Source organism: Macrosteles quadrilineatus, unplaced genomic scaffold (genome assembly GCF_028750875.1).
Source record: "Macrosteles quadrilineatus isolate MER2022 unplaced genomic scaffold, UCM_ALF_1.0 Scaffold_2__2_contigs__length_208266976, whole genome shotgun sequence".
Classification (NCBI taxonomy): Eukaryota; Metazoa; Arthropoda; class Insecta; order Hemiptera; family Cicadellidae; genus Macrosteles; species Macrosteles quadrilineatus.
This window is the reverse complement of record NW_026542595.1, coordinates 114,628,158-114,772,336: the sequence shown is the minus strand read 5'-3', so window position 1 is coordinate 114,772,336 and position 144,179 is coordinate 114,628,158. Positions and strand designations below refer to the sequence as shown.

The window sequence follows — 144,179 nt, the reverse complement described above, 5'->3', positions numbered from 1 at the left end:
AAAGTAAATCTTTATTATTTACTTGTAGAAATTTTTACTTTAGTTTGTAGAGAGTCTATTTTAGTTTTCCATACGATATCTAAAAGCTATTTGGCTGTGTTATGAACCATAGTTTTGTCGTAATGTACAGTTATTTAGTTAACTAACGAAACATAACTTTATGTTCAAACTTTATGTTTATGTTAACTTTATGTTATATTTGCGTTTTTCCTCCAGAATGGCTTCAATCTACTTTCGCTAATAAATAGGAACAACTGTTTAATTCATTGAGATGCATTAGATATAACTTAACCTATACTAAAAAAATTCAATTCATAGAAAGATTTTAACATTTTAAATAGTAAAATTATTATTTTATTCATGTGAAATGTACAATTAAGCACATCGATAAATTAAATGAATAAAAAAAGTTAAAGAAAAGATATCTTTTGATTATTATTATTGGATTATTAAATTATATTATTTTATTTTTAATTAATTTACAAAGAGGTAAATGTGTAAATGAATACAAAACACTTTTTTAGGAACTTAGTAGTTTGAAATAAAGTCCCGGGAAACCGTGCCATGGCTCGGTATAGTTTATTTCGATTGTAAAAGCAATATAAATAAAACTCACGTTTTATGTAGGCTACAACAAATTTTGGATTTTATTATAAAGGTGTCAGTGGAATTTCAATTTGTTATTATGGAAATGTTCCTGAATACAGCTGTCAGAATTATGTAAACTATAAATAAGAGTGCCTAAAATTATTGATTGAAATAATGAAAACTAATAAATACTTAACAATAAGGTCAAATATGAGTTTATTTAACTAACGTTTATTTCGTCCTAATAAAGAACCCGTAATATACATTTTACTTTGTTTCCTAACACTATGTCTTTGAAACTTTAAATATTGCTCATATACATGACGTTTGGTGTTTGTTCCTAACACGACAGAGAAAATCAGACAAACAACTCAGAAACAGAACAGTCAGATGTCAAAACTTGCCACAGTAATTACAAGTTTGAAGTCATATTAGGCTCCCTACTACATGAACATATTACTGACTTATTGTATATAAACATACCATGTAGCCATTATTGACAAAGCGTGGTCTATGAGCTGTTTCACCCTAATGGAAGGTTCCTTTTTTTTGTATTTCTACGTAACATAATGCTTTTGCATCTTTGATTTGGTTCCAGTCAAAAACTTTTTCACCGCATGAAAGGTTTTCTAGGAAATTACAATAGAGATTAAGTTTTCCTTGTTAAAATATTCAAAGTAGGAATCAATTTCGTAAACATAATAAATTCTAAAACATATAACTTATATTTATTTGTTTGAGAATCTCTTAAATCTAACTTACCGGCACTTTTGGTAGGTTTGTGTGTTAATGTACAACGAAGTATCTCTCAGAGCAAAGAAAAATAAAGAAAATATACATATAGTGATTTAAAATTTGCAAGTTTCAAATTATCAGGGGGTTAAAATGTATAAAGATAAAAAATAAGGTTGAAAAATATTTGCAAATTGGAAAACACCCCTTTATAGCCAATTAATGAGACTTCTTGACCATGGACTTACATAAGAATAGGTTATATTGTACCATCATATAACATAATGTATATGATTTTAAAACTATTTTTGACTTGGAAAAATTACGAATAAAGACAATTAAAACAGAAGTTGTACAAGAACGAACATTTAAGTACAGTAAATAAAAGACAATAGCTAAAAAAGAGCGAAATAAAAAGAAAAGCCGAAGTATCACAAAGGATGAACAATTCGTGGTAAAACAAAACGAACTATTGTTTGAAGGAACAAACTTCAGAAATCGGTCGTCTCCTACTTTAGGAGCTTTGTGTATGAATTTTATAGTGTAAATGAAAAATAATCATGGTTAAACTTTTTAACGTTAGGTTGGTCGCAGATAGTATTTTTCCCCAAAGAATGTATACAAGAGTACTCAATTTGAAAATGTTAAACAATTTTGTTTACTATTACCCTGTTTTTTTTCATATTTATGTACATAAAAAGGTTCATATGTATGTACATATTTATGTTAATGTTTTTGTTGGATGAAACGGTACGATACAATTAACGTCTCTCATATAACAAATCGACATTAAACTTATATCCAGAAAAACTTAAGAAATGTGTGTTACTATTTTCGATTTAATACGATTTTACGATTTAATAAAACTTTTATATAAGCCTGTTATTAAAACATTTACACTGCAACAAAATTGTTCAGTTTTTTTACACCCTGTATTTACTGTTCAATTATTCAAACAGTGAATAAATTATTATTTTAGCAACTTAAGTACAAAACTAGATATGGATAACACATGATGTTCATACAATTTTCATATACTGTATTATTATTTTAAATTCTTTGATTTTGATTCTGTATATGAGAAAAATATCAACTGCAACAATAGCACCTACCAGAAATGTAAACGGAGAATCATAACAGCTGATCATTTTAGCACCTTATAAACGTAAAAATGAAACGCCATTTTATCTATTAACTATAAGGAATAAAAGAAACACTGATTATATTTTTTTAAAGCTTTAAATCTATTTACACATAACAAATATCTGTGTTCTTCATACAGATATATGTCTTAGAAAAATCTTGAAACAGTTTTAGACATTTCCACTTCTACATCTAATATTAAAATACACATGAACAAAGTCACTCGAGTAGTTTATCATGTTAGGCACTGAGAAGTGTTCATAATTAAAAAGTTTAATGGATTGTTTCAGTCTCTAATGGGTAAATATTTCATAATTAAGGATCATTTAAAGTTGCTCTGAAACTTCGACATTAGTTTACAATGAAGAATAACTATCTACTTTAAAAACTCCTTGATAACGCCTTATTATCCGTTCTCATACTTTAAGATAGCTTTTTAATTCGCATTTTATGTGAAGATGCTGTAAAAAATTATATTATAAAATACGGGTTCCAATGCTTGTCGATTAACACATTGAGTGTAACTATTACATAACCGTGAATATATTAAAATAAACAATAATAGCGATCGATTTCGAGCATCACGTAAGACCAAGTCGGAGAACATTGCGGGTCTGGTCGAAATCGACCTTTTAATTAATCTTGTTAATGTTTATAGTGTAAATGTAGTTATTTAAGAATTGTTGGAAGACGTATTATATCACATACGTATAATTAAACCAACGCATAAGAACAACACGTCAACGAAGTGGTTTCCTAAAACCCTTTTTGCTAAGCATAAAATTGAAAACAAAAACGCCCACACTGTTTTCCAAAATCAACAAAATCGGTGCATAAAGTTAGCAATGTTGACTTCAAAAACATTATTGCCATTGTTGATTTAAGGTGTGTGTGTGAATCGTTGAAATTAGAGATGGTTTAGTCACTTTTCGTTCAGAAACATGCTCAAAATTATATAAAACAGTTAGTTCATTAATATATACCAAAAACAACCAGACCTATATGAAACTTATCGAAATCTCAATTAAATTTAAACCAGTTTTTGATAAAACATAGTGAATTTTTTTCCAAGGAGATTGTTAAATTTATTAAGTGTTAATGTTTACAGAATTTTATTTGGTTTTACATATTACAATAATAGTCCAAGGTTATTTTTATTTCGAACCAAACAGTTTTTGTTTCATTTCAGTTAATATTCAAACCATCACATTTGACAAGTTGACGACGATAACCACCTGGTTATGCATTTAAAATATGTAATTTACATATGTGTTCCAGAAACAAATTTTTTTCACTTAAACACGTGATAATTACAAAGAAATCGGAATACAAAAAAAGCTCGGCCGATTTTGATTAATTTAGTATTGCTCGGTTATTATAATTCTAAACAGAATATAACACTAATTTCTTAAAACATTACAGTTTAAGAGTTATTGCAACTTTTGTGATTTTACCCATAAAATATCCCACTTTCTCCCAACGCTTGCTCATGATAAGGGTTGTTGGCAAGCTGACGGGAGAAAATATGTGTCAGATTGCTGTTACTGTTTGTTTACCTTCGAAGCATTATTTTAATTTACTTTGTATTTATGTCAATTTAATGTCAATTGAATCGGCATAAACAATAAGTAAATTTAAATAAATGTAGATAATAGTGTCAATTTAATGCCACTTATCATGGGGAGAGAGCTGGTATATGTTAGAGCGAGAGATTTCGGTTTCTAAGGTCTCGGGTTCAAATCCCGCCAAATCGCTAATGGATTTAATGCTGCAACGCCTAGGTCCCCGAAGTAATGTAAGAAACAATCCCAAGCTCGTGCAAACTGAAACAATTGTTTAGCAATAGGACAACAAATCAATTACAGTATCATAAATGATGACATTTAGCTTCTTCTCTAATTGGTAAATTACTGTTGGTAAACATGAAATATAAACGAAACAAGACAATCATTATAATAGACAAGATGTCAGCTTGATACAGTTTTGTTAATGGGTTTAGTAGAAAAAAGGACATTCAAACGTAAAGAATATATTTATGTCGTAACGTTGGAAAATAATTGTTCGAATTTATCCTAGATTGTTATAAGTGTAACTAAAGAAATTTATTACTCTTTGTTTCTACATGTATTCAATGGAAACGGTTTTCCCTAGATGGACATTATTAATATATACATTTTTCGGTATATTACCGTTGTCTCGTAGTGTCAATGGAGAATACACTATTTCCTATTGGCCCGCGTTTAGATACATAGTTATGGCATCGATAAATTACCAAATTTGGTTGAAATTTTACTTAACAATAGGTGTATTAAACCAATTGAAAGAACAGGAAATTGCAAAGTCAATAATACCATGTTTCCTTTTGTTTTCGGTAACTGGGTGCATTATTTCAACCTTGACGACAATTGGTAAAACTATTTCCAACAGTTTCAATGATTTAGTGAAAGACTTATTGCTCGTTAATGAAATATTCAAAGATAAAAATGTGAAAGTAAAAACAAAAACTAAATCATCCCAAATTCAAACTTTGAATTTGATTGCCATACCAGTTGTCTTATTTTTTGTTCTGCAAAACCAAAGGTTTAAATATTTTTTGTATTATTTATCTATAAACATTCTGATGACATACTACCATTTATTTATCACACTTTACTTATCAACTGTTTGTGTTGTTAGAGAATTGTTTCACAGTTTAAACAAGAATGTGATGTATTGCTGTAGAATCAATGAAAGAATCCAAAGAAGTACAGTGGCACTATTTTTCGTCGAAGACCGAGGTATTTTAGAAGCGATTGTTAGTTAGTAAGAAGCCCTATAATGTTAAAAATTATATGAAGGGGAAAATCTTTACAGGAAACCTTGAACTTTATCTCATAAATTGGTCTATAAATACATATTAAATTTAAACATCTTCCTCGATGATATTATATGAACCTGTAGAAAATTGTTCGTCTCAAAGGCTTTATAGATCTCAATTTGATCCTTATGGGAATATTATAACCAGGATTCATAAACGAATATTTCTGCACATTTTTAAAATCTATTAGAATACTCTGCAACAACTGAACATAGATACTGGGCACAACTCTCCTCAAACATTGAACTGTAACTAGTAAAAAGGCTATTGGTTGATAATTTATTATTTAAACTTTGCCTTAAACTGTGCTCTCTGATGTGTCGACGTTATATATATAAACCCAACAAATTCCAAATAGTTTTACATACATAATTGATTTGATTTATTATCTAATACCAAAATTTCTTAACTCTGAAATCTTTTTTCTATTTCCAGATAAAGTTGGCATCACTATAGAAGAAGTCAGGCAAATACACACTATTTTAACAAGAACTATTGCCAAAATCAACTCGTTTTTCGGCTTCCAACTCTTATGGGTGTTAATTTTCCTCTTCACCAACACCATACTGAATCCATACACGTTCTTTCTGGCTATTAGAGGAAGCATATTAGTGCAAGGGCATTTACAAATTATTATTAAAATATTGTCATTTGCCTACTGTGGATTTTTACTGGTTCTTCTGGCATGGACAGCTTCAGACACTTCGTTTGAAGTGAGTTTCGATAAATTTGTTGTTGAGATAATGTTGTAGTGATTATGACCGAAAAGTATAATGTTATGTAACATATTTACCATTTTAAAGTATATTCTAACGATTCTATTATACAGGGTGAATAAAAAGTCAAGACCCCCCCCCCCCTCTAATATTTTCCAAGTAAATATACAGAGATATCCTTTTGGTGGTCGGCAATCTTAGCAGAAAGTTTCATTTTATCATTTTCAAAATTTTTGAGTGTCCCCCCAAAAGGGGGATTTGGGGGGCAACTCAAATATTTTAAATGTAAGCCCCCTTCAAGTGACACCTCATTTTGAAGTGTTTACAAAAACTTAAAGAATGGTGAAAACTAGAGGTCACTGTTTCTTCTCTAACAAAAATGATAGCCCGTCAAATGTTGTGGAAAATCAATGGTAAAATTGTTAATATTGGCTGCCATTTTGGATAGAGAAGAGATAGCGAGCTCTGGTTTTCACCATTCTTTGAGTTTTTGTAAACACTTCAAAATGAGGTATCACTTGAAGGGGGTTTATATTTAAAATTTTTGAGTATCCCCCAAAAGGGGGGATTCGGGGGACAAATAAAATTTTTTCAATAGAAACCCCTATCAAGTGACACCTCATTTTGAAGTGTTTAAACAAACTCAAAGAATGGTGAAAACCAGAGCTCGCTATCTCTTCTCTATCCAAAATGGCAGCCAATATTAACAATTTTACCATTGATTTTCCACAACATTTGACGGGCTACCATTTTGGATAGAGAAGAGATAATGACCTCTAGTTTTCTTTAAGTTTTTGTAAACACTTCAAAATGAGGTGTCACTTGAAGGGGGTTTACATTTAAAATATTTGAGTTGCCCCCAAATCCCCCCTTTTGGGGGGACACTCAAAAATTTCAAAATTATAAAATGAAACTTCCTGCTAAGATTGCTCGACTACCAAAAGGATATCTCTGTATATTTACTTGGAAAAATATTAGAGGGGGGGTCTTGACTTTTTATTCACCCTGTATATGTCATCGTAACATACTTGAATTGTTACCACCAAAACGCACACACAAAATGGGATAAAAAGCTTGTTTAACAGTTATTTTTTTCGCTAAGCCAGAGTACAACAATAATATGTGAATACAATTCTATTTTATGGTAGTGTCTCTATATCAAATATATATATTAGCTCAATTTCTACTTAGGTACTTTCGTATTATACCGACCACAACTAGTCACACCTAAATTAGTAAAATAGAATCCTTAGGTTAGGTTAGGTAAGGAAGATTTTGTTATCTAATCTAATTGAAATATAATTTGGAAGTAGAGTATCGGTGTGGTCTCTAAAATACGAAAGTACCTCTACCTAAACAAAACCCTAAACAAAATGAAACCTAATCTTCCACTTTGAAAAAAGTTGATGCAAAACTGTTTACACATTTCCTAATAAGATGTAGTTTTGTATAGAAAATGTATAGTACATATATGAATTAAGAAAGGGATTAATAACTACTTTTACAGGCCAAGAGGACAGCCTACCATGTAAGCTGCTTATTAAGCCATGGTTTGGATCCGGCAATCAAAAAAGAAGTAAATATTTAATAAATACTTTATTTTACATACATTATTCAATAATGAATTATTATACGAATGCTAGATATTCAAAATCTATTAACATTATATTACTGTATTACAGACTGATTTTGAAGGGCTTAAAGAATAACTTGGAACAACAATAAAAGCTTTTTTTGTAGATCCTCCTAAAACTCAATAGCATTTTATGGCTCTAACTGGACATGGCTTTCCTTTATCAATTATTATGGTTTCGTCTGAATTCTATAAAGATTATTAAGTCAGCCGCAAAAAACTTATTATTAGTTTCATGTATTCTAAAATCTTTTAACATATTTATGAAATTTAACGCATTCACTGCCTAGTTTCAGTTGACTACAAATTCACAGCAGTGTGATGGCCGGTAGTGAACCTTTTAAGAGTCAGTTTGAGACTAGCGGCCATCTTGGATGATTTCAAACAGCTGCTGAAGAGTTCATTGTCAAAAAATATTTTCTCAAACACCAGAGTGATTGTAATTCAAATGTCTAGTATACTGTGGGATTAGAAAATGCGGTACTTTCCTGTTAAAGGGAACATTCATTATTATCGATGATATTTTTCTCGATATATCGATATTAACAAATTGAAACATATCAGCTGACAACTACGATAAATAAATATTGTTCAGAATCGACAAAAAAATATAAAAAAATATTGAAATAAAACTGTTCTAAACTAACCTAACAAAACTAACCAAACTTGCTGTAACATTTAAAAACTCCATTTAATATTCTCCACTCACCTTTTCTATTATCAAACGGAATTTTTAAATGATACAGCACGTTTGGTTGGTTATGTTAGGTTAGCTAAGAGCTTAGAACAGATTCATTTCTTTCCATATAATAGACTATGCCATTATTTTAGCCTAAATATCAGCTGTCAATTTGTAATGTATCGTAAAGGAAAAAATCGATATATCGAAAAAAATCTTCGATAATAATGAATGTTCCCTTTAACAGGAAAGTACCGAAAATGCATTTGTACATCTTTAATTGTTTTAAGAGTTAGAACGTCTAGGCTTCAAGGACTCTTTAGGCTTATTTATACTTCGCATTTCCTCTAAAAACATCGTTTGGGAGCTTCAGGATGCAGAATGGACACAACAACATTCTCTTGTATATAACACAATGTAACTCCTAAACAAGGAGTTTGGAGAAGAAATGACGAGGGTGTAAACGTAAATAAATTGCATTTACATGCTAAAACAATCATCAAATACAAGATGTTTAAATAGAGTTTATGTAATTAACAACCATTAAAGAAAATAAATTAATTCATGTTTGTTTATGTAAAAAAACTAGGTTCTCCATTTAGTTGTTTACTAAATCCAATCGTATCTAAGGTACAAATGGTTTTACAAACAGTTGTTCCTAGATCAACTTGATTTTACGCCCACCTTGCATTCATATTCATGACGCAAACACTAAGTACTACTAAGTCTTGGTAAAAAGATTAAGTTACGTAAGAATAGTCACCTTACATTTTTAATTCGAATGTAATACACAATTATGTCTTTTAATTACGTATATTCAAATACACTATAATGTTACAGGTAAAATACACCATAGATCAAATAAAGGAGAGTAGAACTGCATTCACCGTGTGTCACATGTTTGATTTGGACTTGCCTCTAGTTTTATCCGTGAGTAATAAATTATATTTTTTTCTATATTTTAACGTATATAGGTTCAATCTAGTAAAAAAAAACGATGGTCTATATTGACGATTTTCTACACTAGCTGTAGTTCCACAGAGACTAAGCAATGAGGTGTGTTATGTTTTTGACATGCTGCTATCTACGTCAAATACGCTAACTAAATCTGGAAACATTATGTTGTACATCATGTACAATAAAGGGTTTCTCTCTATAGTTAACACATGTTTACTGTTTCAGTTCATAGGAATGTTATCATCAATCATGACTATCATTCTTCAACTGGAGCTCGGCAGCTCCAAGAACTAAGAACAAGAATCTTCTCATCATTCATGATGTGGACAAGTCTCTTTAAAAGGACAATACAACTACGTATTAAAAATTTATTGTATATTTGCTATACCAAGTTAATAAATAAATAGAAATAAAATTTGTAGAACAGGTTGTCAGGCAAAAGAACATTTTACTGTATTTGGTTAAAAAACAAGTAATCTTAGCTTCAATATTTCTCAGGGGGTGCCCAAAAAAAAAATTGGACGTGAAATAAGCGTTTTTATTAATAAAATAAACATTTTAACTTGGTAAGACTATCTTTATTGCCTTTTACATACTTTAGTTTCAGCGTACAGCGTACCTTGGATAAATTGTACGGTACTTTTATAGTTTTTATTATCCCAGATTCAATAACTCGAATTATATTACTTACCATATTTTTTTGCCTCTCGTTCTTGAGCTGAAGGTTTGTGTTCAGTCTTATTTGTGCCAGTCTGTATGGCATCTTCGGATGGGGTTTCTATCATTATATCTGATTTAACACTAACACTACAGATTGTCTATTGTCTATTTACACAGAATACTTACACTGTCGCGGTCGGGTGAAACGGGTAAGTCGCAGACGTACTCGTGGTCGAGCTACGGCATGAGGTCTTTCCCAACTCAGTTTCATAGTACTGAAGGTATTGGAATTTGGGGCGTTGGTTGAGGGATGGGCCTTTCCAGGTGTATGGCCAGCGGTTACTTCGATCTATATAGGCTACTCTCATTTCTAAGTTTAAACTTTCACATTTTTTTCACACGCATCTTTGATGAAGAATTCGCGCAAGAGGGATTTCAAAAAACGAGTGAAGCTAATGAGAAACTGGTCTTTGACACTTTGTAAACGATATTTTGCAGCTGTAATTTACAACGATCAACACTGTGAATAATTTATTGTAAAAATTGTTTGTTAGATAATTATTAGTAACTTGTAGTTTGTTTTTGTGTTAATTTTTGGTACAAATTTACTTAAGGATAAATCCATTAATTATAGATTGAGTACCAAAATTGTCTTTGACATATTTACCTTAAAAAAGGTGAGTAGGGTAATAGGGTTTTCATCACATCAGCTGTTTTCTTCATATGGTAATAATTTCTATAAAATTACGGAAATGACGTAGAGGGGGGTTGTATGAGGGTGGTTCCGGTCTTACGTCACAAAGTGACGTATGTGGGCAGTGACGTAGGTTGTTGAGGTCATTTGTATGTGCTTAAAAGAATAGGAAGCTAGTTTACAGTTACAGTGTAGGATTGCTTCCTTCTTTTGTTTATTCTTTATTTATAGAAAACACAAGGAATGAGGGTAAGTTATATTGGTTTACTATTACAATACAGAATACTGCGAATTATCTTTGACCGTACCTGTCTGTTGCAATTGAGGGAGGTAATGGTTTTACGTATAATTGTTGTGACGTATCATGTTTTCCTTTTATGGAATACGTCATCAGAGGGTGAGGTATGTGGTATGACGTAGGATTGGAATTATAAGCCAAAACTGCAGACTGTTTCGACTTTATATTTGTATTTGAGGAAACTATCAAGTCCTATTACCCTCATAAACCGCTTACTTAAAAATGTTTGTCATGACGAGAAACTTTACGCAGAAAACTGCCAAATATAGCATAAATTGCATTTATCTGTATTTTTTTCCTTTCAACTAGCAGTTTGGACGTTTCAGTTGAATCGTTTAAACTCATCGGAAATTAATTATGAATATTATTTGCTTCTAAATATATTATTTGTTTTTAGTTAGTCCTTTACCTTTTTGCGATTGCTCGATTTTGAGCTACATGTACACTAGTTCTTGCTAAACTAAACAGTTTATATTTAGTTTTTTATTCATTTGTATGACTGTCGGAAGATGAAAAAAACCCTTTTTCTAATTTATAATATTTGTATATATATTTTTATTTATTGTTTTTACACGTTGATTTATTACTTTATTCTTTTTGCAAACGGTAAGAGGGAGAAAAGAAAATAATGCTGTTCTTTAGATACACAGATTGACATAATTAGACATCTATTGTTCATAAAAAAAACAATATTAATTTTACCCTTAGTGAAAACACACCTTTTCACATTAATTTAAGAGGGTATTAATCTCCTAGACAGCCTTCAATTGCAGTGTATAAGTGGCGATGTCGTGTTAGAAGATATACATGTTTGAAAATATACACAATAAATGTATTCAGTGGTTTGTGTGCAGTTGCCAAACATCATTACTATGTTGTGTGCGCTCAGGTTATAACTGTATGTAATAATTTGACGCATCTTCAACATTTTAAATGTGATTTAATACAACCCTTTAACTATAAGCCCGTAGGAAAGGGTTTGTCAACAACTGTTATTTAACGGGAAGGGTTCTCCTAGAGATGTTTCATTCAAGTATGCGGTTGATATGGGTGCGAATTACAGTTTTCTCAAAAGTTTGTTATCCATATTAGCTTTATATATACAGTAGATAAGCTCTTAACAGCTGACACGGTACTTTGGTATTATCTGGAGGCCACTTATTTAATAGGGATTTTTTTACAGATACAGGAAATAACTACATAATTGGAAAGAATATTGACTATTTTAGTTTTTTTCTTTGCTTAATTTCTTCCTTCCTTTCGATCAGTTTGTTATGAGTGATTGTGACTTTGGCAGGCGGGGAAGCTTTCGTGACTTGTAGCCTGTTCAAGTTTTGAGCAGGAATAGTGGAAGCTTTGGACTCTGGAATCCTCCCCTGCCTGTCCTCTTGAATCTCTATCCAAAGTTACCAGATGAGGTTGATGTGTTTCCTGAACCAATCTTCCTGCCTTTTCTGCCTCATTGCATTTATGGTATCCAATAGCAAGCAGATGGAAAACACTATCGAAGAACTAGAAGGTCGTCTTGAATAAGATAGGAGTGATAAGATGCAGGAAGATTGGTTCAGGAAACGCATCAACCTCATCTGGTAACTTTGGATAGAGATTCAAGAGGACAGGCAGGGGAGGATTCCAGAGTCCAAAGCTTCCACTATTCCTGCTCAAAACTTGAACAGGCTACAAGTCACGAAAGCTTCCCCGCCTGCCAAAGTCACAATCACTCATAACAAACTGATCGAAAGGAAGGAAGAAATTAAGCAAAGAAAAAAACTAAAATAGTCAATATTCTTTCCAATTATGTAGTTATTTCCTGTATCTGTAAAAAAATCCCTATTAAATAAGTGGCCTCCAGATAATACCAAAGTACCGTGTCAGCTGTTAAGAGCTTATCTACTGTATATATAAAGCTAATATGGATAACAAACTTTTGAGAAAACTGTAATTCGCACCCATATCAACCGCATACTTGAATGAAAGATCTCGAGGAGAACCTTCCCGTTAAATAACAGTTGTTGACAAAACCTTTCCTACGGGCTTATAGTTAAAGGGTTGTATTGAATCACATTTAAAATGTTGTAGATGCGTCAAATTATTAAATACAGTTATAACCTGAGCGCACAAAACATAGTAATGATGTTTGGCAACTGCACACAAACCACTGAATACATTTATTGTGTATATCTTCAAACATGTATATCTCCTAACACAACATCGCCACTTATACACTGCAATTGACGGCTGTCTAGGAGATTAATACCCTCTCAAAATAATGCGAAAAGGTGTGTTTTGACTAAGTGTATAATTAATATTGTTTTTTTTTATGAACAATATATGTCTAATTATGTCAATCTGTATATCTAAAGAACAGCATTATTTTCATTTCTCCCCTCTTATCGTTTGCAAAAAGAATATATTAATAAACCAACGTGTATAAATAATAAATAAAAAAATATATAAGAACATTATAAATTAGAAAAAGGTTTTTTTTCATCTTCCGACTGTCATACAAATGAATAAAAAACTAAATATAAAACGTTTAGTTTAGCAAGATCTAGTGAACATGTTGCTCGAAATCGAGCAATCGCAAAAACGTAAAGGACTAATTAAAACAAATAACATATTTATAAGCAAATAATATTCATAATTAATTTCCCATGAGTTTAAAAGATTCAATTCAAACGTCTAAACTGCTAGTTGAAAGGGGAAAAAATACAGCTAAATGCAATTTATGCTACACTCGGCAGTTTTCTGTGCAAAGTTTCAAAGTCTGCAGTTTTGGCTTATAATTCCAATCCTACGTCATACCACATACCTCACCCTCTGATGATGTATTCCATAAAAGGAAAACATTATACGTCACACCAATTATACGTAAAACCATTACAACCCTCAATTGCAACAGACAGGTACAGTCAAAGATAATTCGTAGTATTCTGTATTGTAATAGTAAACCTATATAACTTACTCTCATTCCTTGTGTTTTCTATAAATAAAGAATAAACAAAAGAATGAAGCTATCCTACACTATAAGTGTAAACTAGCTTCCTATTCTTTTAAACACATACAAATGACCTCAACAACCTACTCCACAGCCCACGTACGTCAATTTGTAACGTAAGACCGGAACCACTCTCATACAACCCCCTCTACGTCATTTCCGTATTTTTAAAGAAATTATTACTATAGGAAGACAACAGCTGATGTGATGAAAACCCTAATATTACCCTACTAGGGCGAATTCGTTTTGCACAGAAACTAATCAAGAATGATAGTTAACAATACTTAAATTTAGGTTAAATATTAAGTTTATAGGTATCAATCATAACAATTGTAGTTAAAATTTAAACTATATTCGTTTTTTGTTTAGTTAAATCTTCTTCAGTTTCAGTGTTCCATTTTTAACATACAAAAGAAGAATGAACTACATAACAAACATTTATTAGAAAACAAAACGTAAAGGAACAAAAAGATTGTTCTGATTTAAAAAAATAAACATACTTTTTATTGTTATACGTAGATAATTCCAGTTTTTAGGTTCGTAGTATACACAAATAAATAATATTTAATGGAAAAAAATTAAAAAAATATATATTCTAATTTGCATGCAGAAATCTTAAATCAAAACAAAAAACAATTTGAGTCTTTTAATCATGTTCATTTATAATCACCTAATAACGGTTTATGTTTTACATGAAATTATGAAGCAAATTATGTAGCATCATGATATATCAGGATACTTATCAAACTCAGTTTGTGGTACCTAGTTTGTGAGTGTTGGAATACAATTTATTTAAAATAATATTATACGTTAAGTTAATTAAATGGTTGTTTCGAAAAGCAGATTTTCTAAATTTGTTATTTAATTAAATATTTGTTTATGTATTACTAATCAATTCTTGTCAACACAGTATAGAGAGATGCAACACTATTTGATGGTTTTTCCTTCAATACTAGCAAACAAATTTAAGATAAGCGCCTTGATACACATGTATATACAATATTATAACGAGCCTTAGATGGAGTTTGTGATTATATAATACATTTTAGTCAACCAATTAAATATATCTTTTGAACCTAGACAAAAATATTCTTTGTGCAAATACTAAAATGAATACTACTTTTCAAGATACTTATATAGAACTTCTTTCAAGTTGCAAGTTGGTTCGTTTATACACAAATGAGCCAGTAATGTATTCATGTAGTTAGAAGCCTAATATAACTTCTGACTTGTAATTACTGCGAGTATCAACTTGTTAGGTTTCTGTCCTGTTTGTTTCATATCTAATTTCGTAACAGTCACTACGGATGTTGAAATATACCTCAACATATGGAACAGATGTAGCTTTGTACTTGGTATTCAAACCTCTTATAATGTGGTATTGAACTTCTATGTTCTATTTTAGTTCTCAGACTGTATGAGTTGGTTATATGATGTTTAAAATTATTTAAACATAAAGTTTCCAAGATTGCAGCACTTTTGTAAAGATTTAAATGCGCTATGAGAGCACACTCTTGTTCGGTTGTTAAATTCAATCATTAATTAAACTCTAAAATTTCCAAATTCTTAATTTTAAAGAATTTGCTGTAAACAACTAAAATCTAAGGCTTCTCGAAGAAAAAAGACTCTAACCCAACACGTTTCTCCATGTAACATACAACAATAGTGTTTTTTATTTACTAAATATTATTTATCACACTGATTAAGGTGAGATTTGGATCACCACGTACCAAACACTGTTACTGACAATCTTCGTTTATGAGAGGTTTTGAGAACCCAAGTCTTCAGTCAGCTCCAAAGTGTCTTTAAAAAGTCCTCAAGGTCGACAAATAAATCAATTGCATCCTCTAGCAGTGTTTTTGTTAGCAATTCTTTACTACAAATACTACATGAAATGTTAACCGTACAATCAGATATACATTTAGTAACAAAATAAATTTATAATTAGTTCAGCCAATTCCAAGGCGTTAGGTGATAAATTTCCTTATCATTAATTAGTTTGATCAAAGCTTGTTAACAATTCAGTCTACAAAGCACATCGCAAGTGCTGTAATGAAGCAGGATATTATCTGAAAGTGAAACAAAGTTTAACAAGGCGAAAGCCACTACAGTTTACCAGTTTGTTACATTTCGATACAGGTGAATCTATCTTTTGTAAAATCGCTGTCTACAAACAATATTAAAGCAAAAGTGTCTTAGAAGGTATCTTACGTTTGTGACTAGCGTGTAAACACAATTAAACTTCGTGCATGAGTGAACACGTAAGAAATACTTTTCTGTCTGAACATGAGGAAAACTTGTAAATAATATTCAACTTGATTAAAACATATACTAACACGTAAATATAACTTAAATTTCATCTAACACAAGTTGATACTTACTGCCACCTATTTCGCGTATATCCTAACCTTTGTTCAGTAGTCATAAACATAAATAATTATGCATACAGAAAATAATGCACGTACAACAGTTGAGAAAAAGTATATAGATAATTTTTTAATTTACCATTTTTATGTAATTGACGTAAACTATTATATTAATACTAATGGCATATAAATTCATCTGTAATTGGGAAGGCAAACACTTGTTGAAGAACATCAGAAGACAACAAAAGACACGATGGTACAATTGTAATAGACAAGATGTCAACTTGATATCCTTCTGTAATGACTGTGATAGTTAAAATTAATGACATATGTAAGATAGTATTTCCTATATCATGTTGGGAAATAATTGTAACGGTTTTTCACCAATTGCTATAACTATGGAAAAAATTACGTAATTTATTGTTTGTTTTGTGGTTCTAAAATGGAAACTATATTTCCAAGATGGATATTAGTAATGTATACTTATGTTGGTTTACTACCATTATCTCGTAGCAATGGAGTGTACATGATATCGTATTGGTCCGCTTTTCGATACTTATCGATAGTATCGATAAATGTACCGATTTGGTTGAGTTATTTCTTACAAGATGATTTAATAGCTCAACTCAAAGCACAAGAAGTTGCAAAGTTAATAATTCCAGCCCTTTTAATTCTAAGTGTAAAAGGGTGTATTATTTTAATTATTACAACAATTTTCAAAACTATTTCCAACAGTTTCCATGATTTAGTGAAAGACATATTACTCGTTAAAGAACTCTACAATGAGAAAAATGTGAAAGTAGAAACAAAAACCAAATCGTTTCAAATTCAAACTTTACTATTAATTATCATCCCAGTTTTCTTGTTCTTTGTTCTTCAAAACCGTAGTTATGAACACTTTTTGTATTATTTATCGGTTAACAATCTAATGATGTACTACCATTTATTTATCACACTTTACGTAAGAATTGTTGGAGTGGTTAAAGAACTAGTCCACATTTTGAACAAGAATATTCTATATTGTACAATCAACAAACGTATTCAAAGAAGTACAGTGCCTTTATTTTACGTCGAAACATCGGGTATGTCAGTGGTTTACCTTAAATTGTCAAATATTATTAGAGTGAAATTATTCTTAGTATATAGAACATAGAATAAAACCATTGAATTGTGAAGTCGATTTATTAGAAAGAAGTATACAAATGAAATTTGCAACATTTTGATAGTCAAAGGTATAGCAATATTGCAAGTCATATCAACACGATTGTTGACTTGATCAGTTCGAGATTGGCAAAAAAGGTTTTTCTATATCTTCACATCAAAAAAATTGTAATAACGTAAGATAATCTTTTGTGTATGCTATTTTAGAAGAATATTGCTGGCATTTTCTACCGGTTAGTACAAAATAATCTCACAACCTTTCGGGATCTAGAATTTTATCTTTATTTTTAAGTTTCTAGTTGAGAGCTCTATTTAAATTCACATAAATATTGAGAAACAGAAAATAATAGTTGACTAATTTATGAAAAAAAATATTTAGTTATTAAAAGTTTATAGATGTAGACAATGTGCACAAAGTACTGCAGTTGTGAAGCTAAATTTCTAATGAAGAACAACATTTTGTTTGAAGTGTATAAGAGTTTGAGATTAGTTAAGGTTAGTATTGTTTGCTACGAGTAGGTCTAACGCTAGTGAGATTCCACTCTGGGATTTATGAAACAGCTTGACCTTATACATAATTATAACTTCGGCGTTCTTCACATTACAAATATTGAAATAAAATTAAATGCTATTAATATTACAGTTTTTTACCAACCAATCATTATTTTTTCCTTATAACCTAAAATTACTTTGAAATATGGCATCCGTCTTTTATGATCCTGGGCTCATTTTCAAAGGTACTAAGCAAAGTTTGTTGAGTTTAAATGTTTTTTTTTATGGAACGTATCTTATTTTGTGTCTGGGTTGTAGAAATTTAAATTATTGTATTTATTTCCACTTATCAAAACATCTTAAAGACCAACATCTTGTTTTATTTCCAGATAAAGTTGATATCACCATAGAAGACATCAGGCAAATACACAAAATGTTGACAACAACCATTGCAAAAGTCAACTCGTTTTTCGACTTCCAACTTTTATGGCTGTTCATTTTCTTTTTCATCAATACAATAGTTAATCCGTATAACTTCTTTCTAACAATAAAAGGAAGAGTTTCAGTGCAAGGGTTTCATTTACAAATTGTTGTTGATATATTGTCATTTGCTTATTGTGGATTTTTACTGGTTCTTCTGGCATGGACAGCTTCAGATACTTCGTTTGAAGTGAGTAATGGTAAAAAAAATGAACTACTTTCATTCTCTTTATTATGTTAAGCAGCCTATGAACCATTTCTCAGTATGAACTATCTACTTTTTAAGTGAATTCATGCTAAGTATATATTCTAATAAAATTACCTTTACATTATTTTCTTATTTCCCCATTTATTTTAAACACACGCACACAAAACATAATGTGCTTATATACTATAGACACAAACGTCTGATTCAAGTATAAAACTCTATTGTTAATACAGAAGTTTACTATTGTAGACATTATTATTATGTGTTTCATGCATTGTTGGTAACTTGGTACATAACGTGTGTTTAGTTTTACAATGAATTCCCTTCAGTTTGCATTGGTAAATAGTTGTAGTACACATAATAAAACTTCATCTACAACAGCAGACTCTGGTATAGGATAAGCCTAACTCGAAAATCTATTATATACTACATGGTAGTGTCTAAATTTATAAGATAAAAACTAACCTCAATTGTAAATGCTGTAAAATACTGAAACAACCAAGAATAATAATCCATTCATAAAAAAAAAATTCTGTGTTCTAGTAAAATATTTGAAAATTTAAAATTTACATTCACATCATAACTTTTATTGTAGCGGTTATATAAATACATAAATATTGTTAATAATTTACTACTTTTACAGGCCCAAAGAACAGCCTATCACGTCAGCTGCTTGCTTAGCCATGATTTGGACCCAACAATCAAAAAAGAAGTACGTATTTCAAATGATTACGTCATAGATATACATTTGATACAAGAATAAATGATTCATTTTTGTATTCCCAGAATCTGTTAACACCCAACAAAATCAGACTGGTTTTTTAGTTGGATAGTTATCAGAGTTTAAAAAAAATGAGATTGACAGTAGGGAAAACTCACCAGCTTTTTTGTCAATTTAACTGGACTCAGCTTTCTTTGGTCTTTAGGCTTTTAGTCAATCATACTGTTTACATGAAAAGCTTTCTGCTGGTCACGAGTAAAAGTCCAAGAGTCTTCAGAGGTATCGCTGCCACCACTACTCTAAAAACGGAGAGTAAGCCCTTTTGAGAACGGGAACATAATTAATTTCGATGCTGGAAGAACTTACGTTTGTGGTTTATTGAACTATCAAATACAATGTGTATGTAAATTTAGAGTTCAAGCAATGATCTGGACAGTATGATTGGTGAAGCGCGATTAACATAGATGTCCGTGTGAACCTCCATATTCCAATTCGGGATTAAGTGACTTTAACGCGTCTCTTTGTTTTTACACTTAAATTGGAAACATGTGATTCACCATTAGATAAGCCTAAAAGGCTGAAAAAATAACGAAGACAACTATTACAACATAACTTAAATTCAAGAAGCATGAACAACTAAAGACTACACTTAATTAAGGGACGGTGACACCCTACACTGTCATCTAACACATCTTATATCTTACATTGTTCTTGGTAATAAGATCTTACAGCAATAAACTTCACAGATCATCTAACTCCATTCTAAACTCACCTTCTAATTTTATTCGTCTTAAAATACTTATGCAAAATAATCACTGTCTTTTTGAAGAGGTTACATTTTAAAGTGAAACTGTAATTTTCAAAGTCAATAAACAACAAACCACTCTATGTCATTAAATTACGTCTATTCTGACACACTATTATATTACAGGTAAAATACACTTTAGATCAAATAAAGGAGAGTAGAACTGCATTCACCGTGTGTCACATGTTTGATTTGGACTTGCCTCTCGTGTTATCTGCGAGTAATTAACTAGATAATTTATTGATGTATTGTTTAACTAATCTACCTTGGTTATAACCATTATGGTAACACCACTATGGTATTAAAAGACAATTTTTTATCTGTTTTTTTTTTTTTAGTTTCTACATTCTTGACATGCTGCTAACTACTCTTTAAAATGTAAATTTTTACGTAATCTCCTGTAAATTAACTCCTAAAAGGTTACCATTTAGTTTTGCTTTATAATAAGATTACGAATACAGGGTATTAAATAGTACTGAAACACACATTAAATTTTGTTAAAACCCTAGTTCAAAATTAAAGTAAAATAACCATTATACACCATACTAAAGTGTGAATACCTGTTTAACTCTGTATAATTAACACAATTTTGTCGTTTCAGTTCATAGGAATGTTATCATCAATCATGACTATCATTCTTCAACTGGAGCTCGGAAACTCCAAGAACTAAGAACAACAATCTTGAATCTGTAGAACAAGTGGTTGGTAGAAGAAGGATTTCCTTGCTCAATATTGCAGGTTTAACCAAAGGATTAAGATTGAATGTATAAAAATGTCGTTCATATCAGAAAATCAACATTAGTTTTTCATACTTTACCAGTTAAATCTAAACTATGGCTTTACAAGCATCAGGAACTCCTTAGACTTACCATTGTTATAAGATTGTATTAACCTCTCGTAGACTTATCATTGTTATAAGCGTTTTTTCTCAGTTATACCCTTATAACTACCAATGTCATAAGCTTTTATTTACCTCAATTATACCCTAATACTTATCTGATTATTAATGTCATGAGCTTTTATTTACCTCAGTTATACTCTTATACTTACCAATATCATAAGCTTTTACTTACCTTTATACCCTTATGATTATTAATGTCATGAGCTTTTATTTACCTCAGTTATACCCTTATACTTATCATTGTTATATGCTTTAACTTACCTTAATTATACCCTTATACTTATCATTGTTATATGCTTTTACTTACCTTAATTATACCCTTATACTTACCTCAGTTATACCCTTATACTTACAAATGTTTTAGGCTTTTACTTACCTCAGTTATGCCCTTATGCTTACAAATGATTTAGGCTTTTACTTTCCTCAGTTATACCCTTATACTTACCAATGTTTTAGGCTTTTACTAACCTCAGTTATGCCCTTATACTTACCAATGTTTGAGGCTTTTACTTACCTCAGTTATTCCCTTATACTTACCAATGTTTTAGGCTTTTACTTACCTCAGTTATACCCTTATACTTACCAATGTTTTAGGCTTTTACTTACCTCAGTTATACCCTTATACTTACCAATGTTTGAGGCTTTTACTTACCTCAGTTATTCCCTTATACTTACCAATGTTTTAGGCTTTTACTTACCTCAGTTATACCCTTATACTTACCAATGTTTTAGGCTTTTACTTACCTCAGTTATACCCTTATACTTACCAATGTTTTAGGCTTTTACTTACCTCAGTTATTCCCTTATACTTACCAATGTTTTAGGCTTTTACTTACCTCAGTTATACCCTTATACATACAAATGTTATAGGCTTTTACTTACCTCAGTTATACCCTTATACTTACAAATGTTATGAGCTTTTACTTACCTTAGTTATACCCTTATACTTACAAATGTTTTAGGCTTTTACTTACCTCAGTTATACCCTTATACTTACCAATGTTTTAGGCTTTTACTTACCTCAGTTATACCCTTATACTTACCAGTGTTATAAGCTTTTACTTACCTCAACTATACCCTTATACTTACCAGTGTTATAAGCTTTTACTTACCTCAACTATACCCTTATACTTACCAGTGTTATAAGCTTTTACTTACCTCAACTAGGCCTACATCCGTATCCTTACCAGTACTATAACATTTTACTTACCCCAGTTATACCCTTATACTTATCAATGTTATATGCGATTATTCCTCAACTATACCCTTATACTTACCAGTGTTATAAGCTTTTACTTGCCTCAACTATACCCTTATACTTACCATTGGTATATGCTTTTACTTATCTTAACTATGCCCTTAAACATACTAATGTTATAAACTTTTACTTACTTCAGTTATACCCTTATTTTTACCAATGTTATAAACGTTTGCTTACCTCATTTATACACATGGGGTTACCCATAATAACTACCTCAGATACACCCTCACTACACTACCTACACCTCACTTACCTCAGATTACATCCTTATACTTACCATACAAATTTACTATTGTAATTAAAGGTTATACCCTAGTTATGGTTATGCCTTTATTTCATTCCAGAATCTACTTCACCCTTTTATTTTAATTTGGATCGTTATAACCATGTACAGTACTTACCTTCGATTTACTCTAAAACTTTCAAATATTTGGACGGTTTACAGGTTCACACGATAGGTCTACAATAAAACCTAATATGCTGTAATTCATTTACTGTACCAACTAACATCTTTCCCTATTTTTTCGATACATTCAGAACTAGGCCCATACAAATGTAAGGTTAAATCACTCTACCAAAGGTTTCGAGAATTATTTTAAGAAAGAGATCAACCACAAAGATTAACTTTAAAACCAGTTTAAGCTTAGAGAATTTTACAGTATTAGGTGTCAAAACACGAAAGAGTTTTTCAAAATTTTTAAAGAGGTTTTTAAGGTATGCGGCTTTTCTTCTTGCATTTTCCCGTCCAAATAGGTTATAATCCTGTGTGTGGAACGTATTTAGCAAAGCAAAGGGGAAGCTGGGACTGTAAAATGGCGAAATTTACTGATCAAAAGTAGTGACAGTGACTAGGATCCGAACCTACGACATCGCTGCCTTGAGCACGAAGTCGGTGACGCTACCAATTGAGCCACTGACTCACAAAGATGTTGTTCGTTTCAGGGTGATAAATATTTTTAGCTAGTTACTGGCACAGTGGACATATTAAATTATTAACAGGCTATCAGAGCGTTTTGTAGTTTTTTTTTTGTGATTACAAACATTTTTTGTGATTACAAACATTTGTAATGTCAACAAAGACACCCTTAAATATTTTTGTACTCCAAGTAAACAAAAACTCATTTTTTTATTTGTAAGCATAGACATCCTATACTTTAAGAGCTACAATTCAAAACTTTAGCTTATGGTCAACACATAAAGCTTGCAGAGTTCTCTCACAAAGGTTTATCATTGGCCGAATTGTTCTTTAGGATGTAAATAAATGGGTCAATCTCATAAAAGCTCCAAGAACTGTGTATAAGACAGTGCATGAGATTGAATTTCCAAACAATATCCAACAAATCGACTTAGCCAACTGCAGCAGGATCTCCGGCTCAATATAATCTGACAATTGACATATCGTTCTGACAGATTTATCAGACAAACAGTTACTATGACTACAGGAGGACGAGGTTAAACTAATTCAGTATTTCCTGTTCCTACAGAAGATGTGTATCTATTCAACATTTATCGATAACGAATGTGGAGTTTGGAAGAATTTTTTATTGTATTTATTGTACTGTAAATGAGGAAAATATGTTCGACAAAACTTTCGAGTTCGAGTTCACGAGACGTGGCGCTAGACGCCACAGCCATATACACTTGGAGTTTTGGATGGAATTACTGTACCCTGAACCCAAAAGATTCCGAAATGATATGTGAATGTGTGTGGTTTGGTTTATTACATAGCTACAAATTATACCTGTGGTCCGATTTTAATAAAATTTGGTATTCGGGAACTAATTTGGGGTACATCCAAGGAGCTAATTTGAGAAAGTATGTGTCAGTTTTCTGATACCATTTATTATTGTGTTTTCAACCTGCTGTTAGATCCTTCTAGTAGTAGCAATTTTCATAACGATAAAATACAAAAAAAAAAAAAAATAGAAGACTTAAATTACAAAAACACATTTTATGTTTCATGAAGATACTATGTACAGCAATTATTCCAAGTTTATAAACTTTTGTTGAAAATCTTTCAATCCATTTCAAATCCACATACACTGGTTTCTATCAATCTTTTAATATCTTTTACATCTAACATACCCTAGTTACCTTTCACTCGCTGCCATATTTTTACTAAGTAACATATCAAATTTGTATTCCTGTACTTAAATTTCAATAGTGGTCCTAACCTTCTAAATCACATACCTTAGTCGTATTAATTAACATACAATAGTTATCGAAACTCCCTAAGTCACATACATCCGTTGTATTACTTACCTCTATACCTCAGTTGTATTAGTTACCTTTTAATAGTTATCTTGACTCCCTAAGTCACTTACATCCGTTGTATTACTTACCTCTATACCTCAGTTGTATTAGTTACCTTTTAATAGTTATCTTAACTCCCTAGGTCACTTACCACAGTCGTATTTCTTAACTTACCTTTCAATAGTTAACTTAGTTCCCTAAGTCACATACTCCACTTGTGTTACTTACCTTTCAATAGTTATCTTAACTTCCTAAGTCACATATTTCAGTTGTATTACTTACCTCTCAATTAACTTAAGTCACATATATAGTTGTATAACTTACATTTTAATAGTTATCTTAACTTCCTAAGAACCAAACCTCAGTTGTAATTACATACCTTTCAAAAGTTATCCTGACTTCCAAAGTCGCCTTATCTAAGTTGTATTTCTTCTGCTTTACTCCACAAAGAATAAAAAAATTTAAAAAACAAATTTAATAAAATTTAATAAAAAATTTAATTTAATAATAATATATTACAATAAATAATATTTTATAATAAAATAATAATTCATTTAAATTACAATTTAAAGTTAACAAAAATACCTTGATGAAATAAGTTTATATAGATAATTGATCAACTGTTCTGCTACTTTAACAAACTGAAAGCACGTAAAAGTAATACATTGTCACAGTTTCAGCATGTAAGTCCCACACACGAGGGTAGAGTTTACAATATTGTGTGATATATTCCAGCCTGACATCGTAGAGTGTTTATTGATCCTAAAAGGTATTTCTGTGTCCAACATATTGGTAATCTAAGTTATTTCTTGACAGAGATCGTTGTAAAACTTTTAACCCCCTTGAATATCTTCTAAATACTGCATCAGAGCTTATGCCTAGGTACTGTTATTAGTTTTTAGTTAAATTATATTTGTAGGGTTAAATTATTTTGAACCTATTATAAACTTCATAATTCTATCATAATTTATTTGGGGTCTTCATCCTGGAGTTTAAAGCTAGGAGCATCTTCACTTTTGCCACTTCTTAGATACAGAAAATCATACATATCATGAGCTAACTCATAGTAACCGCAGAGTACAACTGTATTAAAAGCACATCTAGATACAAAATAACTCCTGAACTAGTAAACATTGTAAAGGATAAAATATAATTTCAACGATGTTTGTAGTAACTCTGAAACGACCAATCAAAGCGTTTAGCTCTGATTTACCTTTGACATGTTAAAGAAACTTTGAGTTAAAACTGTGGCAATACTTTTTAAAACCAAAATATACTTAATGCAGATTGTACAACCAATTAAATTTTCAATAGGAGACAGTATACTACGAGCACTGGAAGAAAGATTAGTTTGAATTTGTTCCGAGTTTTAACCACCTGCCGTTACTCAGCTTAAATATTACTTACCTTTTAGTAGTTGTCCTAACTTCCTAAGTCACATACTTCACTTGCATTACTTACCTTTCAATAGTCATCTTAACTCCTTATGTCACATACTTCAGTTGTATTACTTACCTCTCAATTAACTTAAGTTAAAAATGTCTTGCTTATCTTAATAACAAACTATTTTTCACAAAATTATATTTGACACGAGATAATGATTTAATGTCTTTTGGGTATTAATTCACAAAGTATTACTCAGATGCCAAAGGGTAGCATATTTTCACAATGAATGAATTATTTTACCAGAGTACAGTATCTCTAATAGTTTGCTAAGCCTGGATAATACAGGTAGTTAGTAGCTAAAGAATACATTTACTGCAATTCATTAGGTGAAGAAAACCTTCGTTACAGAATAGTATTATAAAGATAATTCTTTTGCTGGTCTTAAAGAGTTTACCATTGTTGAAAATCTTGTTGATATTTAACAGCTGTCCAAACTACGTAATAAAATTGTCTGGTGATGATGAGGTTTACAAATATAAACCTCTTTATTCCTGGGAAAATGATTTAAACATTGCCCCTTGTAACTCGTGGACACATTTGTGATTCAAATGTAGAAATGACGAGACTTCTCCATTCAGCGGGTGATTTATTAAACGTGCCATCCTTCAATCTAACTAAAACAATCCTTTCTATTACCAGCTACTTAAAGACTGTATTTGTTATCATAAACAATATATAATTGACATTTTAAAATGTATAACATGAGATAACTATCAAACAGTTACATATGATCAGTCTTACTTCTTGTATTTTGTTTTATGAAATACACTTGATTATAAAGAAGCTTCCAAACGTTTAGTTGGTATTTGCTAAAAAATACTTTTCCTAATTGAAACATGTTTGTTGTCTTGTGTTAATTTGATTACTGAGGTACCTTCTAGAGGCAATGTAAAATTAAAATACCCCCGCCGCAGCAAACCTGCAAACTAAGCGAATTTCCATCAACCTGATTGGATTTACACTAAAATGCCTCCATAAAAATAGCACATTTATTTCCTATATAAATAGAATTAGTTTAACGAGTACTTAGGTTTGCTGCAACAGGGAGGGTAAAAAAGATTTTTTTTTTAAATGATACTAGTTTAGTAAGAAATAAAAGTATTTTCCAAAATCGATCAAAATATGTTCATAAACAAGCAAACTACATCAGTTGACTTATTCTCCATAAGAATAACATGGGAATTTTAAAATTACAATTTTTTAGAATTTTCTCGGTAACAATAAGGCGCATAAAACGCTTCAATATACTAAATTATTTGTTTTTTTAAGCTCTACAAAATGGTTTAAAAAGAAATTGTGAAATTTTGTGTTTTTAGGGTCAAAAATGGGAAAAACCTATTTTACCCCATAAAACCCCCCATAAACCCCCGTTCCCATAGTCCGATCATGCTGGTTCGCGAACTCATTCAAGTTTATCTCGCCTTACACCTTCAAACCAATTTTATCAAAATCGGACAAAAATTACTCAAGTTATCGTGCGGATGGACACACATATATATATATATATATATATATATATATATATATATATATAGATATATAAAAATTTGAACGAATGGTGTTTTTGGCCTCTGGGGACATCAAAATGAAAAAGTAAATCGGTCCCGGGCTTAGGTCTTACCATGAGACCTACGGTAATAGCTACTTCCCTAGGGAAATTCGCTAATAAGGCTGGATTTTGGAAAAAAAACTCGTACGTAAAGACGATGATTATAAATGATCAATTATCAATTATTTAAGATGGGGTTGTCACTATGTGCGTATTTTAACCCAAATATGAGTGAAGGCTGAAAATGGGGTTATTTTGTTAAGATCGCGGATAGTTATGTATTACTTTTTTTCAATATTTATATTCAACAATAATATATCACAATGTATTATATTATACTATAATATATTATAATATATCATATTTATATTCAAACCTTAACCACCGCTAGACACAAAGTAAAAGTATGCAAGGCATATTGAAATATCTGCTCTTATTTGAGACATATTAAAAATTATACGGTATATAGTATGCTAACGATAAAATAGTGTTGAGAAAGAAATACAGTTTCAGTTTAAAAAGTAACTTAACATAGGTTACAACTATCTAATGATAACTGACTTTTTCATCGTAACCTACTTAAGCATCAAAAGCTTTTCACTGAAGCTACATTAGAAGCTGCACACTTTACAGCCTAGGAAGTTAAGTTGACGGTTCTCAAATTTGTTTACGAAACTACTGTTTGGGAACCATAAAGGTTACAGCCACCTTTACTGCAGGGAGATGTTTAATGAATGTCAAACAGCTGTTTTATGATTGCTATACAGCTGTTATAAGATTTCTTAACAGCTGTTTTATTGCCTCATACCGTTGTATTCTTGGACATAAATAAGTTGCGTTCAAATACATTTCACTATCTCCACTTACTTTTACAAATACATATACACATTTTAGTACCCACTGGCGTCAACCATCATAACACTTTATCTTTCCAAAAGGATACCATTTACACTATAGGTATAGAAACTATTGACACAATTTCACAGAAATTGGCTTGTTAAATTCAACTAGAACAGATGAGTTCTGTTTCCATTGTTGTGTATAGGTTAACTGAAGCTACAGTTTTGAAACAGTTCTCGTTAAAACTTTGAACTCCTGAGTTGTCTGAGTTATAAGGGAAGCTTTTATTAGACAACTTCTTGTCATGTGGATTCAATACTTGGAAAGTGAATGGCTATTGATGATCAAAGAGTCTATGAGAAGATTTTGGTATTTGTACACAAAGAAATAAAATTATCAAGTTCTAAGGATTGAGGTTTTAATCAAATCCTTTTGATCCTGAATGTGTAGAAAAGAGGTTTAGTTTGAAATCGTCTATTATTGTTCTACTAGCCATGTTAGTGTGATGATCGATCTATTGTTTAAAAATTCGTCAAATTATAGTGAAGTTAATGTTATTTTTTAATTATATATCCACTTCGGCATCTTATTCAAATTTAAATCAGCTGATTGGTCAGGGTCTACTATTTACATATAATAGCTGAGATATATAAATTATTCTTCATAAAACATTTTTAAGTAATTCTTTTACATCTCGGTTTGTCTCTTAATAAGCCTTTTCAGATCGGGCATTAAAAAGAAGATTATGTTACAAACTAAATATTTGGAAGCATCTACTGTTCCAGATCAGATGTCAACTTAAAAGATGAATTAGTATTACCTTTGGCTTATTTCGGTCCTTTCCAAGCATTTGTACACTAGAAGCACACAAAGTTTGTTTAATGTAGACAATATAAAAGCTACAGACGTGTATTGGATATTTCAAGTCTTCACAAACAATGCTCAAAGGGTGTTTAATCTGTTCGTTGTTTTATTAGCTCTTCGAAGGTTCAATATTTATTTTGATCTCTGTCGATACCTAGATTTTTCTTTGTAACAACAACGCCAACGTTTCAATAAAGTTTTAGTTTTTTTATGAGAATTTTATAACCTAACTGAACACTTTGTGACATATTTTTTATTATATTTTGTAGGTAACCGATACAACGTGTTAAATATATTTCCTTTACCTATTTAATTTATGTAAGAATTCTACAAAAAAACACGGATTTTATGTGCAACTTTAAGCGTTTTAAATATATACAGAAAGTACGAATAAACCAGAAAATTTTTCCATACTAATTCAACTTAAGACTTGTAGTCTTAAGTTGCAATAGATTGCTATCATAAATGTGAACAAATCAATTAAATTCAACTTAAAAATATTTTAATTGCAATATGCATTTTTTGGTTCATTCAAATATTTCCCAGTTATTTCCAAACCATCTCAATGATTGATTGATATCATTCTTGAAGAAAATATTTTCCCCTCATTATCGGGTCTTCAATCTTACCGAAATTGATGTTTTCTGTCTGATGACTGGTAAAAAAAATGTGTTTCCTTAGCACTTGTAAATATTTGTTTCAGTTGTATGATGATGAATTAATAGCTCTACATAACAAATTAAATGCACAGTTAACAACATAAAGCATAAACGATACCTCTTTAAACATTGATATTTTCAATCTGTTATGTTTCACATTACACCCACATAAATAACACCCACATAATAATACACCCACATAAATGTGATACATTTCACAGTCTCAGCAAGTAAAGCTACATACACGAGGGTAGAGTTTGCAATATTGTGTGATATATTCCAGCCTGACATCGTAGAGTGGTCATCGATTCTTGGAGGAATCTCTTCGTCAAAAATGCATAAACACTTAATAATACATTTATATTTTACTATATACGTTTGCATTTATTAACATGTATTTAGCACTTGTCTACTTTCAATATTAGGTTACACCCTAAGTTAGTATAATAACCTTTGTTGTATAACTCACCTTTTAACAGGTACAAAAGGCTAAGGAATTTAGGTGGCGAAGATTGAATGAGTAATTGTATACTTTATAAATTACTTTGATATTATTATAATGTGTGCTTTAGCTCATAGAAGTTAAAAAGGTAAAATTTCGCAACTAAATGCGAATAAAACGGCATAACTTACACTTGATATACACATTGTGAGGATTCGAATAGTTGTAAGCTAATAAGAATTGGATTTTAGTACGGTAATGGATTTATTCAAAAAAGATCATACAACGGAAACCACGAAATGAAAGGAAATTGAGTTTTGGATTGGAGCACATTTACAAATACCACAAAACTAACAGACAGATGAATTTACGTGTTGAGCTCAAGCATAGCTATTTCGGATGCGTAAAAATGATTTATTTACCTAATAAATCTAATTTGACTTGTATAGATAGTAAAATTATTTGTTTAGAGAAAATAATATTTTACATATCCCTAACCTAGATTACCGAGTGGTTGTATGGTGCCACTTACAACTTGCTTGAACTTGCAGTGTAATTAATTTTTATCAAAGTATAATTTCTTTCTACCAATCTATAAATGTTTCTATAAATGTTAACTGATAATATTGTATTAGACTTCCTTTACACTCTTAAGCATTGTTTTTTGGAGTATAAATTGGCTGCACTTTCTGGAAAGTGTATTGCCGTTAGTTTTCTAATCTTTGTGAGTTTGAGTTTCATATATTATTGCTACATAAAATCTTAAAATTATAGTCAAATATCGAAGGTTAAAATATAATATAATATAGAATATAATATGACGATATAACAGTATTATTAGAGTAGCTAAGTCATAAAACAATTATAAAAAATATTGCTCAAACCATAGTTTACAAATAAACCCAAAGAAATCTGTTTACTTAGTTGGTTAGTATAGATTCAACCAGTTTTAGAGGATTTAATTTATTCTAAACTGTTAGAAAACTGGTTATTTACGAAAACATAGCTTAAAAGAAAATTGTAACTTTTACAATGATTCTTCTTCCTTTTCCATGGTCGCAACAATGTAAGTTAATTTTACAAAAAAGTTTGTTTTTGATCATTATTGAAACCAAACGTCCATTAAATAAATACAGGGTGGTAAAAAAGTCCCTGGACAGTTCAATATTTAAAAAAAATAATGTAGATAGAGCTACAATACTTAGTACAAAGTTACAGGGCACAAAACTCTATTTTAACACATATTCAGTGATCCAATAACTCTTCAGGGGGACGGCCTACAAGGAGTCGGAAGAAAATCTTAAATGGAAGCATAGGTCAATATGCACATCAAATTAAAGGTCTTTTTTAGTAGAATACAATGCCGCAAACCGCACTTCAAAAGGTTGATCCTGCGCAAAATAGCAGATGTTCAAAGATTTCTTGAATCCGCCATTTTGAATCTTTGAACGACTGCCATTTTTTACTCAGGCATTCTTTTGAGCTTGAAATTACGGCATCGTAATCTACAAGTGAAGACCTTTAATTTGATGTGCATATCGACCTATTCTTACGTTAACAATTTTCTTCCGATTCATAGGGCTGTGCCCCCTGAGGAGAAAGCGTATAATAGCAATGTTAATTAAATGAATCTTTGAACAACTGTCATTTTGCGCAGGATCAACCTTATGAAGTGCGGTTTGCGGCATTGTATTCTACTAAAAAAGACCTTTAATTTATTGACATATTGACATATGACATTTAACATATTGACCTATGCTTCTATTTAAGATTTTCTTCCGACTCCTTGAGGGCCGTCCCCCTGAAGAGTTATTGGATCACTGAATATGTGTTAAAATAGAGTTTTATGCCCTGTAACTTTGTACTAAGTATTGTAGCTCTATCTACATCATTTTTTAAAATATTGAACTGTCCAGGGACTTTTTTACCACACTGTATAATTTAATATACATTCAAACAAAAATCTTAAAAAATACTGTATTACTCCTAGTTATGAATCCTTTGTCAATTCATTTAAATTAAAAATACTTTTAACAAGTTTTCAAAGTAGTTATGCTGGGCTGTGTAAAATTGAAATGTGAAATCACAACAGATGTACAACAAAGCTTCATAAATCAATGAATCATTAAAAGTGTTCAATCGATGTTTGCACTTGTACACGACAAAACTGTATTGTTCAACTTGGCAAACTTTTCAAACAGTTGCAACTTTGTGTTCTGGGAACCAATAATGTGGACGAGTTTGTAATTTTACTACTTTGAAGTATATTTATTTGGGATCAAACAGATGATTAAAGGGAACAAAAATATCCATTGATCAAATAAGGTTCCGTTTGTAACAGAACATTGTAGTTGTTTTCGAGTTATAACTCCAATGGCTATCCGATCTGTAACTTTACTCTGACGAATATCTTAACACTAACAGGTTTTTATATTGGAAAAAATTATTTACTATTAATAGTCAATCATATAGAATGGCTTTGGTTTTGTATTTAATGAGATTTGTCATACTTATACATCTGGACGTTTGTGGGGGTCCACGCATTTACTACTGGCTTAACTTATGTGATTTTCAAATATATACACTTAGCTCTCCTACTAAAAAAAATGGTTCATGAGAAATGTCAGAATCACTATATACAGAAAATAAGCATTACGAAAGTTTAATGTTTAAAAGTAGTAGCAAGTCTTTGAACAATTATGAACAATCATTAGCGACACAAAGTCTCGTCAAGTGTTGCTAAAACAGCTTAAGTTAATGTTCATACTTATCTGTCACTACAACGAGCAAAACACAGATACATTTATATCATTAAGTGACAGGCAAGCTCTAATCTGCAGAACAAGTTGATACGTATCGCGTTGTTATTTATTTAGGGTATTAAAAGAGGCTAAAGAAACCAGTAGAAACATTTATTTATTTATTTTTTTGTTTGTAATATATTTATAACTATTTTGAATATCTTTTGGTGGTGCAGAATATTATATTATTCATTTACAGAACATTTAATTACAAACAGACCTTTCAAATATATATATATATATATATATATATATATATATCTAAAACAACCATACGAGGGTTTAAACTTTTTACTTCACATTTTAACAAACATGTGTTACACTTTTTTTATATGGTTTGATTTAGTATTAGAGAATTATAACTGGTAAAACAAATAAACTATAGTTTATATCTAACCCCGCATTATACATCTATACTGATAAAATAAAAGGATTTAAAACTTAGCCCTTTTTAAGTTTAATGCCACACTTGCAGTTCTTAAAAACAATTAGAATTTCCTTCCGAAGCATACAAATTATCCTTATGATTATTCACCAAAGAAATAAACAGATTTGAAGCCTTAAGTAATGATAGGCTAATTATGCAGTTTAATTTGTTTGAGAGGAATGCAACCAATCAGGTTGTGTTTGTGTCAAAGGAACGTTTGAACGTGTTTAAGCAGAGCTTTTAATCATCAATTGTAACGTCCTTTATCAGGAGGTTCATCTAGTTAGCATGACAGAGCATCGACTCATTAAAATAACTTATACCAGTGCAATAAAAAATATTTTTACCTTAACTTAAATAAAGGATTAAGCTGCACTTTTGAATCTGCAAAATTTACTTGGCAGGAGGTATTTTGGGGGCAGCTTTAAATATGTAAATGTAGTACTCCATCAAATGACACGTCATTTTGAAAGATTACAAAGGAAAAATATAAACAAAAACGTGAGGACTTAACTCAACCCAGTGTGACTACGAAGTGGCGATTATTGAAAAATAACATTTTCGAAGGTGATCTCTAGCGGATGAAAATCTTAAATGATCACCATCACCACATAAGTTAAAACTTGGTCAAGATAATAGAACCCCAGTTTTCACTTAAGTCCTTTTTCAATAAATGTTTTTTAAATAAAGAGGCCTAATCCAAAGGGGTTTTTTCATTAATTTTTTTTGCTCCACAAATATCCGAGACAAACTTGTTACAATTACCACAAAGTAGATTTTTACACGATAAAATAAGGTGTTCATGGTTTGGTTTTCTTGCTAAAATCTCTGAAAAGTAAGAGGGGATATCTGAAAGTCTAATTACATCTGAATTTGGACGAATCGAAAACCTTTATGTAACTTGAACGGACACCTAATATTTCTTCAATACGTGAGCTCATATTTATTTAAGTTTTTAGTTTACTAACCAATAAGTTTAGTACCTATACTATATGTTTTATTAGGTGTAGCTTACAGTAAATCTCCTTATGAAGGAGCAGATTATAGGAAGGTGGTGAGGTACAAAGGTATAAATGCAGAATAGCTTACTATCATATTCAGCACACTGCTGCAGGCGCATCTTTGAAGACTCATGTACATCGAGTCATTCACAATGAATTGAAGTTTCAGATAGAATTAACATACAGTTCTCCAAGCCTAAAACAGTGAATTTTCAAACATAGCTCTTGTACATGACTGAGGTAGGAATTAAAATTGTTGTTTTAAAAATGATGTAATACATTTTTATAACATCTCAAAATACAGCTTGCTGCCTGTGCAATATGTAAGTATAGTGAACACTTAAATATTTATTATAAAACATTTGTAAACGATAAAACTACCATATCCGTCGACTTTGAAAATATTGTTTAAATGGTTTGAAATGAAACAAAGCTTTGAATTTTGAATTTGAGACAACGGACTTTCGTCTTCAATATTACTAGATGCAAAATATTTTAAGCAATGGGGATATTGAGTGCATTGAATAAGTGTTAGTTTTATTTGTTTCCGAACGATAAATCGAAATTAATTCTCAAACTAGTTTCGTGGTTCTACATAAAATGTATATTCCCACCACATACAAACACTCATAAATAACAAAATAACTAATCATCATACACGTTATGCAAACTTATAATTAACAATTATGACTGTTCGATACATCTATATTTTTTTAAACTTTCATCATTGTTACTGTGAAAAACTATGATTTTTTTTTTCTATGTCATAGACCTGCATTGAGTGAAATAGCAATTGTATCGTAATTATAGACATTATAATTTATTGTGAACACATCTAATTAATTACTATTAATAAAAACTTACCTTGTCAGACAAGCCTTAACATGTACTGTAGTGTCGAAATTTACTTCCTACACGTTTCGGTGGTTCCTCAATTCCACAAACGTCAGGCTTACAAAAGAATCCACTCCTAGATGTGTTGTCAGAATTGTTACAAACATTAAACACAAACACAAATTACGAAACGATTACATTTGTCACGGGTATGACTGGAAGTAAACTGCATTAGTCATCAAATATTTAATTACACTAAATAATTTTCATACGTAGTTACATAAGTTTATATGTACAAAGAATAATGTAGTTTAGTTGTTAGGTCGTGAATATAATAATATTAAAAACTATCATAATTTATTTATGATCAATTAATAAATAATATTCAAGTCATTACCTCCAGGGCTAACACAAGACATGGAAGCCCAGCACGTTTTCGCTACATTACACTAAGTCCCACAATCCATCTTGACCAGGAAAATACGTCATCAATTTTGTTTATCCCTGTGATCTTTTAGTATTTTGGGAAAAAGTAGTTTTCTTTTTCACATTGAAATGTGTAAACTTTTAAATATACTTGATTAACTATGTAACGACACTGTAGGACTGATAAAACCTAAGCATTAAAATAAGTATTATGTTCCAAACCTTAAAACAATTAACAAGAAGCAATAAAAAAATGCATACTTAAACGGCTGAACCTTGCATGACAAATAAAATTTAACTATCCAACATTTCCAAATAAGTTGTTGCCTAATATTTTCTACATAAAATAATAATGAATTTTAGTACCTGTTGAAATATAGTTAAAATTAATTCCTTTACACAAAATTAGCACCAAGATATGTGTAAGAACAACGTTTAGAATCATTTAACGATTATCACCAATGTATTTCAGTTCTGAGCGTACAAAAGAAAAACTCGTTTGAACACTGTAGGAATCTAATGACTCCTTAATTGCTTTTATAATTGCACCAAACCATCTCAGTGGAGGATTTCCAGAATGAAAGTTTAGATAGTACATTACCTTTATTGCTTTTCGATGTGAATATTGGAAAATAACACATGAAACACAAGTGGAACCAGCTTCCCAGCATTTTAACAGGTTTTCTCTGCATTAGTTTATCAATGTAACGTTTTTAAATGATATTTTTTTTTTATTTAAAAAAGTTTTATTTCAACGATGTTTTATGTGATTTTATTCAGGGAACTGATAACATCCAAACTTAAGGTTAACAAAATTCCTAACCTGTAATCTTTGTCAAAAACTAAGTAAAAGAGTCCCATCTTTTATACTTATTAGGATTCTTTTTTAGCAGTATGGATGTCTTAATAGCTGTACTTTTGTTTAGCTTAAAACTACGTTTTTCGTCAAAAATTTATTTTTATCAGCTAATGCTGGAATTTTTAAATCTCATCTAACATACTAGGTATATGTGAGTCGGTGGCTCAGTTGGTAGTGTCACGGACTTCGGGCCCAAGGTAGCGATGTCGTGGGTTCGGATCCTGGTCACTGCCACTAGAATTTATCAGTTCAATTCACCTTTCTACTGTAAATCTTAAGTCCGGTAAGGGGTACGATTAACAGCCTTCACACAAAAATCATAGTCTGGTAAGGGGACCGATTAACAGCCTTTACACAAAAATCATAGTCTGGTAAGGGGTACGATTAACAGCCTTTACACAAAAATCATAGTCCGGTAAGGGGACCGATTAACAGCCTTCACACAAAAATCATAGTCCGGTAAGGAGTACGATTAACAGCCTTCACACAAAAATCATAGTCTGGTAAGGGGTACGATTAACAGCCTTCACACAAAAATCATAGTCTGGTAAGGGGTACGATTAACAGCCTTTACACAAAAATCATAGTCCGGTAAGGGGACCGATTAACAGCCTTCACACAAAAATCATAGTCCGGTAAGGGGTACGATTAACAGCCTTTACACAAAAATCAAAGTCCGGTAAGGGGACCGATTAACAGCCTTCACACAAAAATCATAGTCCGGTAAGGAGTACGATTAACAGCCTTCACACAAAAATCATAGTCTGGTAAGGGGTACGATTAACAGCCTTCACACAAAAATCATAGTCCGGTAAGGGGTACGATTAACAGCCTTTACACAAAAATCATAGTCTGGTAAGGGGTACGATTAACAGCCTTTACACAAAAATCATAGTCCGGTAAGGGGTACGATTAACAGCCTTTACACAAAAATCATAGTCTGGTAAGGGGTACGATTAACAGCCTTTACACAAAAATCATAGTCCGGTAAGGGGTACGATTAACAGCCTTTACACAAAAATCATAGTCCGGTAAGGGGACCGATTAACAGCCTTCACACAAAAATCATAGTCCGGTAAGGAGTACGATTAACAGCCTTCACACAAAAATCATAGTCTGGTAAGGGGTATGATTAACAACCTTTACACAAAACTCATAGTCCGGTAAGGGGTACGATTAACAGCCTTTACACAAAAATCATAGTCTGGTAAGGGGTACGATTAACAGCCTTTACACAAAAATCATAGTCCGGTAAGGAGTACGATTAACAGCCTTTACACAAAAATCATAGTCCGGTAAGGGGACCGATTAACAGCCTTCACACAAAAATCATAGTCCGGTAAGGAGTACGATTAACAGCCTTCACACAAAAATCATAGTCTGGTAAGGGGTACGATTAACAGCCTTTACACAAAAATCATTGTCCGGTAAGGAGTACGATTAACAGCCTTTACACAAAAATCATAGTCCGGTAAGGGGACCGATTAACAGCCTTCACACAAAAATCATAGTCTGGTAAGGGGTACGATTAACAGCCTTCACACAAAAATCATAGTCTGGTAAGGGGTACGATTAACAGCCTTCACACAAAAATCATAGTCTGGTAAGGGGTACGATTAACAGCCTTTACACAAAAATCATAGTCTGGTAAGGGGACCGATTAACAGCCTTCACACAAAAATCATAGTCCGGTAAGGGGTACGATTAACAGCCTTTACACAAAAATCATAGTCCGGTAAGGAGTACGATTAACAGCCTTCACACAAAAATCATAGTCTGGTAAGGAGTACGATTAACAGCCTTTACACAAAAATCATAGTCTGGTAAGGGGTACGATTAACAGTCTTTACACAAAAATCATAGTCTGGTAAGGGGACCGATTAACAGCCTTCACACAAAAATCATAGTCCGGTAAGGGGTACGATTAACAGCCTTTACACAAAAATCATAGTCTGGTAAGGGGTACGATTAACAGCCTTCACACAAAAATCATAGTCCGGTAAGGGGTACGATTAACAGCCTTTACACAAAAATCATAGTCTGGTAAGGGGTACGATTAACAGCCTTTACACAAAAATCATAGTCCGGTAAGGGGTACGATTAACAGCCTTTACACAAAAATCATAGTCTGGTAAGGAGTACGATTAACAGCCTCCACACAAAAATCTTAGTCTGGTAAGGAGTACGATTAACAGCCTTCACACAAAAATCATAGTCCGGTAAGGAGTACGATTAACAGCCTTTACACAAAAATCATAGTCCGGTAAGGAGTACGATTAACAGCCTTCACACAAAAATCATAGTCTGGTAAGGGGTACGATTAACAGCCTTCACACAAAAATCATAGTCCGGTAAGGGGTACGATTAACAGCCTTTACACAAAAATCATAGTCCGGTAAGGGGAACGATTAACAGCCTTCACACAAAAATCATAGTCCGGTAAGGAGTACGATTAACAGCCTTCACACAAAAATCATAGTCCGGTAAGGGGTACGATTAACAGCCTTTACACAAAAATCATAGTCTGGTAAGGAGTACGATTAACAGCCTTCACACAAATATCTTAGTCTGGTAAGGAGTACGATTAACAGCCTTCACACAAAAATCATAGTCTGGTAAGGAGTACGATTAACAGCCTTTTCACAAAAATCATAGTCCGGTAAGGAGTACGATTAACAGCCTTCACACAAAAATCATAGTCCGGTAAGTGGTACGATTAACAGCCTTCACACAAAAATCATAGTCCGGTAAGGGGTACGATTAACAGCCTTCACACAAAAATCATAGTCCGGTAAGGGGTACGATTAACAGCCTTCACACAAAAATCATAGTCCGGAAATGGGGAACGATTAACAGCCTTCACACAAAAATCTTAGTCCGGTAAGGGGTACGATTAACAGCCTTCACACAAAAATCATAGTCCGGTAAGAGGGAACGATTAACAGCCTTCACACAAAAATCTTAGTCCGGTAAGGGGTACGATTAACAGCCTTCACACAAAAATCATAGTCCGGTAAGGGGTACGATTAACAGCCTTTACACAAAAATCATAGTCTGGTAAGGAGTACGATTAACAGCCTTCACACAAAAATCATAGTCCGGTAAGGGGTACGATTAACAGCCTTTACACAAAAATCATAGTCTGGTAAGGAGTACGATTAACAGCCTTCACACAAAAATCTTAGTCTGGTAAGGAGTACGATTAACAGCCTTCACACAAAAATCATAGTCTAGTAAGGAGTACGATTAACAGCCTTTTCACAAAAATCATAGTCCGGTAAGGAGTACGATTAACAGCCTTCACACAAAAATCATAGTCCGGTAAGTGGTACGATTAACAGCCTTCACACAAAAATCATAGTCCGGTAAGGGGTACGATTAACAGCCTTCACACAAAAATCATAGTCCGGTAAGGGGTACGATTAACAGCCTTCACACAAAAATCATAGTCCGGAAATGGGGAACGATTAACAGCCTTCACACAAAAATCTTAGTCCGGTAAGGGGTACGATTAACAGCCTTCACACAAAAATCATAGTCCGGTAAGGGGTACGATTAACAGCCTTCACACAAAAATCTTAGTCCGGTAAGGGGTACGATTAACAGCCTTCACACAAAAATCATAGTCCGGTAAGGGGTACGATTAACAGCCTTTACACAAAAATCATAGTCTGGTAAGGAGTACGATTAACAGCCTTCACACAAAAATCTTAGTCTGGTAAGGAGTACGATTAACAGCCTTCACACAAAAATCATAGTCTGGTAAGGAGTACGATTAACAGCCTTTTCACAAAAATCATAGTCCGGTAAGGGGACCGATTAACAGCCTTCACACAAAAATCATAGTCCGGTAAGGGGTACGATTAACAGCCTTCACACAAAAATCATAGTCCGATAAGGGGTACGATTAACAGCCTTCACACAAAAATCATAGTCCGGTAAGGGGTACGATTAACAGCCTTCACACAAAAATCATAGTCCGGTAAGGGGTACGATTAACAGCCTTCACACAAAAATCTTAGTCCGGTAAGGGGTACGATTAACAGCCTTCACACAAAAATCATAGTCCGGTAAGGGGTACGATTAACAGCCTTCACACAAAAATCTTAGTCCGGTAAGGGGTACGATTAACAGCCTTCACACAAAAATCATAGTCCGGTAAGGGGTACGATTAACAGCCTTCACACAAAAATCTTAGTCCGGTAAGGGGTACGATTAACAGCCTTCACACAAAAATCTTGTTCTGGTAAGGGGTAAAAATTTATTTCAATTCAAATTTATTTATTCGGATTATTTCAAAATGGACATTCTAATCTAAAACTTAATGGAAAATGTATAGTATAATTTGTTTTGATTACAATTCATGTAAACAAGGATTTATTAGTGTTAAAATTGTAACAACACTAACATTACAGTGCCTAAACTTTGACAACGTTATTAAAGTAGATGACATACAACGTTTTCCCTGTATCTTGATTATACACTTCAACAACACTGTTGTTTCAATGCGTAATTTACCACAATAGGTCTTCCATTATATAAATTGCTAGAAGAATGCATAAATGAAAAACCTTTCTTATTTAATCAATGCATAACTTTTTAATTAACAGCTATTTTACAATAGTAACAAAATACTAATATGATTATTTTAAATAATCACATGAGTGTGTTGTTGCTAATGTAATATAGCTGCTAAATTGAAATATATGCATTGTATTAAAGGAATTTTTAAATTTATGCATTGTTCTTGCAATTTACATAATGAAACAACTCTTGTGGAAATTTAAGCTATAAACAACAGAGCTGTAGAAGTTAGTAATATATTCAAGGTACGTAAAAAAGTTGTATGTCATATACTTTAATAACATTGTCAAAGTTAAGACTCTGTAAAAGTAGTGTTGTTGCAATTTTTATTCTGTAACCAACCGACCCTTGTTTAAGGGGACTAAAGACAATTTTTTAACTCGGATTTGGCTACTTTTAGTTAAAATTAAGTTTGGGCGCTATCAGTTCCATAAATAAAATCACTTTAAAACATCGTTTCGATAAAAAGAACATTTGTAGGTATTTAAAATCATTACACCGATGTTCAGTGCAGAGAAAACTTGTGTAAATTGTTAGGTAACTGAGTCCAGTTGTTTTATGTGTTATTTTCCAATAATCACATCGAAAAGCAATAAAGGTAATGTACTATCCAAACTTTCATTCGGAAATGCTCCACTGAGATGGTTTGGTGCAATTATAAAAGCAATTAAGGAGTCATTAGATTCCCACAGTGTTCAAACGAGTTTTTCTTTTGTACGCCGAGAACTGAAATACATTGCGAGTAATCGTTAAATGATTTTGAACGTTGTTACACAAAATACCGAGTTGCCACTTTTGCGATAAGAATAAAATTTTACAATATTTTAAGAGGCATTACATTTTAGATGTATTATTGTTATTGTTAAATGTATTAACGTTTAGGCTATGACTCATTTTGGATTTGTTTGAAAGTTAAATCATATTCATATTTCACACAGCTGTTAATCTTGTTGTTAATCTTTTAAGATACTGAATTCAATACTTGCGTTCAATGCAAATACCCTTAATTAGTGTAATATGCCTTATGGTACATGATTTCTTCATATTACTGCAGGTACTATTTTAGTTTCATAAAAAAATAGTTTGTAGTAATACAATTTATTCATTGTTAACTAGGTATTTAAAGCATTCATGTAACGATAGTTGTATAAAAGTTATAGTACAATTTTAGTAGGCCTACCAACAGAAAATTAGATTGTTGTGACCAACAAGTCTAATTGTTATTTCAAGGCAATACATCATTAAAGGTTATTACGTCTCAACACAATATAATAAATCCACTAATCGTTTGACAAAAAAAAAAAAATAGGAAAATACAACACCAAAGTTTAAACGTATTAATGTGAAATACAAAACGACGTTTTCCAAAGATAAACACATAAAAGATTACAGGGATGAACAAAATTGATGACGTATTTTCCTGGTCAAGATGGATTGTGGGACTTAGTGTAATGTAGCGAAAAACGAGCTAGGCTTCCATGTCTTGTGTTAGCCCTAGAGGTAATGACTTGAATATTTATACATTGATTATAAAAAATTATGATAATTTATAATATTAAAATATACGCGACATATAATATTAGACCGATACAACATTATTTACAATGCATACATTTAAATAACATGCATAAATGAGCCATGACTATTTTTTATATATAAATCTGGGTAAATATTTAGATACAATAAATTATACATATATATTTTTACCAATACAAATTGCTCTAGTTTTTTCTGTAGGTCGATAACATACAATTAAGCTTTCATAGATATAAATTTAATATTATAAGATATAAAATTGGTTGTAAATAACAATAAAACATCAAAATAAATTATCATGTTCTCAATTTACGATTGAATTACCAAACTGATTTGTTAATTGTTTATGTGGTTTTATTGTTATGCGATTAATGTTAGAAAACAAATAAAACTGGTACTTTTTTTCAATAAAATGTTTTTGCAATTAAACTGGACCCGGAAACAGTGCTGTATACGGAGTTTTGCTGCATAACTTGAAAAATGCACACCAAATATTCAAACCAACTGCTGTTCTGATGATAATAAGATTTCATCTGACTATCTAATCCCCATCCGTAGAACGGGTACACAGCTAGTATACTAAAACACAGTTGTACGGTAAACATCCTAATTTTTACAATTACTGAACAATGATCATTTGATACATTAATCAGTTCAATAATATTTATATAATACGACCATAAAGATAGGCGAATTTCTCTCGTGTTTATAATGACAATAAAACAATATATCTTATTGATAATTCAGGAACACGACATGAACAGCTATTTCTGGGAAAGGTGAACAAAATACCTGTTGTAAAATGTAGTCGAAGGCTACTACAAAGTATTTGACCTATTGTTTGATCTAAGCTAGGTTTCAGTTGACCCAGTCGACCTAGCTTCAACGTATGGTAAATCTTTGTGGGTTTACCATACAGCCAGGATAAGCGTTGTGTATAATATTTGCTTATGCCATTTTTATTTTTCAGAAACAGAAGAAATTGTAGCTGTCATGTAATTATTACTTTACTATTTATTTTATTTAAAACGACAAAAGATATCAAAATTGCTAATTAAAAGTAATCAAGGAAGAATAATTAATTTACTTTCAAATAATACCAAGTTGGTATTGGCAGGAGAATTTCATTTTTTAGGTTGTCAGCCCTGTTCCTGTAAATGCAAGCAGCCTAAAATCATACAGTGCAATCCCTCTTTCACTTTTTACTATAACCATGTTGATGTCAGTAAGCATCACTTCACAGTGCAAAGTTAGTTTAAAGTGCAGTGCAAGATATATATAATATAATATCAAGAGCAGATATACATATAATATAATATCAAGATATATTTAACTAAATTGCTAATTGCCAGTATGCAATATACAAGAAGATGAAAACCACAAACAGGGGCCCCTAGTCAATCAAATTTTTACTAACATGAAGAGAAGTAGGCCTAGTGAAGTCAAATCTAACAAGGTAACAAACATCAATATTAATACAGCCCACTTATATACTTTTTTTTAATATGATTATTACATCGAAAACATAACAGTAGCAGTTCCTGTACAAAGAGGATACCTAGAAAACGTGGGAAGCAACCTACAAAACGAGGTTTTCATGCCTATTGGAACCGTTCTCCAACAACGCATGGAAATTGAGAGAGTACGCATCGCCGCAATGGATGAGACGCCTGAGCTTGCATCGGAGGGTCAGGTAGCATGCCTCGTGTGTCCACAAATCGACCAACGAGAGTATGCATCCATTGAGGCCACAACGTCCTGTGTAGTGACTGTGTCACACATTTCGTGCGCCAAGAGGTGTATTCCGTCACCGCAGCTGATGGCAACATCATGGAGACCCAAACACGCCCGCTGACCTGCCCAAGCTGCCGTATCATAGTGGGGCAAATCATTAGGATTTATAATATTCAATAGTTTTTGATGGAGTTCTTGTTTCATTCAATTGTAGATTCCTTATATAAATTGCTTACAAGATATTTTCAATTTTAATAAGTCTGTAACTAACTTTAAAGTGACTCTTTGATTGAGGTCTAGATTTATATGTTTTCGTTCTTTATTCTTTCATTACAAGTTGCAGTTTTGCTCATCTAGTACAATACTATATACAAATAATACAATGTCTTCAGGTTTAGCTTGCTTATACAACTTATGCACTTGAGATGAACTATTACATATTTAAAAGAACCAGTGTAAGTACTATTTCAGTCATATATACAAGAGCTATATTTGAAGATTTGCTATTGTAGGTGTAACTACAGCATATTCTTCCACAGATCTCAGTAATCCTATCCATGACTTCCCGTCCGTCTATACATTTCCTGTCCCACGGTGGTGTAACGTTCAGCTGCCGATGCATCAATCGTGGAGAGAGACAGAAGACAATCTGCAAGCTATGTACCTTTTGACATCTGCACATCAAGTCCACGTGGACTGTCTTAACCAATCAGAGAAGATTAACCAACGATCACACCCTCTGATTGGCTGTCTCTATAGGCGGACAGGGGGACGTCTATTCCATCAAAAACCCAGGAAAGGCGGTCTCCAGGAAGTCTTCGGTCGGGTCACCGCGTTCGGGAGTCGAAGTTTTCGGTCGCGAGTGATTCGCGAGGTGAAGTGATATTTTAACCATGGCCTGTTGCCTTTAAAGGCAGATTAAAAATTATTTTGTGAAGTGTCCAGTGCATCAACCCAAAAGTATGTCAATTTTATAATTATTTAATCTAAAAATGTAAGTCCTGCTCGCTTACTCAGGGATAATTAATTTAAGGCTTTAGAAGTTAGATTTTCAAACTTTGTTTTAATTCTATTCAATTTACTTCCTTATTTTTGAAGGTTATTTAATATTTTATTTTTTTGTTTTACATTTTTAATTCATATTAACTCCAATTACCAATTTATTTGTTAGGATAAAGTATAATTTTACCTTATTCATTTGTCTATTCACTGTGCTGGTTCATTTCCCCTTGTTTAACTGTATTCGATTTATATTTTATCATTGTATTTTGTTTGATTGACTTTAGCTTCTCCTCTTTTTAATAAATTGTAAATTCTTTTAGTAACTCTAGTTTTATTCACAGTCCCGGCCCTCACGCAATAGCCAAGCGAGTACATTAACTAATCTTCTATTTACTTTTCTTACAAAATAACAACAAAATGAGTTACATAGGCTTCCGTACATTAATTTTATCTGAATGTAAAATTCATTGTGAATGACTCAACGTATCCGAGTTTTCAAAGGTACGCCTGCAGCAGTGTGCTGAATATGATAGTAAGCTATTCTGCATTTATACCTTTGTACCTCACCACCTTCCTAGCATCTATTCCTTCATAAGGAAATTTACTGTAAGTTACACCTAATAAAGAATATAGTATAACTACTAAACTTATTATTTAACTAAAAACTTAGGGAAAACTAAGTTTTCATGGTAAAGGAAGATTTAGGGTCCACCCAAGTTACTTTAAGCTTTTTGGTTAAACCAAAATCATATTTAAAGTCAAACTCGAATTTGCGTTTATATTAAAATTCAGATTATCACTCTTTATTAGCAAATTAGCTACGCTATGATCTGAAACCGAAACCAATCAATTTTTCGTTTTGATTTCCTCAAAGAACTTTATGAAATTTGGTACAAACAGAAAAGTCCCCTAGAGTCCCACCTCATTTGAAAAGGCTTTAAAAATACATTTTTTAAAAACTTGAAATCTCTATCTCGGCCAAATGCAAGTGGTTGCGAATTTACTGTATAGGGAATTCATTTTACATCTACATCAGCTAGAGAATGTATTTTAGATGCAATGACCACCACTTCGTACTGGGTTCAGATAGAGACTTCCGAGTTTCCCTGATATTCTTCTTTTGTGAAAACTTTCAAAATGGCGTGTCACTTGATGGAGGTATACATTTAAATCTTTAAAGCTGTCCTCAAAAAACATCATCTACCAGGTAAATTTAAATACTAATTCAAAATAACATTTTTCTATAAAAAGTGGTGCAGAGTTTAGTTTTTATTGTTTAAGCAATTGAAAAGTAAAGAGGGGATCCTTACTTTTGCTAAACTCTGTATATAATTTAGGAAAGAATGTATTTTTATTGCTTTACTTATAGTTTTTTTATTTGTTATACAATTCTCCTCTGTGATGCTAACTACACTAGTCTCCTGATAAAGGACGTTACAATTGATGATTAAAAGCTCTGCTTAAACACGTTCAAACGTTCCTTTGACACAAACACAACCTGATTGGTTGCATTCCTCTCAAACAAATTAAACTGCATAATTAGCCTATAATTACTTAAGGCTTCAAATGTGTTTATTTCTTTGGTGAATCATTTTGCAGACTTCGGAAGGAAATTCTAATTGTTTTTAAGAGCTACAAGTATGACAATATTTAAAAAACTAAGAATTCAGTTTAAAATTCCATCATTAAAATATATATAAAATAGGCAAATAAAGATAAGAAGGGTTCATTTTTAAAACTAAAAATTATGAACCATAACTAAAGTAGGTTAAGTTTAATCATCTTCCATATTATTGCTATTATTATTATTATTATTATTATTATTGTTGTTGTAATTAATTATAATTTAAATCTTTTTGAAGTCCAAGTATACAGCTTTTTTTTTGTGATTAAGTGAGTTGACTAAAGCGTGGTTAGCTATAAACTATAGAACTAGTTTGTTATTTAAAACGTTTAATAAATAAACACACATTTATTTAGTAGTGTTTGTTTTGGGATAATGAATACCTATTTACAAATCTTCCTTAAATAAAGATATGCTAAATATTATTTTTAATCCATGTGGTTTTTACAACGCCGGTAAACAAACGAGACCCAAAACAGCTGTAATCTGTCTTTGTCTGAAACAGGAAATAAAGTCGGTCCTTCACTTGGTGTCATTATCTCCAAGTCCTTATAACAAACTGGTCCTTCGTGTGGCTAAACTGTGCTATTTATCATTTCTAACTTTTCCTCTTTCTTTGTGTAGAGCTCGTGTAATGGTATTAGTGTAATGATATTAAATGGATCAGCTGATTTTAATTGTAAACTATTTTTCTGTACAATGTTTTGTAGAGAATGTGAATTATAGCTGTATGTATAAAGTTATTTAGTGGTTTACTATTGAATTGTATAATGATTTATTTAGAAACTTAAAGCTGGTCTTCTAATAGTAAAAACAGCTAGTCCTACATAATAGGTCATTGAAAGACACTGTATTTTATGGAGCGAATTAAATTAGTACTGTACACGTAGTTGCTTAAAATGAAAAGACTTTAAATGTTATTCTAAAATCAGCCACATAATTAGAATACAATAATTTTAAAATAAAGTTATATTCAGGTAATATTTTTACATTGCTAATTAAATCAAGGAGGATAAGACAAAGGATTATAAAATACTTGGGTAGGTATTGATAATACATAAAGTTGTTCATTTTTGATTTTCGTTTTTTTTAGTAAAACCTTTTGTATTAAGCAGATAAAAAGCTATAAATTTAAAGCGTTGCTTCAAGCCCTTACAAAGTTTACATTGTATGGTTGTTTTAAATATTTTTGGAGAGTCTGTTTGTAATTATACATTCTGTAAATGAATTAGATTTATATTCTAAACCATTGGAATTGATCTAAAGGCTATTAATGTATACAACAAGTTATTGTTTTCAGAAATGTTCCTTCTGGTTCACATGGTATATTTTAGTATCTCGAGTAAATGATAATTATATGTAACAACTTGTTCTGCAGATTAGAGCTTGCCTGTCACTTAAGGATATAAATGTATCTGTGTTTTGCTCGTTACTCGTCGTGACAGATAAGTATAAACATTACCTTAAGCTGTTTTAGCAACACTTGATGAGACGTTGTGCCGCTAATGATTGTTCATAGTTGTTCAAAGACTTGCTACTACTTTTGAACATACAATGTTGGTTGACGAAATTATGTTTATTTAGTGATTCGATTTTGTCACTTCTTATAAACCATTTTTTTAGCTGAAAAGGTTAGTATATACTTTGCAAAATCACAGAAAACAGTTACATTTACTTACTACAACATTAAGTATGAAATATACACAATCATTATCTTAATCATAATCATAAACAATACACTACAAAATTATGTATGGTTTGATACTCAGTGTCAAAAAGGATATAATATTATATTTAGGCAGTTTTATGTATTAAAAGAAATAAAATCAAGGTGAAAATGCAATTTATTGTTAGATTTTAAAACTAAAGAATAACATTGCCTAGACATAAATCGCCTCTTTCATGAACTTAAACTTAGGTACTTTGGTATTGTACCCTGACCACACCAATAAATAGGCTTCCAAATAAGATTTCAATTCGTTTGAATAAACAAATCTGCCTAACCTAACCTAACCACCCTTAGGTTAGGTTAGGTTATTATTATTAGGTGTGGTTGGTATACAAAACCAAAGTCCCTACACTTATATTAGGCTACTTGAACACAGCCTTTTCTTAATATAAAACTATATTACCCATTCAATGCTAAACAAATGAAATTACATAAACAAACATATTTTCAGTTATTAATATTTCCACGGTTTTACATGAACTTCAACATAACTTCGTATTTAATCATGTTTGTAGGAATTTAAAATATTGCAAAAAAATAAAATTTGAAAAAAGTTCTAAAATTACACAATATAAACCCCATTAAAAAAAAAAAACAACAACAAAAATGTCATACAACATTCTGTACATCGATACAGACTCCCAATTAATATATGCTTGCAATATAATTAATTATGATCGTGGAAAACCGCAAGTAAATTATTAACGTTTCTAAACAACTATTAAACCATTCCAGGGTAAATAAAGATATCGGAAAGCCATTAGAGTTGAAACTCGCAAGCAACTACAATATTCTGATTCAAACTGAACCATTATTTGAACAATGGATATTTCTGTTCCCTCTAATCATTTCTGTTTGATCCCAAATAAATATACTTCACAAAGTAGTAAAGTTTACAAACTCGTCCACATTATTGGTTTTCAGAACACAAAGTTGGAACTGTTTGAAAAGTTTGCCAAGTTGGACAATACAGTTTTGTCGTGTACAAGTGCAAACATCGATTGAACACTTTTAATGATTCAATGACTAATTAAGCTTTGTTGTACTATCGCTGTGATTTCACATTTCAATTTTACACAACCCAGTATAACTGCTTTTAAAACTTAATTAATGTTTTAACAAGTATTGTTAATGTACATGTATTTTTAAGGGATTCATAAATTGAAAATAATACATTATTTTCAGATTAGCACTCGAATGTTAATTAAATTTCATTTAAGAATATTTGGTTGAAATCGTGATGCAATCAAACATTTTATTTATATGTCAATTTTGCGTTTTCATATTACATGTTCATAGGTAAAGAAATTTTCTAATAGTTTGAGTGAAAATAAATTTTCATAAACTGGCTGACTCTATACGTAATCTATATGTAAACTATGACTTGAACAATAGTTTTATAGTTGTTTTATGATTTAAAATGCTTTAAGAAAACTGTTGAAGAAAGTCATCTGTGAAAGACCGACATGACTTAATCGATGATTATTAAATTTTTACTTTCGATACTTGACTTATATATATTGAAAAGTCAATATTTCTAATTTGCTCAAAGATCTTTTGTTTCAAGAATATAGAAAACTCAAACTCACAATATTAGAAAATTACGGCGATAAACTTTCTGGTAATCTAGGGCATGGATTTGTAAAATATTATTTTCTCTAATATCTATAAAAGTCAAATTAGATTTATTAGGTAAACAAATATGTTTTACGCATCCGAAATAGCTATGCTTTAGCTCAACACGTTAATTCATCCCTCTGTTAGTTTGTGGTAATTGTAAATGTGCTCCAATCCAAAACTCAATTTCCTTTGATTCCATTGTTTGCCAATTTGTTTTTGAATAAATCCATTACAGTACTAAAATCCTATTGTTATTCGTTTACAACTATTCGAATCCTAACAATGTAGATATCAAGTGTAAGTTATGCATTTTTATTCACATTTAGTTGCAAAATGGAACCTTTTTAACTTTGATGAGCTAAAGCACACATTATAATAGTACAAACGTCATTTATAGAGTTTACAATCAATCAAACACTCTTTGCCACCTACTTTCCTTAGCCTTTTGTACCTGTTAAAAGATGAGGTATACACCTGATTTTATTATACTAACTTAGGGTGTAAGTCGAAGTACTATTATTTTAATTCAAAGTAGACGCGTGCTAAAGAAATGTTATAAATGCAAAATTGTATACAACATATAATTGTATTATTGAGTGTGTAATGTTTCAATTTAACCATTTAGGCTATGTTATGCCTAGGCTAGGTTAGGTTTTCGTTAGATCAATTGTAATAAAAGTAGGCCTATCTCGCATTTTTCATAGTTTAAATATTTCTTAATGTTTATTAAATTACTAATGTAATAATGTTTCTAATAGTTTGTTTTGTAAATAGGTGTAACCAATAATATTTCTACCCAATTACCGTACCTAGGTTAGCTTACCCACTTACCGTATTTAGGTTAGGTTATCCATTGAAAATATTTCAGCAACACAATTACAGTTATAAATATACATTACTATTTTATTTCACACACAAAGGGATAGACATGTAAATATAACAACTAACTAAATAATTAAAACATATTTATTTACAGTATTACATTTGTTTGAATGTTTGTTTATTAGTCTACAATAGCTTCTCTGACAGCTCGAGCTCCAGCCGACAGCAGCTGTTGGATCAACGACGATCAAGCGGGCAGCGATGACGTCAGGCTGCCGGAAAAGGAAGATAACTTTTGGTGGAAACATCTGGGTTTAAAGTTCTAGAACATTCCATGGTCTCCATAGCAACCAAATCGGGTATAAATACAGCAATCCACGGGCCAGTCTTCACTTCACGAGTTGACAGTCAGCGCTGCGGGTTTAAACCATTTGCCAGGCGCAAATAAAACAATAATTAATAGTAATCAAATTTGTATTTGTGAAAGAAAATAAAAACAAGGAATAAGGTCAGTCCCAATTGTGTACTCATTTGAAATATTAATAAGGTAATTTGAATTAGACAAGTAAGTAGGATAGAAATTAGAATAGGCCTACACACAAAGCATTTGTCAGGCCCCGGCAGACCGCTGGTGCTGCGGCTTTAACACTCAACACTCACGCACATTCGGTAGTTGTCTGGCACCTTTTTAAAGAGTGCTGCGACCGAAATAACACTTACAAGTAGTGGCACTAAACAATTTAACTCCATACAAAGCATTTGTCAGGCCCCGGCTGACCGCTGGTGCTGCGGCTTAACACTAAACAAGCACGCATATTTGGTAGTTGTCTGGCACCTTATTTTAAGAGTGCTGCGACCAAATAACACTTACACATAGTGGCTTTGTATAACTTAACATTATATCTAACATTTCACACATTCTGCAGTTAGGATAAAATCAGTCACGTGGCAAAGAACCCATCCCTGAGAAACTTTGATAAAAATACAAAATAAAATAAATACAATTAAATAAAATTCAGATTTAAGTCATTGAGACGTTACAAGTGCTTTAACATTTTCGAGATTCCTCCAAGAATCGATAAACACTTGACGATGTCAGGCTGGAATAGATCACACAATATTGCAAGCTCTTCCCTCGTGTATAGGACTTACTTGCTGAGACTCAGAAATGTGTTACATTTATGTGCTTCTGTGGGTGTAATGTGAAATATTACCGATTGAAAATATCAATTTTTAAGGAGACACTTTTTATGCATTATGTTGTTTAACTGTGCATTTGATTTGTTATGTAGAGCTATTGCCGATTCATCATCATTATACGACTAAAACTAATATTTGCAATTGCAAAGAAAACATTTTTACCTACGACCGTTTTTTAAAGTAGCCATTTCAGTCCAGTTCTTAGAATTGAAAAGTTTCAATTTACAGCTGTTTACTTTCATATCCGCATAGTTTCATTTCATATCCGCATAGTTTTCTCATATCCACACAGGTAACGGACCAATGAGGTTCAAGTATTGAGAGAAAAGAATTAAAATTGTAATGCTTCGAACGTCAACTAATCAGCTGATCAGCTGATCAGTTGACCAATTTAATTGTTGATCCGACTTGTTCATGTTGATACTCGCGTATTCTTAATTAAGTTGGTGGAAGTCCAAAAATAAATGAAATATTTGCCGAATTGTACCTGATACAATATTATTTATGGTAAGAATGCTGCTAGCAATGTAATATTTAACGAAGTTTAACAAACACGTAATTACAGGAAATCAGCTGATTATACAACAAGTCGTTGCATCACTTTCAGTGGCAATGACAATACACGAAAACATAACCTCTCTAAAAAGTTATCAGTAGAGTAATTAAATCCAGATTGATAGTAATTAAAAAACGGTCGTAGGTAAAGTAGTGTACGCAACTCGCGTTAATAGTCTTTACGACACTCGTAGAAGTTTTTAAGGCACTCGCCAAGGCTCGTGCCTTAAATTTTCTACTCGTGTCGTAAAGACTCACTTAACGCAATCGTTGCGTAAACTACTATTTTCGACCGATCAGTAGAAAGAAAACATAAATTTTGGAAAGATTGACGACCCGATTATGAGGGGAAATCATTTTCTTCAAGAATGCTATCAATCATTGAAATCGTTAATAATCGTCATCTGTTGCGATTTCACATCATACATTATACACATTATACAGTACTTGTAAGGAATGATAAAAAAATATTAACTTATTGGAATCTGAATCCAGAATCCAGAATCGATTTAAAAGAACAGAAATCAGTATCGAACATTTCCGAAATCAACCAGTCACTAATTATTATTTCCATTACTGTAGTTGAAAAAAGAGAAGGAAACTCCTCACTTCACGTACTTTATGGTTCTTTCTAAACAAGCTGAACAATTGGACTATTAGATAGTTGACATTAAGCCTAGGTAGCAATTTGACCGAAGGTATTTATTTCATTGACAAATATTCCAACGAGAACTATATGCACCTTTGCCCACGATGTCTATTTATTAAACGGATTATATCCACTGTAACATCGCATTGCTTTCATCATTCATCAACCTCTACGCTATGAAGCTACTGCTTTGATACAGTTATCGGATCTGTTTCAAAGTTCGTCTGATCCAAAGGTATAGCAAAGCCAGAATGTATCCTTTGAATACTATTTCGATAATTCGAGCTAAAGATTTTAACTTTATTCCACTTCAATTTCTTTTATGGACATTAGTTCGCGATTGAACACTAATTTGATGTGGATTCATAACTGAACATACGAAGAGTCTCAAACTTATAGTTTTCAAGTATTAGGAGTAATTTAATTATCACAAAAGGAAAATATTATTTAATACAAAATGTTTTAAAAGTAATAAGTCTTGTCAACCTGCCAACTAAAATAATCTTACCGATAATGCTTACTTCACTGTTTGTGAAGTCATCGAGGGATTATTTTAGTCCCCTGAAGTAAATCTCTTCGAGAAACTAAGAAGCCTCAGCAAGGAAATAATTTTGAACAATACATATTAATATTGGGATTAACAACATCAAAATATTTCTTTTCTGAAACTTTCCTTCAATCAAAAAGACTTGGCGTTGAAATGGAAAAAATGAATTGTTACCACCAAATGAGAAAACAAAGTATAATTGGCACGATTCGATTGCAATTGTCAAACCTAGAACACATGTTGTCCAACTACGATCCGTTGCAACTCGGGGATAGTTAACAGTTGCAACTGTTGCGAATTAATTAACAGTTGCAACCGTTACAAGACAAACTAACTGAACGTTTGGAGCAAAATGTCACGAACGAGTCAACTATGTTGAAATTGTTTGCTAGGCGGAACAAAACAAATTATTCTTTGTGTATGACCCTGCATGCATTAATGCCGTTGTTTTGGGTAGCGTACCATTGTTAAATAGTGTTTAGGTAAGTTCAACTTTTATTTTTATAAACGATTAAGTTTGGAAACAAATGTTAGAGAACTTTTGATACATGATCGAAACAGAATACGTTGCTAATTAAAATATAAATGGAATACCAAGTTTAACCTCATTGTTCAGTTACTTTACCTTCTGTAAAATGACGACAGTGATTTTAAACCAATCTTTAAGTGGTAATAATTCTTTTTAAGTGGTTAACCTTATAACCTGGTACTTTTATGACTCCAGAACAAGTAAAAACTAACAGAAAAATACATTTATAAATAACACTAGAATGATCAAACGTTCGCAAATATATTCAAGATACTGAGAGAATTCTATATAAATGAAAACCATTTTGATTGTTATTTAAACCACTAAATGATAAACCATAAACCACTATTGATGGTAAAATAAAATAAAATGATAAACGATTAAATGTTTTTTCAATAACCAATTTTAACGAATTTTGAGCCACAAATAGAGCAATATTTTGAAATCGCATTAAAGGTAATCTAAAAGTTAAATTTATAGAGAAAAATACAAGGTATTAATCTTTAAACAAGTAATTTCAGTGAAAAATGCGGACAGGAAACTTTGACAGGAGATATTTGTGGGATATCAACCCACATTTAGGACGTGCACAAAAGAACATATGATGAACCGTTTTAAAATCTCCACATGTCTTAAACGGGATTTCTCCTTTGAAGTAACTTAGGTCCTTTATACATATGTGCCATCGTTGTTGGCTTATTTGCCAGCTTATTGCAAAGTTTATTTGACGAGGAAGTTTTTGATAATATTTGAAACCTTCACAGGAAATCTGCAACCTCGAAACAAGGCTCTTAATATTTATAAAGTTTGTGGTTTTATAAATAATTTTAACTTTAACGAATCTGTGTTTTTATGAATAATTTTTACTTTAACTAATCTCATACAACAACCCAATGTTTTTGTAATATTCTGATTGTAAATGTTGTGAAGATATCAAAAATTATCTTTATTTCAACATTGAATGCTATTCTTACAAATGTAGTAATACAAGTTGTTCCATTTGAATTACAATAATTTATTTTATACCACAATTATATGTTGTTCTCATACTGTTTGAGGTGAAAACATCTAATAGCTATAGTTTAAGTACTATTTCGTTATAGGTTGAAACATAATTCTTTTAAACACATTTTAGCCATCCTATCTTTAACCGGACGCTCTGTATACAAACAGGGTGTTTGTGAGCTCTCTCGCAAAACTTAACAGGATTGTACCTCAGGTCACAAGAATATTATACATAATAAACATGAGTCACCGGAGCCTCATTTCCGGCTGTGTGTATATATTTGTATAAATAAAATTATAACTAGAGTTTGAATTGAGGTACAATCTCAAACTTCGAGACATTATGTATTTTGCTCTGGTACACAAATATAAAAAATTTCATTTACATGACTAAAGCCGTTTCAAAATGGCAATCTAAAATCTTTGACGGTTAACTTACATGAAAATCATTAGAGTTTAAAATAACCACAAAGATTACAATATGTGATCACTCTTCATTAAGTTCAATGATTCTAGGCTCAACAAAAAAACAAACCGAGAAATATTATACATTGTGAGGTCAATATAAATGATGTATTGCTTTTGTTTATTCTGACATACACAGTATCCCACTATCTAGATTATTTACATTGTTTTTATTGGCTTCAAAGATACGTCACAATATTATTGGCTCTGGGTCTTGTTCGACAGCTCTAGTTGCAAGATGATTGTTACCACTGATGCCAACGCCCCGACAAACTGTGGAAGAAATAATTACATTGTTATTTTCTGCTAATTAATCGATAAGATAATTGTTGTAGTAAACTATACATTATTAACAAAAATAGTATGATTTCTTGAGTATTTATGAAATATGCAGCTTATCACGACAGAGCAGCGACTTTTTTAGTTCCCTTTCATCATTACCGTCATGGCATAGTTTTCAGCTAAAATACAGTTCTCAAATAAATTATCAATTAGGAAATTGGATATATCCGAATAAGAAGCCGCTCAATATCCGAAAACAATCAGCTGGTCAGATGAAAATAACTGTTAGAAAGTCGTAAATGTCGAAACGGATAGTCAAACTTTGATTAGTAAGTGTTGAACTGCTGAAGCACTTTTTTCAGGTCACATGTGAGAAAGCAACGCTTAAAAAAAATACCTATTTTACTTTCAACAAAAACCACCTCACTGAGCACATAACTCAAGAGTCAATAGTCACTGTATGTATTATGTTACTATGAAGGTTCCTCTTACGTTGATGTGATATTGTGTAAACCGGAGGAGGCCAGATTTTAACTGCATGATTTTTCCCTTTCGAGCGTTCTCAACTTTAGGTCTACACTCAAAAAATCTTGAACCCCTAATGCTACTTTGTGCTGATTAGGGAAGCATTAAATAAAAAGTAGCGACAGTTGGTGAAGTTTGATGAAGTTTTCAAACAGTCTTGAAATGCTGAGGTGTGTAATTAAGGAAATTAAGAAAAATATTGAAACTTACGTCAATGAAAGTTGAATTCACCTGACTTACAATGTTTTATATAAGTAAAGGGCATCTGACAAATTTAGCCAACTATGTTTAGTTAAGTATCTACAAAATGGCAAACGTATACAGTTCAAAGAAATTTTAAGTTAAATTTTAAAAGTTAACATTTTAAGTTGGCACAAACAAACGAGTAATACTTATTTTACAACGTCCTGTTTTCCGGTCACCCTGAATATAGAGGAGAAGATCAATACAAATATTATTGTAAAGAAACACTACTAATACTCACCGAGGTTACTAAACTTAAATCTAAATTGAATAAGTTGCAAACTGTGAAATGTGTATTGGTCTCCACCATTTGGTTTAGTGTGTATTTCACCTAAAATAAAAGCATATATCAGAAAAAGGTAGTTTGATAGTAGAACAAATTGACGTTTATTTAGATTTTAAGGGGGAAATTAGGTCAGATTTGAATGGTATAAGCAAGAAAACGTACTTTGCCAAATCTCATAAAATTGTATTGTCTATCAGAGCCTGCGATCCGTGCCAGAATGTGCACATAAAATACTCTACATAGTTGTATTGAAAATATTTAATGCTGAGGAGGCAAAGCAATTTATTATAAAAAAATAACCAAAGACAAGTGTTTTTCACAAACTACAACTATAAAATATAAAATACAAAGATATCAAAGTAAAACATAAAAGTTAAATGCAAGAGGATTGTGGTTTTTAAATAATATTTATGAACTTTATTGTTATAATTTACTAATAACAAACTATCATAAAATAATGTTACTTAAGTCAAAATCTGTTGACAACTAAAATACACTATATTACTCAAAGTCGCTGTTGGTATCAAAAGGTAATATATATAACCAAACAAATTATAGGCCAAATATAAAAATATGAAATCATACTTTTCAATTTTTATAAAAGTTAAATATTATTTAGCTTACTTCTTTTTTAGCTGATGGCGAGAGATTCCTGCTTAGTAGGCAACTTGTATGGTAAGCAGTTTTATTTGCCTAAAAAAATAGACACATAATACAGAAACAAGTATAGAAATGTTTGTTATAATCTTATTATATACGTAACGTGACTATTAATTTAACATAAAATAATGATAAGAAAATATACAATTAAAATTAATGACCATAAGATAAATAACCAAGCACTGTTTGTAAAACGAATTTCAACAAAATGTACAAGTTATTTCCAAAACAGGGCAACATTTCAATTTGAGAATAAGATAAGGTGTGTTTGGTTGTACCCCATTCTACTGTAGTGAAATCTTGATATATAGTTAAAGAAAATGTTTATCTTCTTCTACGAAATAAATTCGCTACAAAAATTTGTTTTAAATTAGTGAAACTAAATAATCAGAATGTTGTATCAGTCTGTTGATTAGTGATGTTTTATTCTTAGCTTATGTTGTGAAGAAAGCATTCCATTTGCACTTTAAAATCGTAATATTTGATTTTAATTCGGAATATTTTTTTTCAACTTAAAAAAGCCGTAATTTTAATATAAGAAACTATACAACTAAACACTAAGGGTTTCCTATACTTACTTTTGTAGAAGTATCTGATGCTGTCCATGCCAAAAACAAAACCATGAACCCATTATGTGAGAATGCCAGTACACTAATGATGAACTCCAAGTTCAACCAATTCGTACCTGAATGGATTTTAGATTGTGAAACAAACACGTACGGAGTGATAATTGTATTGAAGAAAAGAAAAGCGAAGATGCACAGAAGTTGGATACCGAAAAATGAATTGATTTTTGTGATTGTTCTTGTAAGCAATGAGAAAACTTCTCTCACATCCTGTATAGTGACTTTTGGTGACTCTGAAAATGCAATGTTATAAGAAATTTTCAAACACACAATGCTAAGTAATTAATTAAAAAATATCTTTAAGTAATAAGGCACTGTTAATCTTTTGACAACGTATTCTTGAAACCTTTTCTTTGTGTTAAACTATAGAACAAAATTGTGATTTTTTTTTCATATTTAGAGTAACGTGTGGCTTTTTCATACAGTGGATAATCTAGTAAAAACTTCTAAGGTACTGGTTGTACGGGCTCTTTTGCAGAAACTTCAAAGAAGTATTAAAAAATAATAGTTCTAGAGGTTTGCAGGGTTGTTCAAGAAGGCAATTACTAGTTTTAGAAAAGGATAAGGGCAAATATAAAAAAGTTTTCAAAATTTAAGAAAGGTTAAATAAAAATACAGTGGACTTGAATACCTTCAGAAAGGTGGTATAAGTATGACACAGTCCTCTTGTTTCTCATACTTCTCAAACAACAATATTTAACCGTACTATTCAGAACATTAAAATATTCACCAGTCACAGAAACAATCACCAAGTACAGATTTATAGTAAAAATATGGTAAATGAGGATAACATTTAACGTAAAAGCAATTAAAATAGTCTGTACACTAATTCCTGCAGAAAGTACTTTTAGAAAGAAGTGTATAAAAATACAAAACCCAATAACCACGAAAGACACAACACCGAGCCTCTTATATTTTTTATCACGCCTTACTTTTAGGAGTTTGAAAACAGTTTCAACAGTAATCAAGTCTTGAAGTAAATTGTGAAAACTGTTCTGCAAAGTTTTAACTATTGTGACTGAAGTAACAATTAAAACTCCACTGACAGCTATTACAATTGATATCGTCACTGTTATCATCAGTAAGATACGTTTTTCTATCATCATTTTTACTAAACGGTCGGTGAAAAATCTATCTATCCAAAACGGCAGAGCAATTGACACCATAATGAAATATCTGAACGATGGCCAATAGGAAACTATGTACTCCCCTTTCTTCGTTCTTCGTAGAGGTAGTATTCCTAAGAAGATATAAAGTACTAAGAACCATTTAGGCAGTACAGATTCCATCAGGATTTAAAAGTACATTGCTTGAGTGCTTTTCTAAATTATTGAAAGAAATTTAGTCAAATCCTAAATTATTGTTAAGATTGAGTATGACAGTTTTCGTTAAATAATTGGAAAAACATGAATTGCTCCATCATTGTCAAAAGAGACACTGTTTATTTTAACTATCCGAGTAATCAGTTTTAGTGACAATCGTCTACAATATGACATCTTGCCCATTATTTCCTTATTGTTATAAAAAGAGATTTTACGAATAAATATTGAATAGACACCTTGTACAGTTTGAGGTAATTCCCTTAATCATTTCGTGTGCTGACCCCGGTAGCTCTTCCAGTAAGACTATCATTTAAGTTCAATCATATGTCCTTCCACCATCTGAAGAAGATACTGGAGAGTTTTGAACAGCATATTAATATTCTCAAACTCTATTTTTTCAGGAGAGACTCAAATATTCTACACGCAGAAATGCCTTTTCAGGAGATTCATGCTAATGAAGAAGGGTCCTTCCATGTCTACAGCTGTTGATGGTATATACCACCCGATTGCTTGAGAGTGATCCATCCAGAACTCTTGTCCGTGATAGAAAGCTCTTTCTGGACCGATGCCGTCGCTCTGCAGGTTGTGTGCGATAATAATTTAATATTTCTATATTTTTTTTATAACAAATATCAAACTATAAATAAATTGGATGGATTTGCATTGGAAGTCTCTTGCTCTGTAAGGTTAAACTGTGTTCCCCACCAAAATATATTTAATAAACTTATTAAAACTTTAGAATATTGTTCAAACTCCAATCACTGTTGTATCTCGAATGAATTTAGACAACAAAGACAAAATATTAAGTTTCTAACCTTCAGAGACTTTGTGTTTAGATGCTAAATTGAATCAGATTCAAAGTTTAATGGAAAATCTTGAGAATCGTTTTAATGAAGACTGCAGACACAATTTATAGCTGTTTATTAAAAATAAGTTTTAAAACATTGCGAATATTGCATAGAAAGTATAAAAATGGGCATTTTCTATATAACTTACCAAGATAATACAACAATTAATTATTCATTATTTAAAATTCCTTTAAGCTTTAACACTAACATTTTTCAATCTCAGTTTAAGATCGCATCTATATTCTTAAAGATTTTAAGAAATGTATTTTGGTCCACTTAAGAATACATACTAAAAATTATGGATAATATTCTCAGGTATTATCTTCTGAGTCTATCTTTCCTCAATTTGTTCAATTCTCCTTTTAAACTATTAATTAATGTTAAGGAAAAGTACGATGTATAAAGTTGCATTTTCATTTAGCCTAACTTTGTTGTTTAAATAAAACGAAAAGATTATAAGATACACATACTTATTTCTACACCCTAAATAAAAACGTCATGAAGAATCAATCTAACTAGAGGTTCAAATAAATATGTCCACTCAGAGGACAGCCATGTACACGGATTTGGTTGTATTTCGTAAAAGGTAAAATGTTGTTTTTGTAAAGGTAAAATGTAAAAAGGCAAAGTGTAAAAGGCACGTGTATTTACAAAAGAAGTCACGTGGACATTGTTGACATGTTTAGCTGTGTGATATTTTATCTGAGTTCCACAACGGGTTGTTGTCCAAGGCAACGCTTCTCAACTTCTTTTGGATGTGCGAGTTTTGTAGACAACGTTAAAGGATTTGTATGAAGTTATCAGTGTAAATTTCAAATTTTGAAAGGGTGATAATTTTCAAAATACAAATAATTCCGTTCACAATTTTTTTTTTATCGAACATCGTCTAAGGTAAGGTTGTGTTAACATAATCTAATAAAAATAATTATAAGTTGTACCGGGGTGCAAACCAATTTGTTTATTTATTGATTGTTCACAATATCTTGCTTGCAACGCCTTGCTTGAAAGCACTGACTGGTTTAATTCAAACGGTTTGTCACTTAACAATAATAAAACTCAAAGTTTGCTTTTCTCTTTGTGTAAAGTTACCCCCACCTTTGAAAACTGTAACATGGGCCATGCAAAACTTTTAGGCATTGTTCTAGACTCCACATTAAACTGGAACCCACATATCCAATCCGTCTGTACTAGGTAAAATAGGGCAATTCGCTTGTTGAGGCATTTACGAAACTTGTTACCTAAACACTTTCTCAGGGGTGCCTACTTTGCCTTTTTTCACAGTATTTTGATGTATGGTATTAGCCTGTGGGGCAACAGTAGTCATGTGTCATGTGTCCTAAAACTGCAAAAAAGGCCATTAGAGTCATGAACAGATCATCTCTCCTTGCACACAGTAAACCTCTATTTGTTGCTGAGAAAATCTTGACTGTAGTAAATGTATATATTTATGTTTGTCTCTGTAGAGTTAAGAATAATTTTAATGATTTTAAACTTAGAAGTGATGGCCACCACCACAACACAAGACACAAGTGGCAGATAGATGAATCCTTTAATAGGCTAAGCTTGACCCATTGTTGGTTAGACAAAATAAGTGTAAAAATGTTTAATAGGCAACCAGAAAATGCTAGACAAATGTGTTTCAGCAGATATAAAAGCACTCTTTACAGGTTTTTAGTGTCTAGGCCATTTTTTAAAATCGAAGATTTTTTGACGTACCTTCTTCCGAACTAAAATCTGTTTTCTGTTAAAATAAGTAGGCCTACTGTAGGCTATTGTTTTCCACATGTTTATTGTTTGTGTCTAGTAACCTTTATGTTTTTATTCCTTTGTGTATATTCGCAGCTTAAATGTTCCTACTAAATCTAGTCAACCAAAAATGTTCATTCACTATGTACCTGTACTGTATGCAATATTTCAATTTTTATGTATCGGTAGCCTAACTCATCAATTTGACGTGGTCCATAACTGTATATCTGTTCAATCGACCAAATAAAGAATCTTGTATCTTGTATCTTGTATCTCAAGTTGATTGATCTCTCTTAAACAATGCTTAACCAGATGTTTTACTTTGTTTAATATAAGGTGTTCAATGCTTTACACATTAGGATTGGATAACAACTGTGAATTGTTATTTCATCATTAGTATCATCGATGAGCAAAAGAGAGTTTTGGTAGAAAATTAAACTTGTATTATTGGTAAACAAACAAACAATTCAGTGACTGTGTGATGATTCTTTGTTCAGTTCAATGATTTTATACGAATGGACCAATCAATCTTGTAAATTAACCTGTTATGTTGTAAAGTAAAGAAAATGATGGATTGTTTCGTTTGTCGATGAGAACAGGAGCTTGTTTATTTAGGGTTATATTGAATTTTACATTGCAACTTGGGCAATTTAGTTTTAAACCTTGTTGGTTTGAGTTTTGTAAATTTATTGAACCCTCCTATTTTATCCCTAACTACTTACATTGACACTAAGTTAAGTGTTACGACACTAGAAGGAGGATAGGAGGATAATTTAGTAAATACATTGAATAAGGTAAATACATTGTTACTGACTGAAATCAGCTGTGTATTAAGCAGGTGAAATTAGTAAAATGATCAACTAGGTCAAGTATCAAGCATCTTAAAAGTCTTTTTTCAGAATCGATCCTGTGACTTTGTAATTATCATTATCTTCATAATTATCTTCATAATCTCTCATGCAGTAAGAGATTTCTTCTTTGTGATTAACACTCAAATTTACAAGAGCCTGTTAAATATCCACACACATTGTATTCCTGCAATTGCATCCGTTCTCGCAGGGAAAAGCATTCATATTTGCACTTTTTGTTGGATTCAATGTAACTTTTGAAATGTTTTGGGTCCAAAGAGATCCAGCTCATAGCTATTTTGGTTCATTTGCTAGCTCCAATTGCAAGATGATTGTCACTACTGATGCCAACATGCCGACAAACTGGAAAGTCACAAATGGAATGATTAATTTGTGCAATGTAATTAACTCAAAGAGCGCATACCTATAATTTAAGACAAAAATTATGAAAATCGGTCGGGCAGAAGAGCCTAACCGACTTGGGAAAGAAATCCCAATAACTGTTAATACATAGATTTAAAACTAACTATAAAGTAAAAATCACGACGGTTCATAGGCGTTTTACTCAGTCAAACAGTTGATTTCACGTATCAAGTTATATGATGACCTTTAAAGATAAATAGGTACAGCATTATTATCACATTACTTTATTTGAGCAGAAACAAAAGACATTGGAACATTCAAAGAGACATTGGAAAATATTAGCGAATAATTTCCATGTTTAAGGGGAGTCGCTACTCAAATTAGTGAAAAATCTTCAAAAATTCAAAAAAAATTTTTTGTTCCTAAATTATTATATATATCTTTTTACATCATAAAAACCACCCAAAATCATTTTTACATACATGTACCTAGAAGAAAAAAATAAAACGAAAGAATAAAAATAAAATAGGCTAATGTAACCAAAGGCTTATAAAAAGGTATACGTGCATATGTTATTCATAACTTAGCCCTAAATAAATTGTAGTTTATAGCTTTTTGCATTCTTATTTGTTTGTTACCATGGCATTGTAAAAAAACATTACCAAAAATGGTTTTTATTAAAAAATTCTAATTATTTTGTATAGTAAAACACATCTGCCGTAAAACTTCTGTTTCCCGAAAGTTGTGTTTTTCCATGTTTAAGCCTAAAAACTTTTATATTCCAAAAAAACTACTTGAGCTACAGTTCTGAAATTTTGTACACACCTTTTGCATATAAAAACTTAAAAGAACACGTATTTTGAATCCATTTGGTAAAATTGTTTTTTATATATAAATTTAAAAAAAATGTAAAAAAAATTAAAAATATTCTTAAAATTTGCTGTTATTAAAAAAAAAGTAAATGTTTCTTTAATACAATAAAAATACGTGATATTAAAGTAAATTTAATGCTGAACAAAAGTATAACATTTCCATTTGTGTAAGGTTTGTGGTTTTCTTTAAATATCAATTTTAAAAATGTTCCGAAAAAACAATAAAACCCACTTTTAGGGCACATAAAAAAAATATTTTTATTAACATTTTTAGTTTTTTTTTGTTTTAGGTCTCTCTTAAGTATAAAAGCCTGATACAAAGTAAAAATTAGTTAAAATAACAATTTTAGTGATTTTAGTAGCAACTCCCCTTAAAGAGATACAAAGGTCGAATACAATAAGAAATCTAAATACTATACAAGCAATACGACTTGACTTTGAATATTTCCATTTCAAAAACCCCAAATTCAAAATACTTACGGAGATTACCAAGGTCAAGTCCAAATTGAAAACATCACAAACAGTTAAGTTCGTATCGCTTTCCACTATTTGACTCAAGGTGTATTTTACCTAAACATAAAATATGAATATATTGAGGTAAAAACTTACATTTAGAAAAAAACACACAAGTTCTACACAAGTTTGCTAGTTGGACATAGATTATTTTTAAATGGAGTAAATAGAAACTCATAATCTGGCAAATAAATCTGAAGTAGGACAAGCTGACCTATCTGAAAATTACATAAGACACTTAGCAGTCCATTATAAAATTAAAGAGCTAATTAAATAAATAAAAAATAGAAGAGTCCTGAAGTTGTGTGATAACTCATTCACAAGACACCTTTGTTTGAAAAAAAAATAAAAACCTTATTCACATATTACATTTACTTACGAATTTCAAAACAATAAGTTCATTTAAATGTTTTACAGTTACTTATCCCATTTTGAGTCTCACTATGCTCACTTCTTTTTTAGCTCGAGTTGTCAGATTCCTGCTTAGTAGGCAACTTAAGTGGATAGCAGTTTTCTTAGCCTATAAAAATACAAATAAGCACTAGTCACATACACAATTATCATAATGTAATATTATTTTAGTATTTAAATTAATTTCACTTTAAATATTTGTACATTTAAATATATTTGGTAGCGTCTTTTATTTTAAGGTTTAACACGTTGCCTACACTCCTTTGTGAGTGGTCTTCTATCACATGGTAGTGAATGTGTTAATTTAAAAATTAATTTTTAATATAACACTAAAAAAAATTAAGATTTTCAACAGAGATTTCTACAACCTACCTTTGTTGATGTATCTGACGCGACCCATGACAAAAAGAAAACCAGGAACCCATTGTGAGAGAATGCTAGTAAATCATCAACGAGCTCCAAGTTAAACCCAAAATAGTTTTTGAATTGCGAAGCAAATAAATATGGAGAGGCTGTTGCATTGACGAAAAGAAAGGCAAAGACACACACGAGCTGAATACTAAAGAATGAATTGATTTTTTTAATGGTTTTTGTTAGCATTGAGTGTATTTCTCTCACTTCTTCTATGGTGACGTTTGGTGAACCTAAAAGCATATTGATGGGTTGGATAAAATGCTGGTAGACAGTAAAAACAACAAGTATAGCAATAAAGGTTTTTTTATGTTAAATCAAGTTTAACACATATTAGAGGATTAAAAAAGATAGGGGAAATTTTTTGCTTACATTTTCAGTGGTGAAATCAAGGAACAAGAAACAAAAAAAAAAAACAAACGTGTTGAAAGACTATCTCGGACATAAGCAGAGCGTAAGTCTGACTGAAATTCATCTGAGGCATAAAAAAACAGCCCTGAATAGTAGAAATAGTACAACCTGCTCGGTCCCCAAATGACGATGACAGTTGGCATGGACAGCAATACGTAACTTTCGGCCTTCAATAAACGTTTTTCAAAATGCTTAAAAAAATCGTTGTGAGGTGAACAAAAATATTTTATTACATGTCTAGCCTCGTGTGTTATTTGTTTTAAGGACCTATTTTTTTACTTAATTAAATCCCCTACGAACTTCACCATAAGCAGTCGTTCAAACTCTGACAGCACAAAGCAGCTGTTAGTGATACTACAACGGGTTGTTTTAATACACAACGGGCAATAAAATAAAATAAAGAAAAATATTAAGCCAAATTAATATAAATTTATTTTAAAAGTATACTTACATACCTTCAGAATAATGGTACAAATAAGAAATAGATACACTTCTGTTACTTGTTACACAACAATATTTAACAGAGTTATTCAAACTATTAAATAATTCACCAGTCACAATAACAATTCTTAAGTACAGAGTTATCAGACAATTATGGTAAATGAGTAGATAATTCATTGTTAAAACAAGAAGAATAGTTTGAACACTAATTTTCAAACACATCAATTTCAATATACAGTGTATAAAAATTGGTATTGCAATAACCACAAAAGAAATAACTCTAATTTCGTCTTTTGGGTTACACCGTATGTTTTTCACTTTAAATAAAGTTTTCACATAAATTAAATCTTTTAGTAAATCGTGAAAACTGTTCTGTAAAGTTTTAAATATTGTTACTGAAGTTAGGATTATAGCACCACTAACATTTATTAAACCTGCTAGCGATACTGTTATCATCACTAATATATGTTGTTCCATTATAGATTCTAAAAAGCGGTCGCTAAAAAAAGTATTAATCCAAATTGGTAACGCTACCAAAACCATAACTACATATCTTATTGCAGGCCAATAGGAAACTATGTATTTTCCGTTGTTTAATTGTTTAACAGGTAATACTCCTAGAAAAACATAAAGGAATATTAATCATTTAGGCAGTATCGAGTCCATTCTGATTTACAAGGACATTTCTTAAAACTAAATCCTATAAGAAAATAATTTAGTTTTCACTCCAGAAAATTGTTTGGATACAGTTGTTATATGATTGTCTAAAATTGACGGCGGAATAAATTGCTTTATTAGTGTCAAAATGTACTTACAAATGTTTGCTTTAACTATCTGAGTCATTTGTCCGTTTAGTGAAAAATGGTAGCAAAAAGACGCCTTGTAAGTTCTATCTATTGACAGTTTGGATTTGTACGATTAATCTAATAACCTAGTTTTATTTTATAGTTTTAAAAACAAGGGAAGTAAAAAATAATCAAAAATAAACTATCGTCATTTTAAGATCAATGTAAAGAATATGATTTTATATGTATACCTAAGTAATAAAAATTAATTGAAGATAATTTTCAGATAAAAAATTACGGCACTATTCTGTTTTCGTGTAACTGATCTGTATAACACCGCACAGATTTTGTACCATACATAAAGCTCCCCGATAGAGTATATATCATTACTTCGTAAAAAGTGACAAGTTATTTGAGGACAACAGTGTTCCAAATTTAGAAACCCTGAAAAAAATATTGTCTTGTGAATTTAGGACTAAACGTGAGTAATTAAAGAAAACACATGTATTAGAAATTTGTGTTGTTTTCTTTAAATATTCAGTGAAATTTAAAACTTTGAACCATCTACTATAAGGTTCATCAATATAAGAACTATTACCCTCATTTAAATGTCTTACACGGTTAAGATCAATGAACACTGAGTTTTTGATAAGTATAATCTTTTTGAAAACTATATAAAAAACAGATCCTATTTATTTAGTGAACATGTTGTGGTTTCATTACCTTGTGTGAGAGCCAGCCAATTAAGGCTCGTTTGTGTCGTCAAAGAAAAATATTTACAACATTACAAGGAAGCTTTACATAATTCATGGATATTTTTACTTTTAAATTAAGACATTAAAGTGTTTATTATTTATTACATATATGGATTGGCATATATATATTTTTTTACTTTCTGGATGTGAAGTTTCATGAATGGTGCAACATTTTTACTGCTTGCTTACGTATCATTTTCACGAAAACAGAAAAATATCGTCATTTTTCATAGGAATAATATTGTCATTTTATTTTGGTTATGTTAATATACTTTTAAAATAATATTTTTTTGGATGATCCCAATATAGAGACATTTATGTGTCTCTATTATTTTTACTTTACTTTGTTTGTAAAATTATTAAATTAATTTGTTCATTAGAACAACCGATTAAATGTTCTTATGAATAACCGAACAGTCGATAAATATAACTTACAAGTCAACTTATTGCTACGATTTCCCACAAAAATGACAAATGACTTAGATGAGCAATGTTAACCTCTCTAAGATCTAGTCTTGAATGTAAACAAAACGTAATATGAAGTTATAAACACAAGATACTGGGCTGTAACGACTTTGACCTCGTCTGAGTACACAGCTCACAGCAGTAAACTCGACTTTGTACAACCTTAAGCGGATCGCAAACAAAAGTAAAATATAGTTTGAATACTGTCACAGAAACTTTATAATTGTCTATATTTATTGTTTTCTTCGAACTCACAGAAATAAAAGATATTTCTTGTGACATTCGTAATGATAAAAAGTATATTTTAAAGGTTTTTTTTTTTTTTTTTTTTTGTAAAGTATCACAAAAATATAGTATTTCATGCCAGTTTTAAGCAAATGTAAGAACAGCTTGAGGTACCATTTTTGAAAATTATAAGGATAATCGTACTCTACATCCACAGACTGATGGGATAACAAAAATAAAAATTATAAATTTACTCATTGTATTGCTTAGCATAAGGTAATAAGATAAATGATTTTTAAACAAGACATTATTTCCAGATTGTGCACTTCTAGATTGTGTTACAACAAATATCTAAGACGAGTTAACAGTTGTACGACACAGTTAGTAGTAACAGCGCAGTTACTGTTGAACATTCTACTAGTTGTTAATAGCTATTAGGTTGGTGTTAACGAAGCCAACACTGAACCCAATTCGGCTTTTACTGTGTGTATAAACTCAAGTTAAGCTGTACACACAAGATAAGGATTTAAGGTAAAATGTTGTAACATTTGTACACAAATAAGGATTTACAAAGTAAAAATAATATTTTTTTCTAATGGAGATTGAAAAGTTTGATGATAAAAACACAACAAGTCTGTAACATGAGACTTTGTTTTAAAAATAATTTTGATTATCCACATTTCCTACGCCATGATGTTAATTTTTTTAAATTTAAAATCAGGTTCATTTTAAAATACATCGAAATAATAAACCATTACAACCAACTGTCCATTCAACGAATCCATAGACTTGTTGTATCATCCAAACGCTCAATAACCTGTCACATTCCCAATACAATAGAGCTATTGCGCCAACCTAGCACTCATCAGATTTGAAAATTTATTAGAAGATGATCCAATGCAGTTTTAAACACCATGTACGCAAAGAAAGCGAAAACTTAAAAAAATGGAAAAGTTGTAAAACTTAAAAAAGGATGTTTTGAGACGGGCAGTAGAATGCGTATTATAGTAGAGGAGAATTTTTCTACAACAAAAAGAATCACCTATGAATTTAAAGAAAATATTTTTTGTCCTAGGACTCTATTGGGATTGTTTTTCACATTACTTCAGGCTAGACCTAGGGGTTGCGAGTAGTGGTGAACCCAGAAAGATAAGTCACTTTAGGCGTTTTTTCCCATAAGAATAACATGGGGATCATTTTTTGGCCACCAAAACCAAAAATCCTGATCTTTGCCTAAATATCCCTATAAAATTGTTAAACCTTATTTCTTACTTATTCCTCATAAATATATTCGATATCAAGCTAAAAAAGCTATTTCTTATATTTATTTACCCTTACAAATGTAAATGTAGAGTAGATATAATATAGCAATATGACCCCACTTTAGGCATGTTTTCCCCATAACAATAACATGGTGAGCTTTTTTTGACCACTTTTTTAAAAATCCAGCTCTTGGCCAATACAAGCCTATATAAATGTTCAATACCATTGTACAACTCCATTACTATTTCAAATCCACATGCATTCACATGTATATTCTCAAAATCATGTGAGGTTTGTATGTGAACTTGGGCGCGCTCCCGGTCGTGCTCCCGACCTATGGTCAGGCTTCTCGCTCCTGACTTATGGTCGGTTTTCTCGTCTCTAGTGGTAGCTCTTGATTAAGCCTTGGGTGGGTGACCTCCTGTTGAAGTAATTTCTAGTTAAATTGTTTAATTTTTTTTAATTTCTAGCTAAAAATTTTGAAAATTTCACAATTTCTGGTTAAAAAATTTTGAAATTTTGAAAAGTCTATAAATAGAAGTGACATTCGGGTGATATTTCATTCTGGACCATGAGGCCCACCTGTCAACACTGCTCCGTGTCGCTCTCCACCAAAAGTAACCTGATTCGCCACTACAAGGTAATTCATCAAATGAAGGTAAAACTGTGCAAAGTTTGCAATTTAATCTGTGATAATAATGTGGCTTTAAAATCACATATATTACAAAATCACAAGACTTGTAATTTCTGTAAAACGAATGTTGTTGGACATTTTAAAAGACATGCCAATTCTTGCATCAAATGTCCATATACAATGATTAAATTTGTCGGTGAATCGATTAGAGCTGACCTTGAAAATACACTGAAGTCTTGTCCTCTTCCGATAAAATGGACTTTAGTTAGGAGAATTAAATTTATGAAATATTCAATGGATCAAAATGGAAAATTAGTTAATGAGAAAGAATGTATTGCGGATTTTAGAAGCCTTACTACCTTAACTATTGAGAAGAGAGATTTAAAACCTCAAATTGAAAATTCACTTTTAAAGATTGATGCTTCTATACACAAATATCAAGCCCAAGGCAGTGGATGGATTTATGACCACACTAAGTATTGGCAGTTGCATATTTACAAGTATAAGCCCCTAACTCCAAAGTCATATATCCCTACACCAAAAAGTATTCAATCAAAACATGCAGTTTTAAATATTAAAAATGCTGATAATAAATGCTTCCTATGGTCAATTTTAGCAGCTTTACATCCAAGGAATTGTATCAATGAAAATGCTGAAAGGGTCTCTAGCTATGCACCCTACATAGGGCAGTTAAATATGACAAATATAAAATATCCCGTAAAAATATCTGATATAGAAAAATTTGAAACACAGAATAATATAAGTGTCAATGTATTTGGAGTTGAAGACCAGAAATTAATACATCCACTAAGAACAACTAAACTGAATAGTAATATTCATGTAGATTTATTATTATTACAAGAAGGTCGTAAATCACATTACTGTTTAATTCGTGATTTTAATAAGTTAATGTTGAGATCTACAAAAGATAACAATAAGAAGTATTTTTGTAAGTTGTGTTTGCAACATTTTTACACTAATGATATATTAGAACGTCACATAACATATTGTAAAAATTTTAATGCTCAACGAGTGGAAATGTCTAAACAAGATACATTAAAATTTAAAAATTATAAATATCAACTTAAAGCTCCATTTGTGATTTATGCAGATTTTGAATGCTTTATAAACTCTAACAACCATACTCCATCTGGATTTGCATTTGTCTTAGTGAGAGATTCTAAGATTATTTCTGAAGAGTTATATAGTGGTGCAAATGTTATGGATGTGTTTTTCAAAAGGTTATTTAAAACTTATGACTTCATTAAACGTCAAATGGCGATATATATTCCCCTAGTAATGACTCCTGAGCAAGAGGTATCTTTCCAAAACTCAACGCATTGTCACATTTGTGAAAAGCCCTTATATTTTGATAGGGTGAGAGATCATTGTCATTCATCTGGTCAATACCGTGGAGCTGCCCACAATGATTGTAATTTAAACTATAAAGTAACAAAGAAAATCCCAGTATTCTTCCATAACTTAAAAAATTATGATGGTCATTTAATAATGCAACACTTGGGAAAATATAATCGTAAATTAAATTGCATAGCCAAGGATATGGAAAAGTACATTTCATTCTCAGTTGATGATTTAGTATTTTTAGATTCCTATAACTTTCTGTCCCTTCCATTATACAAATTAGCTTCCAATTTAAATGCATTTAGATTCATAGACAATCCACTACTACAACGTAAAGGCGTATTTCCCTATGAATACATGACGGGACCAGATAAGTTTGCAGAGTCTCTACCCCCAATTGAATCATTCTATAGCACTCTAACTAAAGAACATATCTCTTCCAACGAATACGAACATGCTAAAAATGTCTGGACCCATTTTAATATAAATAATTTACAAGAATATCATGATTTATATCTTAAAACAGATGTATTGCTACTGGCTGATGTGTTTGAGACATTTAGAGACCTGTGTTTAAAGGATTACAAACTGGACCCCGTACATATGTATTCACTTCCTGGATTAACATGGGAGGCCTGTCTTAGAATGACTGGTATAAAATTACAATTATTTCAAGATATTGACATGCATTTGTTCATAGAAAGTGCAATCAGAGGAGGAGTCAGTATGATTTCCACACGTTATGCTAAAGCCAATAATAGATATATGGGTGAACACTATGACCCCAATCAAGAGAGTGTGTATTTAATATATTTAGACTGTAACTCACTATACTCTACAGCAATGTGCGAGCCACTGCCTGTGGATGGATTTCGTTGGACTAATGAGATAGACTACAAATACAATCAAAATGATGAGTTTGGATACATTTTAGAAGTTGATTTAAAATATGATAAAAGCTTACATGATTTACATAATGACTATCCATTAGCACCAGAGAAAATGAATGGCAAATTAATACCAAATTTAAATGACAAAACTAAATATATTTTACATTACAAAGCATTACAAAAATATGAGGAATTAGGTTTGATTGTTACAAAATACCAAAGAATTTTAAAATTTAGACAGTCTAAATGGCTTGCACCCTATATTAATTTTAATATTGAAAAACGAAAATGGGCTAAAAATGATTTTGAAAAAGACTTTTACAAATTGTTAAATAATAGTCTCTTTGGTCGAACAATTATGAATCAACGAAAGTTTCGTGACATTTATCTCAAGGATGAGTCACTATTAACACAATATGTCACTAATCCAAGGTTTGACTGTAGCAAAAAGTTCGATAACAATTTACATGCTATACATTTAAATAAATTATTTGTAAAGTTTAATAAACCAATATATTTGGGAATGACCATTTTGGATATTAGTAAAGTAATAATGTATGATTTCCACTATAATTATATGTCAAAATTTAAGAATAAAAGATTTCTAATGACTGATACAGATTCATTAATGTATTCTATAGTTACAGAGGACTTTTACAAGGAAATAGAATGTGACTTGCACTATTTTGATACCTCTGGATATAGTAAAGACCATTTCTTATACTCTGATAAAAATAAAAAAGTCACTGGCAAGTTTAAAGACGAATTAGATGGTAATATTATGTATGAATATTGTGGTTTAAGACCAAAGTTATATTCTTATATTCCTCTAAAATGGTTATATGAAGAAGACAAGCAAGCTTTAGAGGTGAAGAAAGCTAAAGGAGCTGATGGTGCTACAGTTAAACATCTCCTTAGACATCAACATTATTTGAACTGTCTTGCAACTGGGCAAGATTACTATGAGAATGTGACAAGAATTAAATCTACTAATCATCACCTTCAAACCTTGACCATGAACAAGAAAGTACTATCCTTTGACGATGACAAGAGGTTTATTCTGGAAGATGACATCAATACTCTTGCGCTTGGTCATTGTAAAATTGATCAAACATAGTTATGTTCAAATGTATGTAGATGCAAAATAAATACAAATGTTAAAAAAACTCCAGTCTTTCATTTATTTACCCTTACCATCCTCTTGATAAAATTGATCAAACATAAATCTATATTTGCCATTATTCTTTAACCTTTCTTTGTCTATTACAAAAAAGCCATATTTAGTTTTATCCCAACATTGATGACAGAGATTTCTAAATTGGTTAAATGAAAAATCATTACCAACATGATTGTTATATACATGTTTTAAATTTAAATCATCTTGTTTAAATAATATTAGGAAATTTACATTATCACGTAAATGTTTATGTACTTTGCTGTAAGATTGACACAAGTAAAAACAGTTAATATTTTTATGTCGACTCATTGAAAAAAATTGTGTAATATTTTGACTATTTATGTCATCAAATACAACAACTGACTGTGATTTTACATCATTTGGTGTGATTTCACAGTCAGTAAACGTGTGTAATTTCACTTCATCACACAAACTAAATATTTCAATTATTTTTTTATATTTTTCTTGTTCTAAAGATTTAGATATTAAATATAAGTTTGTAAATTTTAATCCTTCCTTTTTCACAATTAAATTGTAAATTACAACTGTCTTCCCACTTCCACTTGGACCACAAATAACACATCGAATATTGGTAGGAAATAGACCCAACTTCTTTGGTATATTTTCCTTAGTATGTACTATTTTAAATTTATGTTTTTGTTGAATAAAAGACATTTTTTATATAATAAAAATGGTGAAAAATAATAAGAAAACATGTAAAAAGGGCAAAGGTTTATTCTTAAAGCCTTACAGGGGTCGAGGGTTATTGAATACTCTTATAAATAATCTTCCATTTCCACTTCACATACCATCATATCGGTACTGTGGACCTGGAACGAATATACGTCAAAATTTAGCCAAAAATGTACCTCCAAAAAATAAGCTAGACTCTTATTGTAAAGAGCATGACATATTCTACATGAATAATCCCGATACCGCTGCTCGGAACAAAGCAGACATGAGATTAGCAGACTTAGCTTGGACTAGAGTAACGGCAAATGACGCAAATCTTGCTGAAAGAGCTGCAGCTTATGCCGTGACAAATTTGATGAAGGCAAAAGCAAAAATGGGAATGGGATTAAAATTTAATAAAAAAGATGGACAACTACCAGCTGTTAGAGGCCGCAAAAGACGTGCCTCACTTCCGGGGGGTGTACCTAAAAAACGAGCTAAAAAATCTAACACCAAAAGTAAAAGAGTGCGGAATAGTTAATTTAGACAGTTCATCTGGCACACATTGGACAGCATATCGTAAAAATAAAGATATTGTAATTTATTTTGACCCATTTGGAATCCAACCTCCAAAAGAAGTAATTAAATATTTTGAGGGACATAAAATATTCTATACAACCGATCAAATACAAGATTTAAATAGTTCTATTTGTGGAATTTTATGTTTATCATTCATAAAAAATATTTCTTTATAAAAATGGATTCATTTACTATAACATTTTCGGGTACAGAGCCAGAGCTAAAGTCAGTGTTCTTTCCTCCCATAGAATTAAATGATGATTATGTAATTGGATTAGTAGATTTTCAAAGTTATAATTCTATATTTAATGTAAAAAAACCACTTAATACTTTAACATATTACAAAGTAGAGAAAAAAACATTACCAAAGGGAGAGATCTTAGTTGATGATTTAAACCAGTTATTAGATGGTAAACTTAAAGTTATAATACATAAGAATGGAGAAGCATTAATTAATACTAAAGTCAAACTTTTATTCAAAGGGCTTATTCCAAAATTAAATCAACTTAAAGGCAACAAATTAACCATTGAAGAAGGTGATGATGTTTTCTATTATGACCACAAAGCTCCAGTTACAATAGAAATTTCTGAAGGAACATATGAGGTGGTTGAGCTTGCAAAGGAAATTCAAAAGCAAATTCCAAACTTTTTCCTTACAGCTAATAATAAAACTATGAAAGCGACATTACTTTCTAGCCACGTGTTTGATTTTACAAAACCATGTTTAGGGTCTGTTTTATTGGGATTTAAAGGTGTTTCTACTCCTGGTGTTCAGTTTGAATCTACAAATAAAATAAACATTAATAATGTAAATGTGATTAGAGTAAAATGTAATATTGCAAACGGGTCCTATTTAAACGGAAACAAATCACACACCATACATAGCTTTTATCCAGAAGCTCCTCCTGGCTACAAAATTATTGAAGTTCCAAGAAATATTATATATTTTCCTGTAAATAAGAGAAGTTTAGATGTTGTCAGTATTACATTTGCCGATCAGCATGACAAGGCAATTGACTTTAATGGAGAAGAAACTACAATTACTTGTCATATAAAAAAGATATGAGAATTTATAAGAATTTATCTATAAGTGTACAAAATGCTAGGTTCCTAAAGTCAATAGGACTAAAGTTAAAATTTTCTATTAATAAAAATGGAAGATTTTCTAGACGTTACAGGGAAATCCCAATTCGACGATAGTGTGGTTAAAATTACAAATCACTCCTATGTTCCCCACAACACTTTGGCAATAAATAATTCTGATGAAATTCGAATATGTATTAATAATCAAGATTTACTAACTCTGCCTTGTAGGAGTTATCTGTATATTAAGGGAGAAATTGAAAATCATGATAAAGGTCATTTTATAAATAATGCATTTGCATTCTTATTTGATGAAATTAGATATGAAGTTGCAGGTAAAGAAATAGACATTGTAAGAAACCCAGGAATTTCTAGTCTTATGAAAATATTGAGCTCTTACAATAAAACAACTAAATTGTCAAATGTAGCATTTGATTCTGACACGAATTTAAAAGAGTTCCATAAAGGTGGCAAGTTTAGTACTTGTTTGCCATTAGAGCTGTTAATGGGTGTATTTGAGGATTTTAATAAGGTATTAGTAAATGTCAAACAAGAATTGGTGTTAAAAAGATCCAAAAATGATTTGAATTGTATATTAACAACCACTAGTGCTCCAGCCAGTGGTACTGCTGATATGATTCCTAAAATTACACTTAACTCAATTCAATGGGTTATGCCACATGTGATACCATCAGATGGGGAGAAGTTACAATTACAAAAGATGTTATTGCAAAATAAAAATTTGCAAATTGCATTTAGAAGTTTAGAGCTGCATGAACTTCCATCATATCCGAATACTACAAGACATACATGGTCAGTAAAGACATCTTCAAGTTTGGAGAAGCCTAGGTATATTATATTTGGTTTCCAAACAGCTAGGGATAATAGTGCACGAAAAAGAACTGATGAATTTGATCACTGTAAATTAAAAAATCTCAAAGTATTTCTAAACTCTGAATATTATCCTTATAGTGATTTAAATCTCGACTTTGAACATGGAGATGTCTCTAAAGCTTATGAGATGTTTATGAGGTTTAGAGAGACTTACTATAATACTATCCCAGATCCTATGATTAGTAGGGCCGAGTTTATGAAGAAATATCCACTAATTGTAATAGACTGTTCTAGACAGAACGAAACAGTGAAGGAAGGAATTGTTGATATTAAATTAGAGATTGAAACTGCAGAAAATGTGCCAGCAAATACATCTGCATATTGTTTGATAATACATGATAAAGTGTTTGAGTACAATCCTTTGTCAAATGAGATAAATAAAATGTAAATAAAAGATGAAAAACATTCAACAAGAATTGGTTGACTCTGCAAATCAAATACGAGAGAAATATAGAGCTTTAAAACGTGGCAAGTTTCTAGAGGCTGAAGAGAGGTTTCAAACATTCCAACCTTTAATAGAGCCATTACAAGAATTAAAAAAAATTGCCAAAACAGAGAGGCCTCGAATGGAGATTCTCCCAATGACTCCATCTAGAATACCAATGATACCAAGATTACAACCATTACAACCATTACAGCAATCCACCCCACAGAAATTAGATTTTGGACTTTTAGCATCAGACTATTTAGGAAATTACCTCAGTAAAAGTAGTATGACAGACACTACATATGGTATTAGACGAGAAGCAAATAAATTTTTTATTGGAAATAAGGAAGTTGATATTGCCAATGATGATGTTACAATTGCAAATAAAACCTACAAGGGGACAAAAGGTTTGTGGCAATTGTTAACTTTAAAAGAACCTGAGGATTATACTCAGGTTGATTTGCAAAATTATAAAGAGATTTTGGAAGCTACCAATGGACATTTAAAGAGTTACAAAGATGGTGCACCAATTTCAAGTAATAGACATACTAAATATCTTAATATAATTAAACCTCTTTTTAAATCTGTTGGTGAAGGTTTGAGACAAGTGACTGGTAATAAAATAGACTATATTTATTGGGATGATCCTAATGAGCTTGTAGATAGGTTAAGACTTCTTTGGCTAAGTCGCCAAGCCGGTAACTCAGGAGTGGATAATGAAATAGATTCCATTATTGAGGAATTAAGAGAAAGTGGAATTATTTATTAAATAAAAATATGTTTATAGATAAATTTTATCGTTTATATAATCCATATAATAAGCCTGCAGAACCCAGGGCTAGTAGTGAACCTACTTTAAATTTACAAGATGATAGTTGGAATTGTTTAAACCGTAAAATTGGTAATGTTAAAGATGGAGAGTTTGTAGATGATGTATCAACTTTAGGGCAGACATTAACTAGAAAAGGTGATGTATTTTTACAAGGTAAAACTAAATATGAGTTTTTAGAAACTAAGAATAAAAATTGGAATGCTAAAAAACAGAAAATTACTAATGTGGAAAAGGGTGAAAGTTTAGATGATGTGCCCACTTTACAACAGACTTTAATACGAACAGATGGTAAATTTGTACAAGACAATAATAATTATGAATTTTTAGAATCAGAGAATGGTGTTTGGAATGCTAAGAAACAGAAAATTACTAATGTGGAAAAGGGTGAAAGTTTAAATGATGTGCCCACTTTACAACAGACTTTAATACGAAAAGAAGATGGTAAATTTGTACAAGATGATAATAATTATGAATTTTTAGAATCAGAGAATGGTGTTTGGAATGCTAAGAAACAGAAACTTAGCAATTTGATGGAAGGTACAAGTGACACTGTACTTCACGCAACTTTCTTTCACGCAACTGTTAGTAAAGATGCTGTGAATGTTTCACAAGTTCCAAAAATGGAAGTAGGCTATTGGAATTTTAATAATAAAAGGTTAGTACGTGTTAAACCTGCCATTGATGACACTGACTGTGTTACAAAAGAACAGACTATAACTTTTGATAAAAAAGAAAAATGTTGGGATGCCAAAAAACAATATATTAGAAATCTACCAATGGGGGAATATTTAGATGATATTTGTTTAATGTCACAAGCTATGTATTACGATGGATCAAAATTTGTATATGGAGGAAGAAAATTTAATTTGATGGAATACAATCCTGATTTATTAGTTGCTGACCCCACATCTTTGAGCGGATTTAAGTATATAGATAATAGACCATATATACCAGAAAACTATGTATTTAAAAGAATGGAAGATAATCTATTGATTGGGGCTAATGGTAATATATTTACAGTACAAGGAAAGAGTGATGTTATAAAAAATGAATGAAATTGCATACGAACTTCATAAGCCTGCAAGAAAGAATTTCATTAGAAGGTCTTTTAAAGTATTGGGTATAAACGAAACCATACAAATAGATTTAATTGATATGCAAAACTATGCTAGAGAAAATTCTGGCAATAAATATATTTTAACTTTAATAGATACATTTTCTAAAAAAGCTTATGCTGCTCCACTAAAGAATAAGACAGGGTTAGTGGTTACAGAAGCCATTAAAACCATTCTACCAAAGGGGGTTAAAAACATTCAATCTGACAATGGAAAAGAATTTTTTAATCAATATTTTAGCAAACTAATGAAAACCTTAAATATTAATCACTATCACACTTTTTCTACAACTAAGGCTGCAATTGTGGAGAGGTTTCAGAGAACTTTAAAGAATTGGTTATATAGGGAATTTAGTGCTCAGGGGAGTTATAAATGGTTGGATTTACTTCCAAAGTTAATTCGAAAATATAATAATAAGGTGCATAGATCTATAGGTATGAAACCTAACCAAGTGAACATTAAGAATAGTAAATATGTGCATGAGAGGTTGACTTCTAAAGTAGTACAAGTTAAGAAGCCAAGATATAAGGTAGGTGATAGCGTAAGGATTTCCAAGTATAAACATGTGTTTAGTAAAGGTTATACTCCGAATTGGACAGGGGAGCTATTTACAATAGCAGAAGTAAAGAATACAAAGCCTGTGACTTATATCTTGAAAGATGAAAATGGCAATATAATCAGAGGAGGCTTCTATACAGAGGAGTTGTTAAAGACCAAGTATAAAGACATGTATTTGATAGAGAAGGTAATTAGGAGGAAGGGTGATTTATTGTATGTCAAATGGCTTGGATTCCCAAGTAGCCAGAACTCATGGATTTCCACAAAGGATGTCCAAGGGAGCGCGCACACGGCCGGAAGCACACCCATGCCATGAGCCGGGAGCGCGCCCGAGTTCACGTGCAAACCTCGATCGATTTTGAGAATATACATGTGAATAGATATGGATTTGAAATAGTAATGGAGTTGTACAATGGTATTGAACATTTATATAGGCTTGTATTGGCCAAGAGCTGGATTTTTAAAAAAGTGGTCAAAAAAAGCTCACCATGTTATTGTTATGGGGAAAACATGCCTAAAGTGGGGTCATATTGCTATATTATATCTACTCTACATTTACATTTGTAAGGGTAAATAAATATAAGAAATAGCTTTTTTAGCTTGATATCGAATATATTTATGGGGAATAAGTAAGAAATAAGGTTTAACAATTTTATAGGGATATTTAGGCAAAGATCAGGATTTTTGGTTTTGGTGGCCAAAAAATGATCCCCATGTTATTCTTATGGGAAAAAACGCCTAAAGTGACTTATCTTTCTGGGTTCACCACTACTGTTGCGGCATTATCACTTGGATAAAATCCATTGGTGATTTGGCGGGGATCGAACCCGGGACCTCAGGGACTGAAGTCCCGCGCTCTAACTATGCCTCGCTCCCCTTAAAGAAAATATTAACTATGAAGGATCGGTGACCTTGACCAATAGATTGTTAAGACAAATTGGTTTCAGATACAATAAAACCAACGACGGAGGAAAAGTTGTATTTGATAGAAACGATATCGTAGCAGCTCGTTTATAGCTTATGACAACCTTATAGCTCCGAGGAACTAGTGATGACAGGACTTTATACCTTGTCGAAACGTGGGTGAAGGAAAATCATATACAAATACACACCATATCTTTTGTGTAAACAGTCACTTTGTATGACCTTGTTGATGTTATTATCAATAAATTTGAATATTCCAGAGGTTATAGTCTGCTAAAGGCACCAAACATATAATTGTTGTGAAGTTATATGTTTAGTGGTAACAATTGATGGTGATAAGTAAAAGTCAATTAGATTTAAAATATTCAGTGGGACTGCGTTCAAGTATAAACAAAAATATTAGTTACAATTAATTAAAGTAACATCTTTCTCGACATGTTTTTACCTCAAAAGATTACACTGAATCAGGAGTTTAGTATAAACTCAATACAAACAGAAGCGTTTGTTTGTTAATAAAACGGGTTTAATTAAAATTTTTACCCACATTCGTTATTGTTTGCTGATCGATGATTCCAATGATTCCATAAAATACTGTTTTCGTGATTACATCATCGAGTTCTATAAAAAATCTTTCGTTAACTGATGAATGAATACTGATAGCATTACAATTCAAATAATAACGTTTAATTGAAAACTTTGGTGGTAATAAGGAAAATTGGTTGTTTTATTTAAAAACAAGATGGCCGTGCTCAAATGCGTAAAAGGTCGTTTATTTCTAATTCAAATACAATTAAAATTTTGGTTCTCAGTTATGTCAAATTTTGATGTACACATTTCGTTTGTTCAGTAATTTTTGAACTATTGTGTAGAACTTTTGGTTAGTCGGTATTTTCATACTAAAGGGGAGATGTGTTATGTAGTGTTATTGTTATAATTAGTTTCTTGACAAATTATTATCTTATTTCTCTTTTGCCTAAAACCAACTTTTTAGCTAATTTCCAAAGCGATAGATTGCATTAGTTTGTGGTTATTGTGTAGAAGTTACAATATATAATCTTTCAGAATTATTTCAAGTTGTTTGGCGATATTGTTGTGGGTGCGTTTGTGTAGTTATGTAAATAATTGTCAACTAGTGGCTTAATAGGAACACCTATTTAATGCACACCAAGTAGTATTTACTTTTGGTAACCTCACCTCAAAACTTTAAACATCCAAGGGGCGTAGCCCGAGAGGAACTCAGGGAAGTGAATAGTCCTAAGAAATTCCTAAATATGTGGACCATATTTCTGCTTAATTTTGGCAGTATCGGTTTAGTATTTTAGTCGTGACAGACAGATAGACACCACCTTAATTTTATAATACTATAGATAATATTATCCTTGGGACTACGTTTGTTCGTAAATTTTCGTATAAAGCTAGATTTTTTAGAAATATTGCTATCCTTGTTGCACAACAAAACGAGGCAACGCCGTTTAAAAAATTACATCTTTTAATAACTTACAGTAAAAAAAAAAATACTTAATACAATAGGATTTGTTTAAGAATTCAAATCAATGAATAGCTTAGCAATTTCATTAAAGAACTTAAGCAATATCCGATTGGATAGGTTAAATAAATCTGATTTTTTTGTAAGAAAAGTTTAACTGCTCATCAAACTACTTAATTTCAACTGGATTACAAACTGTCATGATTAAGTCTTAAATACAAGCCAAACAAATTGTTTGAATATTCCATACATTAAATACCCAAAGATACCTTTTAGTACAAAAAGCGTCCAGCGATGATATCGATTTATAAACAAGTTGAGTTACTTCAAAGGCAAAACGACGCTTTACACGTGTGTAGGGATGTAAACACTTCTTTATCTGTTTGTTTGCGAAAATCCTTTACAAAGGATCATTTTCAACAAATCTCGTAAGCTGTTTAAAATATTTCGTACTATTTTGATTTGGTAAAAGGAATCTATTCAAATTTCTTTAGTAACTTAACTTTTAGATTCATTTACAATAACACAAAATATCTCAAACTTAGTCGAAGCAAAGCATGTATTTATGTGTATGTTAAATATGTTCCATTAGGTAAATAAAAAAAAATACAACAGTCGTTTAAGTTTATTTGCCCTATTATAGATTTTGTGGACCAGGAATTAAATTAAAATGGGTTTTGCCAATCTCCATTATAGTAGTTTACTTCGAATTATGTTATGTTGTGATTGTATAAGGCAAACCAATAAGTATGAACTATAAAACGATGATTTTCAAGCTTCGCAACAATCTTTTTTCATTTGTTAATATATTAATGTCCTGAAATAAAGATTGCTCGAAATTAAATCTCAAATTTGAAGTACAAAGTTTTCAATTGTACTTGTTTTTGTCATTATTGCAACTCAAGAGGATTCAGAGACCTAATCAGCCATTCTCTACACATATTGTGACGTCATATACTAATCTAGACACTGTAAAGCCAAGCATACACTGATGTCATGTAGTCCCTTATAATCCGACACTCAAGTGATGGTCAAGTCAACTGGGTCTAGAGCTCATCGTTAAGGTTTCAAATTATTTAGAGCATCTATAAAAAATCCTGGAAAGTAAGTTTCTAATTGGCAATTTGATTCGTTACCTATCTGTTAAATTTACAAAAATATCAAGCGAATTCAATGCTCATAATATTGGGTAGTACGCTTGTAATAGGGTCAAATAAATTCAAATCAAATAATTTATTGAGCCATAATTAACAATGTATACAAGTTGTATTGGCATAGTGAAAATGAAATAAAAGTTGGATACATAGATTAAAGAACTATTGACAGATATACAATCTTATACAATATACAATGGTGCAAATTTATATTTAAATATTCACATCACGATTCATGGAACTGAATTTAGATGAAAATTCTTGGACGTTGAAACGGGTAAACTTCATCAACAAAGATTTTAATTGTCTTTTAGATTTTAATTGGTTTGGATAAAGTTTAAGAAAAAGTGGAAGTGAATTAAAAAGTGTTACGCCATTGTACAGTAAGGATTTTTAAATGAATAAAATATACTGTACTGTATTATATTTGTTTGACTGGCGAAATAACCTTATGTTAAAACCATACAAAATCACAACATACAAAAACAAATGTAGACTTTTCTTATCTTAAAATCTTCAAAAGTCATAAAACTTTTTTATGAAATGAGGGTTTATAAAAATTACACTTGATTTTCAAAGATAAAAAATGGGTTTTAAGTTATTTTAACAGAATCCGCAAGCCTATGCAATGACTTTACAGAATCAACGTTGTACAGATTATTTTATGCATTGAAAATTGTATTTATTTTAATATGTTTTTGATGAAAAAATGCTTAAAATATTACGTCGAAATTGCTTGCGTTTCGTTATAAATAATACAGCTGAAATACGACACAACAGTGAAACTATAATAAAGCACTGAACGCAGTAAATGAATCCAAGAACATGTGGAATCAAACAAAGGATACTCGGTTTTGTTCAGCCCAGTAAACAATTTCAACAATGACAAAGTTGACTTGTAGCTGGTGACATTTTGCTGTAAACATTCAGATAGTTTCCCTCGTTATAGTAGTTGCAACTGTTAATTAAGCACGAGTAACAGTGACTTGTAGTTGAACAATTAATGTTCCTGGTAAATAAAGTTTCGCTCGACTCGTGTCATTGATATTTGGTTTATTCATGTGGTTAAATCCAAACTTTTGAACAAGATTGGAATGAGTTTCTTTTCCCAAGAAAACATTTTATAAAAGACAGTTACATTTTGTTAATCAACAGCGGTTTTTGCATTCGTATTATATAGAAATAATTTCAATTGCCGTCCCTTTACGTGTATCTTTTATGGAGTAAAGGCATAATAGTTGCTTCCTATTAGGTTTTTGTGTACAAAGCATATGTTGTTTTACAGTCTAAAAGTATTTTCTTTGATAAAATCTTTAGTCTTCTTTATATATTCTTCTTTTCCGATGGTTACGATAGGCGTAACTTTTGTCTGCTTTCAATTATGTTGAGCTATTCTCTTCCAGTTTATTCCGTATTTTGTTGCATGTCTTCAGTTCTTCATTTCTACTGGATCTTTGTGTCCTTGGTCGGCGAAAGCATAGGATGTTACTTTCTTCGGAAATGATGAAAAATGACACAGAAAACTTTACACAACAGGACAACGTTGGGAGAAATTAATTTATTCATACAAACGATCATTCAAGTAAAACATAAATATAACAAAACGTAATATAAACTAAAATACACCAGCCACAGCAAACCTGCAGACTAAGCGAATTTCCATTTGCCTGATTGGATTAACACTAAAATGTCTCCTTAAAAATATAACATTTATTCCCTATTTAAATATCATTAGTTTAACGAGTACTTAGGTTTGCTGCAACAGGGAGGGTAAAAAGGTTTTTTTATGTTAATAGTTTAGTATGAAATTAATGCATTTTCCAAATTTGATCAAAATATGATCATAAACAAACAAACTACAACAGTTTACTTATTCTCCAAAAGAATAACATGGGAATTTTAAATTTACAGTTTTTTGGAATTTTCTCCCTAACCATTAGGCGCATAATAACGCTTCAATATCCTAACTTATTTGTTTTTTTTTAAGCTCTACAAAATGGTTTGGAAAGAAAATGCTATGTTTTAATTTTTTAGAGGCAAAAATGGGAAAACCTATTTCTTCCCCCATAAAAGCCCCGTTCCCATGATCCGATCATGCTGGTTCGAGAACTCGATCGAATAAACGTAGGTTTACACGTTTATACCGAATTTAATCAAAATCGGATGATTTTTGCTCGAGTTATCGCGCTAACGGAGACACATATATATATACTGTATATAAATATATATACATATATATATTATATTTGATACTGTTCACGTGTGGGGCTACTGTAATTAATATTAATAAATAATACACCATAGTACCCATTTTTTTAAATATACAGTATTATATTATATACAAAAATATTAAAAAAGGGTACTATAGTGTATTATTTATTAATAATGGATGGTGTTTTTGGTCTCTAGGGACCTCAAAACGAAAAAGTAAATCGGTCCCGGGTCCAGGTCTTACCATGAGTACTACGGTAAAAGCTTATTCACTATTATAATTCGCTAAAAAGGGACAGTTTGAAAAGCATTTAACGGTCAACTTGAAGTATATATTTGGTAAATAGAATAAATTCTTCTATTTATCAAATATTTACTCGGTAGGCGGTAGCTGGAATAAAGGCTTTTGACTATGAAAGACCTTTTTCAGGAGAATGCATTATCTATGCCTTAAGCATCAATCGTAATAGCCTGAGAGTATATTTTTTTAGTGGGTTGAGACGAAATTACAGCTGTTGAAATCAGCTGATGTCGAAATCCCTTTTTAACAGAGAACAGTCTGCTGGCAGCTGTTTCTTGTGGTTTGTTTGTTGTTCTGAGATCATGTTGTATCCGAAGTGAATGTTTTAATTATGAATTGTGACAGTTTTCTGACACACTTGTTTTAGTATGCTAACTAGAATAGTGGGTTTTGTTATAGTACTTACGTGAGTCGTCGATTCGTTTATTTTGTTGGCTGTGGGGTCACCAGTAGTAGTTCGCTCCGCTTTCAGCTATTAAAAATATAGTTCTCTTGCTTTTAAGAATTTTCTGTCTGATTTACTAGTTTTCCGTTAAAGCATTGTTATTGCTTTTGATTATGACTATCTCTAATTTGTTATTACAATTTCTAACCAAGATCTGGTACTTTAGTCTTTTAGTTCTATTTCACGCTGCTCAAGTATTCCTCCGCCGCGAGCAAGCTTAGATTTCTTGCTGGAAAGAAGCTTTCTCTTTTCTACTCCATCTCTGTCAGGGAAGACGTGTTTGTATCTCCAATTTTAACTTTCTATATAAAGTTGGATACTGTTTTAAATTTACTAAATTGGTTTGTTACTATTTCGTTTAACTCTCTACCATCATCGAATAAAGGTATGTACAAAACATATTTCATAATATTTACATTTATTAGGATTTATTCACTCACATGTAGTTTTCATGTAGCCATCTAGGCCTAGGGCTCAAGTCACATGGTTCGCTTTGTACTTTTCTAAGATTCTGCCTATTTTTTGAGCTAAATAACTATAAGAGGCCCATACAAAGTCAATATTTATTGTGCAAAATATTGCGCAATTTTATTGAAGAGCGACCATACACATTGTGCAACCTTTGGTTAAGTCAAGTCGTCAATTTTTAGAAGATGCACTTACAGACTGAAAGGATATTGTGCAATATCACCTATACATGATTTAAAATATTTAAGATTGTGTAATATATTTGAAAACTTTTTGAATTCACTCAATATATTGCACAATCGGATTTGTTCTTCAATATCACTCATACACGTTCATATTGTGCAATATCTGGAATAAGATTTTCCAAACCGCAATATTAGACTGGCTGATTGAAAATCCTTTTTTTTATTTAATGAGTTTTTTGGCACTGTAGTTAGTAAAGTAAGTTTTCCTGTGAACAGTTTCCTGTTTTTGCATAGTGCATGCGTTTTGCATGAACTGCATTGGTTTGCTTTGTAGGTATTATTTTGTGCATGGTCTTGACTTTTTTTCACATGGTTGGTTTTGATTGATTTTTGCTTGGTTTGATTTTTTAACTCTTGATATTTATTTTATTTTATGCTTGTACATTAAGAAATATGTTGAAAACTGTGTTTTTCACACTTTTTATTTGTGTGCGACTTGTGGCTTGTGGTTTTTTTTATTTCCAAGAAGTGCATGGTATCAATTTGTAGGAAATTCTATTCTTTTTAGAATATCACCTTCCACTCTCGTCGATTTCCTCACCATTTAAAAGCTATTTACAAAAAATTTAACCAACCTCCGAAACTATAGTAATTAGAAAATACTGAGTTAGGGATATTTTTGTTAAACTTTGTACAACTAAATCTGGTCTTCTACTAGACCAATTTTGTTAATTAATGGGCCAATGGAAAGCCTTTTTTATGTAGATTTGCAAATAATTATGAAAGTGTGATTTTATTAAATATTTGTTGTAAAAAATGAAAAATTACAAAAATAGATTAAAAACTGCTTTTGTCAAGTTTCTGTTTTTAAGTTTCTATTTGTAGCCAGCTTTTGTCTACCTTTATTTAGTATTTTCAAGAAGTGCATAGTGGTTATTTGTGGTACATCTTATTCTATTTCAGAATATCACATCCACTTTGGTCGATTACCCATCCATTTAAAAGTTATTGGCAATAAGCTAAGTGACCTCCAAATTTATACTGGTGAGAAAATACTGAATTAGATATATTTTTGTTAAACTTTGTACAACTAAATCTAGACTTTTACCGGACTGATGTTGTTACTTAATGGGTCGTTGGAAAGCCTAACTCGCCTTTGGCTCGCTGGGGCCCCAGGCCCCCTAGCTGTTAGTCGTAATTAGTAGATTAGAGTTGTAGCAAAGTTGAAACAAAGCAGGCAGTGAAACAGTCAATTTTACGTTATTTAAAAACAAATTTCACGAATACTTAGAGGAGGTTGGCAAGTTAATTTCAAGCTCCACCTTAAAGAACCCCTTATAAAAAATATTTTCTAAAGCTGATAAAAAAGATTAGTAGATAAGAGTCTAGTTGTAACGAAGCAGGAAGTGAAACTGACGATATTACGTTATATGAAAGCAATTTCATGTTTATATTAGAGGAGGATTATAAGTTAAGTCCAAGCTCCAATTCAAACCCCCTGCTAATAACTAAATAAATAAAAATATATTTTTAAATGCTGTAAGATTATAAGATGGTAAGGTATTTTTACTAGTGAGTTATTGGTCAAACGAAGTGATAAAATAAGGATAATTGGGGTCGTAATAGTGAAAATCAATATTTAAGTAATAACGATTTCTTAGTTAGTCGTCATTTGTAGATTAGAGTCTAGCCCCAGTCCCCCATTCTGGGGTGTTGACTGATTAGATTACTTACTACATACTTGGCAAACTTAAAATCTCCAGTAACAAATATCTAACAGCCACTTTCAAACCTATTCCCTATAAAAATAAAAGGGGGAAATTCAAGACTTAGGGGGGGGGGGGGTGAAAGGCCAATGCCAAGAAGCGTAAATAAGTCAAGAAGGCAGTACAAAAAAAATAACTGTAAGATTGCTATTACCGAAAAGTAGTCTTTAAAAGGCTTCTGTTCCCCATAAAAAAGTCAGAAGCTTAAAAATCTATTTCCCATAAGAATAGTTTGGGGGCGGAATTCTTAAAAAGGGTTATTATAGGAAAGTTTAACTTTTAAAAATTGTCTAGTGTGTTTGAGGGACAGCAAATTTTATATTTGGGGGGGGGGGGTTGTTTTTGTAAAACGTCACTTTTCAAGAAGGATGCAAGACCTAAAGACCTACAATCGTGCCAAATTTCAGATCTCCAGTTTATGTAGAAGTGGGTAACCGTGATTTAGACATTGGGGAAGTCAATATTTTGGAAGGGGGTTATTATTATTTTCTAATATTAATTTCCGAAAAGGGTGCAAGACCAACAATCGGGCCAAATTACAGTATCTCCAACTAATCTAAAAATGGGTAAACGTGATTTAGACCGATGCACCTGTAAGAATAACATTGGGGGGGGGGAATTCGATATTTTGGGGGGGGGGTTATTATTGTAGATGTCAGTTTTAAATAAGAGCTCAAGATCTACAATGGTCCCAAATTTTAATCTCCAGCTAATCTATAAGGGGGTAAACGTGATTTAGACCGATGCACCCGTAGTGACTATAGGAAAGATATAAGGGGAGAAATCGATTTTGGAGGGGGGAGGGAAATTTTTTTATGGTTCATTTTATATTCACCTTGGTGTTAGATCTAATACAGTTAAGTGTGTATAGTTTCAATACCCTTGTGCCCATGTAACATGTAAAGAGTCCTTTTAAAACTTTGTAAATGTCATGGAGCTCGTAAAAATATTTCACATTTTGACATTAAACTTAGGTTTTAGGGGTTAAGGAGTACAGTTACGAAAAAGCATGTACAGTGTAAAGTTTAAGGTAAACTAAGGAAAATACAAAGCATTAATAATAATTACAAAAAAAATCGCAAAGGTATGAAAAAGTAGTGAAAACAAAAAAAAAGACTTAAAAGGAGAGTTCCGTCATTTTGGATTTTTGGGGTGGTTAAAATTTGAAAATGGGAATTTTGCAAATTTCACCGTTAATTTAAGATTCCATACTACGTTACTGCCAAATTTCAAGTCTCTATCACGTTTCTAAACCTCTCAGATGAGCATACCAAAGTCGGCCACTTTCAATCTTATTCTCCATAAGAATAACATGGGGCTCGTAAAAGTGGCAAAAAACCTTCAAATTTTGAGATTAAAATTAAGTTTTGGGGGCCAAGGAGTAAAGTTACGACAAAACATAATGAAAAAAATTTAAAGTAAAGTAAGAAGAATAAAAGGCAATATAAAATTTTTGAAAAAAAATTATTTAAGTATGGAAAAATGGCGAAAACCGGTAAAAATTTTATAAAAATTTACCAAATTTTGATAGTAGGGCGATTTTTGAAGCTGAAGGAGTGCGATTTTCGGAAAACGCCCAAGAGAACCCTCTTGTTAAAAATATTAAGAAAACCTGTAGGGACAAGTTAAGGAGCGATGAGTCAGTTGTTGACATGATCATTCAAGTATGTAATGTGGTAGGTGTAAACTCGTCCACTGCTGAGACAGAGAGGCCAGTTCTCATTTCTTTGGCGGCTCCCTGTAACGGTCAGCAAAACTCTTCCCTTCACATTAAGGTACTGTAATATTTTTAATAAAGTAGAATATCCCAAAGTATATACTTATAAATTAAAGTATGTAAAGTATATATTAAAGTATAGTATATATGAAAGTTAATATACAGGGTGTTTTACGAGAGTATCTCAAATTGATTACGGAAAAACGGCTTTACGTACAAGGATGAAATAAAATTATTTCCCACTAAATCGTTCCCAAGGAATAACGTAAAAATATTTTTAACTTTTTCCCAATACAGGGTGTGTCAAAAACTGAGGGTCACTAGTTCGAATCTCGGAATTTTCAAATGTAAACAAATGTCATGTTATACATCGTTTTAAAGGTATTTGATAGACACACATTTTGGCGAAAACATAAATTAAATATCTTTTTCCGTTTCAAAATGGCGGCAGTTTTTAAAAAAGAAAAATGTATAGATTTTTAATACTTTGTGTTTCCTATACCAATGCATTTATCGCTTCTCCGGTTAGATTTTCTTACCCGTTATGAAATTAGCTTACTTTGATATACTACAACGCCGGTTATTTAAAATGATAAAAAATAAAAAATAAATTATTTTTGAAAATTTGCGAATGCTCATTGTCGAGTAGAATGAAGACAGACAGTACCTTTTTAATACTTATCCTTAATTTCCAATTGGGTTAGAAGTAGTTTAATATTTTTTTATTGTAAAACGTATATTGAAGTCAAAAGTCTTGTTCTGTTGGATGTTTAGCTTTAGTCTTGATACTATAATAAATTAATTATTCATTTGGTAAGTCATTTAATCTGGTTTAAAGTATAAATTTGAACTGCTCCAGTGACCACAAAGAATTACGGTTCAAAAGAAAACACAACCCTAGGACTTAGCAAGGCCAAATAGAAACCCAGTTATTCTTGACATACGAAAATTTAAATAACAATGAAAACCTCAGTTTTAAATAACAGAATAATGTAATTCAGGTACTCTAAAACAAAGTTGAAATTATTCTTAACTACAGATAAAGTTGGAAAAAACAAACAACCTATTTGTTAAAGTAACTAAAATTATCCAAAAATGAAAGGTAAATCAGGTTAAGCTTAAAAAATGTCAAAAAGAAAGGGATCTAGGGCTAAAACAACTTTTTCAAAATATTTTACTAAATCACTAGGCCTATTTCAAGGTTCAAAGTAATAAAGTTTCAAAGTAAAAGTCTAAAGAGAAATTTAGGGATCCTCTAAGGATTGGTTATGGAGTTATCCTTACAGTTGGTGATGATGATTTAGTGAATTAAATTATTAAAATATTGAACATAATATTATTTATATAAAATGTAAAGAAAAAAATTACTTGCGTTAGATTTTGTGTTTTCATCAACGGTGAAAAAAAAAACATGTTTTCCATAAGAAATACATTGAAAACTGTGATTTTCACACTTTTTATTTGTGTGCGACTTTTGGCTGATTTTTTAGTATTTCCAAGAAGTGCATGGTATCAATTTGTAGGAAATTTTATTCTTTTTAGAATATCACCATCCACTTTCGTCGATTTCCTCACCATTTAAAAGTTATTTACAAAAAAGATAAGCAACCTCCGAAATTATAGTAATTAGAAAATACTGAGTTAGGGATATTTTTGTTAAACTTTGAACAACTAAATCTAGACTTCTACTGGACCAATTTTGTTAATTAATAGGTCGTTGGAAGGCCTATTTTATGTAGATTTGCAAATAATTTTGAAAGTGTAATTTTATTAAATATTTGTAGTAAAAAATGAAAAATTACAAAGATAGATTAAAAACTACTTTTTCAAGTTTCTGTTTTTAAGTTTCTATTTGTAGCCAGCTTTTGTCTGCCTTTATTTAGTATTTTCAAGAAGTGCATAGTGGTTATTTGAATTACTCTTTATTCTATTTCAGAATATCACATCCACTTTTGGTCGATTACCCATCCATTTAAAAGTTATTGGCAATAAACTAAGTGACCTCCAAATTTATAGTTGTGAGAAAATACCGAACTAGATATAGTTTTGTTAAACTTTGTACAACTAAATCTAGACTTTTACCGGACCGATGTTGTGTGTTACTTAAGGGGTCATTGGAAAGCCTAATTTGTATAGATTTGCAAATAATTATAAAAGTTTGATTTTATTACACATTTGAGGTAAAAAAAAATAACAATACATTTAAAACACCTTTTTTCCCAAGTTTATATTTCCAAGTTTATATTTGTAGCCAACTTTAGGCTACCTTAATTGAGTATTGAGTATTTTCAAGAAATACATAATATGACAGTAATTTGTAGGAAAATTTATTCTATATCAGAATATCACCTTCCACTTTAGTTGATTTCCTCGCCATTTTAAAGTTATTTGCAAAAATGTTAAGCAACCTCCCTATTTATAGTGGTGAGAAAATACTCAATTAAAGATGTTGTTGTTAAACTTTGTACAATAAATCTACAGTTCTACAGAACCGATTTTAATATTTAATAGGTCATTGGAAAGCCTAATTCGTGTGGATTTCCAAATAATTATGAAATTTTGATTTTTTTAAAGATTTACAAGGTGAAACACGTCAAAGTCGACAGTTACTGTTGAGGTTGCAAGCAAGATCGTTGACTATAAATCGGTGATAAACAGCTCAAATTTTTGAAGAATTTGGGTTGTTCGTGATTTACCAGTGCGCTTTAGGTAAGTCCGATCTTGATGAAAAATAATTCAAATGGAAGCTGGTAGAAGGTTCTTCTATTTCACTGAAGGTTCTTAGGTCAAAAGAACCTGCATTTGGATAATCTTTTGGGGAACGGAAAATAGGATAACGTAATTAGAATTGAGTAAGTATATCTAAAACTAAAACCCATATGCAATATATAATCAAATTTGTGTTTTCTGATTGAGCGAAACAGTATTTTGTTTTTATCTGATCTCAAATGAAACCCTTTATTTCTAGAAGTATTTTAAGATCAAGTCATATAAAATGACTTAAATAAAAATATAGTTACGTATCATTGATTGCAGATAAGTACTAAAACGATTATAATTATGGTTGATTCATGATTCAGCACTTGCTTTAAGTAGTCCGATCTTAATAATCAATAGCTCAAATGAAAGCTGGTATTTAACTAAAGTTTTTTAGACCAAAACATGTTATGTAATTATTTAATCATTTAGTTTGCCCTCTTCATCTGCAACTCCTAAGATGTCATTAGGCAAAGACACGATCGTCAGATTCTATCCTCCAGGGTTTTACTAACTAAATTATTTGTTGTACTGAAAATTTTAAAAACGTTCCATTAGAACGTGTTGGAAAATGCTCATCTTGTCCGACCGAGGAAGATAGCACCGAGTCATATAGATGGGGGCTTCACTGACACCAGTACATCCCATCCTTGTGAGATTTGAGTCAGTCCAAAAAGCCTCCACAGATATCCTAGGGTTTAATCCGATAAAACCCCTAAGCAGATGATAAAACTATATTTTAGGCGAACTTAGAAGAGAGATATGCGTAAACAGAGTTTTAGGACGCCATCTTGGAACATATGCTCTTAAAAGTTGATGTAAGCAGATTTTGAGTATTTCAATGTGTTAGGCACCTGAGAAAACCCATATTCGGATGTTTAAACCAATATTTTAGGCCAAATAACAAAAGAGTAATGGGGCAAACAGGGTCTGGCCGCCATCTTGGATACCGCACTTCCGGTTCAAATTTCACTTTGGCAACACGCAGATTTGTACTCAGCAGGGTCAAATTACCCTAAAAAATCTGTTTACCCAACCGTTACATGAAGTTTTTCTTGCATTGCTCTTTTTTAAAAACGTACCTTCTCCAATTGTTTCGTTGTAAATTAATAACATTAATAATATAAGGATTATTAAGTTACAAATTATTAAATTTTGGTTATTAAATGATAAAGGATAATTACGTTTTTATTACCCAAGCAGCTACAAGGTTGAGTTCGTATCACCTCAACGTATATTTAATCCGTTTTGAAAGTAAAATCTTTATTACAATCTAAGTTATCAGTAAAGGTTCTTAAAGCAAATTTCTTCTTCTTTTCAACTATAAAAAAATTATCGAAATCGGTCTAAAAATTATGGAGTTATTTGCATTTTTCTCAATCAAGGTCAAGTCAGGTGGTCCGCCATTTTGGATGGCAGCCATATTGGTACTCGACCAACGCCGATCGTGGCAACATGCGTTTTCTTACTGTCCAAAGAGTCCTTAATAGGCCCCTGAATATATGGTTTGACCTAGAAATAATTAGAACACAGACGAAACCATTATTGTTCGATAGTGAAAAGTATTGTGAATAACATATCAAAAGTCTCCAAAAATATCTTTGGTGGAACACCACCATTTTTCCAAAATGGCGGCCAAATCCAGTAGTTTTTTGCTTTTTATCGAAATTCTGACTTTCCAGTCAATATTGGTGAAAAGTCGTCAATACATTTAATGTTCCTTCTGAAATTACCTTTAAAATGATACCAAATACATGTACCTACAACAAAAAATTAACCTCGTAGAAATAATAAAATATTTCAAATAAAAATATTTGTTATAAATTAATGTAATAGTCCATAAGCAAACTAAAAATAACGTACACAGGGACCGTATACAAATTTGCAAGTAAACATTTTATGGTTTTATTTTTATTGTTGTGGTGTGCAGAGTCACATACCAAAAGTTGCAAAAAGTCAGTCCACGGGATACCCCTAAATTAAGGGAAAAATGGCTTTCCCCAATATTGGACAAATTTTTCAAAAAAAAAGATATCACATGTTTTTTGCACATTTTTCGAGATATTGACTTGGAACCACGACCGATATTTTTTTGATGGTCCGTACCTAATTTCAATAGGGGACGCTTTTGGGGCCGCCATCTTGGATCAGCCATATTGGATCTGCCATATTGGATATAAATATATTTTAATGTAATTATAGTGTTGTGACATATCATTATGAACTAGATTTCCACGCTGATTTCAATGCTGAAATCCGTTTTTAAATAAGTTTTTTCGTTGCTTAAGATATATTAAAACGAAACTCTCCCCTATACATCACTTATGAACGTATCGTACTTTGAAAATGTGTTTTTATTATTTTTCTCCAGGTATTATTAATACTTGCAGTTCGTTCTACCCTTAAAGTATTCAGTGATAAAAGAGCTTTCATTGTAGTTCGCTTTAACTTTGTTTTATTTATAGTTAAAACATACTAGTAATAGACAAGGTACAAACCCCAACACAAAATTAAATTAAACTTTTTTATCAGTTTTTGTTAAAAGATTTGTATATCGGGTTGTTAATATGATAACAAGTTCGTTCTGGTATCAAAGTATACTCAGTAAAATGTTTGGCTTTAATTTTATTGATTATTAAATGACACATGACAAATTTAAAACGAATCATGTAGGCCTACCTTCAATGAACTATTGAATTATTTTTTGTTATTTTGAAATTTGTCTTTAGTTAAAGACATTTATCCCCAATTCTAAATAACTCCCAATAGGGAATCCATAGCTAAAATAAAAGTCAATATTTGAACGAATAGCTATGACGAGTTTTTTCCCGCTTTCGCTCTGCACAACAGTACAAAATAAAACCATAAAACGTTTTGTTGGAATTTTTTTAAGGCCATATCCTATATTTATTTAAATATAATTTCCAAGTTACACAGTTACAATTATTTATAAGTACAGTTATTTATTAGTTAGTTAGTCATATGTACCATCAGTCAAACACCACTCCCAATCTGTTGGATCTGCTGGTGAACTATTCCACGCCATACTTGAACCTGATGGTACAACCTTAGGCTGTGGTAGTTTTCAATGTGTTTTTAGATTGTCAAAGTACGAAACGTCCATAAGAAATGTATCGGGGAGAGTATTAGTTTTTATATATCTTAAAACCGTAAAACGCTATTTAAAACTGATTTCAGCATTGATATCAGCGTGGAAATCTAGTTCATAATGATGTGTCACAACACTATAATTACATTAAAACATATTTATATCCAATATGGCAGATCCAAGATGGCGGCCCAAAAAGCGTACCCTATTGAAATTAAGTACGGACTATCCAATAAATATCGGTCGTGGTTCCAAGTCAATATCTCGAAAAATGTGCAAAAAAACATGTGGTATCTTTTGTTGAAAAATTTGTCCAATATTGGGAAAAGCCGCCATTTTTTCCTTAATTTAAGGGTTTCCCGTGGACTGATTTTTTGAAACTTTTGGTATGTCACTCAGCACACCACAACAATAAAAATAAACCGTAAAATGTTTACTTGCAAATTTTTATACGATCCCTGTGTACGCTATTTTTAGTTTGCTGATAGACTATTACATTAATTTATAACAAATATTTTTATTTGAAATATTTTATTATTCCTACGGGGTTTATTTTTTGTTTTAGGTACATGTATTTGGTATCATTTTAAAGGTAATTTCAGGAGGAACATTAAATGTATTGACGACTTTTCATCAATATTGACTGGAAAGTCAGAATTTCAATAAAAAGCAAAAAACTACTGGATTTGGCCGCCATTTTGGAAAAATGATGGTGTTCCACCAAAGATATTTTTGGAGACTTTTGATATGTTATTCACAATACTTTTCACTATCAAACAACAATGGTTTCATCTGTGTTCTAATTATTTCTAGGTTTTGCTATTTATTTTCTTATTTTAAGGCGCCTATAACAACAATCAAAAGAGAAAGTGCGTCTGAATAATTTTGCATACTCAACCCAAACCCCGGCCTGGTTTAAAATGTTATGTTTGGCAATAATTGGTTTACCATAATGCATAATCTGAACCCACAAAACACGTGTTTATAATTAATTGAACAGCTTATTGTTATATTGTTATTTAATTGATTTTTATTTTATTACATGTTGTTGTTCACAATTTTTATTTGTTTTTAAAGTGTGTTCCTTATGTTAAATGTGTGATTCTAATGGTATGTGTTTAATCTGTACCATTAATATTAGTGAGTAAAGTCGAATATGAATTTCATAACCACTATTTTACTAGAGACTGTTGTATTTAACCACAACGGGCTCTGTTGCTAGTACTTATATAATTTTTGCATGACAACCACAATTGGGTTTTTGGTCTAGCTAAGTCCTTGTACCATATTAGTTTATTCGTCTGTATAATTTTCCAATCTTTTATTATATTATAAAGTGAACAATTACCACAAATGACCAAGTTACAAATATGGAGGAAACCTGTAGGAACAAGTTAAGGAGCGATGAGTCAGTTGTTGACATAATCATTCAAAAATGTAACGTGGTGGGGGTAAACCCATTCACTGCTGAGACAGAGAGGCTAGTTCTCATTCCTATGGGGGCTCTCTGTTTAAACGGTCAGCAAAACTCTTCCCTTCACATGAAGGTACTGTAATATTTGTATTAAAGTAGAATAATATATAGAAATGACACAAATGTTCTTATTTGGTTTGCAAGATCTCTTTAGAGCAATAGTAAAAGATAAATTTTGTTTGGTATTTCACTGTATAATTTCATAAAAAGTAAATTTAAATGTATTTCTACAGCAAGACTGTGTTTGTTATTAGGGCTGATGTTTCAATGAAGACAGACAATACCTTTTCAATATCATATCCTTAATTTCCAATTGGGTTAGAAGTAGTTTAATATTTTTTTTATTGTAAAAACGTATACTGAAGTAAAAAAGTCTTGTTCTGTAGGATGTTTAGCTTTAGTCTTGATACTATAATAAATTAATTATCCATTTGGTATGTCATTTAATCTGGTTTAAAGTATAAATTTGAACTGCTCCAGTGACCACAAAATTTACGGTTCAAAAGAAAACACAACCCTAGGACTTGGCCAAATAGAAACCCAGTTATTCTTGACATACGAAAATTTAAATAACAATGTAAACCTCAGTTTTTAATAACAGAACAATGCAATTCAGGTACTCGAAAACAAAGTTGAAATTATTCTTAACTACAGATAAAGTTGGGAAAAACAAACAACCTATTTGCAAAAGTAGCTAAAATTATCCAAAAATGAAAGGTAAATCAGGTTAAGCTTAAAATACCCCGCCGCAGCAAACCTGCGGACTAAGCGAATTTCAAAGACTAAGAGAAATTGGAAAATTTTGTGTTTAGAGGGTCAAAAATGAGAAAACAAAATTTTACCCCATACAACCCCCCGAAAAACCCTGTTCCCATAGTCCGATCATGCTGGTTCGCGAACTCTTTCAAGTTTATTCCGCTTTACACCTTTGCCCTCTAGGGACATCAAAATGAAAAAGCATATCGGTCCCGGCTCCAGGTCTTACCGTGCCACCTACGGTAATAGCTTTATATAGACCGTTATCAGTAATTTTTTCCTGTTTTCATGTAAACTCCGGTATATAGTTGTATATTTTTAGTTTTGCTGTTTGACGTCTTTTTAGGTGTAAGTGATAATATTCATCTATCTAAACTTATGTAATCATTATATATTTTTTAATAAATTATTATTTTTCACGACTTTATCATCGTATATGACCTAAACGTTTCATACATAATAGCGTCTACCCGAACATTAGTATTTTAGATGGATGGATAGATAAATAAATATTTCAATAACAATAAGCAAGCAAAGCCAAAGCATCAACAGTCCTAAACAGATCCGAGGTATCGTAACTACATTTTAGTTTTTACGGAATTGAGTAGCATAATCACAGCAGACCTCTTTAGATTGTTGTATAATAGTATGGGTAGATATATAGTACGGTGTGTCAGTTGTGTATAGTGTTACATTGATTGTTATTTATTGGTTATTATTCGTTATTGGTGTTATAAGCTGATTGCTTACTTTTTCTTTTGCATTTTTCCAGTCGTTTAATAGATTTTCATTGGCTAAATCTCAATGAAGTTATTTAATTCTGATATTGTAACATGGCTGATTAAAAATACATGAACCAAAGATATATTCCATGAAACTAGTAGTAAATTGAGTTTTACATCCATAGTAAATTGGGGACGTAACTGTTTTTACAGTAGACTAAGACAGCCACATTATTCATTTTCTGCAACCTTGCCCTGTTGTGGAGCACAGGCAAATCAACTACAGTAGTATATTTATATACAAGCATAATAATAAAAATTGTGTAGAATATTCGATGAAAAAAATTATTACTTATTTTTTTAAATAATTGGTCCATTAGATTGTATCTTATGTGTATGCTAACCTTCTTAATACCGGTAACTTACCGGTTTAAGCATTGAAAGCACTATGAAATGATGTCATAGGTTTGGTTGCAATCACGGTTGACTATGAATGTTTTTTCCATGACTACGGGAAGTATTCACGATTTTTCCGCGATCATGGAAGACGATGATGACGCCTCAGTGCCTCGGGAGATATCTTGCCAAGCATAAGTGCAAGTTTAGGCAGTAATACATGTGATAATGTTTTTTAAAGAGTTTTTTCGGAGGAGTGCCCGACAAACAAACTTGCGGGGGGGGCGCGGGGTCTTATCGCCACCACTGATCACCACTACTTTGCTGCAGAATATGGTTAGCATTGTAACTAGCCAAATATTTAAATGCCCCAGTAATAGCTGTTTTTTATATTAGCAAATCAATAAATGAAGTATTTGCAAGGATTATCTATCTGAGCGTCAATCATGAAGCAATCACTCGGTGAAAACACAGTCAATTGATACCTTGTATGTTCAGATGTAAAGCATGTAATTTCATTTGACAGGTGGCGGGGCTTAAAGAGGAAAATAGAATACTGCGTGAAGAGAAGACGTAACTAGCCAAATATTTAAATGCCCCAGTAATAGCTGTTTTTTTTATATTAGCAAATCAATAAATGAAGTATTTGCAAGGATTATCTATCTGAGCGTCAATCATGAAGCAATCACTCGGTGAAAACACAATCAATTGATACCTTGTATGTTCAGATGTAAAGCATGTAATTTCATTTGACAGGTGGCGGGGCTTAAAGAGGAAAATAGAATACTGCGTGAAGAGAAGACGTAACTAGCCAAATATTTAAATGCCCCAGTAATAGCTGTTTTTTTTATATTAGCAAATCAATAAATGAAGTATTTGCAAGGATTATCTATCTGAGCGTCAATCATGAAGCAATCACTCGGTGAAAACACAGTCAATTGATACCTTGTATGTTCAGATGTAAAGCATGTAATTTCATTTGACAGGTGGCGGGGCTTAAAGAGGAAAATAGAATACTGCGTGAAGAGAAGACGTAACTAGCCAAATATTTAAATGCCCCAGTAATAGCTGTTTTTTTTATATTAGCAAATCAATAAATGAAGTATTTGCAAGGATTATCTATCTGAGCGTCAATCATGAAGCAATCACTCGGTGAAAACACAATCAATTGATACCTTGTATGTTCAGATGTAAAGCATGTAATTTCATTTGACAGGTGGCGGGGCTTACAGAACAAAATAGAATTCTGCGTGAAGAGATGCTCCAGCAAGAAGTCAATACACTTGTCAGAAACGAAGGTAACACTTTTACTGAAATAAAAGAGGTTCTACTCGTGAATTCACAGGTGTACAATTCAGAAGCAATAAAGTTCAAGTTAAATATAGCAAACTGCCCACAGCTTGTAAACAAAACACGACCTCTACATAAACCATACAGAACTAATTGTCTTCAGCTGTTCCATAAGGATGAGAAATCTACTAAGGGACTTAAAAGGGAGTATGTTTTATCTATGATATGATATTACATAGAAATTTTAAGAGGCAATTTAAGCCAGTTAATGTTAAAGCCTCTTATGTCTTTTGACCGTAATGTATAACTAAATTGTTTACAGTGAATAATCTGTACATCACTTCTGTTTCACAGGGTGAAGATAATATGCCTGTGATTTGTTTCATTTGCAATGAAGAAGTGGACATCAAAAGAAAATTTGGATCGGACGATCAGCCGATCTGTTCCAAGTGTAACAGCTACTACAGCAGAAATAAGGTAAGTAACCTAGAAACATATTTGGTGAATTTAGTCATGTAAGGCCGGTGATCATGAGACTTACGTACTACTGCAATTTTTAAACGGTAAAAGATAGAAAGAAAACTTAAATATGTAAAATGTTTGTTAAAGAAGGACCTTTCACGTAGTATGACATTTTTTATACCTTGCTATTTAAGAATTTTGAGTTTTCACCTTTCTTTTATTCTTAAAATTTGAGTTTTTTTTTTTAATTAGAACATAGCATGGAAAATGCCCTTACTACAAGTTCTCTTAAAGAGTAGCTCAAGAATAAGCTTGGAAAGAAATTTTACGCTGCTCCGTTCAGTATGAAGATTGAAATGCTTGTTTCAGGAATAAAGAAGTAGCCCCAGCTCTGGACCAGAACTTGGATTAGGTTGGCCGCTGTATATACCTTATTAACTCTATTATTTTATATTTCTTATAATAATTTTCTAATAAACATTATATATATCAAGAACAGTTAATTTTGTTTTAATTCTTACCAGCACACTTCTCTGTAATTTACTTAGTTCCAAAAGATGAAAGTAAAGTAAAAGTGTAAAAATGGTTATACAATTTTTGTTATGTTCTAATTATTTAACAGTTTTATGGATTAAATATATTTTTTATTATAGATAAAATTATATTTTATAACATGCTGAGTGCCAATTTTAAGATGCAAAGTCAAAAAATATATCATTGGGCAGAAAATACTTTTTATTTAATCAAAAAGAAATGATATATTAGTCCAGTCAATGAATGATCCAAAAGTAGGTGTAGAGTGCGTGAGCAGGTAACTAAGCGATTCCTTCAGAAACTTGTTCAGGGGGCTTAGGGTGTTAACATACCAAAAGTCCTGACTCCTAGGTGGTGAGCCAGGGGGTGGAGGGGGGAAAAAGGGGGGGAAAAAGGTACGCATTTTGGGTTTTTTGATTATATCTCGAAAACTATCAACTTTTTGTATACTATAGTAAATTATAAAATTGAAGAAAATTAAATTTTCTACAAGAAAAGTATATAATGTGTTTATTTTTGTTCAACAGATTACGAGTTATAACTTATTTAATTGATATCTTATTAAAATACTCCTTCCATAAGAAATACATGTAAATTAGTATGCGAAATGGGGCGAATCCTATCCGCCCAAAGGAAATATAACTGATATTCTAGAAATATTGACAAAATTTCCAGTAATTTGACACTTTAATCATGAAATTTTGTCAAAAATTAAAGCGAGGGTGAGCGTTTAAAAATGGGATGATTTAAGGTTTTTTTTAATATTTCCAATAAAAAAACACCAAAACTCGAAATTTTGTTACCTCGCCCTCGCCTTAATTTTGGATCAATTTTAATGATTAAAGTGTCAAATTACTGGAAATTTTGTCAAGATTTCCAGAATATCAGTTATATTTCCTTTGGGCGGATAGGATTCGCCCCATTTCGCATACTAATTTACATGTATTTCTTATGGAAGAAGATTTTAATAAGATATCAATTAAATAAGTTATAACTCGTAATCTGTTGAACAAAAATAAACACATTATATACTTTTCTTGTAGACAATTTAATCTTCTTCAATTTTATAATTTACTATAGTATACAAAAAGTTGATAGTTTTCGAGATATAATCAAAAAACCCAAAATGCGTACCTTTCTCCCCCCCCTTTTTCCCCTCTCCACCCCCGGCTCACCACCTAGGAGTCAGGACTTTTGGTATGTTAACACCCTAAGCCCCCTGAACAAGTTTCTGAAGGAATCGCTTAGTTACCTGCTCACGCACTCTACACCTCATTCCTTGACTGGACTATATAGCCAGTAAAGTGAAATAATTTTCAGTGTAAAAATGAAATAAGTTATCAAACGGTGGTTGATAAAAAAACTTCATTTACCTAATAAAATTACTTAAGTTACATATCATGAAAATTAGGTGAAAAATGTAAACTAATTTTTAAGACATGTAACCAAGTAAATTTTGATTAATTTTTCCAATAAAGTTCAAAATTTAAAAAAATCATCCTTGGTTCAGTCAATAATTGACCTCGATTTTGCCTTGAAACTTGAGATTCCCCTTGAAATCTGCTTTGTTTTTAGCTTGAAACAGGCAATAAAATTCAAAGTAAAAAAAATCATCCTTGGTTCAGTCAATAATTGACCTTGATTTCGCCTTGAAACTTGAGATTTCCCTTGAAATCTGCTTGGTTTTGAGCTTGGAACAGGCAATAAAATTCAAGGCTGTTTCAACCCAAACCTGTGTTGACTTGGATGCTTGAATCAGGCCTGATTTCGCCTTGATGTCTTGAATATTATTCCTTAATTCAAGGTTGGTGTCTTGAAAATTGAGGGTCAATTCAGCCAACAAACAACCAAATTTTGCTATGTGGGTTCGCTGCATTACGCGCCCAGAATGCAGCAGTACCAAGACTATCAGGGAACCAAAAAGATGCGTCCCTATCACGGTACTGGTACTGTTCGCTGACTAAGAGCGCGTGGACATCGCGTTCCAGGGCAAGCTGACATAGAAGTGCGTCAGCCGACCTGGATCGCTCAAGATTGCACTGAAGGATTCTTATCTTCGTGAAAGGACTTTCGCTTGCTGTAGTGCAGATTTGAATACACTACACTGTCTAGACCCAGCTATATGCTTCAAGTGTTTGTCAGCGAGCCCATTTTATTTGCAAAGGAAACAGGACTCGACTTGGCAGTCCTTACGGACGTGACCAACCTCTCCGCACCGAAGGCAGTTCTTGCTTCGGTCGGGTCCCTTGCAGTTTCGGAAGGAATGGCCGAAACAGAGGCATTTAAAACACCTCTTCACTTCCACTCTCCGTCTGAGCCTCCAGTTGACCCAGCCGACTCTCAGATGCTGGAGTCCCAGCACCTTCGTGGCATGTGCGTCTGCCATTTCGGCGACCGCCATCCGCTGCTGACTCCTGTTCGGTTTTGTGAGCCATTTGAGCTCCAGCTAGCTCTTATTGACCCAACGGTTCTTTCAAAAAATGGAAGATGTTAATGGCTATGATGTATCTTGGTATTATGTATGTAAGGGATTTCGCAAAAATAAAAGTAAATAAACTATTTAACACATATGTATGGAAAGTTTATTCAATAAATGGAATAATTGTATTACATGTGACTTATAACCCATGTAGGTATGTGTAGTGCCTAACTACTTACCTGTATATAAATCTTTATTTAACAGATGATTTTTTTTGTTTACTAATTCATTCAATTATTATTGTTCACTTTATCTTTTTACTAAATATACATATTTTTACTCTTATCTAGCATTTGTGAATTTACAACTTCATTTGGTGACCCCGACGTGATTCGAAATGTCAAACGGAGAACAATCAGTAGACAGAATTCAAGTCAAGATCCCTCCTTTCTGGCACTCAGATCCAGAATTGTGGTTTGCTCAAATTGAAACTCAGTTTTCTCTAGCGGGGATCACAGTCGACGAGACTAAGTTCTATTACGTCTGCGGTAACCTAGATGCGAAATACGCAGCGGAAGTGAGGGATATCCTCACCAACCCTCCAGCAGAAGAAAAGTACATCAAGTTAAAAAAGAACTTATAAAACGGTTTACCTTGACCCAGGAACAGAAGACGAAACAACTTTTGGAACGAGAAGAGTTAGGTGATCGGACACCATCACAGTTCCTGAGGCACATGCGTACCCTAGCCGGAACCCTGATACCTGATCCACTACTGAGGTTTCAATGGCTTAGCCGTCTTCCTTCAGCAACACAAGCCATCTTGGTAACACAAAAGGCTGCAGACCTCGATACACTGGCGGAGCTTGCGGATGCTGTCCATGAAGTCAGTCCTCACCATCAAGTATCGGAGGCGTCCTTATCAGCTCCCTCGATGGAAGAAATGATGGAACGCTTTACAATCACGTTGACATCAAATATTAGAGAAATAACAGACAAATTTCAACAAGAAATAGCAGGAATCAAAGAAGACATGAGACGTCCAAATTTCCACAAGACATGGAGGTAGGACGCCATTCATGTTCAAGCATCTCAACACATGCACTCATGTCTTCGTACTTACCGACATTTCTAAGGGTGCACTCGATCCCCCCTACTCAGGTCCTTACCTCGTCATTAGAAGATCTGACAAGACTGCAGTTATTCGGATGCGAGACAATGATGTAACCATTTCGATTGATCGACTTAAGCCAGTCTATTCCTTACAACTCGATCATGATGATACCAGCGTTTCCAGAGACACCATTACTTCCACTCCTCACTTTTCTCATTCTGACATTCAACAACGAGGTACCTTGACATCTAAACCTATTCTGAGATCTACACCATTAACTACGCGCTCTGGGAGGCAAGTTCATTTTCCAGTACGGTTCCAGAGTTGATTTTTTTTCGTGTTTGTTTAGCTACACAGCTCAACCACTGTCAAGGGGGTACTGTAGTGCCTAACTACTTACTTGTATACACCTGCTGCATTACGCAAATTGGGTAATTGGGGCAATTATGTAAATTGGGTGTGTACACTATTTATGAAGATTTGGAGTTCGGCGAACCAGAAGGTAACTTATTAATATACTGTACTGTCAATGACTTCATTGTTTAGCACGATGGGTGGAGCGGCTTTCTACTATTTATGAAGATTTGGAGTTGGGCGAACCAGAAGGTAACTTATTAATATACTGTACTGTCAATGACTTCATTGTTTAGCACGATGGGTGGAGCGGCTCTCTGCTATTTATGAAGAGTTGGAGTTGGGCGAACCAGAAGGTAACTTATTAATATACTGTACTGTCAATGACTTCATTGTTTAGTAAGATGGGTGGAGCGGCTCTCTACTATTTATGAAGATTTGGAGTTCGGCGAACCAGAAGGTAACTTATTAATACACTGCACTGTCAATGACTTCATTGTATAGCACGATGGGTGGAGCGGCTCTCTACTATTTATGAAGATTTGGAGTTCGGCGAACCAGAAGGTAACTTATTAATATACTGTACTGTCAATGACTTCATTGTTTAACACGAAGGGTGGAGAGGCTCTCTACTATTTCTGAAGATTTGGAGTTGGGCGAACCAAAAGGTAACTTATTAATATACTGTACTGTCAATGACTTCATTGTTTAACACGAAGGGTGGAGAGGCTCTCTACTATTTCTGAAGATTTGGAGTTGGGCGAACCAGAAGGTAACTTATTAATATACTGTACTGTCAATGACTTCATTGTTTAACACGAAGGGTGGAGAGGCTCTCTACTATTTCTGAAGATTTGGAGTTCGGCGAACCAAAAGGTAACTTATTAATATACTGTACTGTCAATGACTTCATTGTTTAGCACGATGGGTGGAGCGGCTCTCTACTATTTATGAAGATTTGGAGCTGGGCGAACTAGAAGGTAACTTATTAATATGTACTGTCAATAAAAATTTTTTTTAGGTAAAAACCTATTATCTATTTTATAAAATTGCATTTATTGAGGATACTAAAAGTGGACGAAAGTGATTTAAAGCTTATGTGTAATAATAATAATAATAATGTTACATTACCAAACTATCAATCATAACTACAAAATAATTCTTTACTCTACAAACTATTTTCTTTTTGTTGTTTTTATCAGCATATGAAATAAAATATATGACTTGTTTAAAATGATATACAGACTAGTTAAAATTTATTTTTCAAGCCACAAACTAAAGGTGCATTGTCCCTGAAGCGACTCTTGCGATAGTAGCTGAGCGACAGTAGCTCAGCGATAGTAGCTCAGCGATAGTAGCTAACCATGTCATTGTCCCTGAAGCGATTGTTCTAGAGCGATTCTGTTCATTAGTTTGCTGACTTTCAAGTGAATTGGTGCTACTGTATAAGTGCCATGACACCAGCTAATTTTGAAACGTTTCTATTAGCTCACTTTCTTGTCCGGTACAAACTTTGCAATCAATAACTAACTTCCCGACGAGCTAGAGAATTGAACCTTTAAAAATAGCTCACAAATGGATGACAATGCAATATTATATCATTTAATTTTCATATTTCCCTTGGGCTAAGCCCCATGGGCTTCCAAATTTTTCATGTTTAAATTTTGGAAGAATGTAGCCCTAATATATCAATTGAAGTCAGCTGTAAATACTCAAATTTGACAGTTCGAAGTGCAGAGGTTAAGAGGAACAGGTTCTGCTCCCGAGAGATTCTAAATATAAAATAAGCAGCTCAAAGGTAGATAAAACATATGATTACAGATAAGTGTTTTGTTATGTATTAACAGGCCATGTAAAATAGATTTAACATATTTACACATTAAAGACTAAAAGTATAAAATAATTATAAATAAAAATAATTTTAAAAAATACCACTTTTTTAAACGCACTAAAAAGTAAAAATAATTTATAAATATGTGGAGAGAATAAATACTTGTAAGATTTAAAACGAAAAACGTGGGGGCATGCAATGGATAATAATAGTTCAATAGGTGAAGATAATTGTAAAATTAGTATGCGCCCCTCGTTTTTCTTTAAATATTCAAGTATTTCTTCAATACATATTCTGTACTTTATAGTGCGTTTAAAAACGTTGCATTTTCAAAAAATTTTTTTTTATATTTATAATTTATAATAGTAGTGATTTAATATTATGTACATATCTCATATCTTCTTCAGGGGTAAAAAGCAGTTTTGTATTCTTTGAAGACATTACGACCAAAACCCGTCCACACCTACAAATCGCTCAGCGACTGCGACTCTGACTCCCCTCAGAGCAGACCCGCTACAGTCGCTGTGTTCAGCCGCTAGCCGCTCCAGTCGCAGTCGCGTCAAGGACAATGGTCCCATTTGAAACAACGCTAACCAGTGCTCAGCTACTATCGCTGAGCTACTATCGCTCAGCTACTATCGCAAGAGTCGCTTCAGGGACAATGCACCTTAAATGATTAGATTGATAAAGCTTAAGTTAAAATGATGAATTGGTTACATTTCTATTTAACCTGCTGGACTAAGGTAGCCCAGACCATGAGAAGAGGTTTGAGGCGAGGGGGGAAGTGGTGTCGGTCCTGGATCAAATATACCACCAGAAATGCTTCACTTGTGCTCGTTGCTGGACCAAGGCAGTCCAGACTATGAGAAGAGGTTTGAGGCGAGGGGGGAAGTGGTGTCGGTCCTGGATTGGATATACCACCCGGAATGCTTCACTTGTGCTCGCTGCTGGACCAAGGTAGCCCAGACCATGAGAAGAGGTTTGAGGCGAGGGGGGAAGTGGTGTCGGTCCTGGATCGGATATACCACCCGGAATGCTGCACTTGTGCTCGCTGCTGGACCAAGGTAGCCCAGACCATGAGAAGAGGTTTGAGGCGAGGGGGGAAGTGGTGTCGGTCCTGGATCGGATATACCACCCGGAATGCTGCACTTGTGCTTGCTGCTGGACCAAGGTAGCCCAGACCATGAGAAGAGGTTTGAGGCGAGGGGGGAAGTGGTGTCGGTCCTGGATCGGATATACCACCCGGAATGCTGCACTTGTGCTCGCTGCTGGACCAAGGTAGCCCAGACCATGAGAAGAGGTTTGAGGCGAGGGGGGAAGTGGTGTCGGTCCTGGATCGGATAGATCACTTAGATAAAATCCATTGGACCCTGGACCTCAGGGACTGAAGTCCCATGTGTCAAGGATTTCTATTATATTGTTTGTTCCCATTTGGCCTTAGAAGAATATTTCAGTTCCATATTGTTAAACAGTCAGTCCCAATCCAATTGTTTCATTTCCATAGACTAGACAGACCGTCATATCTTCTATCTCTCTCTCTCCCTCCCCCGTTCTTTCTACCGGTCAACCGGTCACTCTCAACTCAACTACAGTCCACTAAACTTCTAAACTAAGTTCATCAGTAACTTTGTACTGTATTCAATTCTCATTCTAAGGCCATCAGTTGCCATTTATTTTCCCTTTTTAAAATACCAGTTTATTATTATTTTAGTTAAGCAAGCAGCAGTTTTTTGTTTTATTTATTGTTTTGGACATTCACATTATTAAATTCAGTGTTGCAAAGAACTAGGACGAAACTAGGTAACAGTGCAAGTAGTGAAAACATCTCCCATCATCACAGGGGCGCCCCTAACTACAACTCGACTTCAGGACATCAAAAGGTGCGTGCATCAAAATATCTAAATATTATCACTACAAAATTTGTCTTTTTATTACATTTTTAAAGTAACATATTCAAATTATCCCACACCCATGCTCTATATAGATAAAAGATTGATTGATAGATCGAAAGATAAGTATCAGCAGTGTTAATGTGTATGTTACAGTATGCAAGAACTTGCTAGACCAGGAAAAATTCTCCTCCAAGGACGCAGTGGGCAAAGAAGAACGGACGAAGTTCGGAAAAAAGTGTGTGGCGAAGGGGGAGGTGATCTTGGTCCTGGACCAGATATACCACCAGGAATGCTGCACCTGGACCTCAGGGACTGAAGTCCCGTGCTCTATATAGATGAAAGATTGATTGATAGATCGAAAGATAAGTATCAGCAGTGTTAATGTGTATGTTACAGTATGCAAGAACTTGCTAGACCAGGAAAAATTCTCCTCCAAGGACGCAGTGGGCAAAGAAGAACGGACGAAGTTCGAAAAAAAGTGTGTGGCGAAGGGGGAGGTGATCTTGGTCCTGGACCAGATATACCACCAGGAATGCTGCACCTGGACCTCAGGGACTGAAGTCCCGTGCTCTATATAGATAAAAGATTGATTGATAGATCGAAAGATAAGTATCAGCAGTGTTAATGTGTATGTTACAGTATGCAAGAACTTGCTAGACCAGGAAAAATTCTCCTCCAAGGACGCAGTGGGCAAAGAAGAAGTCTACCAGACGAAGTTCGGAAACAAGTGTGTGCCGAAGGGGGAGGTGATCTTGGTCCTGGACCAGATATACCACCAGGAATGCTGCACTTGTGCTCGCTGCTGGACTAAGGCAGTCCAGACCATGAGAAGAGGTTTGAGGCGAGGGGGGAAGTGGTGTCGGTCCTGGATCGGATATACCACCCGGAATGCTTCACTTGTGCTCGCTGCTGGACCAAGGTAGCCCAGACCATGAGAAGAGGTTTGAGGCGAGGGGGGAAGTGGTGTCGGTCCTGGATCGGATAGATCACTTAGATAAAATCCATTGGACCCTGGACCTCAGGGACTGAAGTCCCGTGCTCTATATAGATAAAAGATTGATTGATAGATCGAAAGATAAGTATCAGCAGTGTTAATGTGTATGTTACAGTATGCAAGAACTTGCTAGACCAGGAAAATTTCTCCTCCAAGGACGCAGTGGGCAAAGAAGAACGGACGAAGTTCGGAAAAAAGTGTGTGGCGAAGGGGGAGGTGATCTTGGTCCTGGACCAGATATACCACCAGGAATGCTGCACCTGGACCTCAGGGACTGAAGTCCCGTGCTCTATATAGATGAAAGATTGATTGATAGATCGAAAGATAAGTATCAGCAGTGTTAATGTGTATGTTACAGTATGCAAGAACTTGCTAGACCAGGAAAAATTCTCCTCCAAGGACGCAGTGGGCAAAGAAGAACGGACGAAGTTCGGAAAAAAGTGTGTGGCGAAGGGGGAGGTGATCTTGGTCCTGGACCAGATATACCACCAGGAATGCTGCACCTGGACCTCAGGGACTGAAGTCCCGTGCTCTATATAGATGAAAGATTGATTGATAGATCGAAAGATAAGTATCAGCAGTGTTAATGTGTATGTTACAGTATGCAAGAACTTGCTAGACCAGGAAAAATTCTCCTCCAAGGACACAGTGGGCAAAGAAGAAGTCTACCAGACGAAGTTCGGAAAAAAGTGTGTGGCGAAGGGGGAGGTGATCTTGGTCCTGGGCCAGATATACCACGACAAATGCTTCACGTGTGCTCGCTACAAGTATGTACCCTTCAACCTTGAATCTCGTTTATTGATGTATTAATCAACTTCCTCTGCCACAAAAATTTATCAATACAGTTCACCTTCATACTGTAACGGGTCACTCTGCTTTGCTGGATACATTCCACGCACAGATCTGTAGTCTATGTGGTCGGGCAAATGCAAGGTTAAAGGAGGCCACCAACATCTTTAAAATAAATTATTTTTTGTAAACTTACGAGGGCTGTTTTTGTGTATAGCTTCTTAGTTCAAGTGTACGCCGCAACGAAGCTAATAGGCTATAATAGGCCTCTTACTAGTATTATGAGAACAGATTGGTGTCATTTACAACTTTGTAGCTTATGTGTACACTTTTTTATTACTTACTTTTATTTATTACTTTTACTCGTTAAACCTAATGTCATTTAAATATGTTTACTGGAAAATTCGCTTACTCGGCAGGTTTGCTGCGGCGGGAATATTTTAGACTACATATAGCCTAAACTTTTTCTCTTTGACGTTTTACAACTGATCTTTATGAAACTGGTTATGTATATTATAGTGAAATAATATACACTATTTCCCCTCTGGGGACCTTAAAACGGAAAATTAAATTGGTCACGGGTCCAGTTCATTCCATGAAGCCTACGGTAATAGCTTACTGTATTCCCTATTATAGGTAATTTGCTAAAAGATCGGACGACAAACAACTGAAATATCATGTGTTCAGTTTAAAAATAAGAATAGTTTTAATGAGTCGCGCCCTGTATAGCTTTGCCTTATTTTGCAACTAAACAATTTATATCTCAGCTATTATCTTCCATGACTGGGCATTACAGCACCCCCTCCAAATGGTTCTAAATTTTTCAATACCATTTTTATGTCTAGCTGTTTGATTAATTTTTAATAATTTTGCCAGATTAAGATTTTATTTCGCTAAAATCTGTACATTTTTATAACGACCAGAGGCAAACGAATGAAATAATAATTTAGAAGTTTTTATAAGTTATTACTTACCACTTCGCTGTAACAAATTCATCAATGCTGAAATTGAATTCATTGTTTAGCAAGGGTGGAGTCGCCGGCTCTCTACTATTCATGAAGATTCGGAGTTGAGCAAACAGGTAACATATTAATATGATGTACTGTCAATTATTATTATTATTTTTTTTTTTTGTAAAACCCTTTTATCTATTTTATTAAATTGCATTTGTTGAGGCTACTAAAAGTGGACGAAAGTGATTTAAAGCTTATGGGTAATAATAATAATAATAGTGTTACATTACCAAACCATCAATCATAACTACAAAATAATTCTTTACTCTACTAACTATTTTTCTCTTGTGTTGTTTTTATCAGCATATGAAATAAAATATATGACTAGTTTAAAATGATATAGAGACTAGTTAAAATTTATTTTTCAAGTCACAAACTAAATGATTAGATTGATAAAGCTTAAGTTAAAATGGTGAATTGGTTACATTACTATTTAAACCATAGGACGTCTTTTAAATCGTTTCTAAGGCCTGTAAAATACCTTACGATTTTAATGCAAGACTATAAAAATAAATTAAACAACCCGTACTAATAGGAGTACCAATTAGTCAAGATTAATTATTCTGTAGATTCAATAAAATTACATCGTCATGAAATTGTGAACTATATTATAAGAAATCACTAATAGTCCAGCCAATCTGTTGGAAAATTAATTCTTAGTAACTATTTGGGATAGACCTTAGATCTTGCTGTTTTAGATTCCTAAAATTACGGTATAAAAAACTAGTTATCTAAGGATTGTTTTAACTTTACTAGTTTAATTACAGTATTAGTTATGTCCATGTTTCATACTAAAAAACACAATTGTTCCATTATATTCCGAGTATTTGCACATACTTTAAAAAACGAAGCTCCATAAATTACCATTGGTAAAGCGTTTTCAAGTAAATATTTTCTCCTGTTCGTAAGATTTAATATTATATGACTTGTCATACTTTGATAGTATTGTGACCTGTAATTTAACATTTGAAGTATAGTGTGCACCGCTCCGCACCTCAAACCGAGCAACGTCATGATAGTGTAGGGACAGTGGCGTTTGTAATTATAGGAAAGTTCGTGGGATTTTGATAAAAGCAATTATACGACTAGTGGTGACAGCTAGGTACTCCTAGATATAAACTAAACTAATAACTCATAGCTATAAACTCATACAGTTGATATATAATAACAACACTGGATCGCAATTTCGATATAAGTGCTATGATTTCTTCAAGTAACACTCCGTTAGCGTCATCATTAAATTTCCCTAATACTTTCTTGTTTCTGTCCTGATCGTAGTTCGGATGATCTTTAGGATAGTCAGATAAATCAAATTCATCTTTATATACAAATGTGCAAAGATCTCTATACATATCTTGAGTAATTATCTTATAAATAAAAGCATCTGTATCAATGTAGGTTATAACTATGTTCTATCTTCCATAATGTGCAACCATCTTGTTATAGTGAAAATCATACGTGTGCGTTTTTGATATATCTAATATTGACATTCCTATATATAAAGGTCGATCCATTTTTATACTAGTTTTCTTCATAGACACGGCAAAAAGGTTTTCATTAATGAATACTTATGATCCAAAGTTGGGCTTCTGTACAAGTTTCTCCAATTTCCTAGCATCTGTTACGAGTTTTACATTTTTGTGTTTCCTTTTATTTTCCAGAGTTTTACCGAATATGGCATTATTCATTAATTTAAAAAGTCCTTCTGGAAGGCTGACGTTGCTGCTGCTCTTCTGATAGTGTTGGAATCGATGTAGGGTTTCAGCCAACAAGATTGAGAAAATTCCAAAACTCTGTGTACTTTGGTTAGACGATGTCCTAATTCAAGTGCTTGTTGTACAGTCCAAAAGTGCGCTACATATCTTTGCTTTTTATAATTCATCATTAATTTAGGATGTTTTCCAGTTGGTGAAATTTCAGTTTTTGGTAAAAGAGGAAGATCGTAGTGAAGGTCGTGTAGATGTCCTGGGTATTCGAAATCGCTGTCTAATATATATCCTGTTTCACCGTGTTTTGAAATTTGAACAATATCTCCAATTGACTCTGGGTCAATCCATTTAAAGTTATCACATGGAAGGGGGTTGGACATTGCCCATCCATACAAATTGTTTGCATCAAAATATCCTAGATAAACTGACGGCTCTTGCTGGTTGTAGTTTGGCAGATCTTTATTGTTGGCTTTTACATGTCTTACAACGCTTTGAGTCAATCCTCCTCTGACACCGGACTCAACCATCAGCACCATATCAATATCTGTTAAAAGTTGAAGTTTGCAATTGGTTTCTTTTAACATAGCCTGCCAAGCTAATCCTGGAGAGGTGTAAGAATGAAGAGGGTCTAATCCGTATGCTCCCAAACAGGTGTTTCTGAATTCCTCCATTACATCACAAAGCAGGGTAACATCGAGTTTAACATAAAAATCTTAATAATCCCCTTCCATATCCAGTTCATTCCAAACTCTGCATGCATGTTGGTAATCTTCTGGTGATATTTCTGAATTGTTCAGCTTGTTGCTAAAGGCTTCTGGCGGAGGAAGTGAGGTCTCGTCAAATCTGTGCAATCCATCGATGTAATCATAAGGGAAGTCTCCTTTTCGAAGAACTAAATCCAATTTGTTGTTGTCTACTATTTTACTTGTTTCTATTAAATTTTCTCCTGTCAAATTTTCTGATAGTTTCATAAGACTAGAAGGCATAAATCTGTAGGAGTCAAGAAATCTGAGTTTCATTTTATCAACCTTTTTTGAAAAAACTAATAAACCTTTCCATCGTTACGGCTAATACATCAATTCTACCACTGTCCCTTCCTAATTCAGGAATTATAAAATGTCCATCATAACCGCTTAAGTTGTGCATTACGATTGGAATATAGGTATGAATTTTATAATTTAAGAGTCTTTGTGATATAATTATGGATAAGGAGAATTTAAGGAATTGCGGTCCTCTAAAAATTGACGTTTTTTATTTCACAATTTTTAATTTTTATAATGAATAATTGATTATTAATTAGCTTAAAATTAAGCTAATTATTGAAAGGAAATGAAAATGGATTTTCGAAATTCAAAAACCTCAGTCACGAGTCTATTATGTTAAAAATACAAATTATAAATTTCAAAGCTATATCTTAACAAATAACGCCGTTACGTGTCCACAAATGATGTAATGTTCTAACATTGTTCTTATGGGGAAGAAATCCAACATGGCTTCCACTACGGAAGACTCTTAAGTCACAAGCGTTACATGCAGCACCTCTGTAGCTACCAGTCAGATGGTCGTGGTCATGCACTTTATGATTATCCGCTGTAAATGATTTCTTGCACAGATAACATGATGTTGATAAATCGTATTCTTGAACTTCAACGGGTGACATAGGTGTCATAGGTTTAACCTGTGCATACATTGCCTCTAATTTTTCAGCTATAAAGTAAAGCTCGTCAACAAAGTGTTTAGCTGCATCTTCACCACGATACACTTTTGGTTCAGCTGTCAGTATATAATCTTGTTAATATTCTTTGGAAAGCGTTGACTTGATGAGTAGACAAAAACTGTTGGGTGAATGTAGTTGGTACTTGTTTCTTCTTGACGTGTCGTCCTCTTGATGTTTCAAAGGTAGTAGAGTAGATTCAAAATCGCCATACACGACAATAGGAGTTCTATATTTATGAACTACATTATTAAACTGTACAAATGCTCTATCAGCTGGTGGTACGTTAATCTTAACTTCTTCATTTCCATTGCATAATTTTTTATGTTCCAATAACCATTCAGAACCTCCTCTTCTTAAAGGTTTGTTCACATGACAAAAACATCTTTTACAAATTGTTTTACTTTATTTAAACTTTGACACTTGTAATGAAAGGAGTCTGTTAAAATTCTTAATATATACATAATGTGATAATTCACCTTTGGTGATTAATAACAAGTCTGTGTGATTATTTAGTTCCTGTGCACTTATACGTAGAGGATATACATTGTTTGATAAATCTAAACCGTATATATTTACAGAAGCAGTTGGGTTCTGGTAATCAAACTTGGTGATATCTTTGATTTTTACAGGGTAGCTCATTCCTTGAAAATTATAATTGCTCTGCACTTCTTCATATTCTCTTCCTACTCTTTCTGGATGATTGTTTTTTTTTATATATTTTACCAACATTTAATATTTAAAACATTCGGTATCATCATTTTGTACATTTACAAAAGATAATATAGTATTAGCAATTTTCTTGGGTAGAGGAATATAGCTACTTCCTCTCATTCCATATCCATGTTTATGCACTCTTACATCCCTTAAAGGTTGCAGGCGGTGGAGTTGCTTTAACGTTGTTCGCTGGTGGCGACCTCTTGACCTTGGAGCTACGCCCAAAAGGGCTCTGCTCCTTTTCCGACTTCGTTTTTTGCTCATTTTAGCTGCTGCTAAAAAATGTGTTGGGTGGGGGGTTTTGACAAGCCGTGGCAGAAGTTAAGAATACAAACACAAAGCCTGTGACTAATATCTTGAAAGATGAAAATGGCAATATAATCAGGGGAGGATTCTATACAGAGGAGTTGTTAAAGACTAAGTATAAAGACATGTATTTGGTAGAGAAGGTAATTAGGAGAAAGTGTGATTTATTGTATGTCAAATGGCTTGGGTTCCCAAGTAGCCAGAATTCATGGATTTCCGCAAAGGATGTCCAAGGAAGCGGCGTTTCACAGCCCCGCCACTAGAGGCAAGAATCAGGAGCCCGACCATGGGTCGGGAGCGCGCCCGAGTTCGCGTGCAAACCTCGCTCGATTTTGAGAATACATGTGAATGGATGTGGATTTGAAATAGTAATGGAGTTGTACAGTGGTATTGAACATTTATATAGGGATGTATAGGCCGTGGGCAGGATTTTTAAAAGTGGCTAAAAATGCCCACCATTTTATTCTTATGGGGAAAACGTGCCTAAAGTGGCTTCATACCGCCATATTGCCACTACTTTACATTTACACTTGTATGGGTCAATAAATAAAAGAAATAGTTTTTTTAGCTTGATATCGAATATATATATATATATATATATATATATATAGGGAATAAGTAAGAAATAAGGTTTGACAATTATATAGGGATATTTAGGCAAAGATCAGGATTTTTGGAATTGGTGGCAAAAAAATGATCACCATGATATTTTTATGGGAAAAACGCCCTAAGTGACCACTCTTTGTGGGTTCGCCAATACTCTGGTTAAAACCTGTGTATTTGAAGTTATTTTGAATTATTATCAATTGTGTTTGATACTAAATAAATACTAATTTACCTCTTTTCAACCTATGATTAAACTTAAGAGTAAACTTTAGACATTTTTTCAAAAAGACATGCATATATATAAAATTATGTTTCTAAGCAACATATTTACCTAAAAGTTTAATTCTACCTAAATATTCAGTAAAAGATCTACTAAATATGTGGTGAAAATATGAACTCTATGTCAATAATTGGTTCTCAAGATATATCGATTTTTGTTAGAAAATTTGTGGAAATTAAAATCTTTTGGAAAACCGCGTTTGAAAGTAAAAATGCGAAATTCCGAACATTGACGTGTATGCAAAAAAAGTTATTTTTTCATACTTAGGGTTAAGATATTAGGTCTTAGTGTACTATATTCTTGTTCAGTAATTTCCAAATGATTATCAGGCAAAAAGGCTTTTTTTTTATTTTATGATTTTTCACTATTTTCAGTGGTGAATCCCCTTAAATTATATACAATCATATTTAAAGTAGCATTTTTTGTTTTGTTTTCCTTGTAAATATTACTGTTACTCGATATACTACACCCTCTTATCTAAAGGTAGGTTTTATTTTAGTTTTTCTCCATGAATCTATTTTTCTGGCCCCTAAATCTAGCAATAATGTGTTTAACTATTTTTTCTGGGAGCAATTATTATTTTAATTTAAATAACCTAATATTAGGTACTTCCCCCAAGTCAGATTACGGTAGACCTTTTTTGTGCTGTGTGGAGGTGTAAGTCATGAAATCTGTTGACAAACCTTTTCAAACAATTTTGTTGAACCTCCACTACGCAATGACTGGACTAATTGCATAGGTCATATCTACCACTAGCCTATATTACTTTTCATTCCCAAAAATAGCTTTCCTGACAGATGTCTTCAGACATTTCAATATGTTAAACTTAAAGATTCAAGGGAAAGGACTTCTTGTCTGTGAACTTCTCTCAGAAATTAGAAGCTTTACGAGAAAGGTTGTTCTTTGGTGTGAAGATATCAGTAACGAACGTGTGCACTTTCCCAGCCTGAACTCAGTTTGTGAAACCGACGACGTTATTGACATGAAACAGTTTGTAAACTTTTTAAACGACCTCAAATCTGAGTTCGAAGCTCGATTTAGTGACTTTGACAAAATAGGGAATGTGGTTCAAGTCCTAAATAACTGTTTTTCTCTAAAGCCTAATGGAGAGTGGACCAATGAAGCAGCAGTAGTTTTGAATTGTAATAAAACAGCCCTGCAAATGGAAATAATAGATTTCCAGGAAGACATTGCTCTGAAGGACAAATTTAGACAAGTCCCAAAAGAACTTTCGTGTGAGCTATTTTGGATCAAGTATGTGAGCAGTGAAAAATATCCTGAACTGAAAAACTTGGCCATCAAACTTTGTACAATGTTTGGATCAACGTACACATGTGAGTCTGCATTTTCAAGGATGAACTTTATCAAAAATAAATACAGATCTCGCCTCAGTGACAGCCACCTCAACAACCTGATGAGAATCAGCTGCACAGGACTCATTCCAAACTTAAAAGAAGTGGCCCAGAATAAAAAATGTCATTTCTCTCACTAAGTTTGAATACTCATATGTAAGTAATCTTTATGTATAATTTCTAAGTGAAATTAAATTTGATGACACAATTTATAATTTGTGAGTTTTTTCCAAACCTAAACAATAGGCTATTTTCTAATAAATTCAAACTTTTATATGGTATTTAGGCAACAAAAAAATTTTACAAATAGCATGCGCAAATAGGCTTAAATCACACCATTTTAACTGAAATTTTGAAATTTTTTCCGGGGGAGAGCCCCCGGACCCCCCTCTTGGCTTTCATGTCATTTATATGTAGAACAAGTAAACTGTTGTGGTTTGCTTGTTTATGGATGTATTTTGATAAAACTTGCCAAATATATTTATTTTATACTCAGCTATTGATGTTTTACTAAAACACACCCAGAATACCCGTCCTGTAGCAGCTAACCTAGGTACTCATTTATCCTAATTTTATTGAAATAGATTACATGAAAAATTGAATCAGGCAAATGGGAATTCACTTAGTCTGCAGGTTTGCTGCAGCGGGGGTATTTTTTTATTATGACCAAATACTCTTTCAAAGTCTTTTTATAAAGAGGGGACCGTGCCTCAACTTCATCGATAAGTTTATCAACTTTCTCGTCCCTCAAAACACTTGCACTGGTGGTTGTCGAAGCCATAATAATAACAATAACACACAAATAATAATACTTATCATAATAACAATAATAATACACATGATAACAATGCACTCGACTGTCAGACAGACAGACTTTTTAGTCGTCAGTGTGCGCGATCAAACTTATCTCCATGCCTTTATCAATAAGACACGACAGTTGAGTCGGGGAGCAGTCGGCGGGAAAATCGGTCAGCACCAAACTGCCCCGACTGTCTGCAGACAGTCTGCCGACTGTCTTGCTGCGGTCGGCCCGTGTGCGCGCTCAGATTTACCACTATGGGGCCGACTTTGACTCCCGACTACGACTAAAAAGTCGGCCGACAAAAAGTCTCTCGTGTGCGGTAGGCCTTAGTTAAAAAGTTCCTTACTCTTACCAGTAGACTATATTTCCAAATTTGTTCAAGTATTATAATTTTAGCTGTAGGCCTTAAACAAAATAATTTAAGTTCACAGTCGGTCACTATAATAGAAAAACAATTCCTTGAGTCCGGATTAATGCATCAGCTTCTCCGAACACTTAATTGAAATATTCATAGCCTAATAGTCTAAAAGTAAGTGGTATAATTGTTGGCAACAAAATTACTAAATGATACATTACCCAATATCTTTTCTTTTTCCAAACTCATTTATTTTTAAAACAAATTTCACGTGTTCTATGTTTTGTGTGATTATTTTATCTACAACTATATTATGTTTCACTCCACTTCCAAACTAAATTTAGATTCTGTTTCAGAGGAAATATGCAATAATTGTAAAGCTGAAATAAAATCAAGAGAGAAAAAAAGAAGGCTGTATAAAAATGAAGAGGCAATGTTCTGCATTCAAAATGATAGCATAGACGGAAAAAAATACAGGGTTTGTAGAAAATGCAATACAAACATTCGGAAAATAGTAAGTAACCTAGAAACATATAGTGTATCTAGTCATGTAAGACAAGAGATCGTTAAATATTTGTGGATAACGTTCTAGTACAAACACTTTTGAATCATGCCCTCGTACCTGCACCCGAGTAAACGCAAAGGGAAGCGTGATCCCATGTGCAGGGACGAGGAGTGCTGACTGAGGACGTAATGTTCCTTAGATATACAGTCAATGGCAACGAAGTTTCGACTGAATCCTAGCCACATGTTTTTTCCTTTTAATTTACGAATTGGTTTAGTTATTATAATTATTTATATTTTATATGTTATTTTATATTTCTATTTATTTTTTATTTGTATTGATTTTATATTTATATTGTATTTTATATTTTAATTTCTTATACATTAGTTAGGTATTTATTATTGAGATTATCAATTATTAACTTAAATTCAAATTTTTTACAGGTAAAGATATAGAAACATTAAGAGGCAATTTTACCCAGTTAAGGTTACTAAATTATACATTACCCAATAACTTTTCTTTTTCCAAACTCATTTATTTTTAAAACAAATTTCACGTGTTCTATGTTTTGTGTGATTATTTTATCTACAACTATATTATGTTTCACTCCACTTCCAAACCAAAGATATAATTTCTGTTTCACAGGTAAAATGCTCTGATTGCAGTGAAGAGATAGAAAAAATATGCCGATACAAACCTACAAACAAAAGTGTATGCAAAAAGTGCTATACATACAACAAAAATAAAAAAGTAAGTAACCTAGAAACATATAGTGTATCTAGTTATGTAAGACAAGAGATCGTTAAATATTTGTGGATAACGTTCTAGTACAAACACTTTTGAATCATGCCCTCGTACCTGCACCCGAGTAAACGCAAAGGGGGTCGTGATCCCGTGTGCAGGGACGAGGAGTGCTGACTGAGGACGTAATGTTCCTTAGATATACAGTCAATGGCAACGAAGTTTCGACTGAATCCTAGCCACATGTTTTTTCCTTTTAATTTACGAATAGGTTTAGTTATTATAATTATTTATATTTTATATGTTGTTTTTTATTTTTATTTATTTTTTATTTGCATTGATTTTGTATTTATATTGTATTTTATATTTTAATTTGTTATACATTAGTTAGGTATTTATTATTGAGATTATCAAGTATTAACTATATCTTTATATCTAAATATCAAGTATTAAGTATATCTTTATCTGTTAACTTAAATTGAAATTTTTTACAGATAAAGATATAGAAACATTAGGAGGCAATTTAGCCCAGTTAAGGTTACAGCCTGTTGTGTCTTTTGACCGGAATGTATAACTATTCATCCACCTAAAACAATCTTAAAAATAGGTCTAATTAATTCCTATAAAGCCCTGTTACACAGATAGGTTCAAAATACAAAAACTGTTCTATTTAAACACAATCTATCTCATTACAATTCAACAAGTTTTCTTTTTTTATATATAATCATATTAATTAATTCCAATGATAAATAAAAGTCATAAGTACAATTAACAATAAATCAAACAATTAATTATTGAGTAAAAACTCAATCCTGGCAGCCCCGACCAGTTGTAACGGTTTGGTGAAGGCGCCGGGTAACGATCCCGGTACCTCTCACACCTCTACCGTAGAGGTAGATAGTCAATGCTTATACCAAGGATTTTTTTCTCCTGATAACTCGGCATTTCACAAACACGGCACCCTTTTAGTCCACATTACGCTGAGTTTGCGGGACTCTACTGTACAAGTGATTTTACAACTTAAGTGCTTTTTAGTTAATAAGTAGTTTTCCTCGGCGATGATAACTTTGAAACCTACTGCGATATTCAGATGCGAGCAGAGAAGGAACGAGCAGTCCTGCTAGCAGATACTGAGCGGGTTATAAAACAGCGTCTGAAGGGGGAGTTGATCAGCAGAAGGAAAGGGCAGACTCACTGCAGCATGACGTAACGGGGCTGAAGGTGGAGAATACCCGCCTAAGAGAAGAAAATATCCAACTCTCTGAAGAGAAGACGGAGCTGCAGCAGACAGTCGAAAGGCTGAAGAGAGAATTAAATAATGCTCCGTACTCCACTAACAATACCAAACCCGTGACTGGACCTTCGTCCTCGGGAACCAAACAGCCTGGCCGAGTTGAAGAACCTTCCACTGCCAACGCGGAGGCCGTGGCTGGACCTTCGTCCCCGGAGCAACCGGTGGAAGATAATATGCCTGTGCTTTGTTTTGTCTGTAACGAAGCAGTTGATATAAATAGAAACTTTGGTGGTCAGTCGATCTGTACCAGGTGTAACGGCTACTATAACAAATATAAGCTTCACAGGCCAAAGGATGTCAAGTTGGGTAGGCAAAAAAAAAGTGTTAATTTGAGAGAACGGCTCTATGTGCAGGGACGAGGAGTGCTGACTGAGGCCGTAATGTTCCTTAGATATACAGTCAATGGCAACAAAGTTTCGACTGTTAAAGTTATGGTAGAATCCGAGCCACGTGTTTTTTCCTTTTAATTTACGAATTGGTTTAGTTATTATAATTATTTATATTTTATATGTTATTTTATATTTTTATTTATTTTTTATTTGTATTGATTTTGTATTTATATTGTATTTTATATTTTAATTTCTTATACATTAGTTAAGTATTTATTATTGAGATTATCAAGTATTAAATTAAATTAAAATGTTTTACAGATAAAGATATAGAAACATTAAGAGGCAATTTAGCCCAGTTAAGGTTACAGCCTGTTGTGTCTTTTGACCGGAATGTATAACTGAATTGTTCACAGTGAATAGTCCGTACATCACCCACCTTCTGATCGGAATAGAAAATGTTAGAGGGTCAGAGGGATGGATCAAGAAAATACTGGTCAATTAAACCTAAAAGTGAGTGAGCGTAGCGAACGAACTTCAACCAGGACGTGATTGAGCCATTTGCGACCAAAAGGTGAGTTAGCGTAGCGAACGAGCTCTAACCTAAAAGTGAGTGAGCGTAGCGAACAAACTTCAACCAGGACGTGATTGAGCCATGCGAACGAGCTCGCTAGTATAAATATATAAATACAGGCACAATTTAATTGAAATATTTTGACATGTAAAAAAATTGTCCACTGTATATGGGCATTTTTGTATTAAATATGTTTTCATTTTTGATTTGAAAGTGTTCAAGGACAACTCCCGAGACTCCACTGGTAAATTATTAAACAATTTAGCTGCCATGTATTGAATGTTTGTTTGACTCTTTGAGTATTTACAAAGCACTGTTTGTAAGTTGTTTTTAAATCTGGTTTCATAATTATGTTTATTTGAATTTTCTGAGAATATTTCTAAATGATTTTTTACATACAACAGAACTTGAAGATTATATATTGCAGGCAAAGTTAAAATTTTGAAATGTTTAAATATAGGTAAACTAATATATTATGTAATAGAAGAGTCAAATATTGTGAACAGTGGTGGGGTAGCTACCGTTACATTTATTCAATCGAGAAATAAATTCAATTTGATAATACCGGTTATTCAAAGCCTCGTTGTCTTTATTTCCCTCTCTTAAAAAATTGAAATAAAAAATGAATTGTAGATTTTTGGTGTATTATTTCTTTTTAAATTACACTGCTATCTTGGTAAGCAATAGTTATCTCAGTAAACTATTTATTTGCTGAAAAGCACAGTGTGCTACTTAGCCTGAGAAACATCTTTTGTTTTATGATTTTGTTGTAGACCTATTGGAAACCTCGTCTAGAAGGAATTCCGATTGCCTGTGTTACTGGGGAGAAGTTTTTTCTTAGTAAAGTCTTCGGTTTTGAACATGCACATGTAATTATAATTGAAGAAGTACATGTTTTATTCTCTCGCGTTGTTGCAGAGACAATACTACGGTGAATCAATCCTGCGTACTTCAATTGTCTAACTGGCCCTAACTGAAGCAACCTTGTTTTATTTCTTCCACGAAATAATGCAGTATTTACTTCCGTAGATCTTTGTGATTTATTGTGTAACTGTCCTCTAGTAAGTCTGTGTTCTGAGTAAGTCAAATGCACGGTGTGAAGACGTTAGTACTAGCATTAATAAAATAATTAATAATCTTCATGGATAATGAGCACAACTAATTCGGAGTAAGCCATCTTTTTAGTTTTTAGTAAGCCACCGAACTGGTGATATCATCATGAACATAGAGGATTGTAAATAAGTGGTATGGCAATCTATAATATTAAAACGAAACTGTGTTTTTTTATTTCACGATTCTGAATCAACCACTCGACGGATATTCATGATTTTTGAGTTGAAAGAAAGATAATTTTGAGAACTAGGGAATGTCGAAGCCATAATTTTAGTTTAGGGTCCCAGTTATTTAGAAATTAAGTTTTAATTTTTGAAAAGTCTAGCAGCCGACGCTAAGATTCTAAAATAGCTTTTGGTGTAATATAATTTGTTTAAAATAACAGCTGTAAACATTCAGCGTTTGTAACACAAATTCAGCATTTGGATAAAATTAAAAGACATACTAAGGGTTGACTTATTTATACTATGTCGTGTAATGCTAATCATTGATACGTTCAATCCTTCGATAAGAGGATGACAGATTATTTAAATATACATAGGTAAATACTAGGATGTTCAAAGGATTTTTTAAATAAATATTTGGAATCTTCGGTTTGTTTTAGTGCAATATAATTTTCTTTTGACTAACAGCTGGTTAAATATAAAAATGCTCTGTAAAACTAAGTTATTTTATTTACTCTGATTTGTCATTGATTTTTAGGAAATAAGTAAGATTAGTAGACCACCGAGAAAAGTAACACCATCGATGTATACAAGTTGAGGCTCTGTACACGAGTCTTAAAAAAAGGACATGCAAATTATTATACTGCTCAACTTTTTTAGGAAAGGTTAGGAAAATCAATTTTTTACACGTTTTAATTAATCTTGGTTTGTTTATAATCAATGTTTTTGAAAGATTAAACTTTGTTTGGATTAGGCCCGGAAATATTTATGTCATAAAGAAGGAGATCAAGAATCCTGAGGAATACAATTTTAAATTACCACCACAACCTCAGACGGGTGTTATCCAAAGATATACAGATATGAATGACATAGATTGAGCACAACGTCATCGTTGACCTAGGATACTGCAATTCGACTAACCATCCTTTTATGAAATCTAAAAAGTTGTTTGGCGTGTGTTTAGTTGTGGTTACGTTTGGAGGCGCTGAATATTTTATAGTTTAAATAAATGAATATGAGGAATTACGGTGTACATTTATTCAATGAGGGTGGTTTAATTATTAAGGATATTAGAACTGATAACGGAATGGATAATAAACATAGACAATTAATTACGTCACTAGCTTTACTAGCGTGTTTTACGTTTTAAATTCCTTCAACATGTGACCAGTTCTTTTGTTCAAATGAATATTATTTTATTTTTGACTCAGCTGTTTACCAAAACAAACTATATGTTGTTGTTTTTACTTTTCTTTGTTTACGCTTATTTATTTAGAAATTGAAGCAGTGAAATTGATATAAAGGATATGTGTGGACGATTCGTTTAATGATGTCAGGACACCAACGTTATAATTATGTGTACTGTGAATTTTATTGGATGTTTTCGTTTTATTTTAGGGAGTTTTTATTCAGACCTACTGGAAATTATGTATAGTATGAGTTATTGTATTGTGGTGATATTGATTATGGAAGAGTCAGGTATGCGATGGAATTAGAAGGTGATATCGTTGACTAGGTCTATACACTTTCTCAATTGATAATTACTCTTTCTACTGTAGGCTGCTATAAAATTTGTCTTTATACGTGTAAGATAGCTGTTCTGATTTATACACAGTTTTAACTGACTACTCCCGTACGTAGGACGGGCTAGCACCTCGTACTAGTATTATATAACTAGAGAAGTGGCTCCATATTTATAACAACGATTTCTACAGTACAGTTGGAACACACTGTACCGATTTGCGCGTTTTTACAATAAATCAATATGAGTAAATACGAATAGATAGTCAGCTGTTTGGAACAATAGGCAAGCACCCACAATGCACTGCGAGGAGTGGGGGAAATCGGGCAGCCATGGATGGGTTCTCACTGTTCTCAGTCTCTTAGTCGTTGTCGTATCCTTCTACCCTTCCGACGTGTATTAGCTGAGTTATCAAAAATCGATCGTGAAAATTAAATTCAATCCGCGGTGTTTGTCCGGACAAAATTATTTTCATCAATCGTTAAGCCTATATCCCACAGGGATATATTTGCCACGCGTGGTGTAAATAAAATCAGTTTTTGAACAAGAAAGTGTTAACGTAACTTTACCGGCAAACACAGACCGCCATTGAAAATTCACGTTCGTTTCACCAAATCGTTCAATCGCGTCTTTTGGAAAAAGCTCAGCTAATTCCGTATTCCCCTCCCTCACCTAAGTGTTTGTGTCGTTGTAGGACGTCCGAAATTGTATAGTAGTTAATGTGATGTTATTTATTGTTATATCTATAGTTTTCAGTGAGTCGCACAAGTGTCGAATTTTCCTGTTATAGTTTGTTATATCCTTTTATATTAGCACATGTTTTCAGGTTCAAGTCCTCATTAGTATTTTTAATATCCATTTCTGGTATATCAATCTGCATTGTTTAGTAAACTGTGATTTTCTCATTATATAGGACTAATTAAATTGTATAGGGTTTTGTATTTATATTGAATTTGACTTGTAAATTATTCTATTGATACAAATACACAACAGAGTCATTGTTTAATTTTGCTGAGATATTAAATCAGAGATTATTTAAGAGTGCCACAGTCATTATTTTATTTGGGGAAAATCAAATAATATTGAAAGTGGAGGTAGGCAGCTGGTTCGGCTAGATACGGAGGTGTTAATTGGGGTAGTGTGAGTTTGTGAATAGATGAACCGCCAAAGTACCTTTTAGCCATAAAATAGTAAGCAATATTCTAGCACATATTACTGCGATTAAACAGAACATTGTTTAATCAGTTGGACTACGAGACTCGACCTTTTTTAATTCGTTGGCCAACGAAAAGGATTTGCTGGTACTGATCATTTCAAATTTTAAAGTAAATATCACACCTCATTTGACATATTCGGGATCAGTGTGTAACCGCGCCACAACTTCCCTTTTGATGGGTTCATTCATCATTTTTCGAATTAAAGGTTTCAATTGATTGTTGCACTCGAAGCAGGGTTTCAGCTATTATTTAACATTGTAAAATAAATTACAGACACACAAATATTCGCTAAGTAGTCATTAAAAGCAAATATCAAAGTGTAAACGTTATTCTAATTCTGTAAAATAAATTGAATTGTTACATATTTCCATAGTTATCAGTATCCTGGGTATTTCTTTCAGCATCGATAGTAATTCAATAGAAGTTTGGTAATATACAGTAATTAAAAGGTCACTACAAAAGATTCACATTTGAAGTGCAACACTAATTTTAGTGTGGCAGTGGACAGAGTAAATTCAGTGTACTTTAAAGTTATGTTTTTAGTTAGTTTAAAGTTGTTTCTTAAGACTTATTAAGATTATTTCAGTCTGGAAGAACTTCAAACAGTGCCAGGGACGTCCCATAAGGACTTCTGGGGATAATTTTATTCTACAGGGCCCACTTAAATATTATTTTAACATCAAGCTTCCACTGCCAACGCTCTGTTGTTTATATTATTTACAGTTCTTCCAACCCAGGGGCAACCAAAATTTGTAAAGATTAAATTGTCAGAGAGTTATTGAGGTGATAACAAGGAGAGTGAAAACATATATTTAAATACATATATAAAATGAGAAGTCAAAGTTTCTTTTTTCTTTACAAATAAACATATTTGAATATTCATATTTGAATGTGTTTATTGTGAAGTTTCTTTTTTCTTTACAACACATACTTGGGAACATACAAAAGAACAGAATTATTTATATTTTATATGTTATTTTATATTTGTATTTATTTTATATTTCTATTTATTTTTTATTTTATTGATTTTATATTTATATTGTATTTTATATTTCAATTTCTTATACATTAGTTAGGTATTTATTATTGAGATTATCAATTACTAACTTAAATTGAAATTTTTTACAGATAAAGATATAGAAACATTAAGAGGCAATTTTACCCAGTTAAGGTTACTAAATTATACATTACCCAATAACTTTTCTTTTTCCAAACTCATTTATTTTTAAAACAAATTTCACGTGTTCTATGTTTTGTGTGATTATTTTATCTACAACTATATTATGTTTCACTCCACTTCCAAACTAAATTTAGCTTCTGTTTCACAGGAAAAATGCACTAATTGCAACAAGAACATTAACCAAAATCAAACAAAAGATGCTTACAAAAATATGCAGACGGCCAATTCTGGATACAAAAAAATGCAGACGGGGAAAATTATGTAGTTTGCACCGCCTGTAACACCAAAATCCCGTACAATTTAATCGATGTGAATGATGATACTACATAACTGTAAATTTCATAACTGAACAATTCAATGCAATGTACTGAGTTAGATTAAGGAACTGTGACGCTATTTATTGTATTGCTGTACATGAAACGAATAAAGAAGTTTTAAAATGAATTGAGTACTCCTATCAAAAATCCATCATTTGGCTGCCACCTCAAAGTTTAGGGATTCATTTTTACCTATGTCTGGAGTAGATTTTGTTGGATTTTCACTCATGATCTGCATATAAGCAAGCATGTGACTATTAATTTTATTTAAGTCATATGTTTATGTTTTTATATTTGATTATTACATTTGTGTTTTTCCTTGATTCAATTAAACACTAGTTTTCTATTTTGTCTAAATTTAGTTTGATATTCATGAGTTTTAGAGTAAATTTCACATTTAATATGCTCTCCCCTTTAGGTTATGGGCCCAGAGGGTTCTAGACTCATGAATTTAATATATTCCCAAGTTAAATCTTTTTCAATCTAAATAATTTATCAGTCAGCCTAGGTTGAAGTGTAAAGTTTTGTTCTTGTAACATCTCATAACATTTTCACAAAATGACTAGTACTGTAAATTACCGAATTGAACCTCTAAACAAAAATAACTATGATACTTGGAGAATTCAGGCACAAGCGATATTAATAAAATCAGATCTGTTGAAATATGTCTGTGGTGAAGAACCATGTCCTGATGATACAGATCCTGAAAAGAAGAAAAGGTGGTTGAATCAAGACTTGATAGCAAAATCAGATTTAATACTACTAATCTCTGCAGGTGAGCTTAGAAATATAAAAAGCTGCAACACCTCAAAAGATATTTGGGACACTTTGAATAATATTTATGCATCTAAAGGTCCTGCCCGTAAGGTAACACTTTTAAAGAAATTTATTCTACACAAATTGAAAGATGGACATAATGTAAGAAATCACTTAGATGAATTTACTGATGCTGTTGATAAATTATTAGAATTAGACATTGTCATAAATGATTATCTTTTGTCCATAATGATGTTGTACAGTCTTAATTCATTATTTGAGAACTTTCGAGTCGCAATAGAGTCACGAGATTCTCTTCCTAAACCTGATAAGCTAAAATTAAAATACTTGAAGAATTTGAAGCTAGGCAAAAAGTAGTAGTAAATTCACACTCTAAAGATAGAGTTGAAAAACAAAGCACTGACGGTGAATTTTTCTCTTAAAGTTTTAACAGCAAGCACAAAAACTTTAATCAAAATTCAAAGGGTTTCTGTAAAAAATGTGGGAGAAATAATCATTCAACAGAAACATTTTGGGCAAAAACAAAATACAATCACAAATATTTCAAAACAGAAGAACTTTGTCTTTTATCCGGAGAATGTAAACCCAAAGACAACATTTGGTGTCTTGGCTCTGGTAGTACTTCTCATATGTGTAAAAATAGGGAAGACTTTGTTGAACTTTCAAAAACTTCTCCTAATCACACACTCAAACTTGCATCATAAAATCAAACTACTGTCGGCGTCCCAAGACAGATTGTGTTCTGCTCATGAATTAACTCTTCCCTCACCAAAATACGCCTTGCGTTATTTGAATGTTAAAAACCCAGTAACCATTTAAACGCTAACTAAATCATTTAACTAAATTTAGCTATGCACATGTACAAAACGTTATGTGACAATAAAGAAATATTTATTTTTTATTTATTTATTTGATTTGACTTATTTTTATAGCAAAAGACTTCCCAGTGGAAGTTGCTGTTGCCACTCCAGGGACACCAAAAGGGAATTTTTATGAAGAGGAGGAAGATGATGAAGGTGATGATAAGTTTTAAAATATTATCAAAATGATAACATTTATTTCCGTCCACTTTTGAGCTAGATGTTTGTTAATCTGGTGTCGTTAGTTACTTCCTTGACTATTATGCATAATCTAATACTATTATGTGTACAACACATTGGTTTTCTTGAAAATTGGTTTTCTTCTAAATTCAAACAAAAAATGGTTGTACAAAGATTCAGACGGCCAGTTCTGTACAGAAGATAATGGAGACGGGGAACGTTATCCAGTTTGCAGCAAATGCAACACGAACATCCGTAGAAGAGTAAGTAACCTAGAAACAGTGTATCTAGTCATGTAAGACAAGATATTGTATTTATATTGTATTTTATATTTTAATTTCTTATACATTAGTTAGGTATTTATTATTGAGATTATCAAGTATTAACTTAAATTGAAATTTTTACAGATAAAGATATAGAAACATTAAGAGACAATTTAACCCAGTTAAGGTTACAGCCTGTTGTGTCTTTTGACCGGAATGTATAACTGAATTGTTCACAGTGAATAGTCCGTACATCACCCACCTTCTGATCGGAATAGAAAATGTTGTATTAATGTTGTATTAAATTCAGAATAGAAAATAAACAGCATTGCATAATAAACATTTGGGTTGCTATGGTAACAACTATAGCTTCATGTGTTCATAACAAACACTAAAACAAAACATTAAATTGTACAACGGACTCACAACAGAAAAACAATAAATAATTAACCAATCAGCTGGTATTAAAATATAGGAGGATAGAATATTATTAATTGACACTATATTGAAAATATATCATTCATGATTTTGCCTCAGTCCTGAGTCTCGGTGATGATTTCCCCGTAAATGCAGCCCGAGGGAGATGTTCACGATTTCGCTATGGTCGCAAGTGTCGATGACGATATTCCCTTGTTTTAGGGAAAGCAGTGTTCACGATTTCTTCGCGATCAAGGGTGTCAATGATGATTTACCCGGAATTGTAGCCCAAGGAAAATGTTGAGATGTACACAATTTCATACACAATTGCTGGTGACGATGATCGTGGGACATTTTCATTATTTCACAGCTATCGTAGGGAATTTCAACCACAGGGATGGGGGCCGCTTAAGTAATTTGGCCTACGGTCGCATGTACCTTAAATACGGCATTGATTGTTGGTAACAAAATGACTAAACTATACATTATCCAATAACTTTTCTTTTTTCATACTCATTTATTTTAAGAAAAAAATTTCACGTGTCTGCAAATTTGTTCGATGATTTCAACATCTTTCTCTCTCGCAGTCTAGTTCCATACATACAAAGTACCACATATTATATAGAAATTTTAAGAGGTAATTTAAGCCAGTTAATGTTACAGCCTCTTATGCCTTTTGACTGTAATGTATAACTGAATTGTTTACAGTGAATAATCTGTACATCACTTCTGTTTTACAGGTTCAAGATAGGTATGAATGTGCTATGTTTCAATCCAACTTGTAACATAGCAATTAAACACCCGAGATATTCTTTCATGCCATTATGCAACGCGTGTCACATGTACCTTTACTCAAATGGGGTAAGTAACCTAGAAACATTTAGTGTATTTTGTCATGTAAAGCTGGTAATCATGACACTTAGGCCCAGCGCACACGGTGTGACTGTTTTACAACTGTCGTTGCAAACCAGTTGCGCAATCTGAAAATACTGGTCAATTAAGAAAAATACCTATTGAAAATCTCCCCTTATTTGAAAGTTTTCTATATTATATTGTATATTATATTGATATATTATATTTATAGTTCAAATAAAAAAATCAATCATATTAACCATCACTAATTGGTAGAACATGATCAAATTCAACATTTGATATGAATGTGCACTTAGCCCGTGTATTGGCTTGCAAAGATAAACAGTTATATTTTTGCATTATTATTAATGTGAAAGATATGTATAAGTTGTGACAGTGATACTGTATGAACCTGTATGAAACCCAGTACAGCAGTCTGATTCCAACATCCATTATTATTTTTGTGTTGGGTTAGTGCTTGTGTTTTATACACAATAACCCAACACGCACACGTGCACGTAAGTTTGCATTAACGTTTGAGATGTCTTTGAGAGAATATTTTTTGGATACAAGTTACGTGATAAGTGCTGATTTATTTACGGTACTGATATAAGATTGATTATGTCTAAGTGGTGTGTGTGTGTGTTGTCTGCAGTTAAGACGAGTTGTGCGAGGAGGTATTGTTTTGGGTGTAAGACGAGATATTTTGGGGAGGAGCTGATGGTGAAAAACATGATTTTCCACATCGACTGCTTCAAATGTACAGGTGAGGAGAATAACAACAATAGTGTATGATTACATTTAGGATTTTTGAATTATTACATTTTAAATAAAAGCTCAGCCCCTTGCCTAGAGTCACTTGATATTTCAGTTTTACCATGCATTTTGATACCAACACAATGCAGGTCAATTAGGAACACACAGTAGCCTATTTCACATTTTTGTCCGCAGAACTCTATAATTCCTTTGAAGGGACGGAGGTAAATTTATAGATTCATTTCAGTTATAACAGGAAACTATACTTCCTGTTAGGCACAGTAACTTTGGTGTTAAGTTAGAGCTGTAATTACATCGTCTGGTTGGCAGTGTTTTCCCGTTGGAAAAACCGCTAACCCCCAATTGTTTTAAAGTCATTCCCAATAACATATCGATCAAAACAAAAAAAAGCTTGAATGACAACTGATTTGTTAAATGGGTGGCTAGTATTATTAAATAAGGATATGAACTCAAAATCGTACAAGTATCCTGTTTCTTGACGAATGTTTGGTCCACAAAAATCTCTTTATTTATCTAACCTGAAACTAAATTTTTTTGCCATATTTATGTCAAAGTTGTTGCTTCTTGACTAAGGCATCATTCAAAATTTCAAAAAGAACCTTACCTGTTTAAAAATTAACTCTGTTATTCAAATTGTTTATTTTTCTCCCAATAGATACAACCCAATAGATAATTCACAACTTTTAATGATTCACATTTATTTGCTTGGCTCTCTAATTTCAAATTTTTAAGTGTTTATAATTAATTCAACATGCAAATTGAAAACAAATAATAAAATATATTAATGCTAACTAAATATATTTCCTAAACTAACTCCTAAACCTACAAGCCAAACAGCAAAACCTACAGCTACAGCTACCAAAGCAACAGCTACCAGGAGACTTGTAAATGGACAGTCTAAGTAAGTTTATTAACTTTTTTCTTTAATTGTCCAGTATATTTTAGTATATACAAGGTAGTTGAAATAAATTAGTTAGAATTTTTCAATATATTTTTTAAAATATAATCTACGACGGCGATTCTCATTGTCAGTAAAGAAAGACAAATACTATCGACATTGTTCTGATAATGTGGTTGGGGGGGGGGGGGGCAGCAAGGCCAGCCACAACCCCAGTCATGACAAAACGTTTGCCCGTGCCACGTCGCGTGTGGAACTAGTTCCCGAATGTAAGGCCGGGGCCACACGACGCGGATCATCCGCGCGTGGAAAAAGTTAAATACTTAGAAGTACGCTCAGAAACCTTAATTTGCCAAAATCATTCTCTGCAATCTAGGAGTGTGAAAAATCTTGAGCCATTTCACCTAGATGATAAATCTTCTAAAGTTTGAAGTGGGTGATGGCGACGTTTAATATTTTTGTTCAAATCGGTTGGATCTAAGCAGATTCGGACTTTGTCTTTTTGGCGTACAACAACCATGGGGGACGTTTCTTGTTTTAAAATAAAACTAAATCTTTAAATGAAGAATTCCATTTAATGATCTACAAGTTAGTATGTTTACAAGTAAGTTTGTTGACCGTTCCTTCGTGAATGGTTATGTAGAGATTGGCAGTAAATGATTTCATAACCATCATCTATAATAGACCCCCCTACTGCCACATGTGATTTGATTTTAAAATAATTGAAATCACCATAATGACGTATGTGTTTTGTTCCAGGAGAGCAGGCCTCCAGGAATGGCTCGAGGAAAGTGGCCAAGAAAAAAGAATTAGGCTTTTCGACATCAACAGTAAAGTATATTTTTAAATACTTTATAGGTTACTAGCAGTTACCCGGCGCGAGTTGCTGTGCTTAATAACTATATTTTTAAATGGTAATTTGTTGTTTACGATAAATAATAAAAAAAGTATACTAAGAACAAGTATAGAATATTTATTTTACTTTAATGCCAGTGGATAAACTATGATTTTTTTTCATTAGGTGTATAAATATATAAGTTTTTAGGCGTACCAAGACGTGAGCACGCAACATACAGCTGTCCGTGTGAAAAGCATGCATTTTCTAAATTTAAACCAGCGATAGTCAGGGATTGCCCTTGTGCCTTATTAATGGTCATTGCGAAAGCAAGACGCAAAGGAAATTGTAGTCGCTTGAATTCAGAAGGTATTTCAGATGAAATCGGTATTCTTGGGATTAAGACTATTTCTCCTTTGAACTTACACTGATGATTGTTGCTTCGATCAAGTTTGGTGTAATTTTTTAAATCGTCAGTCTAGTTCCGTTGCATAGCGTGAATTAAGTTTTTTTTAACACAGTAACTTAATGTAAGTTTAAAAAAATAAAATCTAAATAGTCCCTGAGTAGCTGGTGCTGCTACCTAGCCCGGATTGGGCGAATCTTTTAGCTAAGTGGTTGGTAGTGTATCCTATGAACATGCAGGTCACCAATGGTCGTTTTGCTATTTTTTTAAAAATAATTCCTTCTGATCTGTTTGAATACGTAAATATGATAAAAATACACATTAGTGAACAAAAATATTAGTTTAGTTTAGTTTATTAGTTTAGTAATGAGATCTGTTGAGAAACATTTTGAAACAATTTTGTTGAACCTCCTCTACTCATTGACCGACTAATTTCAAAGGTCATATCCACCACTAGCCTATATTATTTTTCACTACAGACTTAACTTCTGTTACATGTGGCTACAGATTACCTGTAATAACTGCGGAACGGACAAGACCAGTAGATGGAGGAATAATAAAACTATGTGTAACGCCTGCTTTTTGTGGCCCAAACATCACCGTGGGGTAAGTAAAACTGTTGGGCGGATTTAAAGGAGACGGTTAGCCTCCTAGATGGGCCTGTGTGTAATGAGTGAGACATGTTAATAAAACCTCATTTAGATGGTTTCTCATCGTTGCCATGGATTTAGTAGATTTGAAAATGTTTAAATATTTTTCTTGATTAGTTTTTTATATAGGGTTTTAAACAGCAGTGATCATAAAATAATTTTTAGCTTCTTTAGTTCCTTAATAAAAAACTATGGAACTTTAGCTACCTTGTCCTTGCACTAAGATAATAATTCTTAAGAATTTGTTTTAGAATCTGCACAGCTAATTTGGAAGGGGAGCCCGATAGAAAAAAAACCATTAGTGGGTGGTTGGCTCAAAGTCTGACAAAGTCTAGCAGCCGGCGCTAAGATTCTAAACTAGCTTTTGGCATAAAATACTTTGCTTAACATAACAACTGTAAACATTCAGCTTTTGTGTCACAAATTCAGCATTTGGATAAAAACGTAAAGACATACTTAGGGTTGACTTATTTATACTATGTGTAATGCTAATCATTGATACGTTCAATTCAACTGTAAGAGGATGACAGATTAATTAAATATTCATAGTAAAATACTAGGATGTTCAAATTATTTATTTAAGCAATCTTAGTAATCTTCGATTTGATTTAGAGCAATGTAATTTGTTTTTTAGCCAAAGTGAAAGTTCAAATTTGAGACTATGGTCTTTTCCTTACTAGCATACTACTATCGTTACCATCGTACTATCGTTTCCATTGCGTTTTGTGAGGTCAAATCTCATTTCAAGTTGCAGATTTAGTTTCCCCACCCTCGTAAACATTAAAAACGATATACTACACCCTACATCTAGCAATAAAGTGTTTAAAAATTTTTTTCAGGGAGCAATTATTATTCTAATTTAAATAACCTTATATCAGGAACTTCCCCAAGTCAGATTTCGGTAGACTTTTTTGTGCTGTGTGGAGGTATAAAAGTAATGAAATCTGTTGAGAAACCTTTTGAAACAATTTTGTTGAACGTCCACTACGCAATGAATGGACTAATTTCAAAGGTCATATCCACCACTAGCCTATGTTATTTTTCATTACAGACTTAACTTCTGTTACAAGAAATATGTATCAACTGCACCACCACAACAACAACTAGGTGGTGGGGCCAAAAATGACATGCTTGTCATCAATGGCAAATGAACCACAATGGGGTAAGTAACTTATACCCCTACCATGTAGCCAATTAGGTAGTATACTTTAATTTAGGATGAATATAATTGAATCTAATTTAAGCTGGTAGTAGTATTGCTCAAATCAAGAGGTGCAGGTTTACAATCCATTCTCACAAGTTATTCTGACACCATGTTAACTATATTATATCAGATTTCGGTAGACTTTTTTTGTATCGGTCCCAATTTCCAAATCTCCCCATAGTCTCTACTGAAGTTTGAGTGGTCTTAAACGAAGGATTCAACAATTGAAGGACCACACCTACTCAGCTTAGGCTCCGGATTTATATTCTGATTTATATTTTAGAGTTTTTTGTAGTAAATTAGAAACTAATTATCTTTACTGCAGGGTGGAGTCAAACTCCCCACTGTAGAAGAGAAGAACACTTTGGAGAAGAGCACTTTAGAACCTCCCACTACCGAACCCGTGGCTAGAACTTCGTCCTTGGAAGAACCTGTGAATGTCACATTAATAACTGATACATATTACGCTATCCAGTCATAAATAATACTAAAACTTGTTTTTAAAATAAGCGTAGCTAGAGACAATTTACAAGTATTTATTTACAAACATCAAAAACAAAAAGTGGATTTAAACATTGTTCCACATATTACCTGTTGTTGAATTTTAACTGTAATGTTGTCACTATTTTATTAATTAGGCTAATTTTGAATAATAAGACGATAAGAAAATGTTTAGCAAAGATAAATCCTCGTATTTGTAGTAAACATGAAATAAAACTTAGTTTTTGTTGTAATTTTCCTGGTTTTCCTATACATTTTTATGTTCTGATAGCATTGTTTGAAACCAAAATCTCATAAAATCAAAAGACATATAGTTTACTGTGTAATATTGAATTTAACTTTGATTTAGTTGGACGAGGTTGTCATAATAAAGCCATTTTAGGGAAAATAATGTTTTGCAGCAAAATCTCAGGAACACAATATAAACTGAAAAATATCATCTAAATAGTTCGTGACTAACTAGTGCTGCTACCTAGTAACGCATTGAACAACCATCTGTAGCGCTATCTGTTCGCAATCAGTGGCGTCAGCTTAAATACCGGTTTTTGACTCAGTCTTCAAGCACAGATAGCCGAGAAGGCTAGGGCGTGTGTCACTTGGCCAGTGGCATTCGTCTGCTCGGGTTCGAATCCCGTCCTGTGTGGCAAATAATTGGCGATCTGTGTGTTTGTAGCGATATACTACAACCACTGGGGCATAGTGAGGTGTTCATAATCCTTGGTTTAGACATACACCTCGAAATCATCGGATTGGGCGAATCTTTTAGCTAAGTGGTTGGTAGTGTATCCTATGAACATGCAGGTCACCAATGGCCGGTTTGCTATTTTTTTTTTAATAATTCCTTCTGATCTGTTTGAATACTTAAATATGATAAAAATACACATTAGTGAACAAAAATATTTTCTCAAGACTGCAATTTTGATTGGATTATAAAATACACAATTTAAACCAATAATGTATTTTTAAAACTAAATTTAATGAGGAAATAATTTATATCTGCATTCTTCAGACAAAGCAATGATTACTAAATATCCTCATTGAACTTTACACTAAAATCAATTAATTAAAGACGATGTTTCTAATAATAATAAATTAATAAATAAAGTGCTGATCTGGCCAAAATTAATACATTACTTCCACATGTTAATTTTCGAGCATAACAAGATTTAACTGTCATATTTTTTGTATTCAAACGATTTATTTCATTTTCTTTCATTTTATGTTCTGTCAGTACTAATAAATCCACTGAAATTTCATCTAGTAAGATAGACAACATGTCTAGTCTGGAGGGTAGGTGCTGGATATTTTGGTGTAGGATACTAATTTCGTTATTAATATTTTGATTGCAGTTTGTTTTACTTTTGTTGTTTTTGTTTTTACTTTTTGTTGCAAATGGTTCCAAAACAACCAACTTCTTCTAAACTGCAAGAAAACAAAAATGCTCCAATACCATATTAACAGCTCAAAAAAGCAAGTCACACTGACTGTTTTGATAGGTGACGAAGAGATCTCTTCTTACAGCAATGCTAAGTTTCTTGGTTTGGTTTTAGACAGATAGCTCAACTTTCATGACCATATAGAGCTCATATCAAGAAGAATTAGCACAGGAATTTTTGTGATCAGAGGTCTTTCGAGGTTTACCGATTCTCGTGTAACCTTGAGTGCCTATTATGGACTGATTTACCCATTATTGTCGTATTTGGTGGCAGTTTAGGGCTGTGAGAGCGTACGAACAAAGTTTGTCTTCCGTCTTCAGAAAAAAGCCCTTAGAGCAGCCTTCAGAATATCCCGTCGTACTTCTTGCAAGCCTCTCTTCAAGGAATACAATATTCTCACATTTCCATCCATATACATACTCAGTTGTCTATCGTTTTTAAAAGGAAATTAACTGTATCAACCGCAGTTCCATTCAATGCAGTACACTCTCAGACAAAAAAACAATATTAAGCTACCTAAGCACAGGACAAGTTTCTTTGAGAGACACCTATTTTATAATAGTATCAGGTTTTTCAATGTGTTGCCTGAACCCCTGAAAGTGGAGCAAGACAAAGACAAATTTGGGAGAGCGGTCAAACGCATACTCTTGGAACAAGCTCCCTACACTGTGAAAGATTTTTTAAGTTGCCGATCGAATTAAGATACTGTTCAGTTGCGTTTTAGTTCTAACAGCATTTATAATTTAGTTTTATTATATATTCTTGTGACGCTATTATACAGTTTTTTTCTGTGCAAAAATAAAGATGATTTGATTTGATTTGACGGAACATTGATGCGGTAGTAGGATTTTGTGAGGTCAAATCTCATTTAAGTTGCAGATTTAGTTTCCCCACCCTCGTAAACATTAAAAACTATATACTACACCCTACATCTAGCAATAATGTGTTTAACAATTTTTTTTCTGGGAGCAATTATTATTCTAATTTAAATAACCTAATATCAGGAACTTCCCCAAGTCAGACTTCGGTAGACTTTTTTGTGCTGTGTAGAGGTATAAAAGTCATGAAATCTGTTGAGAAACCTTTTGAAACAATTTTGTTGAACCTCCACTACTCAATGAATGGACTTATTTCAAAGGTCATATCTCCCACTAGCCTATATTATTTTACACTACAGACTTAACTTCTGTTACATGTGGCTACAGATTACCTGTAAAAACTGTGGCACTGACCAGACCAGTAAATGGAGAAAAAAGAATACAATGTGCAACGCCTGCTTTCAATGGCCGAATAATCACCGTGGGGTAAGTAAAACTGTTGGGCGGTTTTAAAGGAGACAGTTAGCCTCCTAGATGGGCCCGTGTGTAATGAGTGAGACATGTTAATAAAACCTCATTTAGATGGTTTCTCATCGTTGCCATGGATTTAGTAGATTTGAAAATGTTTAAATATTTTTCTTGATTGGTTTTTTATATAGGGTTTTAAACAGCAGTGATCATAAAATAATTTTAGCTTCTATAGTTCCTTAATAAAGAACTATGGACCTTTAGCTACCTTGTCCTTGCACTAAGATAATAATTCTTAATAATTTGTATTAGAATCTGCACAGCTAATTTGGAAGGGGAGCCCGAAAGAAGTATTCGAAAAAAACCATTAGTGGGTGGTTGGCTCAAAGTCTGTTCAAAGTCTGCTCAAAGTGGTTGTGTTGTGTGGAGGTATAAAAGTAATGAAATCTGTTGAGAACCTTTTGAAACAATTTTGTTGAATCTCCACTACTCAATGACTGGACTAACTTCAAAGGTCACATCTACCACTAGCCTATATTATTTTTCACTACAGACTTAACTTTTGTTACATGTGGCTGCAGAAAATCTGTAACAACTGTAACACTGTGACATCATCAAAATGGTGGAAAGGTGGCACAGAATGCAACGCGTGCAATCAGTACTACAAGAATCACGGTGGGGTAAGTAACTGTTGCGCGGTTTTAAAGTAGAGAATTAAAATATTTTACTAATTAGCGAAAGAGAAATTGACAGAGAACTGTCCCTGTGATGACGCCGGGTGCAAAGACAAGGTAAACCCTACGCCTACAGACATATAAGTTGATTTTACGTTTGAATTTATGTAATACAGGTTAACCTGTACATGCAATTCAATAACTTTCCAATTTAAGTTAGTTAAAAAGTTCCTTACTCTTACCAGTAGACTATATTTCCAAATTTGTTCAAGTATTATAATTTTAGCTGTAGGCCTTAAACAAAATAATTTAAGTTCACAGTCGGTCACTATAATAGAAAAACAATTCCTTGAGTCCGGATTAATGCATCAGCTTCTCTGAACACTTAATTGAAATATTCATAGCCTAATAGTCTAAAAGTAAGTGGTATAATTGTTGGCAACAAAATTACTAAATGATACATTACCCAATAACTTTTCTTTTTTCAAACTCATTTATTTTTAAAACAAATTTCACGTGTTCTATGTTTTGTGTGATTATTTTATCTACAACTATATTATGACTCACTCCACTTCAAAATAAAGATTTAGCTTCTGTTTCACAGGAAAAATGCAATAACTGCAACAAAACAATTAATCTAAAATCAAACAAAAAATGGTTGTACAAAGATTCAGACGGCCAGTTATGTAAAGAAGATAATGGAGACGGGGAACAATATCCAGTTTGCAGCAAATGCAACCTAAACATCCGTAGAAGAGTAAGTAACCTAGAAACATATAGTGTATCTAGTCATGTAAGACAAGAGATCGTTAAATATTTGTGGATAACATTCTAGTACAAACACTTTTGAATCATGCCCTCGTACCTGCACCTGAGGCTGTAACGTTCCTTAGATATACAGTCAATGGCAACGAAGTTTCGACTGAATCCTAGCCACATGTTTTTTCTTTTTAATTTACGAATTGGTTTAGTTATTATAATTATTTATATTTTATATGTTATTTTATATTTGTATTTATTTTATATTTCTATTTATTTTTTATTTTATTGATTTTATATTTCAATTTCTTATACATTAGTTAGGTATTTATTATTGAGATTATCAATTATTAACTTAAATTGAAATTTTTTACAGATAAAGATATAGAAACATTAAGAGGCAATTTTACCCAGTTAAGGTTACTAAATTATACATTACCCAATAACTTTTCTTTTTCCAAACTCATTTATTTTTAAAACAAATTTCACGTGTTCTATGTTTTGTGTGATTATTTTATCTAAAACTATATTATGTTTCACTCCACTTCCAAACTAAATTTAGCTTCTGTTTCACAGGAAAAATGCACTAATTGCAACAAGAACATTAAACAAAATCAAACAAAAGATGCTTACAAAAATATGCAGACGGCCAATTCTGGATACAAAAAAATGCAGACGGGGAAAATTATGTAGGGGTACATCCGAACCATTATTAAGAACTTCAAATCCTTCTCCAGAAGTAGCGAGTTCCCGCCCGAAGTTCAAAAATGCTGGTGAATGATTTGTCACCTCATGATGAGCCGTGCGAAGGGCAAATCCTATCTTTGGGATAAACTTGTCCCATTCCCTGTGATTTTCTGAGACATACGCTCGCAGCATAGTGACAACATCCCGATTTACTCTTTCTGCTGGATTAGCCTGAGGGTGTCGGCTGGCATTTAGAAGAATTTTCACTTTGTACTGCCTAGCTAGGTCTTTAACTGGTGCCCCAATGAACTCCGAACCGTTGTCGCAGATGAGGTATCGTGGCACCCCATAAAACAGAAAGACGTCTTCCTCTAAATGTTGTGATACAAGTTTCGCAGTAGCAGCTCGGAGTGGCCGAAGGATAGTGTACTTGGTGAAGGTGTCAGTAACAACCAACAGGTATTTAAAACCTTTTAGAGATC

General features: G+C 32.4%; 1 protein-coding gene and 1 long non-coding RNA gene across 2 annotated transcripts; both read left to right on the top strand.

Moving 5' to 3' along the window:
* The first annotated feature begins 87,674 nt into the window (after window positions 1-87,674).
* LOC128985622 (uncharacterized) lies at window positions 87,675-102,942 on the top strand. Its single transcript, XR_008490052.1, has 5 exons — window positions 87,675-87,782; window positions 91,497-91,591; window positions 101,964-102,045; window positions 102,392-102,514; window positions 102,869-102,942. It is a non-coding gene; the product is annotated as an uncharacterized LOC128985622 (long non-coding RNA).
* A 33,986-nt stretch (window positions 102,943-136,928) lies between these two features.
* On the top strand, window positions 136,929-143,703 carry LOC128984795 (GATA-binding factor 3-like). The gene is made up of 6 exons (XM_054404162.1): window positions 136,929-137,106; window positions 138,202-138,312; window positions 141,497-141,595; window positions 142,159-142,257; window positions 142,856-143,008; window positions 143,587-143,703. Exons 2-6 carry the CDS (start codon window positions 138,298-138,300, stop codon window positions 143,701-143,703), a joined length of 483 nt encoding a protein of 160 aa, XP_054260137.1. The 5' UTR covers window positions 136,929-137,106; window positions 138,202-138,297.
* Window positions 143,704-144,179: the final 476 nt, after the last annotated feature.

What these genes read in the sequence shown, in the direction of transcription:
- LOC128984795 (XM_054404162.1), top strand. An exon ending in GGCCGAATAATCACCGTGGG is followed by an intron (nt 141,596 to 142,158) that starts GTAAGTAAAACT and finishes ATGTGGCTGCAG; the next exon opens with AAAATCTGTAACAACTGTAA. An exon ending in ACCTAAACATCCGTAGAAGA is followed by an intron (nt 143,009 to 143,586) that starts GTAAGTAACCTA and finishes TCTGTTTCACAG; the next exon opens with GAAAAATGCACTAATTGCAA.